The sequence below is a fragment of the Pagrus pagrus genome, assembly GCF_965226575.1.
Source record: "Pagrus pagrus genome assembly, chromosome: 5".
Taxonomy (NCBI): Eukaryota; Metazoa; Chordata; class Actinopteri; order Spariformes; family Sparidae; genus Pagrus; species Pagrus pagrus.
In genome coordinates, this window is record NC_140189.1 from 664560 (window position 1) to 808738 (window position 144179).

The following is a 144179-nucleotide window of genomic DNA, read 5'->3' on the forward strand; positions in this document are numbered from 1 at the left end:
GTTAAGGTGGACTCGGCCTGCATTATGATTAGGATTCATGAGGATAAGAAGTGTAACGATTGGACGAAAGCTGTTACTGACTTTATTTCCACACGTTCGTAATTTACACAATCCATATGTGATGGTAGTGAAAATGTTCTGGGTGAGATGACTGCAGAAGATGGTGTTTGTGTGGCATCTAGTGTTCGTCTGACTGAAATCGTACTTGTATGTTTTATGTGTACGGTATTCATTCTTTGATATCTGAAGTAATCTTGTATCTCCACAACCTACGATGATGATTCCATTACCAAACAGTCCGGCCCTCTCTGCTGCGCTCCGGGGGGTGAATGTGATGGTGAGACGGCACTGATGAAATGATTTGAGTTAACTTATCTTTTACGTCTTTAAAATAGGTTTATTGAATAGTTATGCTGTAGTAAAAGGGAAAGTACAAATGACACTGCTGATTTGAATGTTTGTGATAATGTGGATCTATAATGTTTGATATGAAGTGAAATCAATTGAGATGCATTATAATGCAGACTGATGCCTCATCAATGCGCACATTCGGCCAACAAGTTGTTGTTTTGTTTTTTTTTATAAATTGCAACTTTAACATGGGAAATGCACCTTTCAGAGCCCATTTGTGTATGTGCAATGTTTATAAATGAGACCCAAGTTCTGTTTGTGTTCCACTGTTTGAGGTGATTTTACTATTGGTTTTGATGGCAAGGATCTACATGGATCTGTATTTTATTGGACTCTGTTCACATTTTAATTTTAAAGTGAAACAGAATTGCTTAAACGGTTAACAGAAATTCAAAACATTCTTTAAACCTGTCTGAAAACACTTTTCTTGCATATGTTGCAGGCGGAGCCTTTGATGAGCTGCTCAGTTTGGAGCTGACGGTCATGCTGCAGACTGACTGAAGGTGAGTGTGGCTGAACCAGTGTAACTTCAGTCAAGTCATTATACATGCCGTGATGACAAAATATAACGCAGCATGCAGAAAAAAACACCACGGTGAACTTAAAAGCTTGAGCATAGCAGCTGCAACTGTCCGCAGCGACCAGTAGTATGGGTCCATTGTCACTTATTGCTCTTAATTTCTCTACAGGAGCATGGGGAACAGCTGGCCTGCAGGAGTGGCAAACAAGTGCACTGAACTGACTCACCAGGGTATGTATGACATCTTGGTGTGATACAGTTCTTTGTATGTGGAGATGTGTAAACCCAATCTTGTACTGCTGTGGCAGAGACTGCCTCCTCTCTGCTGTGGAATCTTGGTATTGGGAGAGAAACCTCTGGACTTTGGCACAGGTTTGAGTAATAACTATTTACCAGAACCTGACTGAAGACCTGAAACATGCTTCTTGTAGTAGTCTGACATTAACTTGGGAATGAGCTGTCTAGTAATGCTTGTGCTTTGTGTTCCTGTGTGTCCAGAGTTTTCCTGCTGGGCTGGTCTCAGAATGAGTGGAAAGGTTCCTTACTCAGTCTACCTACTCAAATATGACTGGGCTGCTGCTTGTCATCGGTACACCACATGTTTCAGCCAAGTCTGATCAACCTGATTGAGGTTGAGGCTGTAAATGGAAATCGTTCTACCTTCTGTTAGGAAAATGTCCTGAAGGCATCGCGCATGTTTGGCATGTAAAGGAAATGATCACATAAGCCTTGATGGAATGTAAAGCCTGGTGTTTTTTAATTAAAATAATCAAATGTTTGAATAAAATGTAATATTGCAGCACTGTCCAGTTGTGATGTGGTTGTTTAAATGCACTTTCGAAATTAAAATGAAGGCCTTAGAATAAATCAAGTGTCATAATTCGGTGCTTGCTGTGTGTCTCAGTTAATGACTTCCCGGTCTGTGGCACGACGCGAAAGAAGGAAGGGTCTTTGTCACCAAATCTCGTTTTGGTGCCAGACTGTTGATTTCAATGGGAGATGCATTGGGAAACTCTAAAACCCAACATATCTACCTTGTATGACTTCTGATACAGAAATGCCTCCAAAAAATGACATTTCAGAGAGCAGGTCGACGGATATCTTAACACATTGTTCCTGTCCTCAAATTTTTAGAGGAAAGGCTCCCCTTAACAGTCTCATCACTGGAAATCAGTTAGACCTGTCATTTGATTATTTGCCCGTCAATCATTTGGGGGGAAAAATTGCTGGTTAACCTGTGTTTCATTTTCTGGAGGCATGTACTAATCAAAGTCATGATGTAGAGATGTTGGGTTTTAGTGTGTTCCTTAATGCATCTCCCATTGACTTCAATACAGCAGACGCCACAGTCTTGCTGCAAAGCGAGATTCAGTGACGTAAGGACCCCTCCCCTATTTTTAGGTTCCTTGGTCTGTGGTTTGGTGCTCTATGCACGCATTCCTGAACAACTGGTCTTACTGAAACTGGCTGCTGTACTCTGAAGTTTTAGTCACAGGAGCAAATTGTAAACTTGATGGGGACTTTATAGGAGTCTATTAATCCACAATTAATGCTGCCTTATGTGACATTGAATCTAAAACCATAAACGACGTGTTCATGGTAATGAAGGAACATATCACCCAGTGCAGCACAATGGCAAGTTTAATTTTGGCTAATGGAGCTCTATGGCACAAAGGTTTTGAATGCATACAATGGTTTTTAATGGGGTATATTCATTACGTTTGAGTCCTTTCTCAGGATTTAACACAATTTAGAATACTTTCAGCTTCTTACAAAAATTACAGTTGACATGCAGGCTGTGGTCATTAATATATTAAATTATTTATTTTAAAGTTGTGGCAAATGTTCAGTAGCTGCTTCCAAAATATTCCAGTCACTCATTTGTACCCATTATAGTCGAGTCTTTCAAGTCTTGAGATAATTCAATCATAATGCAAATTGGCTGCTTTATAAAGAGAATAAATGGTCATAAATAATTAGTTGTAATTATAGATCCAGGGTGTGACAGTGAATTACATTCCCATAGTATAGTTTTTGTCAAACAATTTTGTTCATCAGAAACTCTACACATGCATACAAACTCAAAAACACATGACATGATGCAAGTTTTAAGGGAGCTTGTAATTGGCATACCCAAACCTACACTAAGAATGTCAAACAGTCCTGAACTGAACTTTCAAACAAGTTATTTGCAGGTTTCTACAATGAAAGATCAGTCAATCTGCAAAATATTACTGAAAGCCAGCAGGTGGCACTGTTGTCACAGAATATGAGCTAATGTGTACCAGTGCAGTTTTTCCTGGGAGAGCCACAGCTTGAATCGGCTGCACAACACAATAATAATAAAAATATACAAAATGCACAATTTGTGCATTTTGTGTAAACACGCAGAAACAAGTAGGCTAATAAACACAACACAATGTCAGAAAATAGTTATAATAGTTGGTTATAATTTCTTAGAGCACATGGTGATGTCTTCAAATGTCATATTTTGTCTGATCAACAGTCCAAAATCCAAATATATTCAGTTTACTATCACGTATGACACAAAAAAGCTTAAAATCATCCGATGTGAGAAGCTGCAACCAAATACCTTTTGGCATTTTTCCTTATTTGGTTATCAAAATAGTTGCTGATTGATTTTCTGTCATTTACGTGCATGCGGAATTCTTGTACAGGTGAAGAGACTTAAAAAATAAAAAGATATAAGATAAGAAAGAAAGTGAGGTGTTCTTATTCTCTCAAAGCCGTCTTTTATGAGAGATTTGCTCTCTCTTTAACTGGGAATCTGGGATATGTCTGGGATTGTAATTGGGATGGATGGATATACTATGTGCCTAGCAAGAGCCATGTATCTACTTGCACACAGAAATTCTAGTGTCAAAACACCCCAAAAAGCATAATTTGCATATTAAAATCACCTTTTTCACTCTCAGGAGTTTGCAGGTCTGACAAATTAGCTGAATTTAATCTGGGACCAATACAAACCCAATGCTACTAAAAAAATTAAAAAAATAGAAAACAAAATCACATGGTTACTGTGGTGTCAAATTGCTGAAAAGACACAAAGAATAAATAACTGCTGGTATTCTGGGGGACTACCCTAGAGGAGGATAGCCTAGATCAGGCACTTGGCTGTGAACGCAGGTCCCACCAATCTCCCTTCCTCTTGTCGGGTGGACTACTAGGGCCACAAAAATGATAACATAATGAAAATAATGACAGGAAAAGACTGACACAGACTATCAGGACTGCAGAAAAAATCATTGGTGCTAAACTGCCCACCATCCAGGCCCTATACTCATCCAGAGTCAGGAAACGGGCAGGAAACATCTCTGCAGACCCATCACACCCTGGACACAATCTGTTTGAACTTCTCCCCTCCGGCAGGCGCTACAGAACACTGTACGCCAAAACAACCAGACACAAGAACAGTTTCTTCCCCTAGGCCGTCACACTGATAAACACTTGATCAGTCACCCAGTGTCAGTAACCCCCCTGACTCCAAAACCATCCACTCACAGTCTTTACATTTACAGACTAAATTGCACTTTATATGTGTATATATATATATATATATATTTACTACCTGTACATAATTGAACAACATAAATCCTCACTGTAAATAATATATATATACTTAAATATATCTTTATAATAGACCGGACTTCTGAACACTTTAACTTACTGTTCTTTGTTGTTCTTGTTCCTTCTAGTTGAATGTTTGTTATGTCTGTTTATGTTCATGCTTACGTCTATGTACATCGTGTGCGAAGAAAAGCCAAGTCAAATTCCTTGTTTGTGTTTCACATACTTGGCCAATAAAGCTGATTCTGATTCTGAAAAATTTCTGTCAGTATAACTGACAGTTGCTGGGTCATGGAGATTTTATGGATCAAACACACCGACCTCTTTAGACTCTCCCCTGGTCTTCTGATACACCTGTCCGTGTCTATCACCTTCCGAAGCTGCTCTTCACTGTCAGAGTGTCTCTGGGCTTGTAAGAGCATACAGCAGGCTGTCCACTTCTGCCGGGCTGCCATGCTGCTGCTCTGCCACCCAGGCCTGTCTGCTCTACCTAACAAGCCCAGAGACACTGCAGCAGTGTTTAATGAGCGAGGCGACTGAGCTGATAATCCATAAATCACTAAACATCCAGTTAGGAAATAATAATGCATCAGATGCACTGACAGAGATTTTTCATAATCAAATTTTCTCAATGGCCTTATTGGAGCTTATGGAAGAGCTTTCAAGTGCAGTTGATAAGAAGAAGTTTGCGGTGGGGTTTTTCATAGACCTGAAGAAAGCATATGACATGATGGACCATGATATTATGTTGAAGAAAATGGAAAGGTTTGGAGTAAGAGGAGTGGGACCGGAATAGCTAAAGAGCTACATCAGAAATAGGACACAGTATGTACAGGTTGGTGATGCCATGTCCAAGACAGCAGATATTACATGTGGCGTGCCGCAGGGTTCAATAGTTGGACCAAAATTATTCATTATGTATATAAACAACATCTGTCATGTGTCCAACATTTTAAAATATGTAATTTTTGCTGATGACACCAATATTGTCTGTACAGATGACTGTTTACAGAGGTTAATGGAGAAGGTGTCAGTAGAACTAGGTAAACTGAAATGGTGGTTTGATGCAAATAAGCTATCTTTGAATGTGGAAAAAAAACAAATTTCTGATTTTTGGAAATCGCAAAACCCACTTAACAACTCAGGTAAACTTAAGGATAGAGGAGATGGAACTAGAAAGAGTATATGAAAATAAATTTTTAGGAGTAAGGATAGACCACAAATTCAGTTGGAAACCACAGGTGAACCAAGTCAGATCGAAAATTTCCAGAAGCATCGGTGTGATGAACAAAGTCAAGCACCTTCTAAACTTCAGATCTATGAACCTCCTTTACTGCACCTTGATTCTGCCATATTTAACTTACTGTGTTGAGATATGGGGTAATGCCTGCAAAACTACGCTACAGACAGTATGCACAGTACAAAAAAAAGCAATAAGAATAGTAAATAATGTTGGTTTTTATGATCATACCAATTCACTATTTATAAAGACACTTAAATTCATGGACTTGGTAGACCAGAAAACTGCGTTAGTCATGTACAAATCCAGAAATAACCTGCTTCCTTCCAACATACAATCCATGTTCAGAGAGAGAGGGGGGGTTACGCCCTCATAAACAAACTAAATTGGAAACAGCCCGTCTACAATACAGATTAGAAAAGCAGCTGCATTTCTGTTTGTGGTGTGAAGTTATGGAATGCATTACCTGATGAACTAAAATACGGTAAGAATGTGCTAATAATAAAAAGAAGGTACAAAGATATGATGATAGATAAATACAGACTTGCTCTTGGGTAACGAAACAATGGAGAGCAATGAGTATTATAATTATCACTACTTATGAAAAGATACATGTATGTATGTAAGTATGTTTGTATCTATGTATGTGAATGTATAATATACCTACGCATGTATGTGTGTGTAGGTGTATTTGTGATGCATATGTTTGTACGTAGGTATGTATATGCTTCTTGTTTTGATTGATATGTAAGAAAGGGAGGGGCTATATATAAGCTGAGGCTTCCGCCCCTATCCTTTGGTTGTGACCAGAGTGACCAATAAATTTCATTCATTCATTCATTCATTCATTCATAATCTTTGTAACATCAGTCCACTGGACAACAGGAGGTAGGGAGATACAGTATGTAGGACTTGCAGACGAGTGACAGATCAAGGCTTTCCTCCCGTGTCCACTCCCCTGGGTGCCTGCATTGTCCAGTTGTACAACCAGAGGGAGGGAGTCGTGGGACATGAATTCACTATTTAATCCTACCACAAAAGAGAATTAAGATTTTAGGAATGTTTTTAACGTTCTAGGAACGTTCTTTAAAGTTTTGTTTTTCCTACAAAATCCTTCAAGGAACTGTCAGGAAATTTTTCCAAAAGGTACTTTTAGAGAACCTTTAGGGAAAATTCCCTGAGGTATCTCAGACGGTTAATTTGTGTAAAGAATAAAGGTTTTCACAAGCAGTAACTCAATTTCCCTGGCAATACCTCATAGTTTAACTAAAAGCTGAAACAATCATGACAATCCCATCAGGTTCTTATGTAATGGAAACGTTATTCACTACTCCAGTAAATAGGAGGGACCTTAGATACGACTTAGCAATGGGAGATAAACTAGTCTACTCAGCTCACTGAACCATTCAGCTCAGCTGTTAGCCAGACAGCTAACGTAATGTTAGCAAGATTCAAAGTAAATAACATTGCATACGGTTGACAAACAGTAAATATAATTCCACAGCATGTTAAACAACAAGACAAGCTAGCTAACCAGCCATGTCACTGTCAACAAATCAATACAAATTTTAACGAACAAATAACTGGCTGGCTACAATCTCAAGTAGTTGGCTCCTTGAATACCATCTTTCTCAGTTGTTTGCCTTGGAGCTGCTCCCTCTCTAGTTATGATGGTTGTTTGCAGGTGGGCTGGAGTTAGGGAGATGCCTCCAGCTGTTCTACAGTTAGTGCAGCTACGTTCAAGCCTTTTTTTGCTGAGTGAGTTATATTTGCCTGGTGTGTTTTGCCTCAAATAATACCCCTGTTTTCCTTCTGCTCACAGTCCTGCCTTCCTGATTCCAGCCCTGCCTATCCTCCTCACCACCTCACCTACCTACCACACTGCTTTGGAACCAACCATCAGTCAAGAACCCCTGAAACCCCCACCCTGGACTTGCTCCTCTCTGCCTCATCTTTTCTCGATTTTTCTGCAATAAAAGGCCTCAAACAGATTTTCTGGCTCCCTGTAGTTGTCTGCATTTTGGTTCAGTAGTTGATTGCCCCTTAACAGTGGTGAGTTGAGTAGCAAATGTGGTGTGGGGGGATCGCTTGTTCAGAGGGACAGTGTAGCAGGCTGTAGTAGGGAGTAGACACACACTAATGCTGCATTCAGACCAAACGCAAAGAAATTGTTTCTGTCTGTGCAAATTCAGCATAAGTCAGTTTAACCAGCTTTTTAAAGTCAATCTGGGTTTTCTATGAGCTATCAAGTACTTGTTATGGACAGTTTAGCCTGTGGGCACTTAGGTTCCCCACTTTTGAATTTACTAAAGGCCTGAGTGTAGGCTTCTTGTTGCAGCTTGTGTGTTAAGAGCACCACCCTGTGGTGTTCAGAGAATGATGTACTGAAGGAGAAAGTTTTCACCAAGATCTTGAATTGATGGGCCACTGCGTAAAGTCTTCTTCAGCACATCCCAATTCTCTCGTCATAGTAACACTGACTGACTTCACACAATATGTGACCTGCAACACCATAGGGGATAAGACCCTGGACTTACTGTATGCCAACGTTAAAGAGGCATACAGTGACACAGCCCTTCCCCCCTCAGCAAATCAGACCACTGCCTGATACAGCTCACTCCTACATACACGCCTCTTGTTAAGAGACAGCCCATCACCACCAGGACTGTGCAGGTCTGTGGAGGCTGAGAGGTCCCTGATGGAGTGTTGCAGGATAACTGACTGGGAGATGTTTCAGGAGGACTATGGTGACGACATTCAGGGTCTCACTCAGTGTGTCACCGATTATATAAAGTTCTGTGAGGATAGTGTTGTCCCCACCAGGAAGGTTCGCTGCTTCCCCATTTTTTATTATATTTTCTATTCAAAATGTTATTTTATTCTTCAAATATTCCCTTTATTATTGTCTCTATTTTTTGAGACTTACTCTTGTGCTGCTACTATTTACCTCTGTACTGCTGTGTTACCTGCAAACTTCTCCCAAGGGTGATCAATAAAGGAACATCTGATCTTATCTTATGTTTACATGTTGTGGGCATTAGCTAGCAGCTACACAAATTAAATGCTATCAACTAGTATTGATTTTACAATCGTGAAAGTAGGGTAACTTTGGCAGAATTAAAGAGGTTAAATAAAAAGGCGTTATGCTTGGTGATTTTAGTGTTGTTAACTAAACAAGTCATCCTGCAGCTCACATCTTGTCAGCACAAACCAAGACACCACATAGCTATAGGTAAATATATATTTTACCCTGAAAAACTTACACTGCAGAAAAGTCACTCAGAAAGCTTTCTTTGCAGGCAGACAGAAGTTATATGCTTTATTAGTTTATTAGTAGAGTGGCTACTGCACTTTACCTCCAACAGCACTATTCTTACCCTAATTTATTGGTAGTGAAATACTTCTCATTTTGACCAGTTTGTACCTTAACCTGAACCTGTTTTGTTTAGTGTCAGTCTCTCTGCACTAAATGTCTAGTATTTGGCACCACTGCTTGCATTTGTGGTCACAATGTTAGATAGAGCTGTCTCTGTGTCAGTTCATCGATCTGTCTGCACAGAAAGCGTAGCAACTCCAGCATTCAACAGGCATGGTCACAGAGGTTACAAGCTGCAACAGCTTCACCAGACAGCCTAATGACAACAAGTACTGGCAGGAGTAAGTATCAGAGTTTCAATCAGAATATATTTTGAAATTTACAGCGAATTTCAAGGAGCCACATAATAGCAAAGATGTAGGAGACTGAGTTTTTGAATATAACCTCACAACACCTGGAAGATATTACCTTTGGAAAAGAGCACATCTACTCTCTCTCTCTCTCTCTCTCTGGGTCTGTATTTTACACAATGACAATATTCTACATGAGAAACCATGCCCAAGAAAGATCTTCACTGACTATTTTTTTTTCTGCCTAAACAAACTAAATAAACTGACATTAAAGAACAACACAATTTCATACTGTTTTTCTTTTTCTAAAATGTGCCTGACCCTGCCACCTTTGTAGCTTTGGGGACCTTATTTTCCTAGGCTACTTATACTTCATTATTTTTTATTAAAATAAAATTTCTGAGTTTCTATTATTACGTCATAAATATTGTGAAAATTACAATTCTGAGTTTGAATTTCTTTTCGAAAACTAGATAGTGCTCATTTAAATAATTTTCCGTTCAGGGAACATTCCCCAACCCTTCAGGCAACCTTTGTGGAATGTTGGACTGGACCCCGGAACTGAACCCCACAGCAAACATTCCTTGTTCTTACTGGACGTAATTTTGGAAACTTTTCTTTACATTTCAGCAGCGTGCTAGAAGTGGCTCTCCGCTCGGCCCGCTGAGATATAAGCGCCGAGTCTATTTTGGATGGGAGCATACAGCAGCTGCGTGAATCAGAGAAGATCGAGCCAGACATGCGGTCAGACAGCGGAACAGCATAGTGCGTCAGGTCAATTTGCAAAATAAAACACCCGGTGCCGACTCAGGATTTACAGCACAACAAAGTCAAAAATATTAACAATAAACACACTTAAAACAGACAAATAACTAGACTGTTTTACGACGTAGCCTACTCAACCACAATGGAAGCACAAAAAACAGGGACAAATTATGAAATAAACAGTCGGGGCAAGTCAACAACATCAGGCACTAGGCATGATGCTGCACTTCTGAAACGCTCCCGGTGGCATATGAAGCCGCGTGGAGGACGGAACAAAACAGCGGCGCACACTCCAGGTAACAAAAACGTGCCCAGTGGAAAGCAGACAGGACGAGTGGCGTAGCAACGGCAGGGCAGCCTGGCGGCGACTACAAATCACCGCGGACCCAGAGAGCTTGATTCCATATGGGCACGTATGTTACCTGACATGTGAGATGCTGTTGTGTTCCGTCCCCCACGCGTCCTGTCCTACTGGGAGCATTTCAGAAGCGGAACTTCATGCCTGGCTGATATTGTTGCTTTCTCATACTGTGTTTATTTCACAATTTTTCCTTGATTTTTGTGGCTCTGCTGTACCGCCATTTCTCTGTATTAAGTGTGTTAATTAGCCTATTAATATTTCCGACTTTGTTGTGCTGTGACAGTGTACAACTTGTAAAAATTGTAATGTCGTTTGGCAGGATGCTGTCAGTTGTCAGAACAAACGGGGGCTGGTTTGAAGGCGGAGTTTTTCTGCTTCAAGTAAACTGAGTTGAAGAGTTTTTCTCTGAGGACAGCAGTAGGCTACACTGAAAGTCTTGAAGGGAAAAGTGGAGTAGACAAAGGTAAGCCATCTATCCGATATAGGGCCTAACAGTTGATCGTGTACAAAGTAAAAACCTCAGATGTGAGGCGACAAATCTTTGCCTTTCGCGAAACCCATATTGCTCAATGTTAGGCTACTGTCAGTAAAAAACGCTTGCCTGGCAAAAAAAATATCTAACGGATGTGCTTATCACGAGTTTCAGCCTGCTGTCTAAGTGTTGCGGTCCCTAACTAAAGTAGAGACAGGTCATCTACACTAAATACTGCACTAATCTCTGCAAAATCTAGTAGAAAAAATTACAAATTCTATGCGACCAAGCTCAAAGATGTCACTTTATAGACATCTTCTTTATGAGTAGACCACTGTAACGTTTAAGTCATTCCCTCGGCTGCACTTACTATATATTTCTATAATAAATATCACAGATTCAATGTTTTTATGACCATTGATACGATGAAAAAATATCAGCGCTCAGATTATGTTGAAATGAATCTGGTGGAGTTTCTTTATGTTCGTTCGACTTTTTAAACCTCTGCTCTTAATGCCGAAACGTTTTTAGGTTGGTTAAGTTTACCAAAATGTTAGTGGACTTTGGTCCTGCTGTCTGCCACTTTTCCTATTTAAAGTTTAATGGCATTTTTTTGGTATTTGTTAGCAGGAAACATGATGCTGATTGTAGTCTTGTGTATTAAGTTTATCCCCTTGCTGCAGAGGTTTTGACTTGATGGGTTGATGGATGGATTATATGATACCTATACCTATAAGAATGAAGGTGGAAACAATAATCTAAGAGTAAAAACAAGATGATAAGGAGGAATTACTACTACAAGAACTGCCATTATGCAATAGTAAATACAGTAAAACTGCGATAGTTTTACTGTATGGGTTAAATAGTGCAGGTATTGCAGAGTAAAGTGATTAGAAATTAAACATTAGTGCAAGAATAACTATATATTGTGATATAAATCAAACACAAATTGAGATGTAGTATTAACAGAAAGAAAAGTAAATTGTGCCTGGGCTAACATAGCCATTAACTGACTGATGTTCCAGGAGAAAACAGTCCATATGTCTATCATACCTCATCCTGTTTTGTTATTTCTACAGCTTCCTTCCTTCCAGACTGAAATGGGTTGCTTTCTCAATAACATGTCGCAAACATTAAAAAAGGAGAAGTAAAATCAGATTGTTTAACATATGGAGAAATCTGCCCAGCTGCTGTGATTTATTACAGAGCTGAGGGTAGCAGATGGTAGACATGGAATCAATAATGGATACTGCTGATCTGATAAACATTAAGTTTGGCTATTAGTAATGAGAGCGAAAAACCTTTTTTTTTCTCACAATGACAGATTATTTAATCTTGTTATTTCGGGATAACAAGCTTTGTTATCTCGAAATAATAAATGCACCATCACCATTATGGGCTTCCATATGTTTCCTGAAATATGAGAAAACATTTTTTCAGTTACGTTTTAAGAAGTTTTATAAAGAAGCAGCTGTGTAATCGTCTGTACACCTTTTGCCATGCCAAGTGTGCTAAAACGCACACTTCCATTCATCTCTCTGAGGTTGGCTGAGGTGGCACGTGATCCACTCCTTTTAAAGAGCCCGCCATCATGGCTCGGTACCTGAGGTATTTTACCACTGTGGGCGATGGGCAACCAGCCAAGTGGGAGGATGAAGAGTTGCACGTGGCCAGTGAGGAGCTGAGTCCGGCCACAGGGCAGTTTCCAACAATGCTCACCTTTAGGGATTCACTGCAAAGGCTCTACAGCTCAGAACGCTTTCAGGTATGCCACTCTGGTCTTTTCAACGCATCTGTTAGTATAGCAACATCAATGATACAACGTTTTAAAAGCCAATTTATGGAGAAACTGGGACCAGAAATATTTTTTCGTTTTAGCATTGCACTCATTGTCGAGTGGACTCAAAATGGACTGTAAAACAAAATGAGAAAAGATGAAAATCGATGCAGTAGAACCAGAGATATCATCTTTTATTTCCATCTGTGTTATTTGCATATCTTAATCATCATGGTTCATTCTGCTTCAACAAAGACTAATGCAACAATCAAAGCTACAATTGGTATTGGTGACTGTCAAGGATGATCAGCTCTGATTGTTTCCATATTTTCTGATGACGATGATGATGGATGCTTTGTCATTCAGGAGACACGCTGTGTTGAAACCATAGAAATAAACCACTATTTTGTTTATTTGAAATTTGTAGACAAGTGTTTCAGGATGATGTGATAGGGCTGTAGGCCTATACCAGGTTTAGGATTTTAACAGTTGAATCGGATTTGGTAGTTCAATAAAAAGATTCAACTACTCGCCTTTTTTCAGTTTAGCGCCAAACTAAACTTCTGTATCAGCCTACATCAGGATGTTTTACTGCAGGCTCAGACTCACATTTTAATGCCTTTCTTCGACATCTATGATGTGAAAGCATTATATTTTCATGCAATCAGAGAAAGTTAAAGTGTGCGTCCTGCTCAAAGTTCAGTTAAAAAATCCCAGTGATTCAACACAGAGCGTCTCTCTCGCCAGCTGCAGACAGTGCACACATATGAGGGCCCCTAGGTGAGTTTAGGACTTGGTGCCCCCCAATTGCAGCTTCTCTCATCTGTTAGGGCGCACTCACATTAGGCCCGGTTGCTCCGTACCGTCTTGAAGCATGTTTTTCCCCCCTCCCCAGTCCCCCGCTGGCCTGCACTCACATTGCTCCAGTCGTAGTGCGATTGCAGCACAATGGAGAACAACACATGACTAACTTTAATGACGTTTTGTGGCTTATTTTGTGCCCTCTTAAATTCCTTGATTTTGCAAGGCGGCGTAATATGCATGATTATACTTCATGTCCACAACCTCAATTGACCAGGGTGTAAATGCCGAGTTAGACATTCCCATTGTACACAAAAGCCTGATCTTAGCGAGTTTAAGTGGGATTTTTGACCAGTGTTAAAGGGGTATAAATTTCCCTGGGACCCCCTTAAATGACCACCAGTTGATCTGGGGGGAACTCGCTATATCAAAAACCTAGCAACATCACTGAACTGTATACATGCTGCCTTCTCCTGGCATGCAACATCTGCAACATTAGCGATCCATACTGTAATATTTTCTTGTCGGTAGTATGCAATTCACGTACTATTGGTTTTATATCAAGTATTGGGACATACTAGAAAACATACTGTTTGAGGAAACTAAACAACATGGTGGCAGCCATTGGCTGAGTTTTAGGGAGACGTGCCGTGTCTTTCTCCCTATAACATTACTTCAAAGATGCCCTCTTAGGTACCAAAATTTGGAACAGATTGATTTTATGTGAATCAATACTAGGTAGCTCTGGTGTAATTCGGCCAATATTCCTAAAAGTACCAAGTTTGTACCCAACAAACAGTGTATTCATTCAGGTGTGTGTGCTGGTAGCGGCTATTATAGCCTGGATTTCACACCACCAGATGTTTTTCATTTTCAAACTTTTTGTCTTAAGAGCCAACTGACGCTCACTCAATCGACATCACCTGAGTACATGTATCCAACTTTACGCAGTTCCCTCTGTGACACTACAGGCTTGATACAAGTTTTTTCACATATGCCTGGGAACACTCCTTGATGTGAAAGATTGGTGCAGTTCCCCTCTAAGAGCTTAAGGAGTTTTTCAATTAGTTGCTGTACGAGGCTGTGTAAAGAGAGGCACCTTCTACTCATCGTCTGACTTTACTTCCAGGTGCTGGTAGTGTGTTTGGTAGTCCTGGATGCCATCTTTGTTCTGGCAGAGCTGCTCATAGATCTGTCTGTTATCAAGTTGGCACATGACCACATTGTTCCTGAGGTGAGACATGGATTTGGACAGTAATTATCAAGACCATTATATGATATGATTTACTGACACATTATTTTTTGGCAGGTGTTTCACTACCTGAGTTTGGCTCTTCTCACATTCTTCATGGTGGAGCTGGCTGGTAAGCTTTATGCTTACTGTCTGGAGTTCTTTCAGCACAAGTTTGAGGTGTTTGATGGTTTGGTGGTGGTAGTTTCCTTCATCCTGGACATTGTCTTCATCTTCCACGAGGACGCCTTTGATGGGATGGGTCTCCTCATCCTGCTGCGGCTCTGGAGGGTGGCCAGAATTATCAACGGTCAGTTAACTTTTGCCTAATTAACATGTATCTGCAACTTTTGTCGGTACATAGCCGTAGCCCTGCTGTTTGTCACTGCTCTCATGACTGTTCGTCAGTAATTTAATATATATATATATATATATATATATATATATATATATATAAGAATATAGCACAGATAAAGGCGGGCCTATATTTCGTGTTTAAGGCGGCTGAAGAGGATTAAATCTCAATCATCTTGGACATTGTTTATTCACTACGATTATCAGGCTATCTAATGCTAACGTTACCAGCAGCTATGTTGGCCATTCCATACCAACTCACTTAAGCCCTCCCTGTTCATGTCATAGACTTTCTTGAAAAATCATAGAGCTGTAAAGAAGGGTTCAATTAAAGGAACAGTAAAGGAAATGAATCACAACCAGCCGTTGCCACAAAGCATATGCACAAATAATCACAGAAAACCGCTCTGTACAATATGATAGAATTTGTTAATGTTACAAAAGCAAATTGATCAATAATCATTAATACTTCAATCAACAAACATCTATCATTCAACTACAGCAGCCAAACTATGAAACTAAAACACTAAGACAAACAACAAACAAGCATGCGGTGGGTGTGTGTCAGAGAGACAAAGAGAGAGAGAGAGGGAGCCAAGATGGCGAACATACAGAGAGAGAGAGCCAAGATGGCGGCGAGAGAGAGCCAAGATGGCCGACGCGATCTCTTCGAAGATGACATCACGGAGTGTTCAAGATGGCGGACACGGCCACATCACACCAACGGCTGGTCAATGGAGGTGACCATGCGAGGCTTGAGCGCTTGAACGCAAATGTTGTGCTCACATCACACGAGGCACCATAATGTAGTGCTTCATGCAAGAGTTTTGGGTTAAATTTGGCTATCAATAATAATTAATGATTATCAGGGATAATTATTAATTCTGATTACTAATAAGATCCAATTTACATTAGATCACCTTGGGGCACCACCCTTGAAGAAGGGAAAATATAGCCAATTCACCAAATCAGTCTCAGAAAAGGTACTAAACTGTTTGTAACTCTGATTAATAATTAACTTAATAACTACAACCAATATTACCATAACAGCTAGTAATGGTGGAAGGATTTTGGAGCTCTTGACAGAGTAGAGGTTAGCACATTTACTCTTGTACAATATTAAATAGACAACATGTGGGTTAAAAAGTCTTTTATTCAACACAAAGATGAAAACACACTAACTAACATGTACTATATACAGGTGTGTGTGTGTGTATGTGCATGTGTGTGTGTGAGTGTGTGTCTGGCAGAACAAAGAAACAATGGTGGTCACTGATAGCACATGTGGGTGTGATATGCTCCAGGCTTAAGGAGTGTGTGTGTGTGTGTGTGTGTGTGTGTGTGTGTGTGTGTGTGTGTGCGTGTGTGTGTGCGTGTGTGTGTGTGTGTGTGTGTGTGTGTGTGTGACGTGATGCCAGGTTATAGAAGATGGATAGTTGCATGCAAAGACCCTGAGTCTGTGTGAAGCATCATTCGACTAACGTCAAATTAGCTGTCTAGGAAAGCAAACTACCAATAACCTGACCTGAGATCACAATAACACTCAAACAGTGGACACACATAAATTGAACACATATGCATTACATCAGCCAGAGTTTAAAGTCCTGTGCTTAGCCGTGCTATGCTATGCTATCTAAGCCCAGTTCAACGTTACCAGTCTTTGAAGAAAAGGTGCTGGTGGTTGCAGGAGAACGTTGGGATTCCAATGTTGAATGCTGTTCTTGCTGTGCAAGGACTGATGAAAGTTGGCAGAGGAGGAAACGGTTCGCTCCTTTCCTTTGCAGGGATAGCAGCTCAGTGCTAACTTGCTTGATGTTCCTCAGATTGTGAAGTTAGCTGGCAAGCTTTGCGTCGCAGCTGCTGGTGCTAACTGATCAGGAATACTGGCAGGACCTCGTGTCGCTGCAGTGGGGAGAAGTTCTTTGGGCCTGCTGCAAATGAAGCTTGCAGCTCTCCGCAGCTGTTAGGCCCAGAAGAGATCTTGAGGGCAGGCAGCCCCGTGGGGGGGGGATGGAGAGGAGCCCTTGAGGATAAGAAGTTGGAGGAGAAGAGAGGCGCGAGGAGAAGAGAGCTTGTGGAGAAGAGAGCTTGTGGAGAAGAGAGAGAACAAAGGAAGGCGCTGGAGTTTTGACTCTCTGATCAGAGGGGGGTCTGTCACCCTGACCAATAGTAGCTCAAAGCTGAATTTTGCACCTAGGTGTGAAGAAAGGGGAATTCTGGGACACTGAGTTCAGTTCAGAGTCCATTTTGAAATCCACAATGAATGACTTCATCTGTGGGTCCCAACACAAATTTCTAGTATCTGCCCAGACACTAAATAAGCCTCAATTGTGACCGCACTGGTGGTGGCTTAGTGTGTGTCCATCCGGCACGGATAAGAGGCGCTGGCTGGCTCATTGTCCTGAGGGCTGACAGTGGCTGTTCTCTGTGTTGTAGCAGAGGATACAGCAGATGTCGATGCCTGCAGGGATGAGAGGCTGGGCTGCACAGCTCTCCTCTGGATCCAGAACATGTTTGGTAAACACAGGGCAGTTTTGGCTCATCCAGCAAGATAAAAGACTGTAGCCTAGGCAAAGGTAAAATGTTTGTTTGAGTAATAGCTGTGCAGATGAAAGCTGATGCTTCAGGCAACACGTTACAATGGGACTGCGGTGAAATGGGCGTACAGCTGTTTTTAAGGTTCTCCGTGCATCTGGTAGCCAGAGATGAAGGTGCATTCAGGTGTGCTCTCAGACAATGAGAGAAGGGAGTTTCCAAACCTGGGGGGACTGTGGCAACCAGGTGCCACCTACTGGACAGTAGGGTTGATGCACTTTCTTTTTTTTTTACCAGACTTTGTTAGTGCAAGGGGGCTGCTCTATTGTGAACCATGTGGTTAGGTCCCAACACTGTACAGTAATTCTAATGTTAGATCAAATGTCCCTTGGCAATTTTCACATCCATTAGGCACTTTTGATAGCCATCCACAAGCTTATGGTAGTCCTCTGGCTGAGTTTCTAACCACTCCTCTTGACAGGATCATTGAAGTTCAACTAAATTTGTTGGCTTCTTGGCATGGACTTGTTTCTTCAGCACAGTCCACATGTTCTCAATGGGGTTCAAGTCAGGACTTGGGGAAGGCCATTCCAAAACCTCAATTCTAGTCTGATTTAGCAATCCCTATACCACTTTTGATGTGTGTTTAGGATCCTTGTCCTTTTGGAACACCCAACTGCACCCAAGAACCAATGTTCTGGCTGATGATTTTCAGTTTTCCTGAAGAATTTGGAGACAATCCTCCTTCTTCATTATTTCATTTACTTTTCTTTAGAGCACCAGATCCACTGGCACCAAAACAGCTCCACAGCATAATACTACCACGACCATGCTTGAGGTATGGTAGGTATGGTGTTCTTGGGGTTAAAGGCCTCCCCTTCTCACCTCCAAACATATTGTTGATCATTGTGGCCAAACAACTCAATTCTTGTTTCATCTGACCACAGAGTTTTCCTCCAGACGTTTTTTTCTTTGTTATTGTGATCAGCAGCAAACTACAGTCGAGCTTTAAGGTGCCGCGTCTGTGCTTTTTTCTTTCATGTTTCAATCATCCCAGGTGAAAAAGTATTATACTTAAATATATTAAAAATATATTTGTAGCATACAAAGGTTATTAAAAATATACTTTTACTTTTTGTGCTTAATTTGTAGTATATTTAATATATGCTTTTAGAAAGTGTACTTTAAAATATATGTGATTAAGTTCATCTTTAATATACTAAAATTACACATACTAATTATGCAATAATTAAAGTTGTACTTTATTGTACTTATTAGAAGTGTACTTCATTGTAAGTCTAATGTAAATTGTTCTAAAGTATACTTTTAAAAAGTATACTTTATTTCAATGCACTTATAGTAGTAGATTAGTATTCTTATTAAAAGTGTACTTATTTTTGAGTCATTTGTAATATAAGGTTAATATACTTTATTAAAGTACACTTAATTTGCACTTCTTTGGAAGTGAACTTAAGTACACTTATTAAAAGTGTACTTCACTGTAAGTCTATTTTAAATTGTTCTAAATATACTTTTACTAAGTATACTTTATTTCAAAGCACTTATAGTAGTAGATTAGTATTTTTATTAAAAGCATACTTGTTTGTAATATATAGTTAGTATACTTTATTAAAGTGCCCTTAAATTTAACATCATTGGAAGTGAACTTAGGCACACTTATTAAAAATATACTTTAATAGATAACTGGGAATGAAATGAAAACAAACAAACTAGCACATACAGTACAGACCAAAAGTTTGGACACACCTTCTCATTCAAAGAGTTTTCTTTATTTTCATGACTATGAAAATTGTAGATTCACACTGAAGGCATCAAAACTATGAATTAACACGTGGAATTATATACTTAACAAAAAAGTGTGAAACAACTGAAAATATGTCTTATATTCTTGGTTCTTCAAAGTAGCCACCTTTTGCTTTGATTACTGCTTCGCACACTCTTGGCATTCTCTTGATGAGCTTCAAGAGGTAGTCACCTGAAATGGTCTTCCAACAGTCTTGAAGGAGTTCCCAGAGATGCTTAGCACTTGTTGGCCCTTTTGCCTTCACTCTGCAGTCCAGCTCACCCCAAACCATCTCGATTGGGTTCAGGTCCGGTGACTGTGGAGGCCAGGTCATCTGGCGCAGCACCCCATCACTCTCCTTCTTGGTCAAATAGCCCTTACACAGCCTGGAGGTGTGTTTGGGGTCATTGTCCTGTTGAAAAATAAATGATGGTCCAACTAAACGCAAACCGGATGGAATAGCATGCCGCTGCAAGATGCTGTGGTAGCCATGCTGGTTCAGTATGCCTTCAATTTTGAATAAATCCCCAACAGTGTCACCAGCAAAGCACCCCCACACCATCACACCTCCTCCTCCATGCCTCACGGTGGGAACCAGGCATGTAGAGTCCATCCGTTCACCTTTTCTGCGTCGCACAAAGACACGGTGGTTGGAACCAAAGATCTCAAATTTGGACTCATCAGACCAAAGCACAGATTTCCACTGGTCTAATGTCCATTCCTTGTGTTCTTTAGCCCAAACAAGTCTCTTCTGCTTGTTGCCTGTCCTTAGCAGTGGTTTCCTAGCAGCTATTCTACCATGAAGGCCTGATTCACACAGTCTCCTCTTAACAGTTGTTATAGAGATGTGTCTGCTGCTAGAACTCTGTGTGGCATTGACCTGGTCTCTAATCTGAGCTGCTGTTAACCTGCGATTTCTGAGGCTGGTGACTCGGATGAACTTATCCTCCGCAGCAGAGGTGACTCTTGGTCTTCCTTTCCTGGGGCGGTCCTCATGTGAGCCAGTTTCTTTGTAGCACTTGATGGTTTTTGCGACTGCACTTGGGGACACTTTCAAAGTTTTCCCAATTTTTCGGACTGACTGACCTTCATTTCTTAAAGTAATGATGGCCACTCGTTTTTCTTTACTTAGCTGCTTTTTTCTTGCCATAATACAAATTCTAACTGTCTATTCAGTAGGACTATCAGCTGTGTATCCACCTGACTTCTGCACAACACAACTGATGGTCCCAACCCCATTTATAAGGCAAGAAATCCCACTTATTAAACCTGACCTGTGAAGTGAAAACCATTTCAGGTGACTACCTCTTGAAGCTCATCAAGAGAATGCAGAGTGTGTGCAAAGCAGTAATCAGAGCAAAAGGTGGCTACTTTGAAGAAACTAGAATATAAGGCGTATTTTCAGTTGTTTTACACTTTTTTGTTAAGTACATATTTCCACATGTGTTAATTCATAGTTTTGATGCCTTCAGTGTGAATCTACAATGTCAATAGTCATGAAAAGAAAGGAAACTCATTGAATGAGAAGGTGTGTCCAAACTTTTGGTCTGTACTGTACATGCAATATGTAGAAAGTGTATTGCTAAGTAATTACTCCTTTTATAAGTACTACACTAAATTACCACTGTTAGAACTATTTAATATACATTTTATGAAGAAGTACGGCTTAAAACAAACTCAACTTCATTTGCACTTTTTTAAGTGTACCTAAATTCATTTCCAATTAAGTGAAACTAAAGTGCACTTTAATAAAGCATACTAACTGTGTATTACAAAAGAAATCAGAAATCAGTATGCTTTTATTATGAATACTAATATACTACTATAAGTACTTTGAAATAAAATATACTTAGTAAAACCATATTTTAAAACAGACTTACATTAATGCACAAATACTTGATTGTCAGAAAGATATAAGTTTATTTAGTCTATGGAAAAAACACATTGTTACAGTACATTATAGTCAATCTTTCAAATATTGTTTGGAAAGCAAGGCGCCTAATTCAAATAGCAACGTTTGCATCTTTGCCGTCCAATCAGCGCATTGCGCTCAGCTCCGCCTCCTTGAGCTCCACCATTCACGGCGCTTCATTCTGGTCACGTTGCTGTTGAATGACATTGACCCGCTAAAGTCTCCGTCGCGAAGCGAAGCAAGCCCAAGCCTACTTCTGATTCACAGTAAGTACATTCAGTGTTTTTATTTTCTGATCGAATGACCATACATTTTATACTTCCATTCGTCACACCGGCTAATTCTATGATTTCGTTGGCGAGTCATGACGTGATTCAGCTACTTCAGTCATCATAGCTAGCCAGATAACCAACGTTAACGTTAGCTAACGTCAGTCAAGTTACAGCTACTGTAAGTTACCCTATTATTACTGCTCTTGGTAGCGGCAGCGTGTGTGTATGTGCTTCAGTAGCACAGTGTATTATTACATGATGAAGAGGAGCATTGCGTGTGTGTGTAGAGTCTGTGTGTGTGTAGAGTCTGTGTGTGTGTGTAGAGTCTGTGTGTAGTGGAGGGAGCAGCAGGTGAGGTTGGAGCAGACATTAGCGGAGCAGTGAAAGAGGTTAGCCGTGCATGTGCAGTTCAGTATGTGGCCAAATAAACACACAAGCTTCTCCAGACCACGTAACGTCTCTGCTATTGTTTTACCAACTGCTGTCTGGCAGCAAGGTGAAGTGAAGGGTGTTAGCCCTGAAGCTAACCGGCTTCAGCGCAGGAGGAAAACGGACTCCCCTGCGCTCTCCCGTCCGGTCTGGTGTTTACCTGTTCACATTCAGTGTTAAGTTGTTTTGCTCAGTACACTTGTACAGTCTACTGGTTTAGCCTACATGTTAACCGGCCGTCTAGCTGCTTAGTTTATGATTTCGATTTAAACTACTTCCAAGAAATAACGGACCTTATCAGCCAACCTGAAGCTTATGTATGAAAGCTGTTCATGTCTGCAGATACAGTATAGTCATGTCAGTACAGTATCTGAATGCAAAAACGACAAAATAACGTGGCCTCTATTGATCCTACACCAGTAACTTGTAATAGCAGCTCAAGAGTCAAAAGTAGAGGAAAAGATTGATTAATTGATAAATAAAATCAAAATAAATAAATGTATACATGATATACGCATCTCACTGACCACAGTTGGATAATTGCACAGAAGTGAGCACATCTTTGTAATATAAAGATAAAATGCTATGTAGCATTAATAAAAAAATATAGCCTGTAAATATGGTAATTGCACAGAGATTGGAATTTCACAGGACCTACACACTTGTTCAGCACACTATGTCTGTGCTGTGATTTATAGTTGTAACCACTGTTATTATTTCCATGTTGTCTTCAGATGAGCACTAAACCAAAGAGCCACAAAGCAATGGGAGTAGGGGAGGTGGATGGTGAGACTGAGGACATTCGCCAGCTCTGGGCTTTGGCCTGCTGGAGGAGACAACAGACCAGCCCCGAGGCAGCGCAAATGGCATGATCTCTCCCAGAAGGTAAAGTACAGCAAAATATCCACCTATTACTCATGACCATGCATATCACTAGATGATAACTAGTCATTCTGATGGTGCAGATTGTATTAATCTGACCATGGACTGTACACTGAGTGTCTCACTCCAGGCTGAATACAATTCTGATTGTTTCAGATTGAGAAATGCCCCATGCAGGCCCGTGGACAGACCACCCTCTTTAGAGGGTTAATGGCCTCTAGTTGTGGATTTCACACTGTTAAGGTGAGCTTTAGAAAAATTGCATCTCGCATGTCTGTTTACATTGCTGTTATGCTGTTGCTGTTACAGCACATGTCATAATGCTGTTGTTTTAGCAGCCTGCCACTCAGTCTCCTGCTGATGTCCAGCCTGTGGTCTCAGTCTCAGCCATTGATGCAACTGATAATGCAGCCCAGCAGTCTTTCCTGCGCCCCCTCCAAGTTTAGCTATGGTGAATACTGTTGCGGTAGTTAATGTCTTGTATGAATTGTTTGTATGCGTTGCATCATAAAATTAACTCATCATTATTGTTTCTCTTTCCAGTTCACTAAATCACGATTTGGTGGAGCACAGGTGGCCTCAGTAAAGCCGAATTTAGTGGCTAGAAGGACTCCCAGACCTTCTCCTTCTCCTCTGTCCCCTGTGAAGACCCCAAGCCCAACTTCATCCTCTGTGAGGCCCCGCTGCCCTGCTCCATCCTTTGTGAGGACCCCCTCTACGGCCTCTGTGAGGATTCCCAGCCCCGCTCCATCCTTTATGAGCCATCCTGCCTGCTGTTCGGGAGTAACTACTGTTGCAACATACACTACCCAGTGGGACAACGCTCAACAGTTCCTCCAAAGGTACAGTTTCTTTCTTATTACATTATTTAATAACACAAGACATTTGATTTCACTCTTCAGTTGTATATTAATATATGTATATTTTCTTTTCATAAAGGAGTTTCTTCTCTATAAATCCTGAGATTTATAACAATTTTATACATTATGCTTTGTTGGCATGCAAATTATATACGCACAGGGAGTTCATTCAAGACCCAGATTTTATTTGACTACCTGTTTACTTGACTACTTGTTAGGTTCTGTTGTGGGGATGACCATCGGTGGTTTGATAAATAATCATCAGTAATGTACCATTATGGTCGCAGACTCAAGCCCTGTATATGGTTTGCATGTTCCATGTTTTATCTGTGTCATGCAATGTGGAGCTTGCACTGGTCTTTGTCCTGGTGTTCACAGTCTTGACTCAATCCCTCAAACACTTTGTCTTGTCCCGATACACTCTGGTCTTGACTCTCGGTAGCCGTCAAAACAATACTTGCCAAAAATGGACTGAATGGTTGTTACTGCAATTATGGGTGATTCTTGTTCTTTAATATTGCAGCTTTTAATGTCCGATTGGCCACTGACAAGAATCCCATAATTGCAAAACACAAGCTAATGATGTCACCAAAAAACCTGACCTAAAGGCAGGTCAGATGAGCTCCACACTGTCTGCATAAATAATGTTCATTTTCTAATTTCCTATGAATTATTACCAATCAATAACAAAAAATTGATAAATAAAAGAAATAAACAAATGATCAATTAAAATTACAATCCTACACAACTATCAATTCAATTTTAAAGCCTTTTAAGTATATTTTTAACATACTGGTGGTCTTATATAATTGTACTGCAAGTGTATTTCAAATCAGGTGGTGGGTGTACTTGTGCAGGTGTACTTTAGTACACTTAAAGTTTGTAAAAAGTTGTTCCAATTTAACATACTATTTACACTTTAAGTGTACTTAAGTAGTACTCAAGTAGTACTTAATGACTACTTGAGCACACTTAATTACACATAAAGGCGACAAAAAAAGCATATACAGTAGGTACTACTTCAAAGTGGCCATTTCACTCGCGGGGAGCGAGATTCACGCAACGCGTGAAATGTAAGTGACAACTGTAGCCACTAGGTGGAAGCATAGTACTGAATTGCAGCTCAAACGATTTTGGGACAATTCCACATTTGACCACAATGTAGCTGCAATGGAGAGTGGCGCTGTTTTAGGCTACAGGTGAGTGAATATAGAGGGGGACTGCTAAACCGAATCAGATTGATTCAGACTGATTGTTTCACAGCGGTGGGACACCTCAATTATCTGGGTGACCTTGGATAATCACTTGTGCTTTCTTTGTTTTACAGTAGAGCTAAAATATGGACATTAGTTGTTTTTTTAAGGAACATTTGTTTACTGGTAAAATTGCCGACCTGAATTATTGTCCCAGTCCGCCCCCGTGAGCCTACTGTATATCACTGTTTACTGGTAAAATTGCCGATCTGAATTATTGTCCCAGTCCGCCCCCGTGAGCCTATATCACGGCCTGACTGGATGTTGCTTAAATATAAGAATAGCCTATAATAATATCTGATACCCTAAAGACATCTGAGGTTGTAATTTCGCTTGCTCGCTCGCTGCAGCCACGGCTAATAAGCGGAGGCAGAAACAATTACACACAGCCTACAGAAGTTTCAACGTCCATACAAGCATTTAAGAAATGATTCTTATCAGTTCCATAATTCAGAGAGGATTTTTACTCAACGAAAAAATGTATAAAGATCAGTTTTTAGGTTGAAGACACGACAGCAGCACGTATGTCCACACGCTGATGTGTGTAATGACTGACGTATAGCTCCCCTGGCAGGGCATCTCCCTCAGTAAGCAGAATCTTCTGCTGGTATGAGTACGAATCTCAGTGTAGGCAGTACCTTTAGTTAATGTGTTTTCTTTTCTCATCATCATTATGATCACATATGGCTCCAAGTTTGAGCAAATAAATGAGCAAATGAGCATTAATTCTCCGCCGGGCCGCGGCACCAGCTTTCCTGCTTGTGTACATAAAATACATAAAATTCTGACACCACAACTGTAGCGTACCGAATATCAATAGATGATAACCAGAAAAAAAAAAAAGTTCTATTGATCTGATTCACCGGCTTCATGGACGTCGGAACTATTTTCTGAGAGGGGGGGCGGGGGAAGCACGCACTTTTATCAATGATTAAGGATTTGATTTGAAGTTATTTTATAATGGCGTGCAGTTATAAGAGAACTAGATGGATGAACACAGCATCTTTATTGTTAAGAAAATGAAACTTTGATCACTAAATCAAGCCATGTAAGGAACATAACAGCATTGGCGGCGTTTCCCAGATTCGATCGTTCTTAAGGACTTAAGAAGGCTCTTAAGAAGGGTTCGGCTAAGAAGGAGTGCTAAGATACGGGTGTTTCCCAGACGCGTTCTTAACTACCTTCTTAGGAGAACCTTAAGATCAAGCCAAAGACAGTGGGAGCTGTCCACCGCAGTGCTGCTGAAACTGAATCAAGCGATGCCAGGCAAATCGATCACCCACCTTTTTATCAGCGCATAAGTCACACACAGCGCCCCGTGGTTCCCCCCCCCCCCCCCCAGATGCAATTAGGCTTAGCATGTATCGTGTGGGTGCGGGTGTGTGTGTGGGTGTGTTGACGGCCGCGTAGTGCTTTCTACCGATCCAGCACGGATCCACCAGGGAGGGATTGTGGATTGGAATGAGGGTGCCATCCATGGCATGGCGCAGGAGAATTGGTGTCACAGCTGCCACACTCCGTGACACCGATGCCTTGCTGAGGCCAGTGTCATCCCCCACCACCTCCAGGAAGCTCCCCACTGCGTAAAAACGCAGCGCAGCCAGGAGCTGCACCTCCGGGCTGAGGGCAAAATTGCAGCGGGTTGCTCTCGGGATGTGTGGAGACACCGAGTGATCAGCCGTTGGATCTCCGCACGGGGCAGCCGGTACTTTGCCTGGACAGCCCGGTCTGACAGCGTGTCCAGTGGGGAGAAGTGCTGACGCACGTATGCATTTATGTAAACCGTCTGGCTTCGCGCACGGCGACGCTGTTGGTTCGCAGCGAGAATGTGCTGTATTGCAGCCATGGTTTCTCACACACGCGGACTTTGGCAACACATTTATATAGAGTAGCAGGTGAAGCCTCTCTGGATGAGGTTCAGGTGAGTTTAATTACATCTGTTTCCTTGATATCTGTGAAATGCCACAGGGTTGTTGTATTTTTATGTGTAGTACTATAAACTCATATGCAGATGTGTGTGGAAAACTTAAACGTGTAATTCAATAAAAAGGTTTTTTTTTCTTCTTCTATTAACCTATGTTTCTTGCGCCAGTGGCCCGCAGCTATGAGCGTATTTCAACATTGAACATTGTTTTATTATTTCGAAAAGTGGAGGATATAAATTTCCCTGACGCGGCTTGATCACTGAGCATTTGGTCGCTAAGAAGGCTGTTAAGAGTGGGTCAGCTCGATCTTACATTTCCTTCTTAGTGAAAGATCTTCTTAAGCTAAGAGCAGGGTTCCTACGCAAGTATGGAAAGTATGGAAAAGTATGGAATTTGATTTTATACATTTCCAGGTCTGGAAAAGTATGGAAAATTTAAACTATTGTATGGAAAAATATTCATGTTTCCAAGACTTTTATCATTGTTCTGTTTTCTAAAACATAGAATTATGAATATAAAAAAAAGAGAAATGGATCGATCTGTTTTTTTAAGGTGCTTGGCAGCGCAGCTAAAATGTTTGTGTGAGAGAGCACACAGAAGGTTACGTGTCCCAGAAAACATTTGGGTAGATTGAAAAGTTGAATGCTGCTCAGTAGGTGGCGGTAATGCTCCCTGAAATGGGTAGCAAAAGAAGAAGAAGAAGAAGGTAAACTGGATGCCAGCCGCCAAGAAGAAGAAGAAGAAGGTAAACTGGATGCCAGCCGCCAAGAAGAAGAAGAAGAAGGTAAACTGGATGCCAGCCGCCAAGAAGAAGAAGAAGGTAAACTAGATGCCAGCTGCCAAGAAGAAGATGTCCACACTGTTCGTGAGCGAGCTAAATGCAAAATTTGTATGAAGTCGTTTGACATCTCTAACATTGGGGAGGCGGCGGTTGCGAGTCACATGCAATTAAATTAACGATTAAATTCCATAATTTATTTACATGATGCACATCTATTTACTCAAATGTCACAAATTATTTGCATTTTTTACCGAGAAGTCTGGAAATTAGGGTCTGGAAAAAGTATGGAATTTTGAAATTTCAAATGTGTAGGAACCCTGTAAGAGCGACTCTGGAAAACACATCCTTCTTTCACAGCGTTCTTAAGAGCGCTCCTAAGAAGATCTTAGCACTTAAGAGCTTCTTAACGAATCTGGGAAACGTGGCCATTGGCAGGGCCAGACACAGCTTAATGAGCTTCTCCACCTCCGAATGCAGGATGGACACATCCTGGATGGTGCTTACTTCTCGTCCCCTACACACATTCCTCAGTATGGGGGAATGCAAATGTTAAAGCATCTGGAACAAGTTCGCTTAACTGGAAAGACCACATCCACCCCCCACACTTTTGAAAAGCTTGCTACGCCAGCGCCCCCACCCCCACCCCGGCGCGCTGAGGACAGCAAAGAGGTCTGCAACAAATACATTGATCACTTGGCCAAGGGATCTCCTCCTGCAGGGAGACTGCTTCAGGGACTCACTCCGCTTTAAATAACCTTCTGTATATCCGACTACTGTGAAGCTGCTGATTATGTATTTTAATAAAGCTAGAGAAAACTGTCTGACATGACGTGGCGTCGTTCTTCTTTCTATAAGCCTGTTGTAGAAAATATAAGGAATAGAAAGCACAAATATTTGTGTTAAATTCTGACACCACAACTGAAAGAAAGAAAGCAGCCGGTGAATCAGATCAATAGAACTTTTTTTTTTTTTCTGGTTATCATCTATTGATATTCGGTACGCTACAGTTGTGGTGTCAGAATTTTATGTATTTTATGTACACAAGCAGGAAAGCTGGTGCCGCGGCCGGCGGAGAATTAATGGTCATTGCTCATTTATTTGCTCAAACTTGGAGCCATATGTGATCATAATGATGATGACAAAAGAAAACACATTAACTAAAGGTACTGCCTACACTGAGATTCGAACTCATACTAGCAGAAGATTCTGCTTACTGAGGGAGCTGCTCTACCGGGGGAGCTATACATCAGTCATAACCAGTGTTGAGACTAACGCCGTTAGAATAAACGCGATTACGTAACGCCGTTACATTCCTCTGTAATTTGTAATCTAATTAATTACTTTATCCAGCGTTACTAACGCCGTTTCCGTTACTAACATGACTTGTGTTGCCGTTACTAAAATCGGGGCCCCAGCGCGATCATGGTAAAAAAAAAAAAGCCTGCAGCCAGCATGAGTTCTAGGCTATTGTTTTTTCTTTTCTTCCTTTCCTCCTCCTCACTTCATAAGCGGGCTGCAGAGTAGAGAGCACACTAGTACAACACGGTTTCGATAAATACCAAGGATAAGACAGGTCATGTTTTGCGGATATGGAACAAGGAAGTAACTGACTTGACGATGTAGAGCTGCGTGACATCATTGACGAATCCTTGTAGGAGTTTATTTTACACACAAACCGACGTAGCTTCTGTGCGGCGCACACACACAACTTTCGACCGGTAAAACCAAAGTGATAGACAGAGAAGAAATGGCGAGTACAGAAGAGGAGGATAAAGTGGGAAAGTCGGCGTTTAGCAAGTGGAAATATAAACACTCTACTCTATGAAACTGGCGTGTGAAACATGCTTCTAAAAAGCCGAATTCTTTGACATATTACTTTGTTTTAGTAACGCAAAAATTACTTTTCCTAGTAATTAGTTACTTTTATAATAGAGTAATTGAGTTACTAACTCAATTACTTTTTTAAGAAGTAATTTGTAATTGTAATTAGTTACTTTTTCAAAGTAATTTGCCCATCACTGGTCATAACACACATTAGCGTCTGGACATACGTGCTGCTGTCGTGTCTTCAACCTAAAAACTGATCTTTATACATTTTTTCGTTGAGTAAAAATCCTCTCTGAATTATGGAACTGATAAGAATCATTTCTTAAATGCTTATATGGACGTTGAAACTTCTGTAGGCTGTGCGTAATTGTTTCTGCCTCCACTTATTAGCCGTGGCTGCAGCGAGCGAGCGAGCGAGCGAAATTACAACCTCAGATGTCTTTAGGGTCTTTGACGTGTGCACAAAAAAAGACCACAGTTAAACATAAAAGCAAAACGAAAACAGATAAACATAAAATGGGAATATCACCGATAAATACAAAATACAAAGAATAAGACCTTAAAAGACATTTAAAAGGCTTCATAGTGAGTTGTTGATGATGTTGATGGCGGATGAGATGAATGATTTTTTTCACTAAGTTTGTCCTTGCTAGAGGAACCCTGTAGCGACAGGTTGAAGGAAGGAGTTGGAATGAGGTGTGGAGTGGGTGAGGTTTTATTAGCTACATTCTTGTATTTAAGCAACAACGAACAGAAACATAAATCAGGCAAATCTGTCCATTCCCCGTTCATGGTCACTGCTCCCTGCTGCTGCATGTTGTCGTCCTCCTGCTCACAGATGCCACCTGGTGGTTGTTTGGGCACATTGCCGCTTCTCATGAAAACACAATTGATCCTCCACTAAAACTCGGCCACAACGAAGTAGTACCTACTGTAGCATACTAAATGTGTACTTTAGTACACTTAAAGTTTGTAAAAAAAGTTGTTCCAATTTAACATACTATTTACACTTTAAGTGTACTTAAGTAGTACTCAAGTAGTACTTAATGACTACTTGAGCACACTTAATTATACATAAAGACAAAAAAAAGCATACAGTATACTAAAATGTGTACTTAGTACAGGCTGTATTAAGTATTAATTCCTGCTCAATTTTTCCACAGACGCTGTGAGGGAGAAATTCCCAAATACGGAGGTCAGTGAGGTCCGAGCCATGCTCCGAAGGAAGTACAATAATGAGGGCTATGCCAAGGTTAATCTGTGATCGTTTTTCCAGTAAATTTACTGCATTTTTTGTTTTATTTTGTTACAAACTGTTATGTTCGTGCAGCATTGTTTAATTGCCTGGATACCTTGGTTGAGAGGTTTTGTGTTTTAATATAAATAAACTTGATTCTGTTTTTTCAATAATTTGAAGTGGATTTCTTTCATAGAACTGAGTAGCACTCTTTTAGTGTACTAGTGGTACCAGAAATTAAGTAGATCGAAGTGCATGTGGTGACATTAAGTATACTTCTGTACCACTAACACAGTGTACTATACAGTACTAATACCTGCAACACCTATTGCACTTCAAATACACTTCTAAACCATACATCATAGTATAATAATATTATACTTGAAGTACATACCTTTTTGATGCTTAAATTGTGATATTACTTCACTATAAATGCATTCTTATTAACATAATAGTACATTTGAAAAGTAATATAAATAGTCAGAGAGTGCACTTGATGTAAACTTGAAGTATTATATATGGTATATTCATATTTTACTTGAAGTATACCTTTTTGATGCTTAAATTGTGATATTACTGCATTATAAATGCATTCTTATTAACATAATAGTACATTTGAAAAGTAATATAAATAGTAGGAGAGTGCACTTGATGTAAACTTGAAGTATTATATATGGTATATTCATATTATACTTGAAGTATACCTTTTTGATGCTTAAATTGTTATATTACTGCATTATAAATGCATTTTTATTAACATAATAGTGCACTTGAAAAGTAATATAAATAGTCAGAGTGCACTTGATGTAAACTTGAAGTATTATATATGGTATATTCATATTATACTTGAAGTATACCTTTTTGATGCTTAAATTGTGATATTACGTCACTATAAATGCATTTTTATTAACATAATAGTGCACTTGAAAAGTAATATAAATAGTCAGAGAGTGCACTTGATGTAAACTTGAAGTATTATATATGGTATATTAATATACTTGAAGTACATACCTTTTTGATGCTTAAATTGTGATATAACTTCACTATAAATGCATTTTTATTAACGTAATAGTGCACTTGAAAAGTAATATAAATAGTCAGAGAGTGCACTTGATGTAAACTTTAAGTATTAAGTGCATTAAAAATACAATCCCACACAACTATCAATTTAATTTTAAGGCCTTTTAAGTATATTTTGAACATACTGGTGGTCTAATACAATTGTACTGCAAGTGTATTTCAAATCAGGCGACGGTGTACTTGCGCAGGTGTACTTAAGTACACTTAAAGTTTGTAAAAAGTTGTTCCAATTTAACATACTATTTACACTTGTGCACTGTACTTAAGTAGTACTTAATTACTACTTAATTACTACTTGAGCACACTTAATTACACATAAAGGCGACAAAAAAAGCATACCGCATATTAAATGTGTACTTAGTACAGTCTGTAAAAGTATAATTAAAGTATAGTTTTTTTTTACCTGGGATGTTTTGACAAACCAATTGCATATTCATTTGTAACTATATTAAACTAAGATATTCAGTGAATTTCGCTAGTTTTGACAAGATACTTGCAAGAGACATGCTCTCATTCTCTCTCTCCTTCTAACTGAGGCTGCATTACTACGAGGTAGCTAGTGCTATGGTGCAAGGCTAATGTTAAAACTACAGCATAAGCTACGTAGCTTATGGGCACATTTGTTATGGCTTATGTTATGTTAACATAAGCCATAACAAATGTGCCCACCGTCCCAAACATCATGTAACGTGTATTTCAGTATGACAGATAAAAAAAAACAGACTGAAAACGTTAATTCTTTGGATGTTGTTATAATAATAAGTTTATTTGAAAACAGGGACAGTGCACATTGATAATATTACTGTAAATGCGCCAGAATTAGCCAAGAGGCTATTTTTCATCAGTAGTCCCTAGACAGATGTTAAAGTCACCCTAAAAACAGAACAGAACATGAAAAATAAGATTAAAATGACGAGGTTACTGGCCAAGGCAATCTGCAAAACATGCACAGCAGTTAACAACATGACAAAAACATATATAACATCAATCAGAAAACATCATTCAAGACATCCCCAAAACATGCAGTACAAAAACCCATGACGCAAGACACATCACACCACAGCATGCAAAGCAGAAGCACAAACACAAAATGCATGCATACACAATAAAAGCAAGACCACAATAAGACATGCATGCCGACACATGAAGGCAGACAGACAACAGCAAGATGGCTACAGGTTCAGCGCAGACGGACCGAGGACAGGAAGGTGTAATCAAGTGCTAGTGCTGACAGAGCTGAGCACCAATGAATATATATGCAATTTATTATTTATGATGTAATAGGGCATGCCCACTTGCACCAATCAATTGGCCATAGCTCAATAACTATTTGTCCAATCATCATGAAAGTTTGTAGAACTTCTAGCAAAACCTTTAGGGGGCGCAACAATTACCGAAATTGCATGAATATATATTTTTTTAAATCAACGTGTATAGTGAGCTGGACTTACATCATTGTTCTAACCTAGAAGCTTGAACAAAATATTAAGATCCAACATAATTTTTATGGAAGAGACCCACAAGTCATGTCATCAGCCTATTTGATTAATTTAAAATGACCCTTTTGCAGTGTCATTTCATTCGTGTACATAAAATACACTGAACAAAAATATAAACGCAACACTTTTGTTTTTGCTCCCATTTTTCATGAGCTGAACTCAAAGATCTGGGATGGATTATCTCGGCAAAGGAGAAGCGCTCACTAACACAGATTTGGACAGATTTGTGAACAATATTTGTGGGAAATTGTCTTTTGTGTATATAGAAAATGTTTTAGATCTTTGAGTTCACCTCATGAAAATTGGGAGCAAAAACAAAAGTTTTGCGTTAATATTTTTGTTCAGTGTAGTACTGGAGATACAGCTCTGCCCCCTGTGTTTAAGGCGGACTCTCTGTGAGCAGTCAGTTAAAAAATCCTTGACCCAATGCACAAGGCCCCCACTCAGATCTAGGTCCAGAAGTCGTTGCAGGAGTACATGAACTTGCATTGTGTTAAAAGAGGTAACAAAAATCAATAGATGAGAGCAGCCCATCCGGGCACTTTGCCCTTGCCTCATGCCCTGCCCCCTTTTGGGTGATAACAGCCCCTCTAATTTGACTGGTGGTTAATATAATGTAATAATTATGTGCTCTCTGCTAATTTAATAGCATAAATTAAGAATATCGTATGGATTTTTTGCTATTGGATGCCCAAATCTGACAGCCAGACAGGCAAACAATCACGTTGTAGTCAATCGATATTGATATAATCGACTGATATTGACAGTGTCATTATATAGAATAAATAGAATAAATAGTTGGGATGATGGGTTTTCAGTCCCAGTCTCCATCAAAGTGGACGAACCTGACAGTAAGACACTTTATTTTGCTGTTTTATAATCTGTTTAATGTGACTTTATTGTAAACTAATTACATTGCTGTGGTGAAGCAGAATCATTGTTTTTTTTGACAAACATTTGTGTTTAATTACTCGACCGTTAACTACAAGTTGTAAGGACGAGAAAAGAGGTCAGTTTAGGTCCACTTCCAACGTTACTTTATGCTGTTTACAAGATTCATTATTAGAAGGAAGGTCAGCTCAATTTCTGTGTGTTACTAACATTAAAATATCTGGTCCTGGCAGTCTGTCGAGTGGACAGACTGGTAAACCAAACTCCATTCTAAAAGCAGGTCCTCTTTCAAACCATCGTTCTGCTCTGGCCAAGATCTTTACATTGTTGCCCTCAAACAACAATGGTCTTCATCTTGGCCAGAGAAGACAGATGGTTTTAAAAGAGGAGTAAAGGAATCCATCTATGTCAAACTGGAACGGTCGTGTTTGGACAGAGGAGGTGGCCTACGATATTACTTATCATGCAGTACTTTTTGCACAGTAAAGTAACTTAAGCTGTATTTCAATGAAAAAATGTTATTCAAGTTCAAGTTTCCTACCAAGGAATATTTAAAGTTGGATAAGTATTATGGCAAACATGGTTTCAATTAAGTTCTACTTCATGTTTTGTGTAGAAGACAGTCATGCATAAACTGAAAAACAGTAAAGTCACATCTACTTTTTCAGATTTTACTCAATCCACACCAAATTTAGTATACGGCATTGTGAGACAGAGATACACATTTCTATCATAATTGAGTAAGATTGGTCAAAAAACATGGACGTTATCAATCATAATATCATCGCAAAAAAGTGGTGCTTACAATGAATTAAACATAACTTAATAACCATTGGTCCAATCATGACACGTAGATATCGTCATGACACGATTGCAAATCGGTCTACTAAAGCATTTTGACCACGACCCATAGGGGTGCCACAAACCCCACGATCACCTATCTAAAAATCTGCTGGACAAAATTTTACCATTTTTGGGATGCATAGACTAAGGGTGAGTATCTGAGGGGGCGAATTGATTGGTGCAAGTGGGCATGCCCTATTACATCATAAATAATAAATTGGCCATAACTATTTGTCCAATCATCATGAAAGTTTGTAGAACTTCTAGCAAAACCCTTAGGGGCGCAACAATTACCGAAATTGCATATCTCGAAATCAGCGCCACTTACTTTCACCAATTTTGGTTTGCATAATCTGGGGGCGATTGTTACTCTGAAGTGCCATATTAATTAGAGGACGTGGGCGTGGCCTATCACTGAATAAATTATAAATTGGCCACCACCAACACAGAAATTGAAACATCATCAGGCTGACTTGGTTACACCAATCTAAAAATTGAAACATACCTTCAGGCTAAGGTTTGGAATAACTCTACCAAGGCCCCACAAATACCAAATTTTTCCACCTCAAAACCTGGTGGATAGAATTTCACAAATTTCTCCAAATCTTGTGGCCTAATTTTGGAAGATTGTGCTTCTTGAGCGAAGTAGGCTGGAACCCTGCAAATAGTCACTTGCGGCTATATTTTCACAGTAAACACTGTAGTTACAACTTTACAGAAGCTCTTTTTTGATGTGTTTCGATCTACAGACACAATCGGCACACATGTAATTTACTCAGTAACATCAATAACTAACCTGTGATGAGGTGTTCGACACAGACGGACATGTATTGACTGGCTGGGTCTCACGGTTTACCATTTTCATCCTCTCTGTGGATGACCTGAAGCCACAGATCTCTTCTCTTATTGTCTTACTGTTCTGTGGGGAAAATAAATCACAACCTTTGATATTTTGTATTGTTTGACATGAAATATGCACACAGCGGCTTTTAGACATGGTGCTATTAGATGTTTTCAATGTGGTGCCAGCACTTTGACAACGTTGGTTTCCACCCAAAGGGAGGTGTGATCATTCTGTCGACAGCACAGTGACGCGTGACTGCTCTCATCTATAAATAAAATCCGCACGTACAGTATGTGTTAGTTTTTCGTAGATGGCTGGCAACCATGTTGACAGTGTTGGGGAAGCTACTTTGCCAGCGTAGCTTGTAAAACTACATGTAGTTCAGCCTCGCAGTAGTTTGAACAAACTACATTTCTACCCCTGGAGAAATGTAGTTTGTAAAACTACTGCTAAAAAAAGTAGCTTTAGCAACTACTTATACTCATTATACTCATTTAACTCAGCGTTAAATAAATCAACATATGGTGTATATGAAACAAAATATAATAGCCTACAAAAAATTCACATGCCAGCAGAAATATGCCTCTCAACTCAAGTTTTACTTTTTAAAGAACAAAAGCTGACATTTTTGGTCAACATCACAGGAACTTCAGAGGCACTAACACTAGATTCCAGGGCAGAATCGTTTGTTGACACGACACATGAGCAGTCTCTCAAAGTTTTTATCAGACAGCCGGTTCCGTTTGGCACTAAAAACATCTTTACCAACACTAAAAAGCCATCTATATCCAACATGTACATGCTCAAATATGGCCATGGTTGGGCTGGCGTGTTCGGGGGCGCATCGGTAGCGGGAGGGTTGTCCATGACGTGCTTGTACCATATGAGCACTGCCTTCCTTGGCATAAAGACCCACCCACTCTGTGGAGCATTTGAGTGCTGCCAGGGCAAGCCAATCAGAGGCAGCGTTGGCTTAGCTTTTTTCAAAGAAAAATAAAATAAAATTTATATTATATAGGTTTTTTTTTATTATAAAAAATATTTCATGTTATTGCCCAAAATTGTAGTTTGTAAGTTGAGTAGTTAAACTACAAAAAATGACCCAAAAAGTAGTTGAAATACTTGACGAAGCACAAAATATGAATGTAGTTTAACTACCAGCAAGTTACAGCAAATTGTAGTTAAGCTATGTAGTTCAACTACATGTAGTTTAAGTCTCCCCAACACTGCATGTTGACCATAGTGAGTGTGACATCCTTTGTCCCTCTTTGATAATAAATCAAAGAGAAAAGTGATGTTTTGACAATACTATAAAATTATGAAAATCAAATTCAGCCAAAGGAAAAGGGGTTCTTCCTTTTTGTTGTGGAATTTCGGCTCGCTTGGCCATTCAGGAGAGATTAAGAAAACTCAGAGACACTGATGACTCACGTTGAAGTAGTTTATACAAACTTGCAAGGAGGAACAAACTAACAGCACAACTGTATGCCCAGTGCATTGTCAAATGAATCCTCCCGAACCTTCTCTAGTGTCAGGTTGTATTCTCCAAGCTCAAAAAACGTGGGAGACAGTTAGTCTGCTTACAGCAGATAGGTCAAAGGCCATGCTATGAGTTTACATAAACAACAGCCTTGGTTTGTCAGAGATCTGTTTTGTAGACATATCTACAGCAGCTTCAATCTGCTAAGTTTGCAAAGACCATGAGAGGTATAAACTCACAGATCGGACATCACTATCCATACCTTATCAGGCCTAACCTTTATACAGGGTACGTACGACATCTTATCTTGTGAGGCCAGAGTGTTCTGGGCTGTAGATTTTTCTCCCACACTTTTCTTTGAGGTAGCAATCAGATATCATGCCATCTTAATTTTTATGCTTTTATGCGTGTCAAGAATGAGACCACTATGGCAAGAAGGTTTTAGTTTTGACTAGTAGTTTACAGTCGTTATAGGAAGAATGGTGTTATGGATATCTGAAATGACAATTGTTGATAGGAAGAATGTATTTATATCTGAAATATATACCGGTCTAACTATTAAATGTTAAAAGGAATTGCCATAGACCCCTGTATGTCTATGTTAGGCTTAACTGTTAAGCCTAAATTAGCTGTTGCAGTCTGCCCTGCGATGAAGCTCAGAAAACACATATTCTTGTCAAATTTTTTGTAACTGCTTAAAAGTCTTGACTTGTTGTGGCATTCTGTTTCACCTTGGCCTGCTTCAGTACCTATGCACTACAGTAGCTAGGAAGAGAAAAACCAGTAGCTAATGTTAGCTTTAACAAGCTTTTTCAAATGTTGCCAGGACAGCAGCAACACACATACATATACATACAAACACACACACACACACACACACACACACACACACACACACACACACACACACACACACACAGTTTCAATTCAACTTTTACCCAATATTGTTAGTCCTAACTAGGGTTCAATAAATATTGTCCTGACCAATTCCGATATCCGGAATTTGGCTGATTATCTGTTATTATCTGTATCTGTGTTTTATTTACCCGATTGCTAATAAGATATATTTATTAAAAAGTGTGCTACTTTGGCTCTGCTGTACAGATGTCTCTCCTTTCATATGACGTGCTTGCTGCTGTGTTACTGCAGTGATGCTGCGGGAGTAAAGGGGGGGCTGCACTTGATAACTATAGACGCTAGGTGGCAGCAGAGTGCTTGAATCCCGATAACGACAGTAAAATCCTGATGACAGGAACTTATTTTATACCCCGTTTGACCACAATGTGCTCGGCAATGGCAGAGTGGCGCTGTGCGTATCTAGGCTGGTTGACTCCACAGGAAACGGATGTATGTAGTGTAACGGCATGTTAATATGACTGCTTCGGCAGATAGTTCACAGAAGATCTGTTAAACTTAAATAAGTTAAATAAAGTAAAGATGTGTAACTACATATTTTTCAGTCTGCATTGCGTATACCCACTTCTAACTCCCCTCTGATGCGCGTCTTCATTACATTGTTTGAGGGAACTATAGGTAACTGCATACGTGTGGATGCAACTGTCGATAATGCTAATGTAGCTGCTCAGGGATTTTAGCTGTTATTTTTCTGATTTTGGCAATGTAACCTATGAAAACACAGTAGTTAAGGTTTTAAGGACTATGCCTGTTGGTAGCTGTAGTTGATTTTGTCAAATTGTAATTTTATGGTTATTGCTCTTCAGACGATGGAGCAAAACTAGCTCATATGTGCTAACGGCAGTCGCCACTTGTTGCCATAGCAATGGTAAACATCATGTAATTTGTTTGTCTGTCAATGCACCATGTGGGGGTAGGGAGACCTGTTGGACGATGGCCCATTGGGTGAACAAAAAGGTCCACTGTAATGCTAATTAGCTTTGTAGTCAAAGTAGCCCTCCTGACTACCCACCTGCTGCTGCTGTCTGCTACACACACATAGAATGTGAAATTTATATATACCGGGAAACAGATCAAGGGGAAAACCCCTCTCCCCTACTTACTACATTTCACAAGCTCAAACAATTCTTAGTTTTAGTCTTACTTGTGTATTATGTCTTTGATTCGTATTCTGTTTTACATGTTGATGCGCAAAAGAAGGACAATGAAATCTTGAAAAGGTTGACATTGTAAGAAATGCTCCATTTAACTGGAGGAGGAAGAGCACTGCGGTGCGTCTCTGTGTGCGTAATGTGTTGCGCGGATCTCAGTCCTCTGATCGGACAGGACAGGTCATAAGAACTATCATTCTTATTAATAAGGGATGGGGTGTGGGTGAAAAAATTCATCTTTGACGAGGAACACATTAATAACATAACCTGTAATGGACTCCAGTAACAGAAACATTAAGGTTGTCTCCCCTTTAAGAGAGACGATGCAAGCGTTAATGCACGAGACAGAGTTTAACTTCACTGATTATTGAAAATCTCCCGACTCCTGAGCGCCATCACTGCTGTTTCCTCTGGAGAGTATCCTCTGTACTGTCCTGTTTATAACTACAGATTTAGTTTTGCTGCTTAAATGAGCCATGATATTTGCTACAGTGACATTACTACGTGCATGGAAAGGAAATGTTTAAATGACTGAAAGCGGCCTTTCTAATCATTAAAGCACAGTGTACATGCGTTGTAAACCTGTAAGGTGCATGTTGCTATATGAATACTGAGCCCTCTATTTAGCAGGTAAATCACGGTGACATTGACTTTAGATCAAGGGCCCATTGACATTTTTTTTACTGCAAACACTTTCTGCTGCTCCGGGATGCACTAGCAAGGCACCTGATCACACCTCATTTTAAGACCGTCGGTCTAAAACTACCAAAGACACAGCACAGCGCCAGGAAAAAGATGGGCCCTGATGCTGGAGGATCGTTGCAGGTTATGTTATTAATATGTTCCTTATCATCCTTTGACTCTGTAGTCTCACTTAATATCCCGCCCACACTACTCTGATTGTTACAAGTCACAGGAGTAATAGACAATCACCACTGAAGCCTTTCAGTGCCACTGACAGGCACAGAGACACAGGCTAGATAGGAGAATAGCTCTGGTGAGCTGGCAGAGCTGCATTACAGAGGTAAGGTAGCAGGTATTTCCAAAGTTAAAAAAACATCACAGTCCTCTACACTGAGGTTCCAAAAACACAACAATCCCATGATCTATTTACTTTATGACAAGCATGCCCAGTTTCCCAGTTACAGCACTGATAATGCCCCAACAATGCACTTTGTTGTAACACTAGTGATACGTTAGCTGAGAGAGTTAACAATAGCAAGATAAAACAGTTTATTTCTGTACCCACAGCTAATGTTATAGCTTTGAATAACTTGGGAGCCAGTGCAGCTGGAACTTATTTAAGCTTCCTTAGCCCTATGACAACGTGAGTTTGTTAACTGGTCCATTATTTAGCCAGTTGCCTCGCAAAAAATTGTTAGGCTTTACAATAATTTCTTGCACTTACCAGGGCCGTACCAGAACTGCATGTAACATCTCTGTTAATCCCAGAAGTGGAATAGCTTGTATTTGCATTTCTATAGTCCTTTTCCAGTCTATACAGTCTATACAACACTTGTAACATTCACCCATTTATACAGTGATGGCAGAGGCTGCCAGGCAAGGCCGACCTGTTCATCAGGAGCAATTCGGGGTTCAGTATCTTGCCCAAGGATACTTCAATGTGCAGCAGGGGGAGTCGGGGAAATTGAACAAGCGACTTTCCTATTACTGGACGACCCACTCTACCTCCTGAGCCACAGGCCCAAGCCCAACCTGTACATGTACAACATGTACTTGTGCACAGTACAAGTAGCCTACAGTTTTGAGTTACTTGCTGTGTACATTGAGTATTTCCATTTTCTGCTACCTCTTATGTCTTGGCGCGACATTATTCAGGCAACATTATACTTTTTACTTCACTAAATTTATTGATAACTTTAGTCACTAGTTACTTCGCTGATTCAGATTATAAAATAAAAATCAACTGATAAATTGATGTACTGTTATAGATGAAACTATCCAGCAGTATAAACACAATTAACTTGAGCTTCCCCTTAACCTATTGCAACATTAAAGTTATGAATACATTAATGCATTAGTAATTATAATCCAGTAGTTTAATATATTATTCTGAAATGCACTTTTATTTTATATAAAACTATGAACGTTCTATTTTAATTAAACAGATGCTCAAAGGTATTTATGTTAAGTTTTGTATTGGAGCTTGTGGTATCTCAAATTCTAAATTTTGACACTAACATTTTCATATTTAATGTGAATGCATATCTGTTCCAAATATTTGGTCTCCTTCATAACTAATAATCGTTATCAGTATCAACCGTGAAAAAAAACATATCCGTTGACCCCTACTACTATCCAAAGTAATGATGTGATCAACTAAATGTCGCCAAAAAAACAATATCAATCATGATTTCATATGCAAATACGAAATCTTCAGATAATATTATGCACAATGCTATTAGCATCTATACCTGTTTTTAAATATCGTCTAAGGAGGCACCTCTTGCTGAAATATTCTCAGTCCTGATCCTTATGTAGCAATTACTCATTTCGTCAATGTAGCATAATTCTTTTTGGACTGTTGGTGACGTGACCACTTGGACCTGGTTAGGAATAGGGCTTAGGTTAGGTTTAGCCTTAGGTTAGGGTATCTTTTGTCTGGTTTGTATAGTTGAGAGTCTTATGTGTACATGTATGAATATGTTTTTCATTTTATTCTTATGTTGTTTGTCTGTTTTTGTTTTTGTTTTGTTTTGTTCAATTTTTATTTTATACGTATGTATGTAAACGTGTATGTATGTATATCGTACTTGTATCTACGTTGTGCCTGGGCCCCTCTTAATAAGCTTTTTAAGCTTCCTAGGGTGTCCCATTTCACATAAGATTATTGCAGATTTAAAGGAGTATGTTATGTTATACATGGTTTTAACTGATGTGAATAAAGAAAGAAAAGAAAAAAGCCAAAGTCTTTCTACTTCTGTCTACCAGTGCACACTTAACCTTATCCGTTACACACACGGTAAACTCAACATGAAACATGAGAGCTATATTTGCAGAGTTGCAAAATGTTACCTTAGAGATCAAACACTGAAGAAAGTGTGGAATGTTCTCAATAAATTTATGCAATAAAGTTGTGTGGAGAAAAGCAGGTGGCCATCAGCTTAGACTCATCATTTCTGTTACAGTTACATTACAAAGGCTTCTCCTGTGATTGCACATCCTCCTCTGTCTGCATGATAACAAAAACTAGAAAACATCTGTGTTATAATGCAAAACCAAATCATCAGCTAAAACAGATTATTTTTTCTACTGCTGAGAAAAATTCCAGCTCAAAAATACTGTATTATGATTCACAAGAAAAATACATTTATTATAGAATTCACCCGCCAATGAATTTTGACCACGATGATTTGCAGATCTACAGGACAATGGTGTATACAGGTTCTTATTTCATTATACAGTAACAATGCTGTGAAAACTACAGAAACTTGTTAGAGTGTACTTTAAGACCATGGGCTGATAATGAGACTATGGGCCCACCCTCAGACTGCCATAAATGACCCCCCTCCTCTTACCCAGCAGCCTCAGACCCAGTTTAGCATGGTTTTTATGATGATCATTTCTAAGGCTTTCCTTGAGTTAGCAATTAAATCTTTATTTGACGAAGAAGAGCACAAGAACCCTGCATAGTTGCTACACGTGGAAATGACTGTTTGAATGTGTTACAGGTATCCTCGTGTCAGTGAAGACACGTGCACAACAGAGCATCCATAAGCTGAAGGATAGCTATGACCACCTTGTTCAAAGAGTCACAGAGCTGCAGGAGCGCAGTGATAGACTGGTAAGTCCTTACAGCAGCTTCATACTACATCTGAAATTAAAGGTCAAATCAAATCAAATCAAATCAAATTTTATTTGTATAGCCCAAATTCACAAATCACAGTTTGCCTCAGAGGGTTTTACAATCTGTACAGAGACGACACCCTCTGTCCTTCGACCCTCGATTCGAGTGAGGAAAAACTTGCCCCCAAAAAAACCCTTTTAACAGGGAAAAAATGCGGAAGAAACCTCAGGAAGAGCCACAGAGGAGGGATCCCTCTCCCAGGACGGACAGACGTGCAATAGATGTCGCATGTACAGAGCAGATCAACGAGATCACAATGTATACAATTATAATAGATGGTTGACAGGAATGAAAGTACATAAAGAAGTATTACAGAAATAATAATGAAATGCACATAATGGAAATGTGACTACTAGTAATAACAGTAGTAGTGGTTAATGGTAAGGATAGTATGTAGTAATGCATTACAATAATAGTAGTGAAACGTATGTAACAGAGATATGACTAATATTAGCAACAGTAGTGGTGGGTGTCAGGCAGGGCCATGGCAGTAGGCGCATCCACGATCCACGACCCAGGTGTGGCCAGGATCCATGAGAGCCTGTAGGACTAGAAAGCACAAGGACTCCGGGGAAGGAGTGAAGTCAGTGACATGCAGAGATGGGGCATGTATACAGGCATAATGTATACAGATGGAGAGGAGAGGAGGAGAGAGAAGCTCAGTGTATCATTTGTCCCCCGGACTGGGCCTATAGCAGCATAACTAAGAGCTGGTCCACAGAAGAGGAGCTTGGTAACTGAAGGCTCTGGCTCCCATTCTGCTTTTGGAGACTTTAGGAACTACAAGTAATCCTGCGTTCTGGGAGCGTAATGCTCTAGTTTGGTAATAGGGTAGTATGAGCTCCTGGAGATATGATGGTGCCTGACCATTAACAGCTTTGTAAGTGAGGAGAAGGATTTTAAACTCTATTCTTGATTTTACAGGGAGCCAGTGCAGAGAGGCCAATACAGGAGTAATATGATCTCTTTTCTTAGTTCCTGTCAGTACACGTGCTCACGACTCTTTAGAGACTTGTTAGGGCAGCCTGATAATAGAGAATTACAATAGTCCAGCCTGGAAGTAACAAATGCATGGACTAGCTTTTCTGCGTCTTTTTGAGACAGGATGGGCCTGATTTTTGCAATGTTACGTAGATGAAAAAATGCAGACCTTGAAATTTGTTTTATGTGGGAGTTGAAGGACATATCTTGATCAAAGATAACTCCCAGATTCCTGACGGTGGTGCTGGAGGCCAAGTTAATGCCATCCAAACTAGCTATATCATTAGATAATGCATCTCTAAGGTGTTTAGGACCAAGTACTATAACTTCGGTTTTATCTGAATTTAACAGCAGAAAATTGCAGGTCATCCAGGTCTTTATAGGTGCTTTATAGGTTTCCTTAAAAGGAAACCTATAAAGCACAGGAGGTTAGCACCCTGGTATAACTCGGATACCCGCAAATTGAAGCAAACATCACGGAAATTTGAAAGGAAATGGCGTTCCACCAACTTGGAAGAATCCCGCTTAGCCTGGAAAGATAGCCTTAAAATATATAGGAAGGCCCTCCGCAATGCCAGAGCAAGCTATTACTCGTCATTAATAGAGGAAAACAAAAACAACACCAGGTTTCTTTTCAGCACTGTAGCCAGGCTGACAGAAAGTCACAGCTCTACTGAACCATGTATTCCTACAACGCTCAGTAGTAATGACTTCATGAACTTCTTTAATGATAAAATTTTAACTATTAGAGACAAAATCCATCATCGCTTGCCCTCAACTGGCACTATTGTATCTTTAAACACAGGAACCTCAGAAACAGTTGTAAATTCTGACTTATATTTAGACTGCTTCTCTCCCATTGACCTCCACCAACTAACTTCGATGGTTTCTTCATCTAGACCAACAACTTGTCTCCTAGACCCCATCCCAACTAGGTTGCTGAAAGAAACTTTACCTTTAATTAGCACATCTTTACTAGAAATGATCAACCTGTCTCTATTAACAGGATACGTACCACAATCCTTTAAACTAGCTGTAATTAGACCGCTCCTTAAAAAGCCTAATCTTGATCCAGAAGCTTTAGCCAACTATAGACCTATATCCAACCTCCCTTTCCTCTCCAAGATCCTTGAGAAAGCAGTCGCCAACCAGCTATGTGACTTTCTTCATAAAAATAGTTTATATGAGGATTTTCAATCAGGTTTTAGAGCACATCATAGCACAGAGACGGCACTGGTGAAAGTTACAAATGACCTCCTAATCGCTTCTGACAAAGGACTTGTCTCTGTCCTGGTCTTACTAGATCTTAGTGCTGCATTTGATACCATTGATCATCACATTCTACTACAGAGACTGGAACACTTAATTGGCATTAAAGGACCCGCATTAAACTGGTTTAAGTCCTATTTATCGGATCGATTTCAGTTTGTACATGTTAATGATGAGTCATCCCTGTATACCAAGGTTAGTCATGGTGTTCCTCAAGGCTCCGTGCTTGGACCCATACTATTCACCTTATATATGCTCCCTCTAGGAAATATAATTCGGAAACACTCCATAAACTTTCATTGTTATGCAGATGATACACAGTTATACCTATCAATAAAGCCAAATGAAACTAATCAGCTTACTAAACTCCATGCATGTCTCAAGGACATTAAGACCTGGATGACCTGCAATTTTCTGCTGTTAAACTCAGATAAAACCGAAGTTATAGTACTTGGTCCTAAACACCTTAGAGATGCATTATCTAATGATATAGCGAGTTTGGATGGCATTAACTTGGCCTCCAGCACCACCGTCAGGAATCTGGGAGTTATCTTTGATCAAGATATGTCCTTCAACTCCCACATAAAACAAATTTCAAGGTCTGCATTTTTTCATCTACGTAACATTGCAAAAATCAGGCCCATCCTGTCTCAAAAAGATGCAGAAAAGCTAGTCCATGCATTTGTTACTTCCAGGCTGGACTATTGTAATTCTCTATTATCAGGCTGCCCTAACAAGTCTCTAAAGAGTCTCCAGCTGGTCCAGAATGCTGCAGCACGTGTACTGACAGGAACTAAGAAAAGAGATCATATTACTCCTGTACTGGCCTCTCTGCACTGGCTCCCTGTAAAATCAAGAATAGAGTTTAAAATCCTTCTCCTCACTTACAAAGCTGTCAATGGTCAGGCACCATCATATCTCCAGGAGCTCATATTACCCTATCACCCAACTAGAGCATTACGCTCCCAGAACACAGGATTACTTGTAGTTCCTAAAGTCTCCAAAAGTAGAATGGGAGCCAGAGCCTTCAGTTATCAAGCTCCTCTTCTGTGGAACCATCTTCCTGTTTTGGTCCGGGAGGCGGACACCCTCTCTACCTTTAAGAGTAGACTTAAGACCTTCCTCTTCGATAGAGCTTATAGTTAGGGCTGTGTCCTGGACCAGCTCTTAGTTATGCTGCTATAGGCCTAGTCCGGGGGACAATGACACACTGAGCTTCTCTCTCCTCCCCTCTCCTCTCCTCTCCATCTGTATACATTATGCCTGTATACATGCCCCATCTCTGCATGTCACTGACTTACTTCTTCCCCGGAGTCCTTGTGCTTTCTAGTCCTACAGGCTCCCTTGGATCCTGGCCGCGCCCGGGTCGTGGATCATGGATGCGCCCACTGCTATGGCCCTGCCTGATCGTGGATGCGCCCACTGCTATGGCCCTGCCTGATCGTGGATGCGCCTACTGCTATGGCCCTGCCTGATCGTGGATGCACCTACTGCCATGACCCTGCCTGACACCCACCACTACTGTCGCTAATATTAGTCACATCTCTGTTACATACGTTCCACTACTATTATCGTACTGCATTGCTACATACCATCCTTGCCATTGATCACTACTACTGTTATCACTAGTAATCACATTTCCATGTGCATTTCATCATTATTGCTGTAATACATCTTTGTGTACTTTCACTCCTGTCAACCATCGCTTATAATTGAATACATTGTGATCTCGTTGATCTGCTCTGTACATGCGACATCTATTGCACGTCTGTCCGTCCTGGGAGAGGGATCCCTCCTCTGTGGCTCTCCCTGAGGTTTCTTCCGCATTTTTTTTCCCTGTTAAAAGGGCTTTTTTTTTGGGGCAAGTTTTTCCTCACTCGAATCGAGGGTCGAAGGACAGAGGGTGTCGTCTCTGTACAGATTGTAAAGCCCTCTGAGGCAAACTGTGATTTGTGAATTTGGGCTATACAAATAAAATTTGATTTGATTTGATTTGATTTGATTAATGTCCTTGAGACATGCATGGAGTTTAGTTAGCTGATTAGTTTCATCTGGCTTTATTGATAAGTATAACTGGGTATCATCTGCGTAACAATGAACGTTTATGGAGTGTTTCCGAATTATATTTCCTAGAGGGAGCATATATAAGGTGAATAGTATGGGTCCAAGCATGGAGCCTTGAGGAACACCATGACTAACCTTGGTATACAGGGATGACTCATCATTAACATGTACAAACTGAAATCGATCCGATAAATAGGACTTAAACCAGTTTAATGCGGGTTCTTTAATGCCAATTAAGTGTTCCAGTCTCTGTAGTAGAATGTGATGATCAATGGTATCAAATGCAGCACTAAGATCTAGCAAGACCAGGACAGAGACAAGTCCTTTGTCAGAAGCGATTAGGAGGTCATTTGTTACTTTGACCGGTGCCGTCTCTGTGCTATGATGTGCTCTAAAACCTGATTGAAAATCCTCATATAAACTATTGTTATGAAGAAAGTCACATAGCTGGTTGGCGACTGCTTTCTCAAGGATCTTGGAGAGGAAAGGGAGGTTGGATATAGGTCTATAGCTGGCTAAAGCTTCTGGATCAAGATTAGGCTTTTTAAGAAGCGGTCTAATTACAGCTAGTTTAAAGGACTGTGGTACGTGTCCTGTTAATAGAGACAGGTTGATCATTTCTAGTAGAGATGAGCAAATTAAAGGTAAAGTTTCTTTCAGCAACCTAGTTGGGATGGGGTCTAGGAGACAAGTTGTTGGTCTAGATGAAGAGATCATCGAAGTTAGTTGGTGGAGGTCAATGGGAGAGAAGCAGTCTAAATATAAGTCAGAATTTGCAACTGTTTCTGAGGTTCCTGTGTTTAAAGATACAATAGTGCCAGTTGAGGGCAAGCGATGATGGATTTTGTCTCTAATAGTTAAAATTTTATCATTAAAGAAGCTCATGAAGTCATTACTACTGAGCGTTGTAGGAATACATGGTTCAATAGAGCTGTGACTTTCTGTCAGCCTGGCTACAGTGCTGAAAAGAAACCTGGTGTTTTTATTTTCCTCTATTAATGACGAGTAATAGCTTGCTCTGGCATTGCGGAGGGCCTTCCTATATATTTTAAGGCTATCTTTCCAGGCTAAGCGAGATTCTTCCAAATTGGTGGAACGCCATTTCCTTTCAAATTTCCGTGATGTTTGCTTCAATTTGCGTGTATCCGAGTTATACCACGGTGCCAACCTCCTGTGTTTTATGGGTTTCTTTTTCAGAGGGGCAATAGAGTCCAGTGTTGTTCGCAATGAGCCTGCAGTGCTATCAACAAGATGATCAATTTGTGAGGAACTGAGGTTAGCGGAGGAGTCCTCTATTATATTAAGACATGGCATTGAATTAAGTGCCAGCGGTATAATTTCCTTAAATTTAGCTACAGCACTATCAGATAGACATCTAGTGAAGGAGTTTTTGCCTAATGGTGTGTAGTCCAGTAATAGAACTTCAAAAGTTATTTAGTGATGGTCTGATAAAAGAGGATTCTGTGGAGAAACTGTTAGATTTTCAATCTCGATACCATAAGCTAGAACAAGGTCAAGGGTGTGGTCAAAACAGTGAGTTGGTTTATGTACACACTGAGAGAAGCCAATAGAGTCTAATAATGAGATAAATGCAGTACTAAGGCTATCATTAATGAAATCCACATGAATATTAAAATCACCTACAATAATTACTTTATCTGATTTGACGACTAGACTTGATAAAAACTCAGAGAATTCAGATAAAAATTCTGAGTAAGGACCAGGTGCTCGATACACTACAACAAATAGAACTGGCTGTAAAGTTTTCCACGTTGGATGTGAAAGACTAAGAACAAGGCTTTCAAATGAGTTATAATTTAATTTAGGTTTAGGATTGATTGACAGACTTAAGTCATAAATAGCTGCAACACCACCTCCTCGGCCGGAGCCTCGAGGAATGTGAGTATTAATATGACTAGGGGGAGTGGATTCATTCAGGCTGACATATTCTTCAGGATGCAGCCAGGTTTCAGTAAGACAGAATAAATCAACATTACAATCTGATATTAAATCATTTACTAATACAGCTTTCGATGACAGGGATCTGATGTTTAGGAGTCCACATTTAATTGTCTTGTCTTGTTTTGAAATTGTAGAGTTGCTGTTAATTTTTATTAGATTTTCATGCACAACTCCTCTTCTGCTGACTTTTGATTTGATTAATTTAGGTGGTCGGGGGGCAGACACAGTCTCAATAAAGTTTTGGGTGTGCAACTGATCTAATGGAAGCTCAGAGAAGCGTGTAAGACTGCAGCTCTGCCTCCTGGTCTCAACTCTGGGTTGTCAGGTTGATGGTTGGCTAATAAAATGGGTCAGATTTCTAGAGATGAGAGCCGCTCCGTCCAAAGTGGGATGGATGCCTTCTCTCCTAATCAGACCAGGTTTTCCCCAGAAAGTCCGCCAATTATCAACAAAGCCCAGATTTACTGGGACAGCAAAAAAGAAATAGTGAGGTTGTAATGCTCCACATATACCAGAAGAGATTATTATTATTTATTTACAATAGGAAGAAATGCAGCTTGGGGAGTCTGTGTTTGTGTTAGCTAACTCCATGAGTTGGCTCCATGAGAACTCCAATTGAGCTCCAAGGCTTATACACGACACCTAGAGTGACGGGGAAGGTCTCATTTTTCAAATCGAGTTGCAATCTGCTCATATATGGGTAATAAAATATATTGACTGAACATGTCAAATTTTACTTATACAATGAACAGTAACCAATATAGGCTACTACTACTACCCTTCTTAATCAATGCCATAGTAATTATCAACATCAAAAATGTCATTCATAACCTAATGGATTCCTGTGCTGTTTATGACACCTCTATGCCACAGCTAACCATGCATCTGTCCCCCTTTTGTGGAGAGGCCATGGTTGTTCTATTGGTTGAGGAATTTGGTCAGTACTAGCAGAAGGTAGCGTTAAGGCCTTTCTACCATAACACTTTCTGATAGGTAGATATGCTTCAGGGGTGTCAAACTCAATTTAGTCCAGGGTCCACATACTTGACCTCAGGAGGGCTAGACCAAAAAAAAAATATAGCGTTATAACCGATAAAAAACAACATCAATGAATTATTCCTTTTCTTTTAGTGTATTTTAAGTAAAAATACACATACTGAAAATGTTACAATTAATTAATAATCCATCTACAAACAGCTAGCCTGTCTTATGAAAAATCAGTGCACTTTTAACATGTCCCAGTTTCTCCATTCTGTCAGTCTCAATATCCTTGTTTATAATCAAATTCCTCGGAATCCATATAATCAAAGATCTGTCATGGTCCCTTAACACCTCCCACCTGGTGAAGAAAGCTCAACAAAGACTTTTCTCCCTAAGGAAACTCAAACAGGCCAAACTTCCACCTCAGCTCCTAGTTAACTTCTACAGAAGCACCATAGAGAGTATCGTCTGCCACTGCTGAAAACTGGAAGGACTTGGCCCGGGTGTTAAAAATGGCACAGAGGATTGTGGGAGCTTTGCTCCCAAACCTGGACACAGTGTATGCTAGCCGTCTACGCAAGAAGGCTAGCAACATCAGTAAGGACCCGACCCAACCCACCCAGGTCATAGTCTCCTTGTCCCCTTGCCATCGGGGAAGAGATATAGAGCCATCAAAACCTGAACTAACAGACTGAAGTACAGCTTCTTCCCCAGAGCTGTGGCCTCCATCACCCCCCATCCTACTGTAGCTATTGAGGACTGAAAAAATTACTGCATTGTTTTTAACTATGTAAATTTACTGCACTGTTTGCACTGTCACTGATTACCTTCTATCTTGTTTATTTATCTTGTTTTTATCTTGCTGTCTTTTGTTGCTGGTCTCTGAGGGTTTACCAAACAATGACAAATAAAAGTGTTCTATGTCTTGTATTAACAAAAACAAAAAATTAATAAAAAAATACAGATCACAGTGGATCTACAAAGACACAGAACAGTAGTCATATGCATTATGGAACTTAACAACAAGACAGCACGTTAAATGCTGTGTTGCACTGTGAACTGAACAAATTCATTTCCATGCATTTCTACTCCAGTAATGCTGACATCACTACACCAACTACAGTGGAAGTTATTAAGGAGGCATTCTGCATTCCAAACTTTGTTCAGGTCAGGGTGAAGCCTCTGACGCAGTATTTTACATGAAGTGGGCCATACTCTTTAACTTGACCCTGAAACCTGGCAACTCTTAGCCTTCAATATTTATCATATTCATCAATATTAGACATCAAATCTTGAGCAGTTGCCAGTTTCATTATGTCATTTAGGTGCTTATGTGTAAGCCTGGCACGCATTTTAGTTTTATTCATGCTCATGACAGAAAAAGCCTGTTCACATACAGTAGTTAAGTGGTCCCAAACATACACAAAACTTTGGCTGCCAGGGCTGCTCCACATAATCGGTGCAACCAAGGCTCGCCATTTCGCCATTACATAATTACATAATCACCATCAGAAAACAGCAGACCCTGTCATGTTCTCTCACACACGGGGAGGGATGCTGTTTTCTGGGGAAAAGTTCACTGAAGTCTCAGTCGGGAGGGCTGACCGTCGCAGTCATTTTTTTCAATACAAGTTGCCAGAGACAGTAACCACAACAACACATTTACATTTACATTTAGGGCATTTAGCAGACGCTTTTGTCCAAAGCGACTTACACTAAGTACATTTGTCACAAGAAAGAAACCACAACATATCACCGTTGATGAAGTAGAAAAGATAGAAGCAATATTCAAGCCCTCATCAGAGCAAAGTAGCTGCTATTTATCAAGGATACCTTTCATAAGTGCGATGATGTAAGTGCTGAAGGTAGGAACATACAAGTGCATATAAGTACTTTTTTTTGCGGGGGGGGGGGGGGGGGGGAGATTGGTGCTATGCGGGGTCGAGGTGAAGTCTGAACAAGTGAGTCTTGAGTCTTTTGCGAAAGATGGCGAGCGATTCTGCTGTCCTGACGTTGGTCGGAAGTTCGTTCCACCACTGAGGTGCCAGAACAGATAAGAGTCGGGAACTCGCTGTGCGGTCTTTGTTTGCTCTCAGCGATGCCGGTACCAGCTGGCCGGCTGATGTAGTAGAGCGAAGTGCTTGCGCTGGGGCGTGTGGTCTGATCAGTGTTTGGAGGTAGATGGGAGTAGTTCGGTTGACAGCCTTGAAGGCCAGCACCATGGTCTTGAATCTGATGCGGGCCGCAACAGGAAGCCAGTGGAGGTCACGGAGGAGGGGGGTCACATGGGAGAATTTGGGTAGATTGAAAATGAGGCGTGCTGCAGCATTCTGGATACGTTGCAACGGTCTAGTCGCAGAGGCTGGGAGTCCAGCCAATAGCGAGTTGCAGTAGTCGAGGCGGGAGATGACCAGCGATTGACCCAGGAGTTGCATTACTTCCTTTGTGAGGAAGGACCGGATCCTGCGAATGTTGTAGAGGGCAAATCTGCAGGATCGGGCCGACACGGTGATGTTGGGGGTGCAGGAAAGTCCATCATCGAGGATTACACCCAGATTCTTTGCAGTCGATGAAGGCGATACTGTGACGTCTTCAACAGTGACCGACAGATCCGTGTGAGGGCAGTCTTTCCCCGGGATGAAGAGGAGTTCAGTTTTACTAAGGTTGAGCTTGAGATGATGGGCAGTTGTCCAAGCGGAGATGTCTGCCAGACATTCCGAGATGCGCGTGGCAACATGGGTGTTGGAAGATGGGGGAAAGGAGAGGAACAGCTGGGTGTCATCAGCATAACAGTGGTAAGAGAATCCATGTGATGTGATTGCAGAGCCTAGTGATCTAGTGTATAGTGAGAACAGAAGCGGTCCGAGTACTGAGCCTTGAGGGACACCAGGTTCCAGGGAGCAGGGTTTGGACAAGAAGCCATTCCACATGACCTGAAAGGTGCGTTCTGTCAGGTATGATGTGAACCAGGTCAGAGCAGAGCCAGTAATGCTAAAGCACGTCCAGGGTTTTAGAGAGGAACTAAAGAAGAGATACAGGTCTGTAGTTTTTAATATCAGCTGAGTCTAGAGTGGGTTTCTTTAAGAGTGGCTTTACGTTTAAGTTGCAAAGTCATCAGCAGTGAGGAAGGATGGAGGGGGAGTGGTAGGAGGGGTGAGGAGAGAAGAGAATATGGAGAATAGTTTCCTGGGGTTGGAGGCAGGTAGAAGGCGGATTTGGCTGCTGAAACCGTTGACGAGACGTCAGACAGGAGGTGGTGGTAGTGAGCAAGTTCATCTGGATGATGTGATTTTTTCCATTTTCTCTCTGCCGTTCGTTGCACCGATCTGTTGGTTCGTAGCGGTTCAGACAGCCAGGGAGGGGGTGGGGATGATTGTGCCGGTCGGGAGGTGAGGGGACAGAGAGTGTTTAAAGAGGAGGAGAGGGAGGACAACAGAGCGGAGGAGGCTTCCTCGGTGGACAGCTGGGAGAACTGTTCTGTGGATGGTAGCGAGGAGAGAGTGGAGGGAGAGAGGGATTTTAGGTTGCGGCGGATGGTGACCATGCGTGGTGCAGGGGCGAGGACAGCAGTGGACTTCAAGGGGAGAGAAAAACCGACAAAGTGGTGGTCCAACACAATGAGTGGGGTAACAGAGAGTGCCGAGGTACTACAGGACCTTGTGAAGACAAGGTCAAGCTGGTTCCCGGCCCGGTGGGTGGGTGGAGTGGGGGAGAGTGTGAGGTCAAATGTGGAAAAGAAGCTGATGAATTCAGATGAGCACAGCTTCTCAGGGGGGATGTTGAAGTCCCCAAGGACGACGAATGGTGTGCCATCATCTGGGGAGGAGCTTAGGAGGGCGTCCATCTCATCATAGAAGTCGCAGAGAGGACCAGGAGGGCGAAGGATCACCACAATGGTAATTGTGAAGGGAAGGGTGACAGAGACAGCGTGGAATTCAAATGCAGATCTGGGTAGGTGGTCAGGGCTAAGGACCTGGTAGGTCCACGTGGGTGAGATGAGGAGTCCAGTTCCTCCTCCTCGACCTGTTTGTCTCGGGGAGTGTGAGAATGAGTAGGCAGTCTGACACAATAGTGGAAAGTTTTTTGTTCTGAATTGCGTCACATAATCACCGCCATTCAACTGTGGGTGCCACCTGGCTCTGATGCCAGGGACAGATGCTGTTTTTTGGGCAGAAATGTGATGAAGAGTCGGTAGGACAGACTGGATGACACTTTTCTACATATGGGTGCGATATTTTTTTCCTCATATAAGTTGCCAAAGACACTACTTGTTACCACCTTACTGTTGTTTGGTCCTGTAACGTTGCTTTGTGGGTCATTTTTCTTTTATTTGAAGAAGGATCTGTTTAGCTATCAGACTGATCTGTGCCTCTGGCTTTTCCATTCACACAGACGCCAGCTCGCATTTACTCTGATACTACCTACCTACTACTACCAGATCAGAGCTGCAGTGAAACCGTCCCCCCTCTCAACATCTGAAAGGGCAGTGTGAATAGTGCTATTGTTAAAATGTGTCCAGGCCCGCAGAAATGTGTCCTTTAAATCTGAATCACACTGCAAGTCAATTACCTCAAGTTGGATGCCAACCTGCAGATCTGAAGCCTTGACTGTGAATGGCAAGCACCTGTGAACTCTTTCTCAAGTTCACAAAAAACCTGGAATCTTTGCTGAAACTCCTGCATCAGTCCCATGATTTTGTCTGTAGTACACGCCGATCTGGTCCAACAGTCCGACCACAGAGTTGAAAATGTAATTTGCTGTTGTAGTGTCAGTCATTGGCATCAGCTCGATAAACTCCGGTCAGTCAAGGAACTATGTCAGTGCACAGGGCAGGGCTAGCTTCCCTCCCTTCCACAGCAGAGGAACTACAAGCATCCTTGCCACTGGTTCCAGGTTCAGGTTCGGTAGCGGTAGGTTGGGTGACAGCAATTGAAGTTGCGACGTGATTGAAAAACGCAGATATTTTTGCCTGGTTTTCCCTCTGGGGCCGACGTTCGTTCATTTTGGTTTTAGTGTTGCACTGAGCTTAAATCTTCAGCTTGGGTTACTGTCAATCAAACCAGATCCTCTTCTTTGCTGGGTGTGTAGGCAGAGATAAGCCACACCCTTGGTAGGGACACGAGAGAAGAGCATTCATGGCTCAGGAGTCATACGCATATAAGACACATGCTTTGTCCCTTTCTTTTTGGGGGGGCACGGGGCTTCCTTTGAGTGGTAGGTGACACACTGCTTTTTACTTCTGGCAATTTAATTTATGCTTCAAAAATCACTAATGTGGTATTCATCTGTATCAAAGAGATACAGATACTGTTCATGAGAGTGTTTCAGTTGTGTGTGTGAATGAGTTGGCTTTCATATGTGTATGTAAGAGGTAATTCTGAATAACGTCCTGATAGGTTGAGGCCCAACAACATACTGACTCTTCTGTCTCCATCTCTTTTAGGAACAAGAGAACCAGAAACTTCAAGCCCTCCTGAAAAAGCATGGAATAGACTTATAACTTGCTAAGCTAACTGTTGTGGAAGTACTGTTCAAAGTTGTTTATATCATGTACCTCTTTGCACCATTTTTAGAAACATTTAAACTACACATTTCATGATGAACTTTCCATTTTAGACCTGATTTCAGTATTCCTCCTTAATGGAACCGTGAAAATGGAAAGCAGTTGAAGGTCTGCATACATTCAAATGATATTCACGTGCTACTGGATATTGCTCTATAAAGCTAAAAGGCCATTGCCTTAATTTGCTCATAAATATTTGAAACATTCCTCAGACTGATGTCTTGTACATAAAACTTAATTTACATGACCACTTCAAATACTGTATGTTGTGTACATTTTTTTTTAATGAAAAATAAAAAATTAATGACAATAAATAAAATAAAACATTTATCAAATAATCTTACAAGACTCTTGTGAGAGAAATGTGTGTTCATTTTTAATTCTCTCATAAGAAATGTGTGATCATGTTTGATTCTCTCTTAAGAAATATGTAATCATGTTTGATTCTGTGCGTCATAAAGAATGTTTCCTTTGTACGTCGACATGGTTACCCACTGTCCTTCACACTTGGCATACTTATGTTAGCAGACTCTGGGTGTCTGAAGATATAGATAGAGATGATCCTTGAAGAGATGCCCGACTCCCTTAATAATAATCAGCTTATGGATGACCTTGACCAAGAATTACACATATATTACCTGGTGCCCTCCTGTCGGATGACATGATGATGCAAGAAACTGCATAAAAGAAAATGTAATGTTACTGTAAGCTTTTGGTGTGGCTGTCCATATATACATGCTATACCAAGATCTTCTCTGTCGACAGATACGTGTTGTATTAAAGGTGCTCTATGTAGTTTTAACCAGAAGAGAAAGATCTTCATTACCTTGTTTATGCCTAAACAAACTAACTAAACAAATTCTATTTGTATTCATGACTGAATAAACAAACTGACCTTAAAGTACAACATGATTTCATACTGTTTACTTTGTTTGAAACTAGAAAGGTGGCAGGGTCTGCCGAATATAAACTGTTTGTGGACCTTATTTTTCCTCTGAGAACAGCTTGTTTATTCAGTTATGGAAAAGATAGATATTTCTACACTCTAACAAGTTTGAATTTATTCTCCAAAACTGCGTAGTGCCCCTTAAAACTCATATATTGAAGTAAGGATGTAGTGGTCATTTGTCAGATAATTAAAATCAAACTTTAAACCAAACTTAAAAATCAAGGAGCCACTGCTGCACTTTGGGCTGTCATGTACGCAGGGAAAAAAAGTGCAATGTCCAGTCAACGTTTCTTTGGTTTTCGTAGTTTATTTTCCAAAATAACAAGCAAGCAAACAAAGAACAAAGGAAATCTGTGTGAAGTATATCCAACTGCCATAACTTTCGACACCGTGACAGAGCTTTTGAGAGGGGACAGAGAACAGTAAGGTGTGAAGGCATGTGGCTACAGTGGGCGGATAGTAGCTGGACCCTGTATAGCCCAGCCGTGCTTTGTATTCACTGCAACTGTACTGCCTCCTTACAGGCGCTGATGGAGTGACAAGCTGTGGATTGTATGAGTAGCATATGCTGCACCACCTGAAAAGCCTTCCAGGTGGTGCACCACCTGGTTCAGCTGATTGACTCCACAGGAAGCGGATGTATGTAGTCTAACACATAATGACTGCTTCAGCTGATATTTAACTTTAACAGCTCCTCTGTGAACTAAGTTAAGTAAACTAAAGATGTGTAACGTTAAGTTACTGTTTGTACTTGCATAAGCCTATAAGTGAAACATAGTCGGACGTATGTTTACGCCCAGCTCGGAGGCAGTGTGGAGATCACTGTTAATAAGGTGTGACAGAGTGTAACCAGGGTGCAGATATGTGGCATAGTTTTCAGTCAGTATTGCCTATACCTACTTCTAAAGCGCCTCTGATGCGCATCTTCATTACATTGTTTGAGGGAACTGTAGGTAACTGCAAACTGTGGACACAACCGTCACAAATGCTAATTTAGCTCCTCAGGGATTTTAGCTGTTATTTTTCTGATTTTGGCAATCTAACCCATGACAAACACATTACTGCAGTGCGCAGAATAAGGCTTTACAATACTGTGATTGTTGCCATATATAATTGTTAATTTCTTTATTTATGTCTTTATTGTAGTAACTAACTGATGAAAAAAAACTACTAAGAGGTCATTTGAATGTCTAGAAGCATGCCCTCCATTTTTTGTGAATGCAATTTTAAGATAATCAGTATCCATGTTATCCAACAATATTCATTTTACTAAGCTGCTGACACAGTTGCGCAGCGCGCATTTGTAGTGTTACTGCACAAAGCGGCAAATGTTATACAGTACATTAAGTAACTTCTAACGTTGTATAAATCACACCCTCCAGGAAATACACAACACTGTGGTTCTTCAGTTATTGATCATCAAATAAATGTAAAAAAGGAGTGCAGTAGGACTAAAATACAGGAATAAAAATATATAGGCCTATATAAATAAATGCAATGGAATTTACAGCCTGTGTTACAGCTTGTGAACAGGCAAGCTGGAGGAGAGTATTTTCCCCCATCTGTTTCCCGGGAAAGGGCCACAGCCAGGTCTATGCCTAATAAATGAGTCCCTTCACAAACTGACTAAGCGTTTGCTTACGAGCACCTCGTTGATGTGGTTGACCAGCCTTTTTTCATCTCTCACTGCCACTGAGGGAAATTTCTGAGGGAAATCAGGTTTCCAGGAGCTCAGACTTTCCCCCTAGATCCATCAGTTTGTTGTGACACACCAAGCCCGGTATTCTGGATTAACACAGGACTATGTTAATTGGCGACCTTCAGCCAAATGCGTCTGTGGTTGTCCTAGCCATAGATATATATATAAAGACTAGATGTCTTACGGCGGAGTCTAGAACGTCATCACAGGTCGGCCATCTTGGTCCAGGTTAGCTTTCTGGCTGGATCTGTGGAACCTGAGGTAAAGTCAGTGATCTGCACAAACGCTAATACTCTTATCTCGCTGAAACCTTGACGGATTTACAAACAGTTTGGTTTCTTACAAACGTCATTAACGTGGTTATAATTCTGGATGCTTGAACATGTTGAAATCGCATCTTTTCTCTTTGAAGAAATCATCACAGTTTTAGTTTTAAGGATTTGTAGCTCGTCTTCTGGTTTTATAATGGGTGTGTATTGCGTGAGCTAGAGTGCGTGACATCATCGCTAGAGTGGAGAGCAGCTGCAAAAACTTTAGAAAAAATTCTCTTCAGCTTGATTTGTCTCCCACATCTTTTACTTTACATAGACATTATATACATAGAAATGTAGGAAATCTTGTTGTTATCTCAGATGTAGGACTTACACTTTTGGCTGTAGAAGCCCTCGAGTGACAAGCACTCCAGCAACTCCCCCATAAGCTGCAGTGTTAACTTTGAGCCTAAATTTCTTGAGTGGAGCAGACGGTACCAGTTTTGTCTCTCGCTCTAGCTCCCTCATTTTTCACTCTACAGAAATAAAAAACACATCACAGGTTCAGCAATGTCTCCTGTTACTCACTGTATACATATTTTGGCCATAACCATTACACTTTTGTCTAGACCTGCAGGTGTTTGGGAGGTGTTTTCTCATTCATCCTTATGGGGAATTTTTCAAATTTCATTTTACTACTGCTTCAGCATACTGTACGTTCAGCAATAGAAACCGTTCAACTATCAAAATGTTCAGCTTTTTAAGCTCTTTCAACCTTGTATTGTTCAGCTTTTTAGCTTTTCAAGTTTTTCAAATATTAAGCTTTTTCAAAAATAATAGTGGATGAGTTTTGAGGAGGATTTTCACATTTGCTTCCATATTACTTTCAACCTCTTCTTGTTTTAAAATATTTTCATTCAAAATTGGAAATATGGACTTGTATGGGTATTCGTCTCAAGGCCTCAATTATTCATAAGTATGCAGTGTCATAAATACATCTCTGTACAGGGTGGGGATTTCAACATGCAGCATTTCTTGATGGATAGCCTATTTGTAAAAGGAAATTTTGTAGTCTACCTATTTTAGAACATTATTCTATTTTTTAGAACATAACATAATTATTCATAAGTATGCAGTGTCATAACTACATCTTTGACGTTTATACCAAACCGTTTGAAAATCGGTTGAAAATTGAGCAAGTTATGGTTATTTAAAAAGTACGCGTTTCATTACCAACACAATGTTGTGGGTGAGCGAGCTACCTGTATCAAGATGGCCGACCTGTGCGGACGTTCGACTCCGTTGGCCAGCAACGCGGACGAGACATCTAGCCTTTATATATATATTTATGGTCGTAGCTACAACAGATGTTGAAAACAGGAAGAGAAGACATAGCTGTCCTCGGATATGCCTCTTTGTTCAGGTTTCCTGCAAAAGGTGCAAGGTGCAAAACAAACCTGAGCTCCTGTTTAAGAAAACGTGTCTAACCCTCAGTCGCTGTATCAATGCTGCTGGCTGTTACGGAAGACATTGCAAACAGGAAAAGCGAGAGTTGCTCTTCCTGTGAATGTGCATCTCTAATAAACCTTTATTAAATACACTTACTTGTCTTTGATCCTGAGTAAACATGCATCACATAGAAGAACTATGGAACCCTTTCAAACGAAAAAGAAAAAAAAAATTACGGGACTCGAACTCATCATACTCATTGAGGGAAAAAAACCTCCAGCAATGACCAATCCACCACACCAAACAGACCACACTATTGTTCCTAGGCATAGCCTATCTCACTCCTCACAGCATGCACACAGCAAACTCTTGGATGCAGAAGATGGCCATGGATGTTTTCTAACACAAATAAGCAGCCGGTTGGAAACATTTTCAAAAAAATATAATCTATTTATGTTAGTGTCTGTAAGATTATGTTATAGGCCACTTTAAATGTGTAGGAATGACAACCACAATATAGACTGTAAAAGGAATGCATTTTCAGTATCAGTATGCCAAGTGCTGCCCAAAGGATGCAACAACTGGACAATACCAAAATGAATGCACAATGTCCTAGTCTTTATCTGCTCAAAATCTAAGACAGCCCCAGTTATTTTCCATCATTCAAGCATTTTACTTGTCTTCAAGAAGGTTTTAACCAAGAAACCCATAAATAAGGAGGCCTAGCACAACATGACTCATAAAAAAAAAACTAAAGTTTTTAGAACATTTTTAACATGGATAAGAAAATAAACCAAGAAATTATGGACTACAAAATCCATAATCATTTACCAGAGGGCCTCACTAAACACCAGAGGTACACCATTAAAAGAAGAGCTTTAAATTATGTGCTCAAGGGTAAGTATCGAATTGATCTACCATTAATTACAGTAAGTACAGTTGTTCTGTTGTATTAGACTAAAATGTTGTTTTTGTCCAGATGTGAAGTTGAGAAAACCCAACATGCGGTGGTCAGCCGCTATGACTGGCCTGGAATGGAGGCTGACATTCGCAAGTGGGTCATACAAATTTGCCTTTGAGGTTTTTACATTAGGGCCTACATAAAAAAAACGATCTGTCAAATTGAAGCAATAATACATTGGATTTAATTAAACAGTCATGTGTGATATATATCCTTTATGGCAGAGGATGGTAATCAATACAGCTGTGTAATGGTTCATTATTATCATATTATCATATTATTATTATCAACATAAAACACAAAAAACTCAGTTGCAGATTGTGCAATCTTTCTGTGCACATTTCACTCTCCTGGCTCTATTTTTCTGATAAAAACTAGAGGTGTGAATCTTCACTCACGATTCGATGACCATTCAGCTGTCAATGATTCAAATGCAAAACGATTCTTGATGCATCGCGATGCATCTATGGCGTCCTCAATATCTATATAACTGCACATGGCTACTTTTTCATCATTTAAATGCCCCTTTTATTCAGAAAGTCCTTCCAATAATCAGACTACAGCAGTTTACAAAATAAAAGCTACATCTTTTCAATACATAAACATTACAAAAACAAGACATTTATCCATCTGCTGTGCCTTTCACGTTTGTCTACAATAATATTGTTTTCACATGGCAGCTTTATGATAAGGCATCTATTGACTCTGCTGCACACAACTCTCTCAGAGTTGGACAGCAAGGTTGACAGCGCCTACTCAGATCTTGGCTGATTAGCTAGGCTTGCTGTAACAGTTATTATTTATGGCTGTAGACGTGCCCCGAGATGTCTGTTTAAAAAAATACTCTGCAAGTTTTTTTTGCTTTTTTTTTAAATCACTCTCAGATGATCCAACACGCCTCCTGCATAAGTAACGTTAGCCTTATGTGCCACAATTCAAAGCATGGGAGCAACGTCACAACGTAACTTTGTTTACTGTCCGGCCTCAGCTGGACAATAATCTGCATAAGTGTGAGACTCTTGATTATGCTCTGCTCCTGCATCGATACAGAATCTTCCACGTCCACATCACAATGTATCTTACAATCGAGAAATTTCCACATCTAGGTTGACATCTTTCAGTCTGTTCCTCAGTGGGGTTTGACCTATAAAAATGATGAGTAACAGTCATTTGTAAAATTTTATTTTATATTGTCCCAAATGTGCTCAATGAATGCATCCTTTTGTGCTTACCAAATTGAGGGCAGAGAACAGCCTCTCCACGTCTGCTGTCTGGACTGGTGCAGTGAGGGCAATGGCTGCTGCCAGACTAAGATGAGGGTAGAGCTCCCTGGCCGAGGGAGAGACCAGCCACAGCATAAGCCACAGCAAACCTTGTGATTAGAGAGCTTGACTCTTTCCTGGAATTCATCCCAATCCATCACAAGAACCTCCTTTTTCAGACTTGGGAAAGACTGCCAAGAAGTTGATGTGGTCACACCCATGGTTTTCATCTGTGCTCTCCAGAATGGGGATTCAGCACTCTAAAAATCTCCCAGGTTACCCATCTGTGGGAATCTGCTTTCCAGGTTTTCAACGAGCAGGGGTAGGAAGTGGTCCATAACCTGTAATGCATATTATTAATTTACTTAAAAGGAAGGTCTAGATCTCATTTGCAATTTTTAGTTAAGAAATTAACATACATTGGCTTTAAGCCTGTCCCAAACACCATCTTGGAAGTAGCCAGGGACCTTTTCTGACAAAGGCTTCAGACCAGTGTCTGATCCAAGCCAGTTCATCCATCTCCTTGTCCTCATTTTTTGAAGGGAGTAGATACCAAAACAGATACCTTTTAACAAAGAACAAATGTTTACTGACAATGATCATAAATCATGTAAGATTGATGTACAGATAGCCTAGATTTATCAATTACCTTGTGTTCCACCTGTGCAATAAACAGGTTTCTTCTCTGAAAAACCTGAAACTGTCTGTGCAGTGTTTTGTGCACAACCTGCATTAGGCACAACATTGGTGGGAAGAATTCATGTTTAAAAAAATCTGTGGAGCCTCTCAGCCGTTGGCTCATATCTGGCCTGCATAGATAGATCAGCTAGGATAGCCGGCATGGTTTTTCGCAGCACATCTGTTGCTTGGAGACTTGCTACTCTCCCACCTGGTCTGGTTGCCTCCCTTAATATACAAGAGACCTATTAAAGTTAATATATCTGCAATCTTTGAAAACAAGTCTAATGATGAGAGATGTTTTTTCTTTTAAACAGTACCTGCAGTTTGAGCAGTGGGACCTCAAAGTGCTTCTCCATTGCTTTGAGGTTGGCTGTTCTGTTACTAGATGCTTGGTAAAACCAAAATGTGGTCCCAATGGTTCCGGTGTACTTGGCTAGGTAAGGTATATGTTACCTTTCCTTAACACTATCTGAGACAGCTAGGTTTAGTCGGTGAGCAACTCAATGGACAGTCACAAGGCCAGGGAACATATCCTGCACTTTCTTCCTGACCCCTGATATTCGACCTTATGGTAAATAAGTTACTGTTAAATTCCCACATTCATTATCACCACTGATACCATCTTTGTAATAATAAGACAAAAACAAAAACATACCAATCATGACAGAAGCACCATCACTTGCAAAAGAAGTAAGTGTCCATGAGTAGTTTCTTTTCTGCTGTGTCCGCATCCCTAGCCTTCACATCTGTCATACAGAGGACTGCAGATTTTACCACAGTACCTCCCTTTTCATCAGGTCCAATGTATCTTAAGTAGAATTTTTAGCCAATGAATTTGCAAACAGAAGTCACATCTGGAAATATATCAATTATGATATCAATACAAAATTAAGCTAACGTGACAACAAGTCCCAACTGTTTTGTCACAGCAATGTGTGAGAAATTAAATAGTTTTGAATTCAGTAATCAATGTACGGTAGAGAACAGATAGGGATGTGAGAGGAGGGGAGATTGCCCTTTAAGGTGTAACGGTCAGAAAGTCACGTGAGGGGCAATTCTCTTCGTGTGAGGTGTTTACAGGAAGGTAGATGGGATGACATTTACTGTCCAATAAAACATCAAAGGGTCACTGCCCTGGGAAAGGCATGATCAACACAAACATCAGGGAGTCATTGTTTTGGGAAGAAGTGATTAATGACTGTCGTAAAATATGCAACCACTGTATTTAAGTCAGAAACATTTGGAAGACTGCAAAGAACACTTCAGGTCTTCTCTCCATGCTGCATGTATTAAAGAGATCTGATTCATCACACCGAGTCTAAAATTCTTTGGAGAATTAGCAACTCTCTACCTCAACAAGGAGAATTTCCCTTACAAATGTCCGTTGTCTCATCTACCATAAATCCTCAGGCTGGGGACTTTGAGACTTCTGCCACAAGTTGGTCTTCCAGCATGGTCCCAATGATCTCCAGAATTTCATCAATAATCCTTGCACTTGTATATGAAGTGTTAATACCCACCTACAGTAACAAAAGAAATTGGCGAGCAAAATTAAGCACATAACAGCATTAAATTGTTGGCCTATACCTGTTCTAATCTACACAAGCCTATTTTTTAATCTACACTTTTTTTAGGCTGACTACCCAAGTAAAACTCACATTCAGTGCATCAAATAAGGATCAGACGATCCTTTGTCACATTTGAAGCACATTGCTGGTGTGATGTGGCCACTTTTGCTTGGCAAACTCATAGATAAGTTGGGAGCAGCCTTCCAGGGCTTTATGCTCAATGTCTGCTTGGACAGCTAGAGCTTGGACAACTGTTCTTCCTGAATACAATGATGAATACAGTAACACTATCCTGACAGTTTTCCAGAATTTCATACATGTTTTGTTACCTGCTCCGAGATTGCTGTCTTTCTTTACAGAATCATGGTGTGTCTCAGACCTCTGATGACAGACAACATTATCCAGTCTGTAGTTCTTACTAGGCTGCTTTATGAAAATAACATGATGTGAGTGATTGTGTTTTCTGCAGAGTACACACAACATCCCACTAGGCATGGTCATGAGCCAACTATGGCTTTTGGGCCATCTTGGGAATATGAAAAGAATATGATGACAGAATTAAGTGAATTCTTACTATTCCTCAATATTGGTAACTTGTATAATCGCTCACCCTTCTCTGGTTTGAGTCTCAGACAGACACTCTCTTTAGTCCTGAACTGTCTCATATAGCTGGCCGGTTTATTAAGAAAGTAGACAGTAGGAGACATTGATAAAGTATTAAACTTCCCCATACTAAGTTACTCTCCTAGTCTAGAGATGTTAAAATAGCTTATTATAGTCTGTCACCTCTCTCTTTCCTCCGCTGTCCTTGGCCTTTTATTAAGGAATGCCGTTACCTTCTTTGTTTTAATTCTGGAAATTAAATTTCAAGTTACTGCATTATTTTAGACATCAGTGACAAACAACTGTGATTTTTTCTTGGGCTGTGTTAGCCTTTAATGCGCCCCATGTTTACATATTTTGGTTTTGAAATGACTAATACAAACAGTTTTGGAATTGGTCCAGTAGATTGCCTCAGCCGGCAGCCATGGAATGGGCTGCAATTTCCTTTTGGGCAACTGCGCCCATGAAAGTAACTGGTGTCCACGCAAAGTGCTTGTTTTCGCCACAAACAGGCTCAGATTGTTATTTTAAGTGTCTGGCAGCATTATGGAAGGATCCATACAGAGATAGACCTTTGTGTTAAAGATTAAAATCCTTTTTATTTAACCAGAAACCGCCGTTCTGATGTACTTTGTACTTTTTGGCAGATTCAGCCCATTGCGCAGCTGCTGGCTGGACCTAGTCATTTAAAGACCACAATATGTAAAAATAGGGTCCAGGTTTAAAGATACTGAAGTTATCCTTTAAGCTAACCTAGCTTTCATTACAAACACACATTTGTTTGCCTCATGAATAACAATTAATCGCTTACCTTGATCTTGTGAATTTGTTGCCGTTGCCTCCAGCTCCTCACTTGAGTGCCGCACGTTGTAGCAGTTGCAGCAGACGGTGCCAGGGTACCAGTCAGAATATAAATCTAATCAGAATACTTTTTGTTTAGTTATATGTCAACCTTACCCAAGGACCCATGTATTTCAGTGCATGGCCCCTTATTTAAAGTGAAACTCTCACCAAAATGCAACCTAGGCTTTTTTGTGAAGGAACCCAAGTCAAACCTTCGTGTAAAAGCATAATTACGACGAAAAAGCCACTTTTAAGATTTACTGTATTTTCGTTTTCAGGTCAAAATCATTTTCAATGGCGTGCTTGGGGCAACTTTACGGTAGCATCAAAATCGCTATTTTTAAAAGACTAAGAAGACTCGACAACATGAAACTTTGCTTGCAGTATCACCAGGGTCTCTACACATGAACACGAGCATTGAGAACATTGTTTGTGTACACAGAGTTTACTAAAAAGAAGGTTTTTGAACAACTCATGCAACAACCAGAAATCAACAGTCAACAAGAAACCTCCACACATGAATTTAGCAGACCAAAACAGTGTATTTATAAATTCAGTGCCCCAACACAGTTCAAATAACCCAAAAAGTGTCTCTTCCTCTCAACAGAGAAATCACTCCTCTTCAAGATCTCCCAAACAAACAGAAAAATACTCAGTTTGAGTCTCAGTATCAGTTCAGTCAACAAAACAAAACTAAGTGATGCCTTGTGCGTCACATAAACAGTCTTTGAGATCTCCTGAACAAACAGAAAAATACTCGGTTTGAGCCAGCGCAAACAGGGCCAGCAAAACAAATGGGCTGTTCAGACAAAAGGGAAGAAGAAGTCAAAGGGCAGTTTGGCATCAATGGTGGGTGTGGCTCTGTAACCAGGATGAGCAGGAGCAGAAACTGGTATAAAGGCCACTGAACTCCTGACTGACAAGATACTGCTGCGTCCAGATAATAGCTCCTGTGGGAGAACACAACATCAGACACAGTAGAAAATGTTTGGACCGTCACTGCATCTTCTAATTTTTCCTTCCAGTATTTATCAAAAAGTCAGTCTTACCAAACTGGTGGTGTTGGTCTGGATGATTTCTCTGATGCTCACAATCTGAGTTTGGGGGTTCACCAAGGATCCATATTTAGTCCACTCAATTTCTAAATGAAGTGACAGTGGGATGCTGCAACTCTGTGCTTCCTGCAGATGACAAACATACAGCTGGATTGTGGCCTCACAACATAAGGCATACACTACTTTAAGTGCGCTCAACTGTGGAAACATGTATAGTATTGATTAATGCTGGTTTAATGATCTAAACTAGAATGGCATTCAGTAGAGCGCATATCTCTGCCAAGTCTGTATACTTGTGTGTGTGTCTGTGTGTGTGTGTGTGTATGTATTAGGGCTGTCATTATAAAGCAATACTTTCAATTATTTAATTATAGTAAAAAAGACACTTTAAAGAATGACGCCTCTTGACCAGCAGATTTGTCCACATGATGGCGGCAGAAAACTAAAGCTCCACTCCAGTAAGACTTTCTAACTGTTACCATTGTTTCTCAAACCAAGAATGGGATGAGGTTAAATGTTGAATCTACGCTGTACCCATGGCGTGGTCTAACATGCACCCCCCCAAAATGTAACTGCATTTCACAACGATGTGGGCCGCTAGGCCAAGTCTTTTAAGCCAGTTTTGTATGGAGCCGCGTGTGTCGTGTTTAAAGAGGAAAGTACAGCTGGCAATACACTCACCACCGCCAGCAACACAGACACACCAGCACACATGTATAAATGCTCACTATGGTGTCGACCACTTGCTTAGGTTACAGCATGGCTCTTCATAGAGCACACGTGCGAGGCCAAACTTGGTGGATGACTTAAAAGTCCTAGATTCTCATTTTGTTAAGTTTAACCACAAAATTAAGTTTTTTTTCAAAAGTTACAAAACTTTTTCAGGAAAGATCATGAAAATACCAAAACACATTAGAGTGGGGCTTCAAAAAACAACCAGGTGGAAGTGTTGACAGGAGCACTGTTTGTGCAGTTTATGCAGCAAGGAATTTTTGTACTTGACTACTTCAAGCTTCAAATATCACCTCATTTTAGAGTTTAGAATCTCCAATTATTAATTGATTCACTCATCTACCAAAATACATTTGCACTGAAATATTTTTAATTGCTTTATATCTCTCTCCCTCTCTCTCTGTCTCGCTCTATCTATCTATCTATCTATCTATCTATCTATCTATCTATCTATCTGTCTATCTGTCTGTCTGTCTGTCTGTACCATTCATGTAGATGCCACTTGACACACACCACCCACTCAAACACCGTTGTGGACCAAGCACTCCCCCTCATGTCAATGGCACTCCCCAATGGCAGTGTCACCAAAATGTATTGTACTAATTTGCAATGACATGACTTCCACTCCTATCAGATTCAGGAACTGACTGGTCTAACTGTGCTCACCCGGGGATTGAAGTTGTTTTTGACTGGCAGCCAGTCTAGTGGATAGCCTAACGGGGAGTTTCCAAAGGATGCCACATATGGAGTATAGTTTGGTCCTCTCAGAACATCCAGAAGCATATGAGAGACCAGGGAGCAGTTGTCAGCATCCACCATTCTGCAGAAACAAGACAAGTCACCATGTATATAGACAGACACTGTACCTGTACATAGTGATGAGATTTGTTGAGTGTGAGTGAAGCCCTGCCTTAATGTGCAACCAGACACAGAGTCCAGACCGAACAGGACAGGGAAGTGCTGATGCGGTCCAAGCAAACAGTCCTGGTCCTCAGTACTGTGGAGAAGAGACAAGGTTTCTCTGGGGTCGACACTCTGAACAATCCCAGTGAAGACACCTGTCAAGGACAAATCCTGGGCAATGAAGAGCATCAGAACATTATCGTGTTGGTGAAGGTTCTCAGTCATCCAGGTCATGGTAATTTCTACGTGCTATGTCGTAGGCAAATGGACTTCAGTTTCAGCTTCAGAATCCATCTATGTCAAACTGGAACGACCGTCTTTGAACAGAGGAGGTGGCCTACAACACCACCTATCATCTACCTACAATGCACAACTGAGTTCCCTCCCCAGACAGCTTAAAAACCATTCACACCTGGGCTCACCTAGCCCTAGCAACCCACATGAAGGCCAGTTGGGTCAACGACCCACGAGTAGCCCTAACGACGCTGAGACTCAGAGCTCACGTGTCCCGACTCTGCAAGGACACTCCTACACAGGGTTTAAAAGCCTCCAACTCCCCTCCCGTTAGTTAGAACTGAAGAAGCCTCTTGGATGACAGGTGAAACGTCTTCAAGAAACTGAAACAAGTCGAGTTGCCTATGACATAACACTTAGAATCAGAACATTATCCCACCTTTTGTCAAATGCTGTCAAAGTACCCATAACCCCACATCACCACTAGTATCTATGAATCAGGGTGAGGGAAGTTCAGTGTTAAAGGAGAATTCTAAATTCAGACACTTAGAATAGCAACCATAGCCTGTTGGTGACAAAAACAAGCACTTTTAGTGGATCCCACAGGATTGCGTTGCAGCCATTTCAGCTGGTGATCTTATGTGACTGATTCCAAAAATGTGTATGAATCATTTACATACCAAAACGTGTAAATAAAGGGGCCAGGTTTAAAAATACTGGAATTCTCAGATAAAGGATATTCTGCTGCTCTTGTTCCTGACACAAGAGGTAGTCCAACCACATAACCTGGATTTCCACTGTAGTGAACAGCCACCTCTTCCTCGTCCTCCTGTTTAATAGACACAAGACAAAGTACATTTAGTCTCAAGATTAACACATTTTCAATTATTACATTTATAGATTGCACAGGCCCAACTTTTTATTACTTAATCAGAATGAACTATTATAACACCCCTTGACATTGAAGGAAAGGTATATTTCCTTCACTAGCAACAGTCCACAGGATTATTTTGGAGCTTTATTTGACAGTAGAGAATCAGGCAAGGTTTACTATATGTGTAGCTTCGTCAGCGATTAGTCAGCAGTCTCCTCTTTTCATTATCTCCATCATCATTCAGATATTTTCATTTCATGGTTCGAGAGACAGACACCCTCTCTACCTTTAAGAGTTGGCTTAAAACTTTCCTTTTTGATAAAGCTTATAGTAAGGGCCTGCACAGGCTCTTAGCTATGCTGCCATAGGCTTAAACTGCTGGGAGATTTCCCATGATGCACCCAGCTCTTCTCTCTTCCTCTCTACCTGTACACATTCAATAATGCATGTTATTGACTTGGCATCTTCCCCGGAGTCTCTGGGCTCTCTGGTCTCACAGGTTCCTATTGATCATGGTTGGTCATGCCGCTATGGTCCTGCTTGACTCCTACAATCATCGCCATTTTTATTATATATATTTATTTATTATTATAACATTTAAATTATTATATCTGTTATTAGTGTCTTCGTTAGTGCAACATAGCACGATTAAGACTTCCTTCCTCCTTCCTTCCTTCTTCCTCATGTAGAAAAAAAAGCAACCCTTTTGTGGATAATACTCACTGATAGATAGAAAACATTTTGTTGAGACACTACCTGGACAAATGTGATAAGAAACTCCTGCTCCAGGGACACATCTGCTTCATGAACAAATCCAAGCACCACAGACACCTTCACATTCACTATCTCACCAGCTGGATTGTACCTCATCACATAGACAACCTAAGGAAAAAAACAAAGGGCAAAAAAAAAATTCTGTTTGACAAGAACAAAATACTTAAGGGCAAATACTTAGTACTTTATTGTTTCCTCAGATAAACTGATGAAATATATTGCAAGCTTTATATCCATAAACATAGATACAGGCATGTGTTGGAGTAAGCTAGAATCACCTTCAGCACCACATTAGCACAGAGGGTTGGGTTCAGGAGAAGAGGGTTGATATTTTCTCCATCACTGATCTGTAGTACCGTCTGAGTCCCATCCACAGACTGCAGAATAACTGAAGCCACCTCAACAGGAGCAACCTGCAGCAACGTCACATACACAAAATTGGTCATCTTTATTAACATTTATCACAGACATTTTTCATCATCATCCCCTGCTTTCAACTGACAACAGTGTGCAGGGTTACAGTTTGTACATTGATAGAGATGGCAAAGCCTGTGGATCCACCACTTCTTCTCGGTCCAAACTAAAATATCTCAACAACTACTGGACGGATAGCCACAAAATTTTGAACAGATAAACATGGTGAACTGACTTCCCTTTGGCACCATCAAGTCAAAAATTTAATCTGTCCAGTACTCTGGTTTATGACCAAGTATCTGCAAAAACAATGACACTCTCAACAGCCACAGCTGTACTTACTGTTTGGTGCTAGTTAGCAAATATGCTAAACTAAGATTGTAAGCATGGTAAAAAAGAACTAAACATCAAAATGTCATTGTGGGCATGCTGACATTAACATTTAGCTGGAAGCACCAGTGACAGAGCTGCTAGCTTGGCTGTACACTTTTCATTGTGTTTTACCAAAATTCCAGGCAGCCTTTGGTTTCCATTGTTACAGATATGTTGACATTATAGGGCCAGTAGAGTACAGATTCGTTTAAAAACATTGCATTATAGCAGTGTTTTGGCATTAAAAAAAATCAGACAGGAGTCTGTGGTGGGTCAAGTATCAAGTTCCATGAAAGGCAGGTGAAACAAACCCGTGTCAGTATGGTATTATTGAATAGTGTGCAGTAGTGTAAAGCAACAGTGAATTGTGGTGTAATAGCTCATGACTTCCTCCTTCTCGGGAACTGAGCAACAGCTAAGAGAGAAATGGCATTTTTCGTGTCTTTACATTGCAGCATTTCACCTCAACCTGTCTGTGCTAACTTATTGCACTATGTGCTTGCCACATGTTACTGGGACCTATTTACTCTGGGCAAAATAAATGTAGGTGTCTTGCTAAATTTCCTGCTTAGACAGGGGCTTTGATGACATGCGAACATTTTTAATACAAACGTTTATGCAGTTCCTTAATTATTCTACAGCACCCAAAAACACCTGCATACCCCAAAATGTTCTCCCAGATGGGTGTCAAAACAACACTGAGCTGGGAGGTCATTATCGGATATTGAGGTTCTGTTGGCCACTAAAACAAAATGGGGTGTTTTAAGGGGTGTACCTTTGAAGATATGGATCAGCTGAAAAATAATAAAGACAATTACAATGTAGAGTAATGTGAAGACAAACGGTATACTCTAACTCTTCACATCATGGAGAGACAATGTGGCTATATACTAATACATGTAAAGTATGTATGATTATGTATGTATATACAGCCCTGTTTCCACCAAGCAGTACAGTTCAGTTCAGTTTGTTAAACAATTGTTTGCATTATCAAAAAGATAGTACTAAAATAACTGTTTGGTACTGTCCTGTTTTACCTCACCCTGTTGAGGTACCGAGTCTGCAGCCTGTGTGTTTGAATGAGTTTATTTGCAAAGAAACTGAGACAAAGTTTTGTGTGTGTTCCTCTTATACAGAATCAAACATAATAATGTATTAAGTAGTGTCTATAGTAAGTGTCTATAAGTAGACACCTGTTTCCAGTTTTTCCAGCTCAACAGCACTAGGCCTACACACCTTTCCTGTTATGAAACCAAAATGTCCCAATCAAAAGGAAATGACAAGATTTAGAACTTGATGTGAATTTTGCTTCATTAATGTTTCTTGATGAAGGTTCTCAGTCATCCAGGTCATGCTAATGTGCTGTAGCGCAGGCAACTGGACTTGTTTCAGTTTATTGAAGATGTTTTACCTCTCATAAGGACATGTGTGAGTTCTGAGTTTCAGAGTCGTTAGGGCCACTTGTGGGTCATTGACTTAACCGGCCTTCATGTGGGTTGCTAGGGCTAGGTGAGCCCAGATTTGAATGGTTGTTAAGCTGTCTGGGGAGGGAACACAGTACTGCATTGTAGGTGGGTGATAAGTAATGTTCCTCCTCTGTTCAAAGATGGTCATTCCAGTTTGACAAAGATTGATTCTTTTACTCCTTTTTCAAACCATAGGTCTTCCCTGGCCAAGATGTTTACATTGTTGTCGTCAAAGGATTTTTTCTCCTTCAGATGTAAGTGGACAGGAGAGTCTTGACCTGAGGAGTTGGCCCTCCTGTGTTGTGCCATTCGTTTATGGAGAGGTTGTTTTTTCTCCCCAATCAGTCAAACTGGAATGATCGTCTTTGAACAGAGGAGGTGGCCTACGACATTACATATCACCCACCTACAATGTAGTACTGACCTATGATTATGGAGAACTCATGTAATAATGTAGTAATGACTAGCTCTGAGTACTCATGGGTCAACATGTTAATGGGCATCGTGGCTGGTGTGTTACCATCGTTGGTCTCTAGTTTTCTTTTCACAGTGTAAAAGAATTCACCATTACCTCTTCATCTGTACAATTTATGATATTGTACAGGTCCTTCTCAAAAAATTAGCATATTGTGATAAAGTTCATTATTTTCTGTAATGTACTGATAAACATTAGACTTTCATATATTTTAGATTCATTACACACAACTGAAGTAGTTCAAGCCTTTTATTGTTTTAATATTGATGATTTTGGCAAAAAAGTCAAGAAAAACCAAAAATCCCTATCTCAAAAAATTAGCATATTTCATCCGACCAATAAAAGAAAAGTGTTTTTAATACAAAAAAAGTCATCCTTCAAATAATTATGTTCAGTTATGCACTCAATACTTGGTCGGGAATCCTTTTGCAGAAATGACTGCTTCAATGCGGCGTGGCATGGAGGCAATCAGCCTGTGGCACTGCTGAGGTCTTATGGAGGCCCAGGATGCTTCGATAGCGGCCTTAAGCTCATCCAGAGTGTTGGGTCTTGCGTCTCTCAACTTTCTCTTCACAATATCCCACAGATTCTCTATGGGGTTCAGGTCAGGAGAGTTGGCAGGCCAATTGAGCACAGTAATACCATGGTCAGTAAACCATTTACCAGTGGTTTTGGCACTGTGAGCAGGTGCCAGGTCGTGCTGAAAAATGAAATCTTCATCTCCATAAAGCTTTTCAGCAGATGGAAGCATGAAGTGCTCCAAAATCTCCTGATAGCTAGCTGCATTGACCCTGCCCTTGATAAAACACAGTGGACCAACACCAGCAGCTGACATGGCACCCCAGACCATCACTGACTGTGGGTACTTGACACTGGACTTCAGGCATGTTGGCATTTCCTTCTCCCCAGTCTTCCTCCAGACTCTGGCACCTTGATTTCGGAATGACATGCAAAATTTGCTTTCATCCGAAAAAAGTACTTTGGACCACTGAGCAACAGTCCAGTGCTGCTTCTCTGTAGCCCAGGTCAGGCGCTTCTGCCGCTGTTTCTGGTTCAAAAGTGGCTTGACCTGGGGAATGCGGCACCTGTAGCCCATTTCCTGCACACGCCTGTGCACGGTGGCTCTGGATGTTTCTACTCCAGACTCAGTCCACTGCTTCCGCAGGTCCCCCAAGGTCTGGAATCGGCCCTTCTCCCGGTCTTCCTCAGGGTCCGGTCACCTCTTCTCGTCGTGCAGCGTTTTCTGCCACACTTTTTCCTTCCCACAGACTTCCCACTGAGGTGCCTTGATACGGCACTCTGGGAACAGCCTATTCGTTCAGAAATTTCTTTCTGTGTCTTACCCTCTTGCTTGAGGGTGTCAATGATGGCCTTCTGGACAGCAGTCAGGTAGGCAGTCTTACCCATGATTGCGGTTTTGAGTAATGAACCAGGCTGGGAGTTTTTAAAAGCCTCAGGAATCTTTTGCAGGTGTTTCGAGTTAATTCGTTGATTCAGATGATTAGGTTAATAGCTCGTTTAGAGAACCTTTTCATGATATGCTAATTTTTTGAGATAGGAATTTTGGGTTTTCATGAGCTGTATGCCAAAATCATCAGTATTAAAACAATAAAAGACCTGAAATATTTCAGTTGGTGTGCAATGAATCTAAAATATATGAAAGTTTAATTTTTATCATTACATTATGGAAAAGAATGAACTTTATCACAATATGCTAATTTTTTGAGAAGGACCTGTATATGGTATCATTGAAATCCTTGACCATCAAAAACATACGGGTAGACATAACCTTTACTGTGTTATCATGTTTGGTTCAGAAGCTATGATGCAAAATACATAATTCAGCTATGGCGGCAAGTAAAATTGCTGCAATGGCCACCACGTGGTGTTTTTGCAATAGCACCATCTCTGAAAATGTCCCCAAACTGTGCAAGTCTACCAAGTTTCATGCTTTTATAGAAAAGTAAACAATTTAACAAACACATGTGTGTGCTGTGTGTGGTTGAGAAAAAGAGTGAGAGCAGCAGAGAAAAGACGAATAACGTGAGCGGGGCAGAGGTAAAAAAGGTTATCAGTTTGTATATGTTGTCAATCTGGCTGTAATCTACAGTACAGGTCACAGTGTGTCACTTAATAGATGCCAGACCAGTCCCCCTGTTGTTTTCCAAGTGCTGGAAAGTGAAAGTGGTTACTCCAAAGCTGGCCAGTAACAACCCTGCTTATATTTAATAGTACCGTTCACAGTGGAAACACAAAGCTAATCTAGGGCTTACTGTTCTGAGGTGTAACAAACTGAGCTGAACTGGACCAGACTGTTTGGTGGAAATTAGGCTTCAATTGTACCTGTTTAGTTGTCAACTGCCGATTCTATGAGTCTATCATTGTGATGACCATGTGATCACTTCTACAATGTACATAAAATATGTTGCAATTGTTATGAGACTAAGCAAAGCAGGCAGATTAATTAACAAATTAATCTGATGAATTTATCAATTAATCCCCCCAAACAAAAACAAACCTGTTTTTCTGACCAGTAGTCCCAAATAAAAGATATTTTGTTTTTATGATTAGAAAACAAAGAAAGCATAATCAGACATAATCTGTTACAAAAATATTTGTCAATTGATTTTCTGTAGATCAACTTATTAACTAACTAATTGTTTCAGAATTAAACACACAAAAAGTCAACATACTTACATCTGCAACTTTATTCTTCCCCTGGCAATGAAAAAGATTTGGTTAAACATCTTTAAATTAATATCAATAGAATCACTATTGTAGAGTTCTGTGTTTTAAGCATTTCCAATACAGTAGCTTGTTCATCTTGTGCAACCTCTGTACAAACATCCATGATACTTTGTTTTCTTATCAAAAAATTAAAAGAAATCACTAGTAAAATCCGCCCAGAAATACTTTCCAGCTGTCTGAAATATTAAAGGGTTAGTTCATTGTCACTGAATAATCTACAGTAGACGGTGGTCAGCATGCCCCCAGTTTGGAGAAGCAGGCAGAAGAACTGGCATGGAGGCAATGCAATGTAATGCTAAGAATGGGGGCAGCAGCAAAACATACACCGATCTGCCACAACATTAAAACCACCTACTTAATTAATGCAGGTTCCCCTTATGCAGCCAAAACAGCTCTGACCTGTGAGCATGTACTTGGTCCACAACGGTGTTTGGATGGGTGGTGTGTGTCAAGTGGCATCCACATGAATGCTAGAACCCAAGGTTTCTCAGCAGAACGTCGCATTGTTATGAGATAATCAATGTTATTCAGATCATCTGTCAGTGGTTTTAATGTTACGGCTGATTGGTGTACATAGCCATCTAAAAATGTAAGTTTGGTATTGCAATGGTAAACTGAAGCCTTTATACTGATTTCTTGAAGCTCATCATACTCCTTTAACAATTAAAAGTATTTTTACCTTGCAGAACATGGGAGTTTGAATGTCTACTGCTGCTTAGATCAATTAGTTTGTTTGAGTGTGACTTTGGTGTTTGACCACATTGTTTTTGGATCTGAACTAACTATTGAATGGTAATTGTCAACTTTTGGAGCAGGTAGAGAAAAATGGCTGAAGCAGTATTGCACTTCAATAAAGTAAGGGAACTGGCAAAAGACACATTTAATCGCTATATATCTCCCAGGGTGCATGAAACACCACTGACGGATAATATGGAAAGTAAGAGTGTTTGATGGTGGAGCAGCAGTATGTCGCAGTGTAAATGTAGGACTCACAGCAAAGAGCTGGATGTTGGTGTAGGTGTCAATGCTGAGGGCCAGCAGAGTGCTGCAGTCCTGCTCCAGGACCACATCCCGAGAACACCGACTGCTCTGATCCTGTAGGAAGGCTGGGGAGAAAAACAGGAAAAACCAAAGCAACCACATGCAAAAAAAAAAAATAAAAAAATAAAAAATAATTACAATGAAATAATAGGATGAAAAGTCTTATTTCTTAAAATGTCAGACTATTCCTTTACAAGAGAACTAAGAAACACTCTTGATGGCATATAATGATGAAATAATCTTAATATGAAAGCATGAAGGATTTTCTCCTTATATTTCTGAATAAACAGAACGGCACCACTCGGCACTCCTCTGTATAACCCAGATTTTACATCACGTAATCTACACTAATCAACCTTTACTGTCTTCACTTTTATTTGAGTTGCACTTTGTACTATTTTAGTTGTAGGTTGGATGTATGACAGCAGTTGTGATATGTCAATAAGTAAACTCTACAGGTCCAATTGTAAATATAATCTTAACTTACATCCATGTTAGAAGTTTCATATAACACAGTTGAAAAGTTGGAGGTTGAGAAAGGATCTGTAGTCAAAACTACACTACAGCTTCATATATTTTATAAATTTATTCTACTACCTTATTTAAAAAAAAAAACAGTCATTCACATTATGTATGAATGCATTTTGTTTTGTTTTGAACTAACCAATCAGTAGAGCAGCTATGGACATGCCAGATTTAAGAGTAAATGTAAATTAACCAACAACCATTTTTTGTTGATATTTAGAATGGATGTAGCTAGCTAGCAAGGAAGATGGCACTCTCATTCTTAATCCCACCTACAAATCTGTGACTGGTTGATTGTGTATCCAAAAGGGGGCCACAGTGAGCACAACCAGAGACGGTTCAGAAACAAGATTGCTCACTGAAGAGTCACTTTACTGTATCTGTGTCACATGGGTTACGCTCAAGGGTAAGACAGGCAGTTAATAACATTCAATAAAGCTTTTAATGGATCTTTTTTTGGCACAAAACCAGACCAACTTGGATTACTGAACAAATCAAAGATGTGGGTGGTGATTCACAGGTCTGGGACCAGACTAGTTTAGTGTACATTTTGGAATCACATCTCATTATGTCAGTGCAGTAAAAGCTTGAGTTTGAGTGATTAATGGGGTACAATTTAACTGTATTAAGATGTAATAGCACATTCTTCCTTTTATGAATTAAAGGTTGGATTCATATGTCCATATCCAGGACACTCTTGTAAAAGAGATTTTTTATCTCAATGAGTCTTTTACTGGTTAAATAAAGGTTAAAAAAATAAAAAAAAGTAATAAAATGCGCCCTTGCTTTTAGTTTCTCTGCACCCAACAGGTGAAACAAGCTTCTTGAAAACCTGAGATCTGTCAGCTCATTAAAATCAGGGCTAACACATTTTTCATTTACTGTGGCTTTTAAATAATTAGATTCATAACTTATTTTTAATTGGTAACTTTTCGGATGCTTGCTTTTTTAAAATTGTATTTTAAATACAACTTTTTTTTCATCCATAACTATTTGTTTATTTTTGCATTATGTTTTTTATTGTCTTTTAAATACAATTTCAACATTTTCTCATGTGTTATTTTCAGCTGTTATGTTTCTCCTGCAATGGACTTGAATGAATTGCCTTGTGTCTGAATGGTAGTATATTAATATAATTTCCTTGCTCAATCTGTTGCTCCCTTTCTTAATAGTGTGTCACTGACTTATTGAGTCAGTTTGCTGACTTTATGACCGTTTTCTTTATGTGCTCTTGTTCACTACTATACACAGTGACAAAAGTGACATTGTCTCACATTATAGTGAGTAGTAGTTACCTGCAGGACTGGTGTCCGCACAGTCAGCAGTAACAGTAGGAGCTGGCAGCCAGAAAATCCCTCTCTTCCCACTGTCTCCTGCTGTCACCATCAGGTCTCCAAACTGAAAACATGAACCAATGCAGAGAGTGAACACTGTTGTTGCATGATAATTACAAATAATGGGTTTGAACAGTTGCCCCTTCAAAGTAGTGACTTACCTGGTATCCAGACACAGTCAGGAGCTCTGCAGAGGACACCTGACCACTATTCTCTTCTGAGCCAAAAATAAAGCTGCTAAATTGTTTAAACAGCGAGTCAAAGTTGCTGCTAGTTGGAAGAGCAGGTGAGGGATGAGAGAATCCATCAACACCTAGACAGAAGAATATTTCTTAAAAATATGTTATTCACATGCAATTTCTACTCCAAATGAACATCATGAATGACTTACGGTTGTGTGACTGAATGCAGAAGACATCATAATTAGTCTCCTTCTGGACAGACAACTGCACCTCTGAATAGCCATCTATTGTACTCCTTAAAGAGTGGGATGCTGCATCTCGGCTACACAGCTTCTTGTTGCCACTGTAAACAAAAAGAATGCACATCATGGATGAGCCTGTTAATACACCATATGTAGACAGAGGTTACTGCCATGTGTAAATCTTTCAGATATATTCAATTAAAGAGTCTTATTAATATTGCTTCACATGGAAACAGAAGGTCATTGTGTGGTAGGGCTCATTTAACTAGGTTGTATTGTTCAAACTTAACATCAAAAGTCTAAAAGAAACAAAAAAGAATAAATCTTATTTTATATATTATATATTTCATATGAAACTTTTTTGTTGTCCTCTCATTTATCATCCATATTCAGTAATGCCAGCTGAATCATAATTTAGGTTGTTTAAAGCACAATAACATATGATTTCATATGATGGAAATCAAATAATGATTTTGTCCATATATCATATGTAATTTGACACAGGCACGTGCTGTAAAGGTGCTTGAATCTACTATAGAACATGTGTAAGAAACCCAAATTTAAAATATCATATCACTTTTAAGGAAAGATCTGAGGCACTCAAGAGGGTAATGATTAAAACACCTTCATAGTACATGGCTAGTCTAATAAATTGTTAAATAGGTAATCAGAGACAGCTGCTCAGTGTGAGCAGGTAGGCAGTCAAATGGTCAGCATGACCTGCTAATGACAGAAAAAAAAAAGGTCAAGAATATGACAGACTCTGTACAACCAAAGGGAAATCTACACCACACAATTTAACATCATTAATTTAACAAATAATCAAAAAAACATACATAATATATACATTCATGTAATAAATATTAAGCTTGGTAGAAGACTGAGAAATTACTTATTTCTCTCTCTAAGGACCTGTCTAAGAGACAACAGAACTATCAGTTCTAAGAGAAAACAATTACAAAAAGGGAGAGAAATACAGTTCGCCATTCAAACCTGGGTAATATGTAGCTTTCAATGTATGAATCCAAAATGACTCTCTTTGCAAGAGTGTTTTGAGCCTGTCTCCACCCCTAATTGAGTTTTCAATATGCTCAATACTTGATATCTTTAAAGAATAACAACTGCCATGATTTACATCTTTATAATGAACAGCCATGGGATATTGGGGATTGCCAGTTCTTATTTCATTCTTATGCTCAGCCAATCTTGCCTTCAATTTACGCTTTGTTCTCCCAATATAGAAATGACCACATGGACATTCAAGTCTGTAAACAACGTATGAGGTATTGCAATTGATAAATGAATTTATAACAAACTTACGACCAGATGTAATGTCAGTAAAGTAGTTAGCATTTATCATATTACTGCAGTGATTACAATGTCCACACTTGTGATTACCTTTTCTGGTGGAGACCCAGGTTTTTCGTTGTATAGGGGGGAGATGACTTTTAACAAGTTTATCATTTAGGGCTGGAGCTCTTCTGAAGCTGATGGTTGGAGCATCTGGGAGAGCTTCTCTAAGAGTACTATCACTTTTCAATATGTCCCAATTTCTTTTGACGATTTGTTTGATTTTATTTGCTTGATTACTATATTGTGTCACAAAGTATACTTGATCTGAATTTTGTGGATTTTTCTGTTTAGAAGCCAACAGTTGTTCTCTAGGGAGACATTTTGCTTTATTGTAAGCTCTGGATATAGTTTTTTGTTGATATCCTCTTGTCCTAAACCTCTGGCTCATGTCTTTTGCATTTCTTGCAAAATCTTCTTCTGAATCACATATACGTTTGAGTCACTGAAACTGACCAAAAGGAATATTATCTGTTAAACAAGGTGGATGGAAACTGTCCGCTCTGAGGATCATATGACTTTACTGAATACAGTTATAAGCAGAAATTATATATATATATATATATATACAGTACAGACCAAACGTTTGGACACACCTTCTCATTCAATGAGTTTCCTTTCTTTTCATGACTATTGACATTGTAGATTCACACTGAAGGCATCAAAACTATGAATTAACACATGTGGAAATATGTACTTAACAAAAAAGTGTAAAACAACTGAAAATACGCCTTATATTCTAGTTTCTTCAAAGTAGCCACGTTTTGCTGATTACTGCTTTGCACACACTCTGCATTCTCTTGATGAGCTTCAAGAGGTAGTCACCTGAAATGGTTTTCACTTCACAGGTGTGCCCTGTCAGGTTTAATAAGTGGGATTTCTTGCCTTATAAATGGGGTTGGGACCATCAGTTGTGTTGTGCAGAAGTCAGGTGGATACACAGCTGATAGTCCTACTGAATAGACTGTTAGAATTTGTATTATGGCAAGAAAAAAGCAGCTAAGTAAAGCCATCATTACTTTAAGAAATTAAGGTCAGTCAGTCCGAAAAATTGGGAAAACTTTGAAAGTGTCCCCAAGTGCAGTCGCAAAAACCATCAAGTGCTACAAAGAAACTGGCTCACATGAGGACCGCCCCAGGAAAGGAAGACCAAGAGTCACCTCTGCTGCGGAGGATAAGTTCATCCGAGTCACCAGCCTCAGAAATCGCAGGTTAACAGCAGCTCAGATTAGAGACCAGGTCAATGCCACACAGAGTTCTAGCAGCAGACACATCTCTAGAACAACTATTAAGAGGAGACTGTGTGAATCAGGCCTTCATGGTAGAATAGCTGCTAGGAAACCACTGCTAAGGACAGGCAACAAGCAGAAGAGACTTGTTTGGGCTAAAGAACACAAGGAATGGACATTAGACCAGTGGAAATCTGTGCTTTGGTCTGATGAGTCCAAATTTGAGATCTTTGGTTCCAACCACCGTGTCTTTGTGCGACGCAGAAAAGGTGAACGGATGGACTCTACATGCCTGGTTCCCACCGTGAAGCATGGAGGAGGAGGTGTGATGGTGTGGGGGTGCTTTGCTGGTGACACTGTTGGGGATTTATTCAAAATTGAAGGCATACTGAATCAGCATGGCTACCACAGCATCTTGCAGCGGCATGCTATTCCATCCGGTTTGCGTTTAGTTGGACCATCATTTATTTTTCAACAGGACAATGACCCCAAACACACCTCCAGGCTGTGTAAGGGCTATTTGACCAAGAAGGAGAGTGATGGGGTGCTGCGCCAGATGACCTGGCCTCTACAGTCACCGGACCTGAACCCAATCGAGATGGTTTGGGGTGAGCTGGACCGCAGAGTGAAGGCAAAAGGGCCAACAAGTGCTAAGCATCTCTGGGAACTCCTTCAAGACTGTTGGAAGACCATTTCAGGTGACTACCTCTTGAAGCTCATCAAGAGAATGCCAAGAGTGTGCGAAGCAGTAATCAAAGCAAAAGGTGGTTACTTTGAAGAACCTAGAATATAAGACATATTTTCAGTTGTTTCACACTTTTTTGTTAAGTATATAATTCCACATGTGTTAATTCATAGTTTTGATGCCTTCAGTGTGAATCTACAATTTTCATAGTCATGAAAATAAAGAAAACTCTTTGAATGAGAAGGTGTGTCCAAACTTTTGTCTGTACTGTATATATATATATATATATATATATATATATATATATATATAAAAGCGCATTTTGTATCAAAAGAAATTCTATTGTTTTGCTTGTGAAGATTTCCTCAAAATTTAATAGCACCCCTTTAGTTCTTTCTACACTCCTATATTTATCAACTTGGGAGCAAATGTGTGCCTTGGGGGAAAAAAAGTATGCATCAAGCTCCACTCTCCTATACCTCTCCTACTTTGCTGCTCAAAATGTGAAAAATGCAAAAGGCCAGTGTTTTACTTGTCCGTTATGGGCTACTGTAGAAACATGGTGGATTGGGTTGACTCTGTGGAGAGGACCCGCTCCCTCTGTAAATATAAAAGGGGCATGCTAAGGTAACTAATACACAATGATTCTAAGTGTAGGTGATTATACTCTTAACTTAATAAAAATATTATTAATTATGAAAATTATATTACATATCTGCCCCTGAATCCAAAATCCTACACACTGGACTTTAATCTACACTGTACAGTGACTGGAAATCCAGCTTCTTTAACTGCAGCTGAGAGACTAACCTGACAGTGACCACAGAGCAGCCAGTGAACAGAGACACCTCCTCACCACACTCTCTGTCACAGCAGCAGTTGATGTCACACACATCCTTGTGCTCATCACAGGGACACAAGCTGTCAACTGCAACACAACACACACAAACAAAAATATGACTTCAGTGTGGTAATATGGTGTACATCGCCATTGAGTTACATAGGCTACTACAATACATACAATACACAGTTGTACATCTCTGATGTTTATGCGTGTACAGTTGATTGTTCATACGTAAAAAGAGCCAGCTAACTGGGCTACTACACTATGACAGTAGCTTTGTAGAGCAGAGTGTCCACCTAGGTTCGCTATTAATGTAATGTAATATCTAATGTTTCTTTATGAAGTGGAGAGTCTGTTTAAAAGTGTAGTTCGTTATAGCGACCGATTACCATTGGTCACAGGAGTGAGCAGGCGGTCGGAGGTGGGCAGGGGCTCAGTGGACAGGGTCGGCTGAACGGGCTCCTCTGTACTGCTGTAGCTCAGTGTTATCGGGGTTGTTGACTCCGTAGGCTGTGTAGTTGTATAATTGTCCATATCGTTAAATGTTACGTTCTTATCACCAAACCCAGCCGTGTTATAGTTGTTGTAGCTCGTTTCATTTTCGTTGGAAGGAACGGCAGTAAACAAGAGAAATAAACTGAAGACTTTTGAAGTGTCCCGACGCACAACAGTCCAGGCCGCCATCTTTGTTTAATCGTTGCTATGGTTCTTCTTCCTCCACTAACGGTTTACGGCTTTTAGTGAAACATTACCGCCACCTGCTGTCCAAGCATTTAACCATTCCACCCACGGATATTTGACGAAGTTGAGAGATACACCATCGGCTTCAGAAATTCCTACCACCGTCAAAAAGACAAACAAACGGTGAATGATGTTGAGGTTTGATGTTCAAATCATTTTGCCGAACATTTGAAAAGCTTGCAAATAATCTTTCCAGAAACGGTGTCCCAAAAGTTAGGGTCTATTTTAGACATAGCCTATTAGAGATATTAACATATTTTAAAATTGAATGAGTGTCTTAATATTACAACGCTCTTGTATATTTACTTAATTAGCATTAATAACATGTCTTTATATGACATTTAAAGCTGCATTAATGTATCATTTTATTTAATTTTGTTCATTTATGGGCATAGAAAAAAGTTGAAAACACATCATTGACATATTATGACCTGCCATGTTATGGCAAATGTGTCAGCAGTTGTCTATTCAGCAGACAGACACGGTGCAACATCATCATTTAATGGAGATGTTCTGGTCCAAATAGTCCTTAGGTCAGATAAATGTTCTTGTTCATTTATTGATGGGTTTGAAATCTTCACCCGTTTTAAGATTTTTGGTTGCAGTGCTGTGATTGTCCACAAGATGGCAGCACAGGACAGTGCAACACAGGAACCGATCAGTTTTCTGTAACCACGTATTCTCTTTCCTCCAGCTACCAACATTTGTAATTTTATCAGCGAAGAGCAGTGATGTATTTACATCAACATTTAATGTATTTACTGCAATTTATATGCTTAATTAAGCTGATGGACTGTGCTATAATTGGTGTAAATGGAACATGGTATTTTTAGGCTGTTTGAGCTGTGGCAAGGGACAACTTTCAACCAAGAAAGATAAGCAAAATACAGACAAACTTACTATGTAATCTTCTTCTTAATTTATTTATGATACAGGATCATTTGGGAAAATCTCAACATTTTTGCATTTAATTATTCAACATTAATATTTAATGTTGTTGGTGAGTTGATGTATTTAAATGGAGGAGCAAGAGGAAATTATATTGTCACTACTACAGTACCCATTCAAAATATTCTATATCACAGATTACCTGATAATAATCAGAGGGGTTTACAGAACCGGTCTAAAGCCCCATGCCCTCACTGCGGCACAGAGTGATGTTTGCTGTTTATTCAAAATGTATTAATATTAGTGTCCAAATTGCACCAAATTCAACAATGCACCTCCTTGGGCCTTCAGCAACAAGCCTGCCAAGTGTGAGGTGTGTGTGTGTGTGTGTGTGTGTGTGTGTGTGTGTGTATGCATATGAATATGTATATACTGTATATGCATATGTTAAGTAGTTAGGGAGTAACAATAGAGAATGAGAGAATCACTATGACTGGGTAAAAGAGCTGAACAGGATAAGAAATAACAGGAAGAATGTGGAGTCAAAGGCTGCTTTCAAATAGTGTGTGAAGAGTGCTGAGGTGAGGATCCTGGTTGAACTTCCAGTGCAACTTCATAAGTCACTCTGATTGGTCGACTGATCCCTTAAATGTATTACATTTCATGAGTGCCAACTTTACAAAGACCTTAAGATCTAAACTAATGCATCATATTATGTGTAGCTCAGCTGGTAAAGCACAGGTGTCACATTCCAGATTTTAATCGATCAATCTATAACATAAGGAAGTAGTGAAAAATTGCAGTTACAGTTTCCCAGAACCCAAGGTTACAAGTTTCAATGATGATTCCAAGGGATTTCCAATTCTCTCTGACATGAAAAAGAAAACTGCAACCCTTACATTTTTTAAGCTTGGACAAGAGGAAAAATGCATTAATAGTGCATTTTCACTTGGTAAATGACTTACATCAGATCAATTAAAAAACTAGAGGTAAAATCCGTAAATTTACAGAAATAAATCAACTAATCAACTTACCTACTAGGGGATACTGGTGAGTTTATTAGACTGTAAATACTACCAGAGTAAACCATTCAGCTCACGCTCTTGGTTGATGGCAGAATTCTTAAATTGTGGTTTGCAGTAAATAATGTCAAACAGACATTACAGACCTTCATACAGAATGTGTTAAAAAGCTGTTCAGGAACAACCACTGAATAACACCATGAAAGCAGGAGCATGCAGACCAGTGTGAAAATTAAAGCAGAATTAAAGGTCCAGTTTGAAGGATTTAGGGGTATTTAGGGGCTGAATGTTTTCTTTAGTGTATAATCACTTAAAACCCAGATTCATTGTGTTTTTGTTACCTTAAAATGAGTCTTCTATCTACAGAGGGAGCAGTTCCTCTTCCATTGAGTCTGCAACATTATTCTACAGTAGCCCAGAAATGAAAAAAACAAACACTGGCTCAAGAGGTGGCCCTACACGTTTTTTCACTTTTTGTTGCTGTCACTGTAGGGGGGGTGAGACGAGGCATGTGCAGTTGGTTGCAATCTGAAGCCCATACAATTTCTATATACTATATACCTTTAATTGATTTTTTTGGCCACAAGTTGAAACACATTGACACATCATCATGCTATAAAAGGTGATATAGCAAACATGCCAGCAGACAGTCGCCATTTGACGTGTTATTGTTGATCCCACCAGTTTACTCGCAAGTCTTGCCATACACCTCTGAGTTCAACTGATAGGCACCTTCTTCCTGTCTAAAAACATGACTAAATCTGACAGACTTGCATGGCCCTGGTAGTCTGATGGACAGAAAGAAAAGGAAGGGAGAAGGGGAAGGGACAACTACACAGCCTACAGAGTCAACAACCCCAACAACACTGAGCTACAGCAGTACAGAGGAGCCCGTTCAGCCGACCCTGTCCACTGAGCCCCTGCCCACCTCCGACCGCCTGCTCACTCCTGTGACCAATGGTAATGGTAACCCGAAGCCAGGTGCCTTTTTATCCACTGTCCTCCTGTGTCCACTTCCTCTCACTGGACAACCAGAAGAGGGAGAGAGGTCAGTGGGCAATGGTGAATTTACTGCTTAATCACACCACAAATGAGGAAGAAGAAGAAGATACCTAGCTACCTTACCTAGCCTTACCTAGCTAGTGGGCTATTTCCTAACTGTAGCTGTGTCCCAATTCAGGGGCTGCATCCTTCAAAGGACGCATTTGAAGGCAAGTTACGTCACAACACCGTGCGAAGGCTGTCCCAATTCGAAGGCTCCTTCAAATGCACCCCACAAATGCAGCCTTCTTTTCCATCTTTTTGGAGGACGCACTGCTACTATCCTTCGTGGCCTCCCATATCCCAAGATTCTTTGCGCGCCGCTGCTCAGTCCCGAAAACGAAGAAAGAAAGAAAGAAAATGGCGACATCAAGTGGCGCAGATCTGACATTTAAATGTAGGAATTGGGTGTATCCTCGGTTTATGAAAACTGGGATTGGCTCCAGTAACCCCCACAACCCCCTGAAAGGGGGGGATAAAGCGGCAACATCCCCGCGACCCTCACGGAAAAAGCAGTTAAGAAAATGAGATGAGGGGAGATGAGACGCAGCTTTCGAAGGTGCCTTTGAAGGACTTGCCTTCGGAGGCCGCAAAGGCCGCGTCCTTTGAAGGATGCAGCCCCTGAATTGGGACACAGCTTGTATGTTCAGTGGTCATTGAGTTAACAGGTTGTATCTGGGTTTTACTTGATGTTGGCTTGTAAAACAAACAGCCAGCGGCAGAGCTGATACAGCAGAATACGGGCTCTTGTTTCCCTGGTAAACACACTGACCTCTTTAGCTGTTGCAGCTACAGTGTCTCAAGGCTTGTTAGCAGACCAACAGCAGGGCAGTCTGCCCTGCCCATAATTGCAAGAAAAACAGACATGACCAAGCTACAAAATGAGAATGTAACCAACAAAAGCAACCAACCAGAGGCGGAGTAGGGCGGGTCTTGCACAATCCATAACAACATCCTATTTGCACATCCAGCAGACACAGAGCAATGTTAGTATTCATTAAAGGGGCACTATGTAGTTTTGGATAAGAAATTCACACTCAGAGTTTTTGCATTTACAATATGAATGAGGTAGTAATACAGACTCAGAAATATCTATTTTTTCTATAACTTAATAAAAAAGCTGTTCTCTAAAAATAAGGTCCCCAGAACACTGAAGCTAGAAAGGTGGCTGGGTCTTCATAAAAATGAAGAGAGTTTGTTTATGTTTGTTTAGGAATAAAAAAAAAAAACAGTCAGTGAAGAAAATTTCTTCCCCAAAACCACGTTGTGCACCTTTAAGAGTCATGTCACTGTGGCTTGCCAAATGTAAGTGGCTGCTAAATGCTTGTCTATGTTTACCAGCTAGTCTCTAACTGTTTGTTGTTGAGCAGGTAGTGTACAGGGAGTTTTTAGAGCTTTTTTCTTGTTGACTGTTTATCATACACATTGTCATTTGATCCATGGTTACTAAAAGAATACTGATTATATACCTTCAGTCCACAGACAAATCAAGGTGTGACACAATCATTCAGATTGTCACCACTCAGAAGAGCCTTTTAGCATTAAATGCCATAAATGGCTGCTTCACCAGAGGAATGTACTTCTTACAATGTTTTCAAACACAGAAATCAAATGTTCAACTCACCAAACCTTTACTCTGTTTCATTTTTATAGGGCTGTAACACACAAACACACTCACAAACACATGCACACACTTATAGTGCAGATATTATCATTCAATAACAACAAACAGTGAGTGACCTCAACAACACAAGTCAAACAGGGTGTTTTTTTTCCCTGCTCGTCTGATTCTTTGACCTCTGACTTCCGCCTGTCTCTCTCTCTTAATTCAATGGATCCTGTAAAAGTTAAACATTTATTTATAAAATGTTTTCCTTTGAATTGACATGTGCAACCTGTGTTTCCTGTGGCATTATACTCTCTTGCTCGCCCCTCACACTCATTAATTAATTCTCAGTGGCCATGATGACAGTGTGGGCAGGACCACTGATGAATATGTTCAATCTGAGTCTTTGTGGGTAATATCCAACTGTCAGCGGGAGGCACACCAGCAGTATGGATGGTAATGCTGTCTATGAGAAAGTGTGTTTATCCTGCTGACTGTTTGTGTGCATGCTCCCACGGCACGTGTGATGTGTGAGTTCTGGGGCACGGCCATTGAACGATGAACACATAGGCTATCACAAGGTCACCACCTCACTTGCATTGCATGTGTGTCTTTGTAAGACTGTGTGTGTGAGTGTGGTTGGCTGGCAGTGAGAGGAAGGAAGTCTAATTAAAGCATTAATTAAGAAGCAAGGGTTTATTGAATAAATCCTGCGGTCATTAACAGAGCACACAGCAGCCAGCCTTCTCTACTCTTGTGTTTTCTCCCGCTGCTCTGAAGTCACTGTGATGACACTGCTGTAACTAACTATGGACTCAGAGACCAGGGGCCTCATGTATCAATGTTGCGTACGCACAAAAAAGTGCCGTACGTCATTTTCCACGCCAACGTTCAGATGTATCAAAAGTGAAACGACCGTGGAAATGTGTGGTGCCCCATGCCAGCTTCATGGCTGGCGTACGCACGTTTCTACAGCTATTGTGCCTTTGGCGACACTTTGAGGTGATGCTGGGAAACTGTTTATTATGTGAAAACGATTAGTCCTCAGAGTAATGTGCACATCAGAGACACATTAATGGACAATTAAGACACACGTGTTTGCAATCATATGGATGGATATAAAAGCATGCGCAAAGTGATGAAAAAATGGCATCAACAATGGCAGCCTTGGCCTTAGTAGAAGACATCGCAAATGGTAATATCAGACGTGAGAGGGTGTTTAGAGAACGGGAAGATCTGTTAGCAAATGACGACAACTGGCTCATGAGTCGTTTTAGGTTGCCGAGGCCAGTGTTACTGGAGCTGTGTGCAGAGCTGCGGCCGGCCCTAGAACGACACACAGCCAGGAGCCAGGGGTTGTCCGTGTCCACACAGGTGCTGACCACTCTGGGGTTCCTGGCAACAGGAGCCTTCCAGAGGGAACTGGCCGACCGGTCAGGAGTGTGCCAGTCCACTCTGAGCCGAGCCATGCCAGCTGTGTGGGACGAGATCATAAGAATGTCATCCAGGTACATCAAATTCCCATACAATGCTGTTGAACAGGCCAACATTAAAGCGCAATTTGCAGCAAGAGCCGGTTTCCCTAATGTAATCGGAGCTATTGACTGCACACATGTTGCTATAAAAGCGCCATCACAGGATGAATTTGTTTTTGTCAACAGGAAACATTTTCATTCAATTAATGTTCAAATAATATGTGATGCGCAAATGCAGCTCACCAACATCGTGGCAAGGTGGCCTGGTTCAACGCATGACTCGTTCATTCTTACCAATAGCATGGTTGGTAACAGGCTGGAGGCTGGCACGGTGCGCGATGGGTGGCTTCTCGGTGAGTAAATCCGTTTAGTTGCGCCTCGAATGTAAACCAGCACAATGCCCATTTGGGCACGTGCATTCAAATATGTGCATTTGTTTTCCCTGGTGAAAATAGAGTGATAGAGCTATCTAACAAGCCCTTTACTGTCTCCTTGTGTTCAGTATTTGTGTCAATAAACGCGTGCGTAAAGTTGGAAATGTCACATTGCAGTAGCCACGGCGCACTTCTGCAGTCATTAATATAAGTGTGATCCGTCTTGTCTATTTCACAAGTTATATTCTTCATTTGACTCCAGGGGACCGTGGCTACCCCCTGAGAACGTGGCTGTTGACCCCTCTCACTAACCCCAGCACCGAGCAAGAGAGGAGGTACAACGACCTCCATTCCCGAACTCGGGCAGTGGTGGAGAGGGCAATTGGCCTATGAAAGGGGCGCTGGCGCTGTCTGGACAGGTCGGGGGGGGTGTTGCTGTATACACCAGAGAAGGTGTGCCGCATTGTGCTGGCCTGTGGTGTCCTGCACAACGTGGCACACCGCCATGGCATACCACTGCCAGAACACATCCCCCCACCAGAGGAACCGGATGCCGGACCCGTCAACCTCGACCCACCCCGGGAAGCGATACGGGCCCGGCAGCATCTGATTTCAACGATGTAAAGAGGCAAGGACACAATTTACTGTATAAGTGCATTTATTGCATGACACATATTTTCTAGCACATTGATCAGTTGATCGAGACGATCACTGACGCCATTGATTGCCCTTATAATTTCCTCCTGTGTTTCCAGCACAGCCTGAGTGAGGACACGGCCAGTTGGGCGGACGTCAGCAGCTGGCATGGAGTCGCCGGGGTGCGTGGTGCTGGTGGAGGTGCTGGTGGAGGTGGTGGAGACGCCAGGGCGCGTGGTGCTGGTGGAGGTGGTGGAGACGCCAGGGCGCGTGGTGCTGGTGGAGGTGGTGGAGGAGCCGGTGGAGACGCCAGGGCGCGTGGTGCTGGTGGAGGAGCTGGTGGAGACGCCAGGGTGCGCGGTGCTGGAGGAGGAGCCGGTGGAGACGCCAAGGCGCGTGGTGCTGGAGGAGCCGGTGGAGACGCCAGGGCGCGTGGTGCTGGTGGAGGTGGTGGAGGAGCCGGTGGAGACGCCAGGGCGCGCGGTGCTGGTGGAGGTGCCCTCTCCTGGCTCATCGTCTATTACAAATGATAATAAAAAATTAAATAATTAAACATGGGTCAATGTGTTTATATCCTGGCAACTCTACGCACGAGCATGTGTAATGTGAGCAGCCTATTGTACGACCAGTATAATGACAACATTTCTGAGTTTAACACATTTACCTTGGGGATGATCTGTGTCGCCTTCATGGGCCCCCACAACTCCAGTTAGGGCTGTGTCACCCACAATGGCCGCCACTCTCTGCTCAAAGCGGGTCAGTTCCTCCCCTCCTGTCCCCCCGCCCGTTGCGGTCACGCTTCGGCGGTGGGCCGAAATCCTCCGCTTCACCTCCACCTTCACGTCGGACCATTTCTTTTTAATTTCTGGGAGTGTGCGCTTCTCCGACCCCACAGCGTTAACTGCCTCACACACACGCTCCCACTCACACTTCTTTCTTTTAGTGTTTATGCCTGTAGAAAGGCTGCCAAATAATACTGGTCTTCTTGTCTCGACTTCGCTTAGGAGCGTTTCGAGCTCAGACTCTGTAAAGTTGCGCTTCTTACCTTTATTCATTTTGTAAATCTGATGGTGCAGAGAGGGGAATCCCCGGTGGAGGCCCTATTTAAATACATTTGCATATTTAAATGGGGGCGTGGACAGGGAGGAGTTTAGCACTTCTACATGTGCGCTCAATTCCACGTTGATTGGGATGTACAAAGGAAAAGTGCTTGGATCGATGCGTACGCACACTTTGATACATCTGATTTTTTTTGTGCGTACGACAGTTTCTGGATTCTAACGTACGCCATGTTTCAGTAGGAAATCCACGCAAGTCTTAGTACATGAGGACCCAGGTACTTCCCTATAGCTCACTGTTACTGAAAGGCTTCCTGCTATGCTACAGGATTTTCAGATGCAGTGAAGGGCACCTTATTTCAGAAAATATATGTGGAGTAGTTAATGGTGTGAATCAAATAATACTGCTTGAATTGTGCCATGAATTAGACATATGATGTTCGTCAATTTAAAAGATAATTCTTCAACTCTGTAAAACTGATTAAATACACTCAGCAGTTGGCTATATTCCATCAGATACGTGTCCAGTCCAGCTCCGCTCCATCACAGCTCCATTGCAGCTCCGGCAGTCCAGAGCCTTCCGGAGCAGATACGCAGGGCTCCTATTTCTGCCAGATGCTGGAGCATGACACAGCAATTCAGCCTAATTCAGCACAGAGCAGACAGGAAGTCAGACACCAAAACAACACCATAACATCCGGTTCAAATTCAAGTACTTCTTCTAATCTTTCGGTTGGGAGCATTTTGTGTTGTTGTGTTTATAATACATACTTATAACTGCGGTCGCGCGTGATTATGTTATTATGAACTCCTAGGTCCATGGGCCTCAGTGTTGCCTGACAAGTCCAGTTTATTGTTCAGATGTACCCCAAGGAACCTGTGGGTGTCCACCATCTCCACCCCCTCCCTGTTTATGGAAATAGGTGTTGGGGGGGCTCTTCCTGCGCTGGAAGTCCACCAGCTCCTTGGTTTTCCCGATGTTGAGCTGGAGGTGGTTCCTGCCACACCTGCCACGATGTCAGTCTGGTATGCAAACTGCAGTGGGTCCAGGTAGTTGCACACCAGGGACCTGAGATGCTGCAGGACCAGCCTCTCAAAGGTTTTCATGACATGTGACGTCAGAGCCACAGGTCTGAAGTCATTTGGAGCACTGGGGCGTCCCTTCTTCGGCACCAGGACTATGCAGGATGTCTACCAGAATGTTGGCACCTTTTTCAGCCTCAGGGAGAGGCCAAAAAGATGCATGAACACTTCTGCCAGCTGCTCCGCACAGACCTTGAGGACCCTCTGGCTGATGTTGTCCGGTCCTCTGGCCTTGTTGGTCCTGGTCCTGGCTAGCTGCCATCTCACGTGGCTGGTTTTGAAGGTTGGTGTTGTTGTTGGGGGTGTTGGGATAGTTGGGGATGTGGTGGGGGGAGAGGGAGAGGGAGATGCTGGGAAAGGAGGTGCATAAGCTGTCATGCCCGGGACTTGTGGTGCAGCAGAGAAGTGAGTAGTGTGGGAGGGGGAGGGAGGTGTAAGCCCGGCCCCAGGTGGTGAGTCAAATCTGTTAAAAAACAGGTTTAGCTCGTTGGCACGTTCCTTTGTCCCCTCCGCTGCTCCTCCCATCCTTTTCATGCCTGTGATGGTTCTCACCCTCTGCTGCAGCTACCCCTCTATCCTGTTCTTGTAGCAGGCTTTAGCCCTCCTCAGTTCTCTCCTCGGCTCTCTCTGAATTTCCTTCTGTGTGTCCACATTGTCCCCTGCCATGAAAGCTCTCCTCTTCTGGTTCAACAGGGCTTTGATGTCCCTGTCTATCCATGGTTATCTGTTGGGGAAGCAACATGCATCCAGTGGAATCTTAAAGTATCACTCACTGAAACCTTGCAGAGCCGGTCCCGTGTATTAGCTGGCTCACAGAACTGACTAACTTTTTACAAAACAGCTGTAGCTGCAGCTGTCAAGAATGTCCAGACTTCTTGTAATTTCCACCTTTTATCCTTTTTCTGTACCGAGGTGACAGCCATGAAGTGAACCCTAAGATGATTACCCAACATTCATCAGAGATTACCAACCCCCAGTGGCCATACTCTGTGTTGTAGCATCATATGATATCAATTTGTTCAAAAGCTTTAAAGCTATGGTCTACGATTTGAAAGATTTGTTATTATTATTAACATCATTTAGATGGTGGTTATGACCCAATAGTACCACCCACACAATGTGGAGAGTAAAAGGAACCAAAAAAATCCATTCTCTCTAGTGTCTGTAAAACTGAAAAGAAATTGACCAATAGGAACCATCCGGCCCGGATGGCTCCTATTGGATCAATTTTCCGATCCAATCCTCGCTCACTCTCCTGCTCCTGCTCACGTCTGGTCCCGACCCACTTCCGCATTTGAAACTACAAGCGGACAAGAGGTTTGTTTTGCCCTGAGCTGTTCAGCTGCCTCTGCTCGCCCCACCGACAAAGAGTCAAAGAAAGAAAGTCTGTCACTGAAAAGACACAAACCGGAGATGTGAAACAAAGAGGGCTCAAACCGAATAAACATCGGGTCATCATTTGAACGGTGGCGAAAGGTCCGTGAAGATATGGACCCGGTGCTGATACAGCGGCGTTTCTGTTGAGCAGGTAACCTTCGTCTTTATTGTGGATGTTGTGACACAGATAACTTTCATGCCGATGCTGACTGTGAAAGCTGCCGTTAGTTTGTTTCTGTGTTATTAGACGGTGTCTGTCTCCGCAGTGTTGTCAACACTTGTTTACTTGTTCGACGGAGACGTTAGCCTCTATGCTAGCATTGTAAGCTAACAACAAGCTAACATTGCTAACATGTTTACACAAAATCAGCCTATTTATTTGCTCGTGGCAGCTAAATGAAGCAGCAAGTAAGATGAATGAAGGGATGGATGAAACCCCAACGCGAAGCGGAGGGGTTTCGGATTTATTTCCGGATTTTTATCTTATTTGTCCGGATTTATTTCTCCATAACAACCTCTCGCCCGGTCACTACTCAACTGTTATGCTAACCCTCCTCCCGGTCTTGTCTGTTTGTTTTCAACGAAGCCTTTGCTAAATCAATATGATGGATTATCATAAACGTTACGATGTGTGTATTTGTGTGTCTTATCTGTCATAAACAAGAGATTACGGTTTACGGACACGTTTGTGTCGCGGTCTGTGTGAGTCTCGGAGCAGCTGTGTGTGTCCTAGCTGCTGTCTGGTGCTACTCAGACAGCAGCTGGGACACACACAGCTGCTCCGAAACTCACACAGGTTTGTTTTTCAGCCACAATGTGGAAGCTATCGTTGTGATGAAAGCTGGCGGCAGCATCTGTTAGTCTCTTGGCCCTCAATAACTTTTAGAAGTGGCTAACTTAGCTGTTGTAGCTGATTACGTAGCTGTAAGGTAACGTAGCTGTAGCATGCTAATGACGTTACGCTAGCTTGGCTGTGGAGCTTAGCTGTGGACATTGTAATGACTTACAAGATTTACGTGAGTTTCAACGTGCATTGTAATAACTTTATCTGTGAATCCGACATCGTTACTCCACATTCAAAGCTGGGCTGTATTTGGTTTCTGCCGGCTTGTTGCTCTTGGTGCTTGTTGCGGGACGTATAAAGTTCGTTGAAGAGAAAAAAAAAACCAAAAAAAAAACCTTGTTGCGGGAGGTATAAAGTTCGTTGAAGAGAAAAAAAAAGCTTGTAGCCGGAGGGGGTGTGTCACGGGACTCCGAGGGGAGAGCGATACAAGCTCGGAGGGGAGGGGTTAAGGAGCACAGAGGGGAGGGGGGTGTGTGTGGGGGGGATGCTTTTTTCAAACCTTTCTCAGATCGTAGACCAGAGCTTTAACATACACAATCGAAAGCCTGATCCAATATCAAACTGGATAGCCCTGTATCACTCTAAATTTTAAACCACCCATTACTACTAGGAAAACCACCGTAATACTTTATTACCTGTGGTCACATTGGAAGCCGTCAGTCTTGGTTGCTGTACAAAACTTTTACAAAGAATTTACAATGTGGAAAAATATTTCAGGAATCTTCTTCACAAGTCTCAACTTTTGACCTTAACCTTCTTTGACAGAGGCATGACCGGAGACCATAAACAGAGCAGAATGGGTCAGTAGCAGGGCATGTTATTTAGCATAAAAAGGGAACACAATGGACATTTCTTTGTGTAGCTCTATGTTCTACTTGTGATTACTTGTTTTGGTCTTGTGCCCAAGTTTGAAACACACAGACACTGTTATTTTTAATCCATCGATATGGACAAACAATCACTAGTAGGACCAGCATGCTAAAAGCATAACAACATAGCAGTGTCGCCTTTCGACAACCTGATCAGTGGGGGTACCCAAGATGTCGGCAATGGAGCCAGTCGCTGTTAGAGTAACTGCAGCTTCAAATACTTCACATGCACTGGTTTGAATTTAGCTGTGGTGAATGACAATGCTGCACGAAAAAGACCATATAGGTTGTAAATAAAAAAAGTGTATTAAGACACATATTTATGTTTGGTGTTAGGTGGCGACCTCTAGTGGCTGTAATAATTTTAACAGCTGCAAAGGAGGAAGTGAGGAGAAGTAGTATAAAGAGTGAAAATTCTGTTTAGGGAGGAGGTCGGGTTGGGTTAAACGTAACCGAATTTACTTAGGTCACGTAGGTATGTTTGGGCCAGAAGTTATATGAGTAATGTAATGATTTTAATCCAAATGACAACCTTCCTTAACCTAACCAAGTAGTTTTAGTGCCTAAACCTTACCAAACTGAGACATACAATGAAGGTCTGGTTCATGTTCGGCAGTTACGCTGCAATGGTCATGCTGTTTTGGGAATGGTAATATATGTTGTTTTGGGAGATGCTGACGATCAACCTATTAGGTTGTTTAGGTATGAGGATGTGTTGTGCTTGACTACTGCACCACACTGGTCACAGAATGATAACACCTGACTCCCCTGTGGTGTGTGCCCTTCATTGTGCTTTGTACCATGTACCACTGCTTCACAGGAAACAGCGTCCTTAGCTGTAAATCTGCTATATTTCTTGTGATGTTCTCTCATACAAGATCAACCTGCCCTCAACTGGCTCTATACAAAGGATGTATGTGTGTTTTTTCTAGTGTATCATGTCCCAGTACTACAGAGCACCACCTCTGCTCCTGTAATCCTCTCAGCCTATCCATCTCTCAGCCTCTGTCTCCATCTATCTGTCCACTTATCTGTCCATCTCTCCTCAGGTCATCGTCACTATTGTTTCTGCCTTCAAGCATCACCCCTCCCTCCCTGCTGATACCAGTGTCCTTCACAGGCACACGTGCACAAAAATAGATCAAAAATAGTTTGCAGGAACCTTGTCCTGTACCGTCAGAATTCAGAAATCACACACTGATACTTGTCGTGTCTCTCAATAATAGCATTCTGCATCTCTGTCACATGTACAATAATATTTTTTTCTGCATAGACCACTGACTGTAAATCAAACAAAGAAAAGAAATACAGTGATGAAAACATGAATATTATCTGTTAATTTTGTCTATTTCTGTCTCTCTGTATCCCTTATTCTGTCATTTTCCTCCATCTGTCTCTGTCTGTGAGTCTGTCTTCTCTCTGTCCTGATAACATCGTGTTATCTACTTTCCAAATTAAAAAGCCTGCCTGCCTTATGCCCTTCACTGACATGTCTGCGCTGTATGTGTATGTGTGCGTGTGTAGGTCACAGTGTTTTGCCATTGTCTTGTAATAAAGGTCAGAGTCAAACTGTTTCAACTGATTTCATCATTTACACTAAACATTTTACAAACATGTCAAATTTTACAAATACAATAAATAGTAACTAAAATAGGCAACTTATTTGACACCCATGGAGAAAGCACAGAAAATGCACTACTTCCTATGGAGACTTAAGAAGGCTAAATTCCGGAGCCAAACAAATTGGCATGGATCATACAGTGATATTGTAAGAAATATGTCTGCACTGAGCCCAAAGGATACTAAAAGACAACACCCACACCAGCCACAGATGGCACCATGCTTGACAGTAGGTATGGTCATGTGGCCAAACAACTCAATCTTTGTTTCATCTGATGAGAGTTTTGTTCCAGAATGTTTTTTTGTCCGTGTGATCAGCAGCAAACTTCCGTCGAGCTTGAAGGTGCTGGAGCAAGGGCTTCTTTTTTGCACAGCAGCCTCTCAGTTTATGTTGATGCAAAACACGCCTGACTGTGAACACTGACACCTGTCTTCCAGCAGCTTCTAATTCATTGCAGACTTGCTTTTTGGTGATTTTTAGTTGACACTTGACCATCCTGACCAATTTATCTCAGCAGCAGATGATAGTTGGTATCTTCTTCTTGATTATGGCAGGGACACAACTGTGCCATGTACTTTATACGTACTGTTACGGCTCGCGCCGTTATTCGTTAGTTGGTGTGTATGTGTGTGTTTTTTTGTTTCTTTTTAGTACACAGAGTGAGAGCTCCTGTCTCCCCAGAGGATCGCGTGGCTCCCGCACGTCATTGGATAATCTGTTGTCGTTGTGAATTTCCATCACTAGGTGGCGCTGTAATCAAGGAAAGTGCCTTTTGCCTTATAACTCCCACATACTTGGTCGCACATTCAAAAACCTTATATCCACGCCTTCAGTGAATTCTGCTGAATCTCGTGATATAGGCCACGCGGCTAGCTCACGAAATGTCGCAAACCTACTTTTTCAAACTCCTCCCCGGCAATGTCACCAATTTCCACGAAACTTTGCACACAGCATGTGTGGACCCTCTTGACAAAAAGTTAATAAAAGAATTTTGATATTCCAAAGAATACTCAAGTTATTAAATAACAACTCCCTGCACATTTCGTTACACACAGGAAGTCTTGCATATCTCCACATTGCTTTGACCGAATGACATGAAACTCAGGATACTACTTCCCCATGAGCCCCTAAGGCTCTGTGCAAAATCTTTGCGGATGACCACTAGGTGGTGCTCTTTAAATTGAAGTATTTTGTATCTCACATCGGTTGCTCAGATTAACACGAAACTTGGTACTATTATTCTCAATGCCCTCCTGAGGACATCTGTTCTGCCACTAGGTGGCGCTCTGGTGGCAGTCTAATTTCATATTTGGCACTGTGCCCACACCACAACACTTATGGATATGAAATTCATAGGTGTGGTATAGACTGGCCCCTCTAACTCAAACACCAAAAATGACCAGCAGGTGGCGCTATTATCAACACAAAAAACGTTTTTGCCTAATAACTCCCACATAACATGCCGCACATTGTTAAACCTTATATCTACGCGTTCCCTGCATACAGCTGAATTGTGTGATGTAGGCCACGCCCACTTTCACGCTACATTTCCATTCACAAATTTGCTGAATGTCGCAAACCTACTTTTTCAAACTCCTCCCACCCAATTTCTCTGATTTACCCCAAACTTTGCACACAGCATCTGTGAACCCTGCTGACAAAAGGTTATTAAAACAAATGTGGTAGTCCAAAGGACGCCCAAAATATAAAACAACAATTTCCTGCAAATTGTGGTCAAACAGACACTCTTGTGTAACCCAGTGAAAAGAAACAGGTTAAAAGGTAATGATATGCTGATCTAGATGTACTATTTCTATGCTGAGAAAGTGAGAGATGACAGGCCAGTCCGAACACAGAGTTCGCCAAGTCCCGCCTCGGTCTGGGCGTGATTGACAGATCATGACGCACCTGTATGATCGGATGTGTGTGGAAGAAAGGAGACGTACTTATAGCGAACTGAGCATTATAAAGAGAAGCGAATTATCAACTTCATAGTTGCTAAAACTTATAGTTTATGCACGGCAGTGAATCAATAAAGAAGATAAGTGAACTATCCGGGGACGGTCTGGAGTGGAAAAGTCTGGGTTTTTCCTCGGTCGATCTCGGTAAGATAGCAGTGTTGTGCTAATGTTGCTAACCGTGTATGCTAGGTCAAGTAGCCTGCCTGTTATTGAGATGGTTGATGCTAGCGGCCTAGCTGCTAATAGCAAGCAAAATGGTCATGCTAATGCTGCTAATTAGTCAACTAAACCGTGTTATATGAGAAAGGGGTATTGAAATACCATAAAATGTTCATTTGTGTTATACTTTTGAAGAAGTGAATGGTTAAACATTTTACTGCGAGAGATGTAAGTTATGTAAATGTATTTGTATTTTCACTTGAGAGTGGGCATTGCAAATGTCAGCAGAGCCATATGTGGTAGGTATACGGCTTATAATCTTTACGGTAGAATACAATAACGTATGCAGGTTGTATAATATTGCTGTGCAATGATTCAGATATTGATTGAGATTTAAAGTTATTGAACTGAAGTGTAATGAAAGGCCTCAAAATGTAATAATTAAGTATTATACAGTATGTTCTGCTTAGTGTTACATTGTTGTTATGCTTTGGAGTAATAGTTGTACAACAATAGATTAGATAAAATGTTAAATTCCTGTTTGTAAAACAAAACAGGTCAGGTCTTATGGACGGAGTGACAGCTTCTTCAGGAGATGCATTCCAATTGATGGCGAGCTTCCCAGCGTGATTCTGCTTGAAATCCAGAACCGATTCATCGAATACTCCACCTGGTGGTAGGGTGGTGCCAGCTGCCAGGACTGTCACACATTCACATACATTCACATACATTCACTCATAAACCAGGAACATTCATGAGAACACTGGACACTTGAATATTAAGGAATCTTCAGACGGTGGATTTGAAAGACGTTTTACTGTGACAGTGATCACAAGACACACAGACTTTGACTTTTTGACAGACCAGATTTAGTATTTTAAAGGGCCCATTTTGTTTCATTGTCATTAATCTGTTATTCATAGTGTGTGAATTATCACCTGCAAGTTCGTTTTACTAAACATTCTGTGGCAACCTACCTTGTCGTCTGTACTTTCCTGTATGGTTATTGCAGTTCTTTCCCTTAGCTCCTTACGAACCTAGATTATCACTGTGTTAACCAGGAGTGGGTAACACTTGCATATCTTCATCAATTGCAGTCCCATTAACACTTAAGTTTTTTTAATTGTGTTCCATGCCCCGATGACGGTTTGTGAAAAATGTTGTGCAAATCCGCCAATAGGGAGCGCTTTTACTGCTATATGACGAAAGAACAGCTTGCCTGCCTTCACTTTTGATTCCTCAGCGGAAGTTGTTGCATGAACAAGCCACATAACAGCCACATGCCCCGACAGCAACGTGAAGCGACAGCAGCATGCCCCGACGCGCGTGAACTGCGAGGGCCCGTTCATCGCTGCTTGCAGCTTTAATTAGGGCCCGAGCAGGGAACCTGCGAGGTCCCTATTGTAATTGTAATGATTATTATTATTAAAGCCCGAGCAGGGAACCTGCAAGGACCCTATTGTTTTTGTAGTGATTATTATTAGGGCCCGAGCAGGGAACCTGCGAGGTCCCTATTGTTTTTGTAATGATTATTATTATTTTTTTTATTTATTGGGGCCCGAGCAGAGAACCTGCAAGGATTATTTATTATTAGGGCCCGAGCACGAGTCTCGTGCGAGGACCTATTGTATCTGCTAGGATTATTTATTATTATTAGGGCCCGAGCACGAATCTCGTGCGAGGACCTATTGTATCTGCTAGGATTATTTATTATTAGGGCCCGAGCACGAATCTCGTGCGAGGACCTATTGTATCTGTAAGGATTATTTATTAGGGTCCGAGCACGAATCTCGTGCGAGGACCTATTGTATCTGCTAGGATTATTTATTATTTTTTGTCCTTCCCCAAGATCGCATATTTGGCGGCCTGAACATACCCCAAAACTCACCAAACTTGGAATATAGATCACACCTGGCGAAATTTTTTTTAAACTGTTGTCGTTGTGAATTTCCACCAGTAGGTGGCACTATAATCAAGCAAAGTTGTTTGGCTCATAACTCCCACATACTTTGTCGCACATTCAAAAACCTTATATCCACGCGTTCAGTGAATTGTGCTGAATCTCTTGATATAGGCCACGCCCATTTCCGGTTACCTAATTTTTTCGCTAATTCGCAAAATGTCGCAAACCTACTTTTGCTAACTCCTCACCGCCAATTTCTCCGATTTGCACCAAACTTAGCACACGGCATCTGTGGACCCTCCTGACAAAAACCAATTAAAAGAATGTTGATATTCCAAAGAATACTCAAGTTATTAAATCACAACTTCCTGCACATTTCGTACCAAACAGGAAGTGTGGCATATCTCCACATTGGTCTGTCTGAATGACATGAAACTCAGGATACTACTTCCATATGAGCCCCTAAGGCTCTGTGCAAAATTTTGGCTGATGACCACTAGGTGGCGCTCTTTAAATTAAAGTAATTTATATCTCAACATCCGTTGGTCGGATTATCATAAAATTTGGTACACTCATTGCCACTGCCCTCCTGACGATAGCTGAAAAAGGGGTTACCGATTTGCCACTAGGTGGCGCTCTTGTGGCAGTTTAATTTTATATTTGGTACTGTGCCCACACCATAACAATTATGGATATGAAATTGATAGGGGTGGTATAGACTGGCCCCTGTAACCCACACACCAAAAATGACCAGCAGGGGGCGCTAAATGGCTCCATAACGTCCCCTGGAATATTTCAAACTTTAAGCCCCGCCTCCTACATGCACGTACATGAACAGAATTCGGTACGCTTATGTATCATGACCAGACGCACAAAAAACCCTCTTGGACCCATAACCTCAGTCCAACGGGAAGTCTGCCATATTGGTTCAAATTTGAGATTTCGCCGCCATTGTCACCCATTTCTATGCCTCGTACATTATTTAACTTGGCCTACAGATTTAACGCCACAGGCTTCACATTCACTATATATCATCTTCAGACCTTGATAATGAAACGTTGTTAAAAGCTTTCACCTACGTTATTCCTAGTGGGCGTGGCAGTGCGTTCAATTGCGATTGACCCCCTTATGGCTTTTTCCATTTTGTAGGTACCCATTTCTATGCCTCGTACTTTAATTAACTCGTCCTACAGTTTCAACGCCACAGACTTCACACTCACTATATATCATCTTCAGACCTTGATAATGAAAAGTTGTAAAAATCTTTCACCTACGTTATTTCTAGTGGACGTGGCAGTGTGTTCAACTTCGCGACCCCCCTTATGGCTGTTCCCATTCTGTAGGAACCCATGTCTAAGCCTCGTACATTGTTTAACTTGGCCTACAGATTTAACACCACAGACTTCCCAGTCACTAAGTATCATCCTCATGCCTTGATGATGAAAAGTTGTGAAAAACTTTTACCTACGTTATTCCTGGTGGGTGTGGCAGTGTGTTCAACTTCGATGACCCCCTTATGGCTGTTCCCATTCTGTAGGAATCCTTTTCTAAGCCTCGTACATTAACTAACTCATCCAACAGATTTAACACCACAGACTTCACATTCACTCAGTAGCATCCTCAGACCTTCAACAGCCTGTGTTGTGCTTGGTGGGCGTGGCGATGCGGTCAATTTCAATCCTTCGCCATCGTGCAGGAAGTCCTTATAACTTCAACATACAATTTCCCATCTACACCAAATTGGTCACAATTGTAGAGAGGTTGTCCCTGAATAGGTCTTTGCATTAATACTGTGATAAGTGAACAAATGGCTCCATAGCGCCCCCTGGAATATTTCAAACTTGAAGCCCCACCTCCTACATGCACACATATTAACGAAAGTCGCATATGTATCATGACCAGACGCACAAAAATCCCTCTTGGACACATGCCCTCAGTCCAACTGGAAGTCCGCCATTTTCCTTCAAAATCAATCCTTCGCCATCAAGCAGGAAGTCCTGATAACTTCAACATACAATTTCCCATCTGCATCACATTGCTCACACGTGTAGAGGGGCTCACCGTGAATACGTCTCAGCATCAATACTGCGTCATATCCACAGTGCCACCCACTGGACACAGGAAGTCACTGAAGATGTCACTGTTGTGTTTTGTGTGAGACGTATCCCATTTACAGTAGGTAGATTTCCACAGGCAATGGGCAAGCACACATCTGTGCGCACAGGCCTCCGACGGCGCCACAGCCCAACGTACGTGGGGGGGCGAGGGCCCGTTCATCACTGCTTGCAGTTTTAATTTATTATTATTCTTTGTCCTTCCCCAAGATTGCATATTTGGCTATAATCAAGCAAAGTGCGTTTTGGCTCATAACTCCCACATACTTTGTCGCACATTCAAAAACCTTATATCCCCGCGTTCAGTGAATTGTGCTGAATCTCTTGATATAGGCCACGCCCATTTCCGGTTACCTAATTTTTTTGCAAATTCGCAAAATGTCGCAAACCTACTTTTGCTAACTCCTCCCAGACAATTTCACCGATTTGCATCAAACTTTGCACACAGCATCTGTGGACCCTCCTGACCCAGAGTTGTGCTAAGCATGTTGATATTCCAAGGATTACTCAAGTTATTAAATAACAACTTCCTGCAGATATCGTACCAAACAGGAAGTATTGCACATCTCCACATTGGTCTGTCCGAATGACATGAAACTCAAGATATTACTTCCACATGAGCCCCTAAGGCTCTGTACAAAATTTTGGGCGATGACCACTAGGTGGCGCTCTTTAAATTAAAGTAATATATATCTCAACATTGGTTGGTCATATTAACACAAAATCTGGTATACTCATTGTCACTGCCCTCCTGAGGATACCTGGTGAAGGTCTTACCGATTTGCCACTAGGTGGCGCTCTGGTGGCAGTCTAATTTTATTTTTGCCACTGTGACCACACCATCACACTTATGGATATGAAATTAATAGGGGTGGTATAGACTGGCCCCTGTAACCCACACACCAAAAATTACCAGCAGGTGTTGCTAAATGGCTCCATAGCGCCCCCTGGAATATTTCAAACTTAAAGCCCCGCCTCCTACATGCACATACATGAACAAAATTTGGTACGCTTATGTATCGTGACCAGACGCACAAAAAACCCTCCTGGACCCATAGCCTCAGTCCAATGGGAAGTCTGCCATTTTGGTTCAAAGTTGAGATTTCGCCGCCATTTTCTCCCATTTCTATGCCTCGTACATTGTTTAACTTGGCCTACAGCTTTAACACCACAGACTTCCCAGTCACTACGCCTCATCCACATGCCTTGATGATAAGTTGTGAAAAGCTTTTGCCTACGTAATTCCTGGTGGGCGTGGCAGTGTGTTCAACTTTGCGACCCCTCTTATGGCTTTTCCCATTCTGTAGGAAACCATTTCTAAGCCTTGTACATTGTTTAACTTGGCCTACAGATATAACACCACAGACTTCCCAGTCACTACGTATCATCCTCATGCCTTGATGATGAAAAGTTGTGAAAAGCTTTTGCCTACGCCATTCCTGGTGGGCGTGGTGATACGGTTTATTTCAATGACCCCCTTATGGCTTTTCCCATTCTGTAGGAAACCCATTTCCAGGGGTCGTACATTAACTAACTCGTCCTACAGATTTTACACCACAGACTTCACATTCGCTCAGTAGCATCCTCATACCTTGATGATGAAAAGTTGTGCTCAGCTTTTGCCTACGTAATTCCTGGTGGGCGTGACAGTGCAGTCAATTTTGATGACCCCCTTGTGGCTGTTCCCATTCTGTAGGAACCTATTTCTAAGCGTTGTACGTTAATTAACTCGTCCTACATATTTAACACCACAGACTTCACATTCGCTCAGTAGCATCCTCATACCTTGATGATGGAAAGTTGTGCTCAGCTTTTGCCTACGCCATTCCTGGTGGGCGTGGTGATACGGTTTATTTCAATGACCCCCTTATGGCTTTTCCCATTCTGTAGGAAACCCATTTCCAGGGGTCGTACATTAACTAACTCGTCCTACAGATTTTACACCACAGACTTCACATTCGCTCAGTAGCATCCTCATACCTTGATGATGAAAAGTTGTGCTCAGCTTTTGCCTACGCCATTCCTGGTGGGCGTGGTGATACAGTTTATTTCAATGACCCCCTTATGGCTTTTCCCATTCTGTACATTCCCAAGTTCTATGGCTTGTAGTTTCACTATCTTTTCCTACAGATTTAACACCACAGACTTCACATTCACTCAGCAGCATCCTCATACCTTCAACAGCCTGCGTTGTGCCTGGTGGGCGTGGCCGTGTGGTCAATTTTGATCCTTTGCCATCACGCAGGAAGTCCTTATAACTTCAACATGCAATTTCCCATCTGCATCAAATTGGTCACACATGTAGAGGGGCTCACCCAAAATACGTCTCTGCATCAATACTACGTCATATCTATAGTGTCACCCACTGGACACAGGAAGTCACTGAAGGTGTCACTGTTGTGTTTTGTGTGACACGAATCCAATTTAGGTAGGACATTTACACAGGCAAGGGGCAAGCACACATCTGGGCGCGCGGCTTCTGACGGCGCCACGGCCCAACGTACGTGGGGGGACGAGGGCCCGTTCATCACTGCTTGCAGTTTTAATTTTGTTTGAAATCATTTGTTTGGATTTTATTTGCATGCTTTGTATATTGCTTTTGTTTGGTTTTCCTTGTGATTATCTTTATTGAATTAAGTGTAATTTGTTAGTTGATTTTAGTGTTATTTTCTGGAGGGGGGGTCTCTCAATGAAACCCGACGATTTACTGGTTGTTTTCTATACATCAGCTGGAGCTGTCACGGCCGCAACAGCGTGGCTGCAGCTGGAGAGGAGGAAGAGCGCAAAGGTGGCAAGGGACTGATTTTGAACTTACAGTAGTAGCCGTTCAAAATGTCCCCTTCCAGCTGAAAGCCAGCAGAATGGCCTACGTTTTCCAGCCAACTTCCCTCCAAATCCCCTGCAAATCCCCTTCAAATCCCAGCCGCTGGAGTTGCCCCCCTCTTTCTCATGGGAGTGTCAATGTTTTACTGTAACCCCTCCCATTCATTGAAATACAGGGTTTGACCAGGAGATGGCGCTTCTCTCACAAAATTCTCATCGCCCACAGTCATTCTGATGTTATCTGAATTTCCACTGACCGCCAGAGGCGGCACTTAAAGCACCTCTGCTGGTCAGTCAAAATTCATTAAACCGCAATTACATACATAATCATCATTTGATTTGAGCCATGAAATTATAACAGGCCTATGCGATGGCCAATGTTTTATTCGGAAATGAATGCTAGTAATACCTCCTGTCAAATAGCCTATTTGATCACAATGTAATCATTATAAATCTCCATTTAAAGAGGAAAAATTTCAGGTGATGAAAAGAATTTTGGAAGATGTTTGCAGCTGTGCAGGTATTCAGTGCATGCCTTATGACTTAGGCCAGGGAATTAGCATTATCAGTTAGGGATGTTGCTGATGCTCATGTGTTTATCTACTAAACAGGATTTTATGTGTGTTAGGATGTGTGATGTGTGGTGTGCTGTACTACAAGTTGAAAGTACTGTAACTAGTAAGCAAGCTGAGTTAGCATTATAATTGCTCAACCTTTTGTTTGCACTGAGTGGGCATTTAGTCTCCCATTGTCACACAAATCAGAGAGCCGAAATGCAGCTGGCGGGGGAGGTTATTGGAAGGCTGTGGGCCTGAACTTCTACTGAGCTACGCTATCTTCTGTTACCATTTCATCAGCAGCCACAGTGTTGGGCAAATTACTCTGGAAAAGTGATTATAACCCTGTAAGACCCCCGTTGCAAAATTAATAAGTCAAACAATTTCCCAATTTTAAAATGCTGTTAGCTATACAAATGCAAAAAGTTGCAGGGGGAGTTTTACCCCAGGTGACATTTTTTTAAAAGGTATTTTGTTTATTTATTAACTTCATTAGAAAATCTATGGTATAACTAGATCAGGCTCAGAATGGCCTAATTATAGACTCTTAAATTTAAGCTTGAATTGATGTATTTAATGAAAGTATGCTAGATTAATTACTGTGTATGTCATTAGCAATGACCAATGTTATGTAAAAAAGATACACAAACAATTTCTGAGAGCGAGATTAGTGGAAACTCCAGGGGAAATAAAGACTTACAAACATGGACCAAAACGGCTCCATAATACGCACAAAAATCAAAAAGAAATTATAGCTGCTGCGCAGCGATGGGTCGGGTCCAGGCTATTTTTTGCAAATTTAGGCAATTTAGAGCAACAAACAGGAGAATAGGAAGACAAGACAGTTGACATCAATGTTCAGTTTGGACCACTTGAGGCTTGAACCCACAACTTCTGGAACCAAAGACTGTCATCTATCACTCTGAGCTAATTGGCAAGTGGCAATACAACAGTGGCTTCACAAATTGATTAAGCCATTCACTGTTGTGCAGGCAGATTTGAAACCACTGTGAAACATTCAGTTATCAAGACAAAAATCTGAAAATACGCATATTGCAGCATGGAGATGTTGGTAATTTTAAAAATGATGGATTTGCTCAATAAGTGAATAACTGGTGTTTAGCTATGTCATTATTACATTGACTCCAGTTGTTCCCATGAGAGCAGAATTCAAAATGTTCTCAAAAATTCAGTTTTTGAGATACAATTCTGATATTCTCTCGGTACAAGGACAACAAAGAAATGAAAATAGTTTATTCTTGGTCACATCAAAGTGAAATACTTATTGTCCATCTGATTATCGACCCCTGGTTAAGACTACTGAGAGCAGAGCATTAAAATCACTGCTCCTCCCCGTGGACAAAAGAGGCATTGCAGCTGGTTTTCACTCAGGCTGCTTAGGGGCGGAGCCTCACTGATGACGTCATTGCGGGGGATTACATTACCCCCATGGACCTGTAGGCTACCAGCCAAGGACCAGTCAAGGACCAGCCAAGGACCAGCCAAGGGCCAGCCAAGGTCCCATCATGGAAACAGGGGACATTTTGAGTGGCTACTACTGTAACAATCTGAACTGTTACTGGCACCCCGTCTTTTCGACCCGCCTCCCCCACCTATCGTCACCCAGTTTTATTATTTCTTTTATAATCCTTTTAGAGCATTTGCTGCCATTGTTTTATAGTATTTTAGCTTGTTCTGTGCTTATTTTTCTAAATAAATTGGCTCAAACTTTGGCTAACCCCTGCCTTGTTGTTGCTTGTGGCTCCCCAGTAGAGACCTTATTCAGCTTTTATAGTTTTATCGTCACACACGCTCGTGACAAATTTGTCGTTGTTGTTGGCGTGGCAGAATCTCTACTGGGTTGAGTATCTGGCCATTGCAGCATGCAGGAGGGTGCAGCACAGGCTGCAGGGCCTTCTGGGATGATGATGCCATTTTTTATGGGTTGTCTACATTGTATGGTGACAATATTCATGTCTCTACCCTTCGCACACAGTTCTTTAACTCTAGGCCAGAGCCCCAACAGACCCTGAGGTCGTTCTCCCTCCGTTTGAGAGAGCTGTTTTCCAGGTTGAAGCAGAGGGATGGTGGCGGTCTAGGTGAAGGAGATGTTCTGCTCATTATGGGATTGAGAGAAGGACCCATCCGACAAGAGCTGCGTCGCCAAGTGAGGAAGACACCTACACTCTCCTTCGATGAAGTCAAGATGGAGGCGCTGGCACTGGAAGAGGAACAAGACGAACATTGGCCGCCTGCTACCTGCTTAGCAGTGAACCAGCGGATGCCCACTGCTTCACCCACCCCAACGGACTGGAAGCAAGAGCTGAAAAAGGAGATCCTCCAAGAGGTAAAGGAACAGATGACAGAGATGAGAAAGACAATTTTAGCAGGACTCAAAGATTAATGTTAAAGCGGCCACACAGGCATCCACACCCCTGCACTCAGAGACATACACATCCAATCCTAGCAGAAATGGGTACAGAGATAGAACTGTAGGTGGCCCTCACAAATATAGATGGGACCCACAAGGACGCCCAATTTGCAATTCTTGTGCTGAACCTGGCCATTTTAGTCGTTATTGTCCCACTAGGTCTGCCACTCAGGGTTTTGGGTCAGGTGTCCGGACCCCCTAGAGCTGACCCTCCTAACAACAATACAGAGGTTAAAATCTTTGGACCCTGCCCCCAGGTGACTGTGAGGGTAGATGAGGTAGACGTCCAGTGTTTGGTCGATACTGGCTCCCAAGTCACCCTTTTTAGTGAGAGCCTGTGTAGTGAGCTTTTTAAAGACAAAGAACAGAGAGGAATATTGTCTTGGTTTAAACTTAGGGCAGCGAATGGGTTGAGCATTCCCTATACCGGCTATGTTGTTGCAGATTTTCAGGTTGGGGGAGTCCAAGTCCCAGCCCGCAGTGTTGTTGTTATCAAAGATGAGTTTATAGGGGACAAAAAGTCCATTTTGGGAATGAATGTAATTTGGGACTGTTGTCAAGAACTTTTTAGTAGGTGCTGCCCAGATTCATACCAGGCTAGCTCTGCTCCTTTGGAGAAAGGTTGGAACGAAGTCTTTCTCGACTGCCAACACGTCCAAGCTTCCTCAGCTACAGAGAATTGGCAGAGCACCGCTCGGTTAGCCTACCGCGCTGACATAACGGTTCCTGCACAAAGTGAAGTGATGTTGTGGGCAAAAGTGCCATCACATCCTTATAGATGACAGTGCGCACTAGTGGAGCCTCTAGACAGAGTAGAAGAAGTGTCCCTTACAGAGGTGAGTCCAGGGGTTCTGGAAGTTAGCCTTGTCGATGTTGGTGAGCTGTTACTGACGCAGTGGGAACAAGGGTTGGGTCCACATCTCTTAAGAGCGACTGTTTGACTGGGGAGCAACAGCTAAAGTTAGACCAGTTGGTCCAGAAGTGGGAACATGTCTTCTCCAAACATGAGGAAGATTATGGCCGCACTAATGTAGTGAAGCATAGGATCCCCACAGGTAGCGCAGCGCCTATTAAAGAGAGATATAGACCGATACCCCCTACCCTGTATAAGGAGATCCGGGGGTTGCTACAAGGCATGCTAACAGCAGGAGTTGTTCAAGAGAGCAGTAGTCCCTGGGCTGCCCCGATAGTGTTGGTGCAGAAAAAGTGTGGAGCATGGCGTTTCTGCGTAGACTATCGTAAACTCAACAACCTCACACACAAAGATGCCTTCCCCCTCCCCCGTATTGAAGACTCTCTTACAAGCCTTACACAAGCTGAATGGTATTCAACTCTTGACCTGGCTAGCAGATACTGGCAAGTCGAGGTTGAAGAAAGTGATAGAGAGAAAACGGCATTCACCACCCCTTTTGGTTTATTTGAGTTTGAAAGGATGCCATTTGGCCTCTGCAACGCCCCCGCTACTTTCCAGAGACTCATGCAAAGCTGTTTAGGTGACCACTTGACTGAATCCTCCCTTGTTTACCTCGGTGATGTTATTGTGTACTCTAAAGACTTTGCAGCTCATCTGAATCACCTAGAAGAGATATTCAGGTCCCTCAGTCGATATGGCCTCAAACTCTGCCCCGAAAAGTGTCACCTGTTCCAGAAGGAAGTCAAGTTTTTGGGACATAAAGTCTGCGGCCAGAGCGTTGCACCTGACCCAGAGAAGACGGCAGCCATCCAACACTGGGCCACCCCAGCCACAGTCCAACAGGTGAGATCTTTCTTGGGATTTGCGGGCTACTACAGACGCTTTATTAAAGACTTCTCAAAGATTGCCAAACCACTGAATGAACTGTTGAGGGGAACAGGCCGGAGCTGGGGTCGACAATCACATTTGATTCAGTGGACTAAAGAATGTGAGGTAGCTTTCAAGCAGTTGAAACAAGAACTATTACAAGCCCCTATTTTAGCTTATGCAGATTATACTCAGCCATTTATCCTCTACACAGATGCCAGCAACCATGGATTGGGTGCCGTCTTGGCACAAGAACAGGAAGGTACAGAAAGAGTCATTACATATGCCAGCAGAACGCAATGATGCTAACTATAACTCTTTTGAACTGAATTGCTGGCACTGAAGTGGGCAATGGGGGAGAAATTTAAAGACTACTTGTGGGGTGCTAAAGTGACTGTTGTGACAGATAATAACCCACTTGTACATTTACAGACTGTGAAATTGGGGGCTGTGGAGCAAAGGTGGGTTGCTCAGCTTGCCAATTTCGACTACACCATAAAGCACCGCCCTGGGAGGGATCATACTAATGCTGATGCTCTGTCTAGGCTTCCAACTGTCCTAACAGGTCCAACAGAAGCTGGCAACGAGTGTGACGAGAGCCTACAGGTGAGGCCCCAAACATGGAAGAGGATTGCTTTGCAAGCTGGGGGTGGGATCCGGACCGCTGGAGGATGCCACAAGGAGAAGACCCCACACTCCGCCAGATTCAGGGCTATTTAGAACAGGGTGAGTTACCTGCTGCGGCACAGAGACTGTCACTCCCACAACCAGTGAAAAACCTATTAAATCAGTGGAGGTGCTTGGTGCTTTTTGAAGGAGTCATGTGTAGGAGGACACAGGACTCATCTACTCTTGAGACTCTGAAACAGGTGTTACTCCCGGAGCCCCAGATCCAAGCCCTGCTACAGGCATGCCACAAACAGGCAGGTAGCCCAGGGACGGAACGGATGCTGTCGTTGCTGCGGAGGAACTTCTATTGGCCCCAGATGGAGCAGGTTGTACAACACTACACACAAAATTGTCCCCACTGTACCCTTCACAAGGCTGGGGCCAGTATTAGAGCCCCCCTTGTCCCTCTAACTCCCAAGGCCCCGATGCATATTGTTGCCATGGACTTTCTTACACTTAGCCGCCCCACAGACAGGTATCAGAACATTCTTGTTGTAACTGATCTGTTTACGAAGTATGCATGGGCAATTCCAACCCTTGATCAGACAGCCCTAACTACAGCCCGTGCGTTGTGGACTCATGTCATACAGCCCTTTGGCTGCCCACAGACTTTCCATTCAGACCAAGGTCCTAATTTTGAGTCAAGGCTAGTGAAGGAGTTATGCCAAGTGTATGGTTGCCACAAAACCCACACCAGCCCCTATCACCCACAGGGAAATGGAGCTTGTGAGCATTTTAACCAAACGCTTCTGGCGCTGCTAGGGACTCTAGAGACAGAGCAGCATAGCAATTGGGTGGGGTATATGCCAGGGCTAGTTCAGTCCTATAATAACACCATCCATAGCTCCACTGGCTACGCCCCATCTTTCCTTATGTTTGGCCATCATTTTAGGACCCCATTAGACATGATAACAGGGGCACCAGGCTCAGAACCACGGCCACTACGACTGAGTGGGTGGGGAGACACCATGGACAGTTCAGCTATGCTTACAACAAGGTCACAGCCCATCTCCACAAGGCAGCTGACAAGAACAAGAGACTCTATGATAGGACTGCTCGCGAGGCCCCATTGCTCCCAGGAGAGCATGTGTTAGTCTTGTGTGTTAGTCTAGTCTTGTGTTAGTCTAGTCTTGTGTTAGGGCAAGGGGAAACTAAGCAAGAGGTGGGAAAACAAACCTTATGTAGTGGTCACACAACCTTATCCAGACTGCCCAGTTTACAGAGTGAGGCCCGAAGGCAGGGCCGGCCCAGAACGTGTCCTGCACCGCAATAGTCTACGTCCCTGCCTACCCTCATTGACCCCGAGGATAGAGGAGGGCGCAGAGCCCAGGGCCCAGGGGCCTAATGAGGACAGGCCCATCTGAGAATTTGTACTTCCCTTACACCCTGGGGGTGCTGCCCAACAAGCAGAGGAGCCCGCACTAAGAAGATCCCAGAGGGACAACAGGCGTAGGCCTGTAAGGTACCAGGACTGAGTGGTTCTAGGGGACTAGAACACTTTTTAGCTGGGGGGAGTGTCACGGGGTGACTATTTCAGGTGGTGGGACCAGTGGCGGCGCTGTCTTGCTGCCTCGGAAGGAGACGGGAGACTGGAGGCTTAGGATTGGTGGTGGGGGTTGTCAGGTGGGGTCCCCACAGGTAGAAAAGCCGGGTGAAGAAGATCAAAAGGAGGACGGCAGCTGCGGCACGAAGACGCGGATGTGACCAGGGTGGCGAGAGAGAGAGAGTCGGGTGCAGCCTACGGCCGGACGAGGAGAGGATCTGACCTTCCGCCACAGACCCAGCGAGAGATCGCAGCCAGAGACGGCTGGAGAAAGGACCAAGGGAGACGCATCGCGGGAAGTGTGGAGGGGTTGAGGCAGGCTTCCCCCCTCCTCCGAGCTAAGTACCACTTTTATTTCACTCCCTTGTGGTAATATCAATAGGGATCAATATAGAGGAAGGCGGGAGATGAGAGAAACCCCCTTAATTTCGTTTAAAATCATTTGTTTGGATTTTATTTGCTTTGTATATTGCTTTTGTTTGTTTTTCCTTGATATTATCTTTATTGAATTACGTGTAATTTGTTAGTTGATTTTAGTGTTATTTTCTGGAGGGGGGGTCTCTCAATGAAACCCGACGATTGACTGGTTGTTTTCTATACATCAGCTGGAGGTGTCACGGCCGCAACAGCGTGGCTGCAGCTGGAGAGGAGGAAGAGCGCGAAGGTGGCAAGGGACTGATTTTGGACTTTACAAGCTGGGCTGTTACTGGCACCCCGTCTTTTCGACCCGCCTCCCCCACCCATCGTCACCCAGTAAGTAGAGTCTTCTTTTATTATTTCTTTTATAATCCTTTTAGAGCATTTGCTGCCATTGTTTTATAGTATTTTAGCTTGTTCTGTGTTTATTTTTCTAAATAAATTGGGTCAAACTTTGGCTAACCCCTGCCTTGTTGTTGCTTGTGACCAGTGGCTCCCCAGTAGAGACCTTATTCAGTTTTTATAGTTTTATCGTCACACACGCTCGTGACAATTGTCTTTGTAGTAACATGTCCCAGGTTGCACCATTTCGAGTTAACAAAGACAACAAGTCCACCACCCAACTTCTTACCGCTTTGTTGATAATAAAGTTAAATTAATATATTTTTACATGCAACCAGACCTGAAATTTGTCCTCTGCATTTGACCAATACCTAGCTGCACATTGTAAGTACACACACTGCAAACTAGGAGCAGTGGGCTGCTATGTCAGGCGCCCGGGGAGCACATGGGATTTGCTCAAGGGCACCTTGCCAGTAACCCAGGAAGTGAACTGGCACCTCTTCAGCTACCAGTCCACTTCCATATTGTGGTCTGTAGCTGGATTTGAACCGGCCACCCTCTGGTCCCCAAGCCAAGTCTCTACTGACTAAGCTACTGCCGCCCGAACTAGCGAGAAGCCTGTACTTTGGTCTGATGAGTCCAAATTAGAGATTTTTTGTTCCACCCACCATGTCTTTGTTGGAAAAGGTGAGCAGATGGTTTCTACATGTGTGGTTTGCACCGTGCAGCATGGTGTGACAGTGTGGGGGTGCTTTGCTGGTGACACTGTTGGTGATTTATTCAAAATTCAAGGCACACTTAACCAGCATGGCTACCACAGCATTCTGCAGCAACATGCCATGTCATCTGGTTTGCACTTAGTGGGACCATCATTTGTTTTTCAACAGGACAATGACCCCAAACACAACTCCAGGCTTTGTCTCCAGTGTCTCCAATGTTCCCCATTTGAATTTTGTTTTTGTTTGGTCTTTGTTAAAGCCCTTTTTATTGCTACTTTGTCTTTTGTCTGTTTGATTCAGTTTTGGTTTGCCTAGGCTTTTGGTTTTTGTGTGTCATTCAGCTTTGGTTAAATAAAGCTTGCCTTTGGTTTCTTAATCCTGCCTCCCGTGTGTTGTCTGCATTTGGTTTCTCACCTTGTTTGCCGAATCGTAACACTAAGAGTAATTTGTTACCAGATTAATTAATATAAATACAGTAGATGAACAGACATTCATATCATATTTACTCCATGCAAATGTGAATTATCCATCATAAGAAAGACCTTGGCTTTGCCAGACTTCAATCCAGTTATTACCAGTTATTACTGCCATTGAAAATATAAATACCCAACCACTGATTTATCCTCAGCAGCTGCTTGTGCAGACTGCAGCTCATTTCAATCGCAAATGGCAGCATCTTGATTTACTACAGCCACTGTTTTAATAGAGCTAACCACAGCCAAATTTAAACTAGCCGGATTAATCAACTAAACATTCAATCCCATTCAGCAGGTGAGCAGCGAGCACACAAGGCTTCTCAATATAAATTTTCCGGGAGATTTCACTATTGATCGACAGACATGATTTGTGAGATACATTGTGTGGGGATCAATAGGCGGCCAGTGAATAGCTCATAGGGAGATATGAACTGTGGTGACACGAAGGCCACAAAGTCAAGTCTGCATGTAGTTTTACATAGTACATGGGAAAATGAACACAGATGTACTGTTTCCAGCCAGGCCAGGGAACAAGCAATCTCTAATCCTCTAAATCTGCTAAAACTGCAGGGCTACAAGCAGACAGAGCCTGAGGAGACAGCAGGGTGGTCAATGGCTTTTATAGCAATCACACTCATGTTTCTCTCTTCCACACACACACACACACACACACACACACACACGCTGCTGTTTTACTGGAGTTCCACTTTGCTGCTCTACTCTGTGGGGAGACGTCCGTCTTTGGGGGGACTGCTGTGTGTGTGTGTGTGTGTGTGTGTGTGTGTGTGTGTTTGTACCACATACATGTTTCTCTTTGTTGGTGTGTGTTCAGTGATTCACCCCACTAGTTTTGGCTTGACTGGTGTATGTGTGTGCGTGAGTGTGTGAAGGAACAGTGAGGTTAGAGCAGTGTCAAAGCCAAGCGGATGATGAATGGCATTAGTTTAGTCTGTCATTACAGACTGGTGTTTTATGTAGGGGTCAACTCTAATGGAGGAGAGGAAAGGAGAGGAGAGGTTTTTAATGTCCCTTTATCAAACCACTTTAAAGCTTGGGTTGGTTATTCTGTTTGAACCCCCCCCCCCAAAAAAAAACAAAAAACAATCCATGGTCTCTGGCAGCGACAGGGCTGTAAAAACTTAATTCAATCAATTTTACTGGCCCGTCAATTTTGTATGGACAGACTACCTGTCAATCAATCTGCCCTTACCTGACCACCCTGCCCACTATGTCACTCACTGCATGTGACTGGGTCCATGAAACTTACTGCTGGAGCTGGGACAGACTGTTTACGACAAGAATGGCAGAGAAACTACAGCCACACTTCTCATCACCAGTGGTACCCACAGCAGCTTACACTGCTGAACAAAGAAAGAAAAGAGAGACTGAACTTGAGAAGGCTACCAAAAAAATAAGTTAGATAGCGCAAGAAGTAAAACGAGAGTCAACATCAGAGTGGCTTTTCAGCGATGGCGACAACTGAAGTAGCCGAAGACCTGAACACTGACTCCATGGTAGCTGTGTCTCTGTTGGACAGATAATTTAACAAAAGCTTGTTTGTTTTGTTGGGGAAATGTATTATTACTCTGCATTATGTAGTCAACGTAGCTAACGTTAGCTCCTTATGTTGCTGTCGTATGTATTCACCCAACACTAACGTTAGCAGTTTGTAGCTGATGGCTAGCTAGCTAAAATAGCAGACTACTGCTGTATGAGACATGTTTACATGTAACGTCACCATTTACACGCAGGCCAACATTTCACGGCACAAGTGTTGTTAGATGGTATTTCAAATCAAATCAAATCAAATCAAATTTTATTTGTATAGCCCAAATTCACAAATCACAGTTTGCCTCAGAGGGCTTTACAATCTGTACAGAGACAACACCCTCTGTATGGAGAGAATTTTGTTCCTTTATTATTCAATCAAATAGAATAGATTTGAAACCAAAAAAGAGATTTGAGAGCAAAAGAGAGTAAGATCGAAACAGAACAGGTTGCAATTGAAAAAAAAATATGAGAGAGCATATTTCTTCAACTTCAATCAAAACTCAAAACCATTTTGCTTATAAATCAGTCCTCTTTGCTTTCAAGTTAAAAACCTTTGCTTGCAAATCAGTCCTCTTTGCTTTCAAGTTAAAAACCTTTGCTTGCAGATCAGTCCTCTTTGGTTGCAAATTCTAAAGTTTTGCTTGCGAATTCAACTGCACTTGATGGGCGGGGCCTACGCTGGTGGATGAGAGAAGAGTTTCTATTGGCTGGTTTGACCTGGTTCCAGCGCCAGCTACGCCTTCCGCATTACACCCACTTCTCCCTTGTGCTGTGCTGCTTGGAGGTAAGTTGATAGCCTGTTGCTCTTGAAACGTTTCCCATAAGTAATGAATTGCGCTATATATCGTTGGCTACAGCCTGCCGTACATTCACAACAACAACAAGTAATGAATTATAATGCCCCACTGATTAGCAGCATCATGGTTGTCTCTGCTAGTCACGGCCTGTGCAGAGTAGCCTAATGAGTGAGTGAATTACAGGGAGGCGTATACAACGTAGGGCTGTGATTTAAACATTTAGTGTTGCATGGTACTCGCGGTGCCAACACGTCACGGTTCCTACACAACAGCACTACCGTGGATTACTAAACTACCGCTGAACGCGGTGCCAGTTTCCACTGTGTAGCAGGCTGCTGCTACTCCTCCCGGCTCCCGTTCTCACTACAGCTGTTCTAATGTCAACAAACACACGTGGCGAATAACTTAACAAATTCACGCACATATTTCCAACCAGCCAGCATTACTGGTCTATACAGGAGCAGCTGCGTCAGACGGTCCGACTTAAATGACACTGAATGATGCTTTTGACCTCCGAGATGTAGAATGTGTAGGCTATAGAAGAGAAACGCACATTTCAGCACCACTGATCTGTTTGTTGACATTAGAACAGCTGTAGTGAGAACGGAGCTGGGAGGAGTTTAGTTGAGGTAGTTTAGTAATCCACGGTAGTACTGTTGTGTAGGAACCGTGATGTTTTGGCACCGCGAGTACCATGCAACACTAAATGTTTAAATCACAGCCCTACGTTGTATACGCCTCCCTGTAATTCACTCACTCATTAGGCTACTCTGCTCAGGCCGTGACTAGCAGAGACAACCATGATGCTGCTAATGCTTGCAGCAGCAGGGCATTATAATTCATTACTTGTTGTTGTTGTTAATGTACGGCAGGCTGTAGCTAACGATATATATACCGCAATTCATTACTTATGGGAAACGTTTCAAGAGCAACAGGCTATCAACTTGTAGAGCTTAGATCAGGCCCAAGAAATCAAGCCCGACCCTACCCAAGCCCGTGTACGTTGTGTCCGAGCCTGGCCCGACCCGGCCCGGCCCGGCCTGACACATTAACTATAATTATGAGCCCGAGCCCGATTTAAACCCGACAATTTTTAATACGTGGCGTAACAGTCAGTTATTTAATGTAGCCTCCTTTTGTTTAGTGGGTGATGTAACCTGTACGATGAAGAAGAGCAGGTGTACTTCCGCTCCCCGTGACAAAGGATGCTGCCGACAGAGCGAATTCTCCCCATTTTATTTAGTCTTTATTTAGTAAAGTGTTGGTGCAAGAACCTCGGCCTGGATCGTTTGCGTATGCCTGTAACATCTAGTGCCGCAGAGACCTGGCATGGTGTGGTCAGTATTATGAATAAAAGTGCCGTGTGGAAACCCCCACATGCTGCCTGCTGTCTCGTGAGTAACCGGAGGCACCTGCACTAAAGTGGACAATCACCTTCCCCTTCAGCAGCCCACGTTACAGTGGGCTGTTATAACTGACATTCTCAACTACAACTCCCAGGTGTTTGAACTACAGAAGTCTGTTTACAATTATCTTAATGAATAATGCAACAAGGACGAAGCATGTACACGGCAGTGTTTGTTTATTCAGAACGGAATGGATCGCAAATGAATAAAGTAATGATTAAAAAAAACAAACATACACAAATGCTTGATCAAGGGCCCGACCCGGCCCGAGGATAGTGGTGGGAAATAAGTCCGGGCTCGGGCTTGGGCAGAGAACCTAAACTCTACCTCAAAGCAGCACAGCACAAGGGGGAAGTGGGTGCAATGAGGAAGGCGTAGCTGGCGCTGGAGCCAGGTCAAACCAGCCAATAGAAACTCTTCTCTCATCCACCAGCGTAGGCCCCGCCCATCAAGTGCAGTTGAATTCGCAAGCAAAACTTTAGAATTTGCAACCGAAGAGGACTGATCTGCAAGCAAAGGTTTTTAACTTGAAAGCAAAGAGGACTGATCTGCAAGCAAAGGTTTTTAACTTGAAAGCAAAGAGGACTGATTTATAAGCAAAATGGTTTTGAGTTTTGATTGAAGTTGAAGAAATATGCTCTCTCATATTTTTTTTTCAATTGCAACCTGTTCTGTTTTGATCTCAAAAAAAAAAAAATTGATTGCCACTTACTCTCTTTTGCTCTCAAATCTCTTTTTTGGTTTCAAATCTATTCTATTTGATTGAATAATAAAGGAACAAAATTAACTCCATACCTCTGTCCTTCGACCCTCGATTCGAGTGAGGAAAAACTTGCCCCCAAAAAAAGCCCTTTTAACAGGGAAAAAAAAAAATGCGGGAGAAACCTCAGGAAGAGCCACAGAGGAGGGATCCCTCTCCCAGGACGGACAGATGTGCAATAGATGTTGCATGTACAGAGCAGATCAACGAGATCACAATGTATACAATTATAATGGATGGTTGACAGGAATGAAAGTACATAAAGAGGTATTACAGCAATAATAATGAAATGCACATAATGGAAATGTGATTACTAGTAATAACAGTAGTAGTGGTTAACGGTAAGGATAGTATGTAGTAATGCATTACAATAATAGTAGTGAAACGTATGTAACAGAGATATGACTAATATTAGCAACAGTAGTGGTGGGTGTCAGGCAGGGCCATGGCAGTAGGCGCATCCGAATTCAGGCAGGGCCATGGCAGTAGGCGCATCCACGATCCACGACCCGGGCGCGACCAGGATCCATGGGAGCCTGTAGGCCTAGAAAGCACAAGGACTCCGGGGAAGAAGTGAAGTCAGTGACATGCAGAGATGGGGCATGTATACAGGCATAATTTATACAGATGGAGAGGAGAGGAGGAGAGAGAAGCCCGGTGTATCATTTGTCCCCCAGACTGGGCCTATAGCAGCATAACTAAGAGCTGGTCCAAGACAGGCCTGGGCCAGCCCTAACTATAAGCTATATCGAAAAGGAAGGTCTTAAGTCTACTCTTAAAGGTAGAGAGGGTGTCCGCCTCCCGGACCAAAACAGGAAGATGGTTCCACAGAAGAGGAGCTTGATAACTGAAGGCTCTGGCTCCCATTCTGCTTTTGGAGACTTTAGGAACTACAAGTAATCCTGCGTTCTGGGAGCGTAATGCTCTAGTTGGGTAATAGGGTAGTATGAGCTCCTGGAGATATGATGGTGCCTGACCATTAACAGCTTTGTAAGTGAGGAGAAGGATTTTAAACTCTATACTTGATTTTACAGGGAGCCAGTGCAGAGAGGCCAATACCGGAGTAATATGATCTCTTTTCTTAGTTCCTGTCAGTACACGTGCTGCAGCATTCTGGACCAGCCGGAGACTCTTTAGAGACTTGTTAGGGCAGCCTGATAATAGAGAATTACAATAGTCCAGCCTGGAAGTAACAAATGCATGGACTAGCTTTTCTGCGTCTTTTTGAGACAGGATGCGCCTGATTTTTGCAATGTTACGTAGATGAAAAAATGCAGACCTTGAAATTTGTTTTATGTGGGAGTTGAAGGACATATCTTGATCAAAGAGAACTCCCAGATTCCTGACGGTGGTGCTGGAGGCCAAGTTAATGCCATCCAAACTGGCTATATCATTAGATAATGCATCTCTATGGTGTTTAGGACCAAGTACTATAACTTCGGTTTTATCTGAATTTAACAGCAGAAAATTGCAGGTCATCCAGGTCTTAATGTCCTTGAGACATGCATGGAGTTTAGTTAGCTGATTAGTTTCATCTGGCTTTATTGATAAGTATAACTGGGTATCATCTGCGTAACAATGGAAGTTTATGGAGTGTTTCCGAATTATATTTCCTAGAGGGAGCATATATAAGGTGACTAACCTTGGACTAACCTTGGTATACAGGGATGACTCATCATTAACATGTACAAACTGAAATCGATCCGATAAATAGGACTTAAACCAGTGTAATGCGGGTCCTTTAATGCCAATTAAGTGTTCCAGTCTTTGTAGTAGAATGTGATGATCAATGGTATCAAATGCAGCACTAAGATCTAGCAAGACCAGGACAGAGACAAGTCCTTTGTCAGAAGCGATTAGGAGGTCATTTGTAACTTTCACCAGTGCCGTCTCTGTGCTATGATGTGCTCTAAAACCTGATTGAAAATCCTCATATAAACTATTGTTATGAAGAAAGTCACATAGCTGGTTGGCGACTGCTTTCTCAAGGATCTTGGAGAGGAAAGGGAGGTTGGATATAGGTCTATAGTTGGCTAAAGCTTCTGGATCAAGATTAGGCTTTTTAAGGAGCGGTCTAATTACAGCTAGTTTAAAGGACTGTGGTACGTATCCTGTTAATAGAGACAGGTTGATCATTTCTAGTAGAGATGAGCTAATTAAAGGTAAAGTTTCTTTCAACAACCTAGTTGGGATGGGGTCTAGGAGACAAGTTGTTGGTCTAGATGAAGAAATCATCGAAGTTAGTTGGTGGAGGTCAATGGGTGAGAAGCAGTCTAAATATAAGTCAGAATTTACAACTGTTTCTGAGGTTCCTGTGTTTAAAGATACAATAGTGCCAGTTGAGGGAAAGCGATGATGGATTTTGTCTCTAATAGTTAAAATTTTATCATTAAAGAAGCTCATGAAGTCATTACTACTGAGCGTTGTAGGAATACATGGTTCAGTAGAGCTGTGACTTTCTGTCAGCCTGGCTACAGTGCTGAAAAGAAACCTGGTGTTGTTTTTATTTTCCTCTATTAATGACGAGTAATAGTTTGCTCTGGCAGAGCCTTCCTATATATTTTAAGGCTATCTTTCCAGGCTAAGCAGGATTCTTCCAAATTGGTGGAACGCCATTTCCTTTCAAATTTCCGTGATGTTTGCTTCAATTTGCGGGTATCCGAGTTATACCAGGGTGCTAACCTCCTGTGCTTTATAGGTTCCTTTTTCAGAGGGGCAATAGAGTCCAGTGTTGTTCGCAATGAGCCTGCAGTGCTATCAACAAGATGATCAATTTGTGAGGAACTGAGGTTAGCGGAGGAGTCCTCTATTATATTAAGACATGGCATTGAATTTAGTGCCAGCGGTATAATTTCCTTAAATTTAGCTACAGCACTATCAGATAGACATCTAGTGAGGGAGTTTTTGCCTAATGGTGTGTAGTCCAGTAATAGAACTTCAAAAGTTATTAAGTGATGGTCTGATAAAAGAGGATTCTGTGGAGAAACTGTTAGATTTTCAATCTCGATACCATAAGCTAGAACGAGGTCAAGGGTGTGGTCAAAACAGTGAGTTGGTTTATGTACACACTGAGAGAAGCCAATAGAGTCTAATAATGAGATAAATGCAGTACTAAGGCTATCATTAACGACATCCACATGAATATTAAAATCACCTACAATAATTACTTTATCTGATTTGAGGACTAGACTTGATAAAAACTCAGAGAATTCAGATAAAAATTCTGAGTAAGGACCAGGTGCTCGATACACTACAACAAATATAACTGGCTGTAAAGTTTTCCACGTTGGATGTGAAAGACTAAGAACAAGGCTTTCAAATGAGTTATAATTTAATTTAGGTTTAGGATTGATTGACAGACTTAAGTCATAAATAGCTGCAACACCACCTCCTCGGCCGGAGCCTCGAGGAATGTGAGTATTAATATGACTAAGGGGAGTGGATTCATTCAGGCTGACATATTCTTCAGGATGCAGCCAGGTTTCAGTAAGACAGAATAAATCAATATTACAATCTGAAATTAAGTCATTTACTAATACAGCTTTCGATGACAGGGATCTGATGTTTAGGAGTCCACATTTAATTCTCTTGTCTTGTTTTGAAATTGCAGAGTTGCTGTTAATTTTTTTTAGATTTTCATGCGCAACTCCTCTTCTGCTGACTTTTGATTTGATTAATTTAATTAATTTAGGTGGTCGGGGGGCAGACACAGTCTCAATAAAGTTTTGGGTGTGCAACTGATCTAATGGAAGCTCAGAGAAGCGTGTAAGACTGCAGCTCTGTCTCCTGGTCTCAACTCTGGGTTGTCAGGCTGGTGGTTGACTAATAAAATGGGTTAGATTTCTAAAGATGAGAGCCGCTCCGTCCAAAGTGGGATGGATGCCGTCTCTCCTTATCAGATCAGGTTTTCCCCAGAAAGTCCGCCAATTATCAACAAAGCCCACATCGTTTGCTGGACACCACCTCGACAGCCAATTGAATGATGACATCCGGCTAAACATGTCATCACTGGTTAGATCTGGCAGGGGCCCAGAGAAAACTACGGTTTATATGACGTTCATTCACATAGCCTTTGAATTAGACATTTAACAAACAACATGGATCAGACCACCGTTATACATGTAATATGTGTCTTTGAGGGATACATTTCATAAATACATGTCCTTTCATACCAAGTTGGTTTGCTTTATGTGCATAAATGTGCTCCTTAGCAGGGATACAATACAAAAAGAAATGGCATCATCTCATTAGCTGCACTAGGAAAATGCTTCAAGTACTGGTCCTAGCAGTCACGTAGCAGTCACGTGTATTGCATATTACACTGAACAAAAATATAAATGCAACACTTTTGTTTTTGCTCCCATTTTTCATGAGCTGAACTCAAAGACCTAAAACATTTTCTATACACACAAAAAACCATTTCCCTCAAATATTGTTCACAAATCTGTCTAAATCTGTGTAAGTGAGCACTTCTCCTTTGCCGAGATAATCCATCCCAGGTGTGGCATATCAAGATGCTGATTAGACAGCATGATGATTGCACAGGTGTGCCTTAGGCTGGCCACAATAAAAGGCCACTCTAAAATGTTCAGTTTTATCACACAGCACAATGCCACAGATGTCGCAAGTTTTGAGGGAGTGTGCAATTGGCATGCTGACTGCAGGAATGTCCACCAGAGCTGTTGCCCGTGAATTGAATGTTCATTTCTCTACCATAAGCCGCCTCCAAAGGTGTTTCAGACAATTTGGCAGTACATCCAACTGGCCTCACAACCGCAGACCACGTGTAACCACACCAGCCCAGGACCTCCACATCCAGCATGTTTACCTCCAAGATCGTCTGAGACCAGCCACCCGGACAGCTGCTGCAACAATCAGTTTGCATAACCAAAGAATTTCTGCACAAACTGTCAGAAACCGTATCAGGGAAGCTCATCTGCATGCTCGTTGTCCTCATCAGGGTCTCGACCTGACTGCAGTTCGTCGTCGTAACCGACTTGAGTGGGCAAACGCTCACATTCGATGGCGTCTGGCACGTTGGAGAGGTGTTCTCTTCACGGATGAATCCCAGTTTTCACTGTTCAGGGCAGAGGCATTGTGTGGGTGAGCGGTTTGCTGACCCACACACGTTGTGGATCGGCATATACGACAGCATGTTCCAGTTCCTGCCAATATCCAGCAACTTCGCACAGCCATTGAAGAGGAGTGGACCAACATTCCACAGGCCACAATCAACAACCTGATCAACTCTATGCGAAGGAGATGTGTTGCACTGCGTGAGGCAAATGGTGGTCACACCAGATACTGACTGGTTTTCTGACCCCCCCAATGAAGCAAAACTGCACATTTCAGAGTGGCCTTTTATTGTGGCCAGCCTAAGGCACACCTCTGCAATATTCATGCTGTCTAATCAGCATCTTGATATGCCACACCTGTGAGGCGGGATGGATTATCTCGGCAAAGGAGAAGTGCTCACTAACACTGTTTCTGTGATCTTCAAAGCTATCAATACACGTTTGGAATACTGTTGTTCAATTGAAGTCCAGTATTTAACAATAGTGCCTTCTGGTTTCCGTCGAGGCTGCTGTTTTTTTAGACATATCTGTTATGGCAGGATCTTCATTTTAGTCTTTAATCTGCTTGCACTTTAACTAGGTTACGCTACGTATATTCATGAAGTGCAATTGTAAGGAATTGGTAAGTGTTGAGAGAATGGGAAGCTTATTATGGGCTTTGAACCTATCAGTAAAGTGTTTTTTTTGTTTTTGCTTCTTATGTTTGCTGTTTTTTGTTTGTGTGTTTTGTTTGTTTTGGTTTTATTCTTGGTCTTTTGGGAGACCTGCAAGGCCTATCTGAGTGGGCAATCCTTTGCATCCCAGTTGAAGAAGGCAGAGGCAGCCAGGTTGGTTGAAATTTCGGATCAGATATGAAGGGTTGACATTCGGTACGTGGCTAATCCATCCCCTGCACTTTACAACCAACACCTCAAACTCCAGGCAGAATTTGATCTCTTGATGTCTACCAAGATTGAAAAGCAATTGTTGAAATCGAAACAGCGCTATTTTGAAATGGGAGAAAAAACAGCTAAACTTGGTTTGGTTTTAGATCTTCCCCCGTCCCTCTTTGCCGTGGTACCAGACAGGGGTGCCCTCTTTCTCCCCTTCTGTCCGCACTAGCCATCGAACCCTTGGCCACCTGGCTCCGGGGGGAGGGGAGATTCGAGGGCATCACTAGGATTGGCATCATGTATAAGCTTTCCTTATATGCGGACGATCTTTTGTTGTACGTATCCAATCCAGTTTCATCTATTCCAATTGTTGAAGGTATTTTAATTCAATTTGGCAAATACTCCGGGTACTGATATGATCCAGCCAAGCAAATACCCCAGTCCTCCTATCGTTTTAAAGTCGTCCCTGAGGGGCTCAGATACATGGGGGTGTTTATAAACACTTCTTTTGATGATCTTTTCAGTAAGAATTTTCGCCCTCTCGTGGATAAGTGTAAACTGGACATGACTCGTTGGTCTTCTCTGCCCTTGTCCCTCATCGGTAGGGCCAATCTAGTAAAGATGGTTCTCCTCCCCAGGTTTCTTTACCTATTTTAACACTTTCCAATCTCTATCAAAAAGTCCTTCTTTCAACACCTGGATCAGGTGGTGTCTTCATTTTTATGGGCCAATAAACCTCACCGTATCAGGAAAGCTGTGCTACAGCTCCCTAAAAACTCTTCATGGGCTCAATTAGAATCACTCTCCTGAAAGCTCTCCCTCCAGTCCCTCCTTACTGCACAACTCCCCTTGAAAGTACGAAATATCTCACCCAATCCTGTACATTTGCTTAAGATTTGGCTGCAATTTCGCAAACATTTTGGACTTGACGAACCCTTGACTCTGGCCCCAGTTTTTAGAAACCACCTGTTCTCCCCCTCCCCCTCCTCCTCCGATCCCACCTTTCATGCTTGGCGAGACAAGGGCCTACTCAAAATCAAAGACTTTTATAAGGAATGAGTTTTTACTGACTTCTCAGAGCTATCAACCAGACTGGACCTGCCCAATTTGCACTTTTTCTGTTTCCTCCAAATTAGACACTTCATTAAGTCCAAATATCCCCACTTCCCCAACCACCCACCTGGATCTCCAATTGACTCCCTGCTCACTTTAGTTCCCACTCAGAAATGCTCCATCTCAGTGATATACAGCTTCATTGACTCCCTCAACCCAGACCCGCTAATCTGTGGCAGACTTCAGAGCAGGAAATTGGTGTGCCCATTCCTGATGACCAATGGGACCGAAGCCTTGCCATTGTTCACAAAGCCTCAATTTGTGCCAGGCATGGTTTATTGCAATGCAAGGTCCTTTTCTTACCTGCTGTACGTACGACGGTAAGCGTGTTGCGTCATTGCGTCATTTCCTGTTGTTGTGTTACTGATAGTGATAGCGTACCTGTGCTGCTCCGGCTCGTCCGAGCAGATTATTGTTATATTCCTTACTGCAGCGGCCGAATTCCTGCTTACAATTAAGCACGTACTAGTCCACTAAAGCATTTAACAGTACTCTGTGTTTATAGCTTAATCGCTAAACTTACTGCTGTTTTAGCTCTCCTAGCTCTGCTAGCTAATCTGTCGTATCCTAGCTTAGCCGCTATTAGCTAGCGATGGCTTCTCTCTCTCCCTCTCGCTCTCCTCTTTTCTCTTGCTCGGTGTGCCAGATGTTTAGTTACACCTCTGCCTCCCTTAGTGATACTGGTACATGTATTAAGTGTAGTTTATTTGTAGTGTTGGAGGCGAGGCTCAGTGAGTTGGAGGCTCGGCTCCGCAGCATTGAAACTCCGACTGTAACTGCTGCAGTTAGCCAGGCCCCCTTAGCTAGTGCGGACCGAGCAACCGTGGCTTCAGCTAGCCGTCCCCCGGCAACTCCTGAGCAGCCGGGAAAGCAGGGAGGCTGGGTGACTGAACGAAGGAAGCATAATACCAAGCCAAAGCCCACGTTACACCATCTGCCGCTTCACGTTTCTAACAGATTTTCCACACTCAGCGACACACCCGCTGAGAAACCAACTCTGGTTATTGGCAGCTCCATAGTACGAAATGTGAAGTTAGAGGCACCAGCGACCATAGTGAAATGCATCCCAGGGGCCAGAGCGGGCGACATCGAATCAAATTTGAAACTGCTGGCTAAAGCTAAACGTAAATATAGTAAGATCATAATACATGTCGGCGGTAATGACTCCCGGCTACGCCAGTCGGAAGTCACTAAGATTAATGTTGAGTCGGTGTGTAACTATGCCAAAACAATGTCGGACTCCGCAGTTTTCTCTGGGCCCCTGCCAAATCTAACCAGTGATGACATGTTTAGCCGCATGTCATCATTCAACCACTGGCTGTCGAGGTGGTGTCCAGCAAACGATGTGGGCTTTGTTGATAATTGGCGGACTTTCTGGGGAAAACCTGGTCTGATTAGGAGAGACGGCATCCATCCCACTTTGGACGGAGCGGCTCTCATCTCTTGAAATCTAACCCATTTCATTAGCCAACAACCAGCCTGACAACCCAGAGTTGAGACCAGGAGGCAGAGCTGCAGTCTTACACGCTTCTCTGAGCTTCCATTACATCAGTTGCACACCCAAAACTTCATTGAGACTGTCTGCACCCCGACCACCTAAATTAATTAAATTAATCAAATCAAAAGTCCACAGAAGAGGAGTTGTGCATGAAAATCTAATAAAAATTAACAGCAACTCTGCAATTTCCAAACAAGACAAGAGAATTAAATGCGGACTCCTAAACATCAGATCCCTGTCATCGAAAGCTGTATTAGTAAATGACTTAATTTCAGATTGTAATATTGATTTATTCTGTTTTACTGAAACCTGGCTGCATCCTGAAGAATATGTCAGCCTGAATGAATCCACTCCCCTTAGTCATATTAATACTCACATTCCTCGAGGCTCCGGCCGAGGAGGTGGTGTTGCAGCTATTTATGACTTAAGTCTGTCAATCAATCCTAAACCTAAATTAAATTATAACTCATTTGAAAGCCTTGTTCTTAGTCTTTCACATCTAACATGGAAAACTTTACAGCCAGTTCTATTTGTTGTAGTGTATCGAGCACCTGGTCCTTACTCAGAATTTTTATCTGAATTCTCTGAGTTTTTACCAAGTCTAGTCCTCAAATCAGATAAAGTAATTATTGTAGGTGATTTTAATAATCAATAATCTAACAGTTTCTCCACAGAATCCTCTTTTATCAGACCATCACTTAATAACTTTTGAAGTTCTATTACTGGACTACACACCATTAGGCAAAAACTCCTTCACTAGTCTATCTGATAGTGCTGTAGCTAAATTTAAGGAAATTATACCGCTGGCACTAAATTCAATGCCATGTCTTAATATAATAGAGGACTCCTCCGCTAACCTCAGTTCCTCACAAATTGATCATCTTGTTGATAGCACTGCAGGCTCATTGCGAACAACACTGGACTCTATTGCCCCTCTGAAAAAGAAACCTATAAAGCACAGGAGGTTAGCACCCTGGTATAACTCGGATACCCGCAAATTGAAGCAAACATCACGGAAATTTGAAAGGAAATGGCGTTCCACCAATTTGGAAGAATCCCGCTTAGCCTGGAAAGATAGCCTTAAAATATATAGGAAGGCTCTGCCAGAGCAAACTATTACTCGTCATTAATAGAGGAAAATAAAAACAACACCAGGTTTCTTTTCAGCACTGTAGCCAGGCTGACAGAAAGTCACAGCTCTGCTGAACCATGTATTCCTACAACGCTCAGTAGTAATGACTTCATGAGCTTCTTTAATGATAAAATTTTAACTATTAGAGACAAAATCCATCATCGCTTTCCCTCAACTGGCACTATTGTATCTTTAAACACAGGAACCTCAGAAACAGTTGTAAATTCTGACTTATATTTAGACTGCTTCTCTCCCATTGACCTCCACCAACTAACTTCGATGATTTCTTCATCTAGACCAACAACTTGTCTCCTAGACCCCATCCCAACTAGGTTGTTGAAAGAAACTTTACCTTTAATTAGCACATCTCTACTAGAAATGATCAACCTGTCTCTATTAACAGGATACGTACCACAGTCCTTTAAACTAGCTGTAATTAGACCGCTCCTTAAAAAGCCTAATCTTGATCCAGAAGCTTTAGCCAACTATAGACCTATATCCAACCTCCCTTTCCTCTCCAAGATCCTTGAGAAAGCAGTCGCCAACCAGCTATGTGACTTTCTTCATAACAATAGTTTATATGAGGATTTTCAATCAGGTTTTAGAGCACATCATAGCACAGAGACGGCACTGGTGAAAGTTACAAATGACCTCCTAATCGCTTCTGACAAAGGACTTGTCTCTGTCCTGGTCTTACTAGATCTTAGTGCTGCATTTGATACCATTGATCATCACATTCTACTACAGAGACTGGAACACTTAATTGGCATTAAAGGACCCGCATTACACTGGTTTAAGTCCTATTTATCGGATCGATTTCAGTTTGTACATGTTAATGATGAGTCATCCCTGTATACCAAGGTTAGTCATGGTGTTCCTCAAGGCTCCGTGCTTGGACCCATACTATTCACCTTATATATGCTCCCTCTAGGAAATATAATTCGGAAACACTCCATAAACTTTCATTGTTACGCAGATGATACCCAGTTATACCTATCAATAAAGCCAGATGAAACTAATCAGCTTACTAAACTCCATGCATGTCTCAAGGACATTAAGACCTGGATGACCTGCAATTTTCTGCTGTTAAATTCAGATAAAACCGAAATTATAGTACTTGGTCCTAAACACCTTAGAGATGCATTATCTAATGATATAGCTAGTTTGGATGACATTAACTTGGCCTCCAGCACCACCGTCAGGAATCTGGGAGTCATCTTTGATCAAGATATTTCCTTCAACTCCCACATAAAACAAATTTCAAGGTCTGCATTTTTTCATCTACGTAACATTGCAAAAATCAGGCCCATCCTGTCTCAAAAAGACGCAGAAAAGCTAGTCCATGCATTTGTTACTTCCAGGCTGGACTATTGTAATTCTCTATTATCAGGCTGCCCTAACAAGTCTCCTAAGAGTCTCCAGCTGGTCCAAAATGCTGCAGCACGTGTACTGACAGGAACTAAGAAAAGAGATCATATTACTCCTGTATTGGCCTCTCTGCACTGGCTCCCCGTAAAATCAAGAATAGAGTTTAAAATCCTTCTCCTCACTTACAAAGCTGTTAATGGTCAGGCACCATCATATCTCCAGGAGCTCTTACTACCCTATCACCCAACTAGAGCATTACGCTCCAAGAATGCAGGATTACTTGTAGTTCCTAAAGTCTCCAAAGGCAGAATGGGAGCCAGAGCCTTCAGTTATCAAGCTCCTCTTCTGTGGAACCATCTTCCTGTTTTGGTCCGGGAGGCGGACACCCTCTCTACCTTTAAGAGTAGACTTAAGACCTTCCTTTTCGATAGAGCTTATAGTTAGGGCTGGCCCAGGCCTGTCTTGGACCAGCTCTTAGTTATGCTGCTATAGGCCCAGTTCTGTGGACAAATGACACACTGAGCTTCTCTCTCCTCCTCTCCTCTCCATCTGTATACATTATGCCTGTATACATGCCCCATCTCTGCATGTCACTGACTTCACTTCTTCCCCGGAGTCCTTGTGCTTTCTAGTCCTACAGGCTCCCATGGATCCTGGCCGCACCCGGGTCGTGGATCGTGGATGCGCCTACTGCTATGGCCCTGCCTGATCGTGGATGCGCCTACTGCCATGACCCTGCCTGATCGTGGATGCGCCTTCTGCCATGGCCCTGCCTGACACCCACCACTACTGTTGCTAATATTAGTCATATCTCTGTTACATACGTTCCACTACTGTTATTGTAATGCATTACTACATACTATCCTTACCGTTAACCACTGCTACTGTTATCACTAGTAATCACATTTCCATGTGCATTTCATTATTATTGCTGTAATACCTCTTTATGTACTTTCCTGTCAACCATCCATTATAATTGTATACATTGTGATCTCGTTGATCTGCTCTGTACATGCGACATCTATTGCACATCTGTCCGTCCTGGGAGAGGGATCCCTCCTCTGTGGCTCTTCCTGAGGTTTCTTCCGCATTTTTTTTTTTCCCTGTTGTAAGGGCTTTTTTTTGGGGCAAGTTTTTCCTCACTCGAATCGGGGGTCGATGGACAGAGGGTGTCGTCTCTGTACAGATTGTAAAGCCCTCTGAGGCAAACTGTGATTTGTGAATTTGGGCTATACAAATAAAATTTGATTTGATTTGATTTGATTTGATTGTCAGAGTATATTATGCAAATGTCAGACTGGCAAAAATGTATTTAAAATTTTTAATTTATTTAAATCGAGGACACCTGCAACGGATGCAAGAAATCACTTGCTAATCACACCCACATGTTCTGGTCCAGCTCGCTCCTGAAGGACTTTTGGAGACAGATTTTCAACACACTGGGATCAGTATTTGATACAACTCTCAACCCTGACCCACTCACAGCCCTATTTGGAATCCCACCACCTTGAGTACTCAACCTCTCAGCGACTAAGCGGCCTTAGCCTTCACAACTTTATTGGTGCAACGCCTCATCTTTTTCAGGTGGAAAGTCACACCCCCCTTCTCATGACAGCTGGCTCAAGGAGATTCTAAGCCATATCAAACTTGAGAAAATCAGATTTTCACTTGCAGAGTCAAGCAGTTTATTCGACAGAACTTGGAGGCCCTTTATCAAGCATTTTGATAGGACTGTTATCCAACCAGAGGATGGTTAGTTGTACCTAATTTTCTTTGTTATGTATTTTTATATAACTAACTGACAGACTGTAGCCTAGGTACAGATGTCGGTGGTTTGGATAAACAAGAAACCTAGAGAAACCAGAGTTAACGCACAGACAGCTGCTGGACAACAACCACAACGACGATTATTCATTGTATTATTACATTTGTGGGAAGTTATTACAATAAAGATTTTCACTTCCCCACAAACGTAATAAATCCCTGCAAACGTAATAGTTATTACATTTGTGGGAAATCGCGTGTTACGTTTGTAGTAGGCAGCGGCTATTACGTTTGTGGAAAATGTATTACATTTGTGGGTTTATTACATTAAATGCTGCAGATTTTTATTACGTTTGTGGACATTATTTCATTGGCGGGCATTACACTCCCTTTGAGTAACAAAAACAACAACAGCTGATGCTTCCAGCAACACGTTATGATAGGACTGGCGATGAAACTAGCATGCAGCTGTTTATATCTTCTCCGTATATCTTGTCGTTGAGGAACTGACGATGTGTTCAGGTGCGCTCTCAGACAATGGAAGATGGGACTGTGAAAAACTGTGGTCAAAATCAGGCCAATAATGTGAGGTGGAAACTAGCTTCTCTTTATGTGTGAACAGTTTGCCTTCGTTAGCTTGGTAGCTTCTGGCTAGGTGGCCATGTTTAACTAACTGGGCTCGCTTCAGCTTCACCCATGCTCCACTTCTTTGCTCATTTTTGCATCAGCATATTATGTTAGGAAGGAAGTTTCAAATGGAATGGGGTATTGTCAGAAAAAATACCATAATTGTTATTTTAGCCATTACATACCTTAAAAAAATCGTCATTTTATCCTGATGGTAGCACAAGAGAAATAATGTCCAAAATGAAAAGTGTTCCTCCTCGGGAAGCATGAATGAGAAGTGCAAAACTGAATTTATCTAGTTGCGCATTAGACGTTGATGTTTCCATTCTACAAGGGGAATTTTGGTCTTCTGATAGTGCGAAAGAAAAGGTCACCAAAACATGAGGATCAATGAGAATATTGTCATATCTCCCCAGCTAAGTGTTTCCCTCTTATTTTGTCAGTTTCTGTCTTGTGCTTCCTGTGTTTTATTTTGTTACTCACCTTGTTGTCTCTGTTCTAGGTCCGTCACTTCCTGCCCGTGTCCTTACCTCCAGTGTGATTACCTGTCCCGTCCTGATGTGTTTCACCTGTGTCTCATCGTCTCACCCCCCTGTGTGCTTGTCGTTAAATTGTCATGTAAATTAAAGTGTCATTACATTTTGGCCATTAATTGTTGAGATACTGACTTACATACCAACAACACAATCTTGATATCAAAATGTTGATAATTAACTGGGTTCCATTCATGTATCCTTTAATATATTGATAAGAACCAGGTAAAAGAAGCAGCACGGTGGCGCTGTGGTTATCACTGTTGCCTCACACCAAGAAGGTCCGGGGTACTCCCATTTCCCCATCATCAAAACATGTACATTAGGTTGATTCTCCAGTCAAGATCTGGAGCTGGTCCCTGGGATGGGTTAAATGCAGAGTACCAGTTTGGCTATGTTGTACATGTACATGTATGTTGTGATCAAATAAAGATTCTTCCTTCTTTCTTCCTTGAAACATTTAATTTGTGATCTACAGGGGGATGAGAAGATAGAGGGAGGCACAGACGATGAAAGAAGGATGGAAATCAAAGCTCGAGTAGAGAGAGAGAGTTTGTGGTTAAAGGACATGCTCCCTATGGTCACTTTGGGTGATGGGGCATGACTGACCCCAACCACACTCTCTCTCTCTCTCGCACACACACACACACACACACACACACACACACACACCCTGTCAGAGGGTTGGTAGGGCGCTGCTGAGATGGGCAGGATGTTTTAATAATCTTCACCAATCAGCTGCCTGCTAGTCTGTGTAATAAAGAGAGAGAGAGAGAGAGAGAGAGAGAGAGAGAGAGAGAGTGTGTGTGTGTGTGTGTGTGTGTGTGTGTGTGTGTGTGTGTGTGTGTGTGTAAGAGAGAGAGAGGATTTGCTCTAGTTGTTTTAAATTACAGCCTGCACTCTCTAGGTGAATAACCCCTCACCTACACACTTTATTGTCTGTCACACACACACACACACACACACACACACACACACACACACACACACACACACCACCATCACCAATGGCCAATGAACACTATATTAGCTACCTTGAAAAGGGACACGCCAGTGACCCCCAGCTCAGCCTAGCCTTGGGCTCTGTGAGAGAGGAACATGGAGGACAACAGTGTCCTGCTGGCTGACCAACCTTGTTATTAAGCCAGGGTGGCCAAACACAGCCTAACAGCAACATGAATTAAAGTATCCCTATGGCAGCCAGGCAGGCCATTTCCCCCCAGGCCACACCAGGTGACACCTAGATGTGTTTTAACCCTGAAACAGGTGAACAAAATATAGTAATTTCCAGCAGCACTCTGGGGATGCAGGGTTACATACATGCATGAGACCTGGGACCTGCCCAGTGCAACTTTCATTACCACAGAGTTACTGAGTCTGGCTCAGTGTCCCTCAGAAACAGCTGTTGATAGCTCTAAGATGGAACCACCAACTCTGTTTCTCTTGGATAACTATTAGTGTTTTTTCAGATGGTTAGCAATCAGTATGATGTACTGTTTTATTTTAAGACTGATTAAAAGCACTGATCTGAGGCTACAAATATTTGACCAACAAAAAATAAACAAAGGCAAATTGAGGATACCGTTATGACACTTCTCCTTAAATCAGTCTATCAGGAAAATCAGTTAGTCACACAGTAATAACCCAACAAAACCAATGTTATTAAAGTCAGAATATTGGAATTTCTGTTAATAACGGACTAATATTTGGTAATTAAACAGATTTATATTAAAGCTAATTCTGATTCTAAAAAATTCTATGTCAGGTCAAACATATTTTCTGACAATAGTTTAACCACGTATCTAAACTACTTTATTTATTTATTTTCGTGTGCAGGAGACTGTCCCAGCATGCTTTTGGCTCAAGGCAGTAGTGTGTACAATGTAAAAACCATTGTTTAAATACATCAGGACACCTCTTGTGCATTATTCCTTACTTATCCAGTAAACGCAGAGTAAAGTGCATACATTAACAAAAGCCTTAACTATTAACTGTAAATATTGAGTCATATGCAGTAACTGTACGTCACAAATAGTGTTCCAAAGAAACTCAGTAAAACAAGTTTTAAGTTTGGTGATTTTAACATTAACTCCACTAGCAGAGCTGGCCCAAGCCTTCTGGGGGCCCTAAGCAGAATTTGATTTGTGGCCCCCCTCCCACCACCGCGGAGTAACCTGTGCTTGACAATTATTGACACAAATGTCACACTATACACTCTAAAAGATTTCCATGTATATTTACAGTAAGTTACTGGCAGCACGGTTGCCAGCAAGTTGCTGTATTTTTGCTTTACAATAAACTACTGTAATTGTACTGTAATGAAATTTACAGTATATAGGTCAATACTGTATTACTACAAAACAGTATTTTACTGTATTTTTACTGTATTTTGTAATTTGGTCTATTTGTACAGTATTTTATTATATTGTACTGTAATATCTGCAGTTATATTAATATTGATATCACTGCTATTTATTACTAATTATAATAATTACTAATAATTATTATTATTACTAACAATGATAATATATATTTTAATTATATAATAATCTCAAATGTTACTAATATTGTAATATTATACTTCAGAATAACATTACAAATCAAAAGGCAACCAAATAATGTTCTTAATAAAAATATTGTTTTATTTAATCAATACGACTTTTCAAAACATTTTTAAAAGAGAGCACAGTACAAGTCCAATTGATTTCCTCCAACTTATTTACAAATTACAAATTCATTTTTTTCAAATAACTTTTACATTTTAAAACGTACTTAACCACAGCCTTCTGGAGTTTTTTGATTACGTCAACCGAGAAAAAACACAGGCATGAAAACTTTTTTAATGCCCTAGGACAGGACTGGTTGAGCAGAAACAGATCACAAGAATAAAGCTTAAACAAAAACATGCCAACATCCAACAGGCTGCCTACCACTGGCCCTCAGTCTGAAGTCCTCCATTCAAACTCCATCAAGGACCGAATGAAGCTGTTGACATGCGGGTTGATGGCCATCACCTTCCTCTGCACCACCCTCCCAGTCTTCTTGCTCACTCCCAGTCTGGCAGAGCATTTCTTGCCATCCTCAGGGTTGATCCTGACCAGAAACCTGTAAGCAATATCATACCAGTCAATAAATATGTTAATAAAGAAGACTAATGCACTCAACCCAGTCCTCAAATTCCTCCTGTCCTGCAACTTTTAGCTCCAACTCTACTGTTGCACACCTGATTTAATTATAATACAGAAGTGTAACGCAGAAAGAAATTCACTTGCCTCTGAACAAGCTCCAGTGTACATGCAGCAGCCTTCTGGTACTCCACATTGAAGACGTAGTAGCTTGCAAATAGCACGGCGAAGACATCGATAAAGTTATCACTCCTGTCCAGCGTCATGATGACACTTCCTTCAATGGACAGCATCCACCTGGATGCTGTCATGATTGAATGTCCTGAAAATGAAAGGACAAATTGTTACTCAATTACCTACAATATGTTATTCTGAAAGCAACCTTATGTTAATAAAGTCCATGGATGACTCTGCACCAGCAAAATGAACTTCACTGCATTCTTAATGGTACCGTTTGCATATTACCGTTTCTACATATTCAATATTACAACAGTAAAGTTCATACAAAATTCACACACAAAAACAAGTGTGTAAGTAGTAGTAGTAGTAGTAGTATGTATGTGCATGGTTGTCTGTGAATAAAAAAAACAAACTTTTTGACAGTGCTTATGTCGGTGTAGCCGTGTGTGTGTGTGTGTGTGTGTGTGTGTGTGTGTGTGTGTCTACATAATAAATTGAAGTGGAAAACTACATACTTACTGAGCACAATGAGTCTGGGTGTGTCTGGGACCAGCTGATGTGCCTCAATGTCTGCCTGGGTTGCAGTGACCTATATCATAATAATAAAACAACATGAAGCAAAGACTTAGCAATGATTTGAAGTAACTACAGTGTCTCAGAAAACACGAGTATAGTGAGGAATGTGGGTTCACTTATGGATGGCATCAGGGTCCAGGTCTTCAATCCATCCATAAGTGAACACACATTCCTCACTATACTCGTGTTTTCTGAGATTGAATCCATCCCACACCCTGAAATCCATAGAGAATCTGGTATCAGAGTTTGTTGGCTATGGATGTGTTTGAGATAGAACAATACTTACATCGGCCAGCATGAACAGGGAGTCCGTCACCTCCCTGAAGTACGCCATCAAGAGCAGGACAACTGAAGTCGCCACCAAATCTTGATCTTGTAGTGTCCTTGAGTCGTTCTCCATCTCGGTCAGCAGCAACTGAATCTCCCCTCTCCACTTCAACTTCTGATGCTGGAAGTAGTTGGTGACTCGCCTGCCTTTATTCTGCAGCGCCTCGGTCAGTCTTGAGAGAATGTCAATCCCAACCAGCTTTTCAAAGTGAGAACAGAGCCATCTTTTCTGGAAAAGAAAGGGCCACTCTTGCATAACATCACTGACTCTGAAAGGAGGACTGGAGTTGATGAGTTGCCGCTGCTTTAGGTACGTTATGTGCATGAGGTCATCAACTATCCCCCTCTCTGCCCCTCTGGGTCCTTCCTTCCTGTACAGCGTGACCAACATCTGCCTCTTGACCTCAAGAGAATCTACTGTCTCTCCTTCAGGCAGGTTATGAGGCTGCCAGTTGATGCATCCATAACTGTCCACTTGACTGCAGGTATTTTTGGGCTGGGACTGGGACGCATCACCATCATTCTCGTTTGTCCTCTTTGGTCTTCGAATTCTAGAGAGAGTATTTGTTACCATGTGGGAGTGTAGCTCAAGAGAAAGTCAGGTAAACTCTCCATCAGATGACATGAAGAGGCAGGAGACAGGTGTGCAAAACAAAGTAAATTTTAATTGCTGCCAGGCCTGAGCAAAACCAAATACAAACTAAGGGGAAAATGGCTGAAAAGAAAAAAACACAAACTTAAAGGGGGAGAGCTGGCTGGTCATCACCCTCACGGCAAGAGAGAGCTCCTTCTGAACTGGGGCCTTATATAAGCTGTGGGGCCCCGCCCCCACCATTTAACAATCAACCCAGCTGCTTCCAATATGCTACTCAGTGCAGGCCTCCTTCAGGGCCTGACTACAGGTCTCTGTTCCTGTTGAGACAGACACAGTTACATTAATGGGCGGTCAAGTCAAATAGGCTGTGCACCGCCTACTTGACTGGAACACATCAAAATACAATTAGAGGTTTTAGATACAACAATACAGAGGTTACATTACAACGAATGCAGAGGCTACCTTCACTCTGTCACATTTCTTCCCTCCTCTCCCTCTGGGTTGTACATACCTGGTACACGTGACAAATAGTCGGCTATGAGGTTCCGCCTACCTGGACAATACTCAAGGACAAAGTGGTATGGCTGAAGAGCCAGACACCAGCGCAGTATTCTCGAGTTTTGGCTCTGCATGGACTGCATCCACTTCAGGGCTCGATGGTCTGTTTGAAGGATGAACTCTCGTCCGAGAAGATAATACCTCAGGGAGTCCACCGCCCACTTGATGGCAAGTCCCTCCTTCTCAATGGTCGAGTACTTCCTTTCTCGGTCGAAGAGCTTCCGACTCAGAAACAAGATGGGCCTCTCCTCTCCAGGTTCTCCTTGGGCCAAGACCGCACCCAAGCCAACATCAGAGGCGTCCACTTGTACAAGAAACTTCTTGGTGAAGTCAGGGCTCTGCAAAACAGGATCTCGACACAACAGTTCCTTTAACTTGTTAAAGGCCTCCTCACATTCTTCAGTCCATGGAAGACGGGAAGAATTAGTCTTCCGAGTGAGATTAGTTGTTGGAGCAGCTAAGGTGGCGAAATGGGGCACAAATCTTCGGTACCACCCTATTAGGCCAAGAAAAGACCGTACTTGCCTTTTGGTCTGCGGTCTGGGTATCTGTCGTATCGTCCCCAGCTTCTCCACCAGCGGCTTGATCTCTCCATGCCCGATGCGGTACCCCAGGTATGTCACCTCCTCCTGGGCCCAGGAGCACTTCTTCTGGTTGATGGTCAATCCAGCTTCCTGAAGTCTCCGGAGGACCTGCTCAAGATGACAGAGATGCTCCTGCCAAGACTCGCTGTAGATGATAACATCATCTAGGTAGGCGGCTGCATACTGACCACAATCAGCTAAAACAATGTCCATGAGTCTTTGAAAGGTAGCAGGTGCCCCGTGCAGACCGAATGGCATCACTGTATACTGATACAAGCCGGTAGGTGTTCGGAAGGCTGTGTATGGTCTACAAGCAGTGGTAAGTGGGACCTGCCAGTACCCCTTGCATAGATCTAATGTGGTCATGTATTTAGCTCTACCTAACCTTTCCAACAGTTCATCGATTCTGGGCATCGGATAGGAGTCAAAACAGGAAACACTGTTCAACTTACGGAAGTCGGTGCAGAATCGAAGACTTCCATCTTTTTTCGGAACCAGAAGAACAGGACTGGACCATTCACTTCTTGAGGGCTCTATGACCCCCATCTCTAACATGGTTGCGACCTCCTTCTTCAGTGGCTCCACCATCCTCTCAGGAACACGGTAAGGTCTCTGTCGGATTGGTGTTGAATCCTTCAACACAACGTCATGGCTGATGACCTTTGTGTGACCCGGTCTCTCCTGGAAGAGCGAAGGGAAGGACACTTGTACCTGGGTCAGCTGAGCTTGTTGCTCCTTACTCAGATGCTCAGGTGACTCCACGGCCACTCCTTGAGGTCGAGCTGGTTCCATGTCCGGTTCCTCATCACCATCCTCTGCCACACGTACCATCATCACTGGTTTTGCCGCTGAGGTTACGTCTCTCTCCTTGAACTCTCGCAGCAGGTTAACGTGCAGGATCTGCTTCTGGCGCTTCTTATCTGGGCACAAGATTTCAAATGTTACGGGTCCAACTTTTCTGGTGACAACATAGGGCCCTTGCCATTTGGCAAGCAACTTACAGGTGCCTGAAGGCAGCAGTATGACAGAGATGCTCCTGCCAAGACTCGCTGTAGATGATAACATCATCTAGGTAGGCGGCTGCATACTGACCACAATCAGCTAAAACAATGTCCATGAGTCTTTGAAAGGTAGCAGGTGCCCCGTGCAGACCGAATGGCATCACTGTATACTGATACAAGCCGGTAGGTGTTCGGAAGGCTGTGTATGGTCTACAAGCAGTGGTAAGTGGGACCTGCCAGTACCCCTTGCATAGATCTAATGTGGTCATGTATTTAGCTCTACCTAACCTTTCCAACAGTTCATCGATTCTGGGCATCGGATAGGAGTCAAAACAGGAAACACTGTTCAACTTACGGAAGTCGGTGCAGAATCGAAGACTTCCATCTTTTTTCGGAACCAGAAGAACAGGACTGGACCATTCACTTCTTGAGGGCTCTATGACCCCCATCTCTAACATGGTTGCGACCTCCTTCTTCAGTGGCTCCACCATCCTCTCAGGAACACGGTAAGGTCTCTGTCGGATTGGTGTTGAATCCTTCAACACAACGTCATGGCTGATGACCTTTGTGTGACCCGGTCTCTCCTGGAAGAGCGAAGGGAAGGACACTTGTACCTGGGTCAGCTGAGCTTGTTGCTCCTTACTCAGATGCTCAGGTGACTCCACGGCCACTCCTTGAGGTCGAGCTGGTTCCATGTCCGGTTCCTCATCACCATCCTCTGCCACACGTACCATCATCACTGGTTTTGCCGCTGAGGTTACGTCTCTCTCCTTGAACTCTCGCAGCAGGTTAACTGCCCTGGTTTCAGTTCTCTGTCTCTAGCATGGATGTCATACCACACCTTCTGCTTGGTTTGTGCCTCTCGCAGGTGCTCCTGGGCCAGATGTCTCATCTTCTCCAGCTGGTCCCGCATTTGGAGGATGTAGGAGGCGATACTGCACTGGGCTGACTCACCTGCCACCCAACTCTCCCTGAGTACGTCCAGGGGCCCCCTAACCTGCCGGCCATAAACCAACTCAAAAGGAGAAAACCCTGTTGAGGCCTGTGGAACCTCTCTATAAGCAAAAAGGAGGAAAGGAATCCATCTATCCCAATCTCTCCCTGTCTCATCCACAAACTTTCTTAGCATGCTTTTAAGTGTACCATTAAAGCGCTCGACCAACCCATCAGTTTGTGGATGATATGGTGTAGTTCTGATGCCTGTGATGCCTAACTGCTGGTACAAGGTTTTCATAAGCTTGGACATGAAATTAGTACCTTGGTCCGTAATTATTTCAGTAGGAACACCAACTCTGGAAATCAGATCGATTAGGCACCGAACTATATGCTTAACCTGGATGGAGCGCAGTGGATATACTTCGGGATACCTCGTAGCATAATCACAGATTACCAGAGCAAATCGATGCCCCGAGCTGCTTTTCACTAAAGGGCCGATGATATCCATACCAAGGCGCTCGAATGGTGTGCCGATTATAGGTAAGGGTTGCAAAAGACCTCGATCTGATTTGCGAACTGGTGCTACTTGCTGACACTCTGTACATGTTCTACAGTACTCCTGAACATCCTGATAGAGTCTAGGCCAATAGAACCTCTGACTGATTCTATCATAGCTTTTCTGTTGGCCCAGATGTCCTGCCCATGGAATGTGGTGTCCCAAATGTAAAATTAGCTGATGGAACGATTTAGGAACAACCAATCTGGGAATCTCAGTGTCTGCGATGTACAAGAGGTTATCTTTGAGGATGTATTTGTCACCAATAAAAGTAGCTTGTTTAACTGGTACACCATCTATCTCACATACCTTGGCAAAAAGAGGTTGAAGCAAAGGATCTGATCTTTGCAGCTCCTTAAAGTTGTCAGGGACTTGCCACTGTGGGTCCAGCAAAGTGGTCTCTGGATCTGGAGAAACTGGAACTGGATCCTGCACCCTGGCCTTCCCCACATGCTTGTCCCAACGACGCTGCTTTTTACCCTTCTTAACCTTTGTACCCCCCTCAAAAAGGTCTGCATGGAGGTTAGGAAGGGGTTGCAAGCCTGTGGCTTGAGACCTAGTAACCACAGCACATGACTCGGAAACAGACTGAACAAGGTTAGACAGAACCGGTAAATCATCCCCCAACACAACATCATGGGACAGTTGACCCACTACACCCACCTTCATCCTATACA

At 41.8% G+C, this 144179-nt stretch overlaps 3 protein-coding genes and 3 long non-coding RNA genes across 14 annotated transcripts in view; 4 read left to right on the forward strand and 2 right to left on the reverse strand.

The window, feature by feature from the left end:
* The window catches only part of LOC311256878, a 5608-nt gene extending 3872 nt beyond the window's left edge, over positions 1 to 1736 (forward strand). Inside the window, exons 3-5 of the long non-coding RNA XR_014622530.1 lie at positions 854 to 914; positions 1101 to 1162; positions 1430 to 1736. This is a non-coding gene — a long non-coding RNA (uncharacterized lncRNA). The remainder of the gene's footprint in view (positions 1 to 853; positions 915 to 1100; positions 1163 to 1429) is intronic.
* An 8258-nt stretch (positions 1737 to 9994) lies between these two features.
* Positions 9995 to 56642, forward strand: hvcn1 (hydrogen voltage-gated channel 1). 6 transcript variants are annotated; one of them, XM_084352396.1, is made up of 7 exons: positions 9995 to 10190; positions 10871 to 11014; positions 12531 to 12788; positions 14731 to 14835; positions 14911 to 15142; positions 43299 to 43411; positions 56175 to 56642. In XM_084352396.1, exons 3-7 carry the CDS (start codon positions 12615 to 12617, stop codon positions 56229 to 56231), a joined length of 681 nt encoding a protein of 226 aa, XP_084208522.1. In that variant the 5' UTR covers positions 9995 to 10190; positions 10871 to 11014; positions 12531 to 12614; the 3' UTR covers positions 56232 to 56642. The 6 variants fall into 6 exon arrangements, with proteins under 6 accessions (XP_084208522.1, XP_084208519.1, XP_084208524.1 ...); XM_084352393.1 differs by having other exon boundaries at positions 12567 to 12788; XM_084352394.1 differs by lacking the exon at positions 9995 to 10190 and adding an exon at positions 10500 to 10603 and having other exon boundaries at positions 12567 to 12788.
* On the forward strand, positions 21409 to 31059 carry LOC311257144. Of its 2 annotated transcripts, XR_014622584.1 has the most exons (6): positions 21409 to 21703; positions 22873 to 23023; positions 23177 to 23263; positions 23359 to 23471; positions 23564 to 23862; positions 30830 to 31059. It is a non-coding gene; the product is annotated as an uncharacterized lncRNA (long non-coding RNA). The 2 variants fall into 2 exon arrangements; XR_014622585.1 differs by lacking the exon at positions 21409 to 21703 and having other exon boundaries at positions 22019 to 23023; positions 23356 to 23471; positions 30830 to 31056.
* A 5230-nt stretch (positions 56643 to 61872) lies between the features above and the next one.
* Positions 61873 to 66091, reverse strand: LOC311257072. Of its 3 annotated transcripts, none has more exons than XR_014622571.1 (5): positions 64922 to 66091; positions 63515 to 64354; positions 63285 to 63430; positions 62836 to 63206; positions 61873 to 62747 (listed from the first exon to the last, which is right to left on the reverse strand). It is a non-coding gene; the product is annotated as an uncharacterized lncRNA (long non-coding RNA). The 3 variants fall into 3 exon arrangements; XR_014622572.1 differs by having other exon boundaries at positions 63515 to 64111; positions 64202 to 66091; XR_014622573.1 differs by having other exon boundaries at positions 63515 to 66091.
* A 714-nt stretch (positions 66092 to 66805) lies between these two features.
* On the reverse strand, positions 66806 to 84751 carry tctn1 (tectonic family member 1). Its single transcript, XM_084353845.1, has 14 exons — positions 84429 to 84751; positions 84006 to 84123; positions 79899 to 80032; positions 79669 to 79820; positions 79469 to 79571; positions 77601 to 77713; positions 76557 to 76577; positions 71411 to 71545; positions 71115 to 71240; positions 70225 to 70313; positions 69258 to 69395; positions 69014 to 69167; positions 67610 to 67741; positions 66806 to 67510 (listed from the first exon to the last, which is right to left on the reverse strand). Exons 1-14 carry the CDS (start codon positions 84721 to 84723, stop codon positions 67364 to 67366), a joined length of 1857 nt encoding a protein of 618 aa, XP_084209971.1. The 5' UTR covers positions 84724 to 84751; the 3' UTR covers positions 66806 to 67363.
* A 6211-nt stretch (positions 84752 to 90962) lies between these two features.
* LOC311257490 (uncharacterized protein) lies at positions 90963 to 92374 on the forward strand (the record flags this gene model as incomplete). The annotated part of the gene is made up of 3 exons (XM_084353136.1): positions 90963 to 91165; positions 91449 to 91814; positions 91947 to 92374. The coding sequence occupies exon 3, from the start codon at positions 91991 to 91993 to the stop codon at positions 92372 to 92374; it is 384 nt and encodes a 127-aa protein (XP_084209262.1). The 5' UTR covers positions 90963 to 91165; positions 91449 to 91814; positions 91947 to 91990.
* Positions 92375 to 144179: the final 51805 nt, after the last annotated feature.

Bases quoted from the DNA above. Each gene is read 5' to 3' on its own strand.
- tctn1 (XM_084353845.1), bottom strand. From the start codon at position 84,723: ATGGCGGCCTGGACTGTTGTGCGTCGGGACACTTCAAAAGTCTTCAGT. The intron at 71,546-76,556 runs GTAAGTATGTTG...ACGTTGCTGCAG, and splicing joins GGAAGAATAAAGTTGCAGAT to GTTGCTCCTGTTGAGGTGGC. The intron at 69,168-69,257 runs GCAGGGCTTCAC...TTGTTTCTGCAG, and splicing joins GTGTCTGGTTGCACATTAAG to AATGGTGGATGCTGACAACT.
- hvcn1 (XM_084352396.1), top strand. From the start codon at position 12,615: ATGGCTCGGTACCTGAGGTATTTTACCACTGTGGGCGATGGGCAACCA. The intron at 12,789-14,730 runs GTATGCCACTCT...CTTTACTTCCAG, and splicing joins ACAGCTCAGAACGCTTTCAG to GTGCTGGTAGTGTGTTTGGT. The intron at 14,836-14,910 runs GTGAGACATGGA...ATTTTTTGGCAG, and splicing joins ATGACCACATTGTTCCTGAG to GTGTTTCACTACCTGAGTTT.